This window comes from Stegostoma tigrinum, chromosome 8 (genome assembly GCF_030684315.1).
Source record: "Stegostoma tigrinum isolate sSteTig4 chromosome 8, sSteTig4.hap1, whole genome shotgun sequence".
NCBI lineage: Eukaryota > Metazoa > Chordata > Chondrichthyes > Orectolobiformes > Stegostomatidae > Stegostoma > Stegostoma tigrinum.
The window spans coordinates 30,780,679-30,924,857 of NC_081361.1; the positions used below are offsets into that span (position 1 = coordinate 30,780,679).

At 43.3% G+C, this 144,179-nt stretch overlaps 2 protein-coding genes and 1 long non-coding RNA gene across 5 annotated transcripts; 1 reads left to right on the forward strand and 2 right to left on the reverse strand.

Annotated features, from left to right (window-relative positions):
- Positions 1 to 7,811: 7,811 nt before the first annotated feature.
- prdx6 (peroxiredoxin 6) lies at positions 7,812 to 18,690 on the reverse strand. Its single transcript, XM_048539462.2, has 5 exons — positions 18,536 to 18,690; positions 15,487 to 15,643; positions 9,751 to 9,897; positions 8,895 to 9,041; positions 7,812 to 8,105 (listed from the first exon to the last, which is right to left on the reverse strand). The coding sequence occupies exons 1-5, from the start codon at positions 18,622 to 18,624 to the stop codon at positions 7,977 to 7,979; spliced, it is 669 nt and encodes a 222-aa protein (XP_048395419.1). The 5' UTR covers positions 18,625 to 18,690; the 3' UTR covers positions 7,812 to 7,976.
- A 1,961-nt stretch (positions 18,691 to 20,651) lies between these two features.
- LOC125456402 (uncharacterized) lies at positions 20,652 to 25,158 on the reverse strand. The gene is made up of 3 exons (XR_007248442.2): positions 25,135 to 25,158; positions 21,208 to 21,284; positions 20,652 to 20,761 (listed from the first exon to the last, which is right to left on the reverse strand). It is a non-coding gene; the product is annotated as an uncharacterized LOC125456402 (long non-coding RNA).
- Positions 25,159 to 26,226: 1,068 nt separating this feature from the next.
- tada1 (transcriptional adaptor 1) lies at positions 26,227 to 80,292 on the forward strand. 3 transcript variants are annotated; one of them, XM_059647768.1, is made up of 9 exons: positions 26,227 to 26,496; positions 31,127 to 31,218; positions 38,815 to 38,880; positions 46,729 to 46,826; positions 47,688 to 47,897; positions 51,003 to 51,154; positions 54,206 to 54,368; positions 55,316 to 55,352; positions 79,254 to 79,352. In XM_059647768.1, exons 1-8 carry the CDS (start codon positions 26,312 to 26,314, stop codon positions 55,349 to 55,351), a joined length of 1,002 nt encoding a protein of 333 aa, XP_059503751.1. In that variant the 5' UTR covers positions 26,227 to 26,311; the 3' UTR covers position 55,352; positions 79,254 to 79,352. The 3 variants fall into 3 exon arrangements, with proteins under 3 accessions (XP_059503751.1, XP_048395095.2, XP_048395096.1); XM_048539138.2 differs by lacking the exon at positions 55,316 to 55,352 and having other exon boundaries at positions 79,254 to 80,292; XM_048539139.2 differs by lacking the exons at positions 55,316 to 55,352; positions 79,254 to 79,352 and adding an exon at positions 54,846 to 54,923.
- Positions 80,293 to 144,179: the final 63,887 nt, after the last annotated feature.

A 144,179-nucleotide genomic window follows, 5' to 3' on the forward strand; every position in this document is an offset into this window, starting at 1 on the left:
AAAACGTTCAACCAGGTAGCCTCAACCAGGCATGCAATTCCACAGATAAAGATATTGATTGGACAAATGGGGGGAAAAAAAAATTCTACGCGCACAATGATCGGCATGCTTAAGAATAACTCTTGTCTTTGACACTAGCACAGTAAATAGTTTGAAAAGGTTGCGGATTCCTGTTGTGGGGTTGGGTGGGCAGTGATGATGCAGTAGAGATATAGGTGGCCATGGTCACCTCGGAACAAGAATCTGTAAGTTGCTGTCTCGGTTACTTTATTCCTCGGCTCCTGTGCTTTAACTGTGCGCTTCCAAATGACTTGGCACCTAGGTATACAATTTGCAGTGCTATTTCACTCAATACCCACTAAACACATCAGCACAAGTAAAACGTGTCTATTCACTTGCGAAGCAACATTCAATGGTGTGACAAGTTTTAATTACTACCAAACAAGGTTCCTGATGGTGAAAGTTAACTTCTTTTAATTGTGGAGTCTCCTTCATTTGGCTTTCATGATTATTGGAGATTTTTAGTCTTTTTTAATGCTAATTTTATTGTTTAACCTCTTTTTAATCAAATTTTTTTCCTCTCTTCATTCCATCCTTCTTTCACTCTCTTTATTTTGCTTTCTGTGTATGTTTTGATCAATTAATGGTTGTCATCTGCACTGAGATAGAGTGGAAAGTGTTGCTTTGCATGCTTTAAAGGCCAATTGTACCATACAAAGTAAATCAGGGTGTTGGAACAGGGTACAGAATACTGTGTTACAGCTGCAGAGAAGGTGCAGAGAGAGATCAGATCGGAATAGAATATTCCAACTGAGCCTCAGTCTCTACCAGCCCTATGACAACAGGCTGGAAGGTGGGAAGTCTGGCAAAATGGTGTGCAGAGATATCAGATGGTGTGGTTTTCCTGTATTACACCAGTCTGCTAGGTGGGAAGAGGTAGTAGATCAGCCAGCGCTGCCTCTGGAACTTAAGCTGAACCACTTAAGTCATCAATTCATGAGCACTCCTGCGATCAGGAGTGATAGAGGAAGGAGGTATCGTTCTTGACCAAGCAGTGAAATCTTTCACTGACTGATGCCAGAGGTTCCATGACAGTGTTAACGACGAACACGTCATTTCCCATAGCAGGTTTGCAGGACCAAAACAAAATGCTTGATGGCCTCTTCCCTCTGCCAGCATAGTTTATATTTGCAACTGATAATGTTACTGTCTCTTCCAGTTGATCTTGACACCTCTGGAACAAACTGCTCTGCCTCATTTACTCAATAGCACAGCCGCTCAGCTTGGACATGTCCAGGGGCAACTGGTGATGTGATAGCCTAGTGGCATTTTCTCCAGACTACTAAGCCAGAATCTCAACTAATGTACTGGGGATCCTGTTTCAAATCCTGCCATCGCAAATGGTGTAATTTCAATTCAAAGAAACAAAATCCAGACTTAAGAATCTACTGATGGCCATTAAACCATTGCTGATTGCTGGAGAAAAATAAACACATCTGGCTCACTTATCTTCTTCAGGGAAGGAAATCTGTCATCCTTACCTCGTCTGGCCCACATGCAACTCCAAACCCACAGCAAAGTGGTTGACTCTCAATTAACCTCTGAAATGGCCTAGCAAGCCATTTAGTTCAAGCATATCTAGGGATGGGCGAAATCCCCCTCTGAATGTGCAGCGCTCCACTCTCTCTGCACTAATCCCCATTTCACTATCAAACCCTCCGACAAAGGTGGGGCAGTGGTAGTCTGGAGGGCAGACATCTACATTGCAAAGGCTGAACTCCAAACCTCTGACACCACTCCTACCTCCCCCTTGACCATGACCCCCACCATGGCCTATCATGCCACCGTCTCCTGCACTATCCATGACATCATCACTTCTGGTGACCTCCCCTCCAGCCTTACAGTTCCCCCACCCACCCCACAGCACCTCACTGCCCAGTTCTACCTACTCCTTAAGATCCACAAACCCAACTACACGGGCTGACTCAATGTCTCTGCATGCTCCTGCCCCACTGAACTTGTCTCCCTACCTCGACTCCATTCTCTTCCCCCTTGGTCTAGGCACTCCACACCTCCATCCAGGACATAAACGACACCCTCCACCTCTTTGGTGACTTCCAGTTCGCTGGACCCCAGCACTTTATCTTTACTATGGACGTCAATCCCTATACATGCCCATATCCCACGGGATGACCTATAGGACCTTAGTATTTTCCTCTCCAGCAGACCCAGCCAGTAGCCCACTCCCCCAACCAATACCCTCCTCCGCCTCACTGAATTAGCCCTCACCATCAATAATTTTTCCTTTGATTCTTCCCACTTTCTCCAAATCCAGGGCTTTGCCAAGGGCACTCTCATGGGGCCCAGCTACACTTGCCTGCTTGTCGGTTATGTCAAACAGTCGCTTTGCAGTACGCATGCTGGTACAGTTCCCCAGCTCTTCCGCTGTTACACTGATGACTGCATCCTGCACCCAGGCTGAACTGGAGCAGTTCATCGACTTCGCTAACAACTTCCACCCCACCCTCAAATTCACACAGTACATCTCAGACTCCTCCCTCCCCTTTCTTAACCTCCCCATTTCCATTTCTGGTGACAGTTTGTGGACTTACATTTACCATAGACACATCGACTCCCATAGCTACCTAGACTACACCTCCTCCCGCCCTATATCCTGCAGAAACTCCTTCCTGTTTTCCCAATTCCTCCGTCTCTGTTGCATCTGCCCTGACGAGGAGATGTTCCTCTCCCATGCATCCCAATGTCCACCTTTTTCAAACAACACTCTCTTCCCCCCACCTGTCATCCAGGCAGCCCTCCACGGTGCCTCCTCCATTCCACACTGTACAGCTCTTAACCACACTCCCCCTAAACACAATAAAGAAAGGGTCCCCCTTGTCCTTACTTTTCACCCCTCCAGCCCTGCATCCAAGGTATCACCCACAAACACTTCCGCCAACTCCAATTAGACCTCACCACCCGGAACATCTTCCACTCCCCACCCCTCTCTGCCTTCCGCAAGGACCATTCCCTTTACCACTCCTTAGTTCATGCTGCTCTCCCCACCAACCCGGTACCTTCCCCTGTAACCGTAAAAGATGCAAAACCCACCCACACACCACCTCCCTCGCCTCCATTCAGGGCCATAAACAGTCCTTCCAGATGAGATAGAACTCCACCTGCATCTCCTCCAACCTAGTCTATCGCATCTGGTGCTCCCAATGTGGCCTTCTCTATATCGGTGAGACCAAATATAGACTAGGTGAGCATTTCTCCAAGCCTCTCCTCCTGGCCCATTACAGCTGACCTAACCATCCAGTCACCATGCATTTCGACTCCCCACTCTACTTCCCCTCCGATACATCCATTGTCTGTCTCCTTTAGGGTTGCAGCAACTCTGAACGCAAATTTGAAGAACAACACCTTATCTTCCACCTGACAGCCTAGAGGACTCAACATTGAGTTCTCCAGTTTCAATTAACCTTCCTTCACATCTATCCCCGGCTTCTTTTCCAGCCCCACCTCCTCCCTTCTACAGCACCTTCCGACTCTCCCTTTCAGCCGCCAAATGGGTTCATCCCTCCCATCGAACAACCAGGTCGTACCATCTATCACCACCATTCCACCTCCACACCCCTTCCCCCCAACTTCATCTGCAGCCCCACATTCAGTCCTGGAGAAGGATAATACCCAAAACGTTGACCGCTCCTTTCCTCCAGATGCTGCCTGACTTGCTTCCAGCCTCCTGTTTGTCTACCTTGGATTCCAGCAGCTGTAGTTGTGAAGTCTCTAACATGGGTAATAAGTACTGGCCAGCCAGTCCCCACATGGCATGAGTGAATTTTAAAAAAAGTGCATGTTGTTCTAACGAGGGGAGAATGAGGGAACTGGTTGTCCTTCTTTTTAACCTCACAACAGAAGTTTGAAGTTCATTTTTAGCATGAGGCCATTCCTCTCCAATTTAAATACTGTTAACTTTTTAGTATTTCTTCCAGGAGCAACTGGCTACATCTTTTAACAAAGTTCTGGGCATTGAGAAAAATACAAAGGAAGATAAAAGAATAAAACAGCTTGATATGTAAGATTTAAACTTGAAGCTGAGGTCATTTAGCCAGGCAGCAACAAATGTTACAGTTGTCTTAAAGTTCTCAGTTTCCCTCATGCTTCATTGCTACAGCTGTTCCAGTGGGAACTGAGCCCATTTCTTTGTTAGACAGAGAGATAAGTGGTGAGAGCAGCTTTTGTTTCAATAATCTGCAAAAACTCGGAAATTCCCTTGAACTACTGGTTCCAGTGTGTATTTCCAAGAGAATCTGCCTGTGACAACTTATGGGGTCAATATCCTGCATTTACTATTTCTCAATGTCTTCCTGAGACTCTCCTTGGTTTCAATGGATCTTGAAAAGCTCCGAAAGCGAAACGTAAACATTCCAAAGCTCTTCCTGAAGACATTGACATTTGTATAAGGGTTAGGGAAGACTGAATCGTGTTGCACAACATCACACAGTAGAAGACTTTTGGTATTACGACAAATAAAATCTAAATATCATCTATTCATGTATTTAGATATATTTCCCAACGGGATTATGGAAATAAACACAGAAAAGATCTTGGTGTGAGCTGTCAGAGATCATGAGATATAGACATTTGAAATAAACTTATGTACAAACTCGAACAGTGTTAAATTTACTGTTGCTCAGATGAAGTCACCTTTTTTTCCCCCAAATATGCTGTCTGCCAAATATTTTGATACTTTCTTTTGAAAAAAAATGAACAATCCCTCACGCTCACTTGAAAGTACTTTCTCTTCCAAGGGCTATTTGGCTCGGTTTCTGAATGTCCCAGTGAATGTGTCATATACTCACCAGTTCAGAGTGTCACAGCTCTGATCATGTTGCTTTACGATCCTACTTTCGGTGCCTGAACAATGGCGAGAAACGTGGCAGAGTTGTGCGTTAAGTCCAGCCAGGCCTATCCCGACATCCGGAGCAACTCGCTTCACCTTTTCCCTAAGTTCTAGGCATTGAGGCGGGATTCCCACCAGGCAGCATTAGGATGAAGCTTCTCGTCCTACCACCCACTTCAAGCAAACAAGACGCCAAGAATTCTTGGAACTCAGAGTCTGGTGAGGTCAGCTCATTGCTGGCTGCGAACATGGCCTCTCCGTTGGTCACCAGGTGACAGTATTTCAGAACAACGAATGCTGAAAGTCTCCTGTCAGGACACTGTCGGCATGGACTAGCTGGAGCGAAGGGTCTGTTTTCATGCTGTGTGACACTCTATGACTGTCCGGTTAGCTCGCTCAGTAGATTGGGCCATGGTAAGGCTCTCCAGTGAAACAAGCGGAGAGGAGATTGGTGAAGGCAAGAGACATGGTTAGGAAGAAGGGGGAGGTACTGATGGAAACAATGGGGGGGGGGGAGGTGTGTTGCTGCTGGTGTAGAAGGTGGGAAGGACACTCAGGAACCTATTTGTGGGGGTTTAACGTCAACATGCTGGGCAGAACTGGGGATAACAATTGTGAAGGGTATTTGCAAGGGTGGGAATGGGGTGATGAGGATTCATCCACAATCAGTAGCATCTTGTCTTCACAGGGGTGAGAGCGTATGACTACACTTGGCTCAGTCACCTCACGTGCCAGGGGCTGGGAAGATGGCCAGGTTCGGGTTAATATAGACAGGTTGGCTGGGGACCTGAGGAGGTGTGAACGACAGGGTGATCAGGAAGAGACTCTGGACGTTCAGAGCCTCATCAACATGTAGAGAAGGAGGCTGGAAACCACTTAACCTAAAAATCACTCACTGCCACCTTCCACCATGCTGCAAACTGAAACCACACACTGGGAAATAAAACATCGGCAGCCCACAGTCAGAGTGGGGTAAATGTCTCGGCCTGTGAGGGAGGGGGCTGGAGGGCCTATAAGCATTCAACCTTGAGGAGGGTAGCAACATTACACACAGACCCCTGATCTGCACAGGACACAGAGCTACAGGTTCCCAAGTCCCTGGCCACGAGTGCATTGGCTCCCTGTGTGTTGCACCTCTTCTTGTCCCAGCACGTCAACAGCCACTTCATCCAGCAGCAACACCTGTAGGCAGAGGCTAGACAAGGAATAAGGATTTTTGCCCCATGCGGGAGTTGGGGCCAGCAGGAATATTGTTCTCTGTATGTCTCATTCCTTTTCTTTCCAGACGCTGCCATAGTCTCTCAACACAGATGTCAATCTCTGCTACATCCTGTACGCACACGGAGTTAGGAATCATGCTGACACACAATTACTTTCAGGGCTACAGAGATTCAAAACAGGAGCAGTGCAAAACCAATACCATTGATGCAAAGGTGAGCCCTAAAGACAGGGTCACACAACATGGAAACAAACCCTTTGGTCTAACTCAGCTGCACCGACCAGGCATCCCAATCTGACCTAGTCCTATTTACTGGCATACAGTGTCACGTCAGCCTGGCTAGTAAATTGTCTTAAAAAACACAATCACTTTTCTTTCCCTCCCACTACATTTCAGTATTGTCACAGATTCCTCAGCCAAGGTGGAGGAAATCTGCAGTGTTGGCCTTGGAGCCAGGTATTCCACTGAGAGCACCCATCCACCCCACGAAACTCAAGGAAATCTACGCAGACATGAGGAGGACACGCAACTCCACCACACAGGCAGCCGCCCGAAGGTGGAATCGAACCCAGGTCCCTGGATCTGTGAGGGAGCAGGACTAACCACAGCGAACCACACTGCGTGTGCCGAGAGGGTGCTGTCCAGCTGCCTACAAGATCACTCAGGTTATAACATCCCAGCTCCTCCTCTCCGCCCCCCCCCCCCCCACCCCCCCAAAACCCCAATCCAGGCATCTGTTCTTGGTCTCTGGTTTCTGGACGGTAACCAATCTCCCTGACCAGCCTCTCAATTTGGGGTTTGAGGGCCCTGTGGCTCATCCTGGCTCATTACCCTGCCAAAGGCCACTTCTCTTTTAAAAGTACCCACAAGTATTATCACGCCCAACCGAACGGCAATCTCTTCCCACCAACACATCACACAAGGCATTTTTCATCTAGCAATCACTGCCGCTAAAACTACCAGTGTTCCAAGGGATTAATCTACATGCAATGTCTGTTAGGCACAATGCAATAACACCAAAAGATGAGATAAAGGTAGGAAGAGAAGGAGATTAAAGCAAAACATAGTTGAAGAGGGAGATGAAGCACTCTCTAACAACACAAAGTATCACTGCGTGCTCCCTGTCCAGTTACAAGCAGGCTTGACCACAAAAGAGGGAACCATTATCCTTGCTGTCAGGTCAACTCCAGAGCTGAACAAGAACAATACAGTTTAGGTGCGGCGCCACTACTTAGCCTGAGCACAGGGAGGACTGAGGAAATTTGAGTAATTATGCTCAACGAGGATTTAGGGCTGCTGATTTAACTCAAACGGTTCGCCAGCACAACAATTTCAGCCCCTGCTTTTATTCAAGCACAGCATACATCATAAACTCTGTTCTGAAGATGGGTCACCGGATCTGACACATTAACTCTGCTTTCTCTCCACACAGATGCTAATAGAGCTGCTGAGCTTTTCCGCCAACCTGAGTGTAAGTTCTGAGTTGCTGAGGGTTTCCAGCATTTTCAAAACACCTGAGTTATGTTTATGTTTTGGAGCAGGTGAACAGATTGTTATAAACCACAATGTTCAGGTTTCATAACAATCTAACCAGTGTTTCCTTCCAGCTGTTTTCCAACGCATTCATGTTCACTACAGCTTTTGCCTAACCAGACCAGATTTACAAAGTGCTTTCGGGAATGTGGCTTTTATGAAGACTATTTTATTCTCCAAAAGGTTACAGCAAGAAATCTCATTGCAAAAAAACAGTAATCTGATTTCAAATTGATTTCCATTTGTTCATATTTGCAGTAAGGACAGGCACAGAGTCAGAGTCAGAGCAGAAAGTTTAATTCTGAAGTCTCTGCTGTTTCAGGGCTGAGGTGTGAAGCGCAGGTAGCTTTTGGAAGACGGGAGATTCTCAGTGCGAATTCCTTTCGGGAACAGCTTGCTTGCTTCCTCGTCTGAAATGTTGGGAAGGACCATGCATTCCCCACCAGCCTGTGGAGAAAAGGGCTCTTTTTAGAGAAAGTAAAACTTGCTATTAGTGCAGAAATTTTTTAAAAAAAAACACTACAATTACATCTCCTAGGATTAGACCAAGACCCACCTGTTTCAATGAATGGTTTGACTGGATACTCTCAATTTTATTGTTTTCCACCTAATTTTGGGAGGAACCTAACTCCAACTGCAAGTTTTATCACTGGTCAATAAACAAATGCGGAATGGACCTGGATGCCAGCTTCATGCCTCATCCCATTTCCTCTTTCGTTTAAAAATCAGTGAAATTGCAGCAAAGGTATGATTTACCATTGCTTGTTTTTCCTGTCTCATAATAAAAGTTTAAACTCCTGTCCCAACTCTTCACAAGTCTCTAGGTCACCTTCTCTCTGAATTAGTGTTCTTTCATAACTAGCAGGACAGAATTACAGAATCCTTACAATGTGGAAGCAGGCCATTCGGCCCATCCAGTCCACATCGACCCTCCGAAGAGCATCCCACCCATGCCCATCATCCTCCCCCAAGCACCGTAACCCTGCATTTCCCGTGACTAACTCACGTAGCCTGGACACTATGGGCAATTTAGTATGGCCAATTTACCCAACTTGCATGGCTTTGGACTGGGGGAGGAAACTGGAGCACCCGAAGGGAACCCACACAGACATGGGGAGAATGTGCAAACTCCACACGGACAGTTGCCCGAGGGTGGAATGGCACCTGGGTCCCTGAGCCACCATGCTGCCCTATAATCCAGTCTGTTGTTTTGTCCTTGAGAGTGTGAGGACTTACTTTCCAGTTCACTGGCGTCGCCACTTTCTTGCAAGCTGTTAACTGCAAGGAATCAATAACTCTTAGGATCTCATCAAAGTTCCTCCCGGTGGTAGCTGGGTACAGGATGGACAGTTTCAGTGTCTTGTCAGGCCCAATAACAAACACCTGATAACAAAAAGGACAGAAAAAGATTCAAAAAAAAGGTGGAGCTTGGAGATCGGTCATTCCTTCCTTGAAAAATGTGAATTTGGGTTTAATCCACGATCTCACCCCAGCGGTTCATATTCCCTGTAAAAGCATTGTGACCGACTATGGTTCACCAAGGACAGCTGAAGTATATGCAAGCAGTCAGATATGTGCTCAACGCAGTAACTTTAAAAGGGGACCAGCTGTTGCCTCAAGCTCATTGGTTATCACTGAAACAGGATTAGGGGACAATTCACATTGAAGGCGGCAAGAGCCAACTCCGAGTACCTGGTGGACAACCAACACGGTGACATAACAGCATTGTACACCCGTTACCAATTTGGAAAACAGAGGAGATGATTTCTCAAATGTAATTTCTTCCAAGTCACAATAGCAGAAGGCAAGACAAACCTCTCAACTTCCTGACACACAGCTCTCAATCACTCGAGCGTGTCTACTTTCAAAGTGCCCTCCCACTGTTGGACAGAATCTGAAGCAGGGTCACCGGACCCAAAACGTTAACTCTGACGTTTTCTCTTCACAGATGCTGCCAAACTTTACCAGCAACTTCTGTTTTTGTCACAGCACAACTAAGTTGATTAACAGGTACTGAAGCTCTTAAAGAGCAGTCCCAGTTCAGCAGGTAAGCTCCATAACATCACATTATCCTGCACAAAGGAGAACTTACAGCACGAGCAGTTAGTGGTAGACCTTGCTTGTTCTTCTCTGCAGGATCAAGCATTCCCAGTTGCACAGCCAGCTCTCTTTTTTCATCAGCAATGATGGGGAATGGCAGGTTTTGAACCTGTGGATCTCCTACGTAGTGATTGATATCCTACACATGGCAAACAGAAGTCTGCATTAGTACTAACAAATACTGCAGTGTGACAACTGTAACTGCTTCAATTCCGAGGAATTCTGCTGCTAGTCTTTACGCTGCACTCAACAAAATGACAAAGAATTGGGTGAGCAATTCATTCCTAGTTTACATCATACAGTCATAGAGATGTACAGCATGGAAAGAGGCTCTTTAGCCCAACTCATCCATGCCGACCAGAAATCCTAATTTAATCTAGTCCCATTTGCCAGCACTTGGCCCATATCCCTCTAAATCCTTCCTATTTATATACCCATCCAGATGTCTTTTAAATGCTGTAATTATACAACACTTCCTGTGGCAGCTCATTCCACACATACACCACTCTCTGTAAAAGAGAGGTTGTGGCGGGGGCGGGGTGTGAGGGGTGTGTTGCAGGAAATGCGGGAGACGCAGTCAAGGGTGTTCTCGACCACTGTGAGGCATTACACTCCCGCACATCCCAGATGTCCAAGTTCTTCAAGGACTGCAACTCCCCCCCACAGTGGTCGAGAACACCCTTGACCACGTCTCCCGCAACACATCCGTCTCACCCCGCCCCTGCCACAACCACCCAAAGAGGATCCCCCTCGTTCTCACACACCACCCCACCAACCTCCGGATACATCCCATCATCCTCCGACACTTCCGCCATCTACAATCCGACCCCACCACCCAAGACATTTTTCCATCCCCACCCTTGTCTGCTTTCCGGAGAGACCACTCTCTCCGTGACTCCCTTGTTCGCTCCACACTGCCCTCCAACCCCACCACACCCGGCACCTTCCCCTGCAACCGCAGGAAACGCTACACTTGCCCCCACACCACCTCCCTCACCCCTATCCCAGGCCCCAAGATGACTTTCCATATTAAGCAGAGGTTCACCTGCACATCTGCCAATGTGGTATACTGTATCCATTGTACCCGGTGTGGCTACCTCTACATTGGGGAAACCAAGCGGAGGCTTGGGGACTGCTTTGCAGAACACCTCTGCTCGGTTCGCAATAAACAACTGCACCTCCCAGTTGCAAACCATTTCCACTCCCCCTCCCATTCTTTAGATGACATGTCCATCATGGGCCTCCTGCAGTGCCACAATGATGCCACCCGAAGGTTGCAGGAACAGCAACTCATATTCCGCTTGGGACCCCTGCAGCCCTATGGTATCAATGTGGACTTCACCAGTTTCAAAATTCCCCTTCCCCCACCGCATCCCAAAACCAGTCCAGTTCGTCCACTCCCCCCACTGCACCACACAACCAGCCCAGCTCTTCCCCTCCACCCACTGCATCCCAAAACCAGTCCAACCTGTCTCTGCCTCCCTAACCTGCTCTTCCTCTCACCCATCCCTTCCTCCCACCCCTACGTACTAACCTCATCCCGCCTCCTTGACCTGTCCATCTTCCCTGGACTGACCCATCCCCTCCCTACCTCCCCACTTATACTCTCCCCTCCACCTTCAGTCCGCCTCCCCCTCTCTCCCTATTTATTCCTGAACCCTCACCCCATCCCCCTCTCTGATGAAGGGTCTAGGCCCGAAACGTCAGCTTTTGTGCTCCTGAGATGCTGCTGGGCCTGCTGTGTTCATCCAGCTTCACATTTTATTATCTCAGAGCACACTTACTGTTTGGTTTGGGTTTTCAGAGAACAAAGCATTACAATTCCATTCTTTGTTTAGTGTTCACAATGCTGAAAATAGCACCTGGAATGGAATGACACATACATTTTGCGGTGCAAAGTTTGAAGTGATGCATTCTGAAATGCAGAAATTAGGGCAAACAATGCAAGTCAAATGATGCAATTGTAAAAGGGGCCCAGGGACAGAGAAACCCAAGATCTACATTTACAAATCTAGTTAATGAGGCTGTTCAAAAAGTATGTAGGATCCTTGGCTTCAACACTGGAGGCAGAGTGTGGTGAGTTATGTTAAATCTTTGTACATCAGGGGTTAGGCCTTAATTCTGGGCATTGTGCTTTAGGAAGGAAGTCTTGGCTTTGGGATGTTGCAGAGTAATTTAACTAGAACAATACCAGGAAGAGGGAACTCAGTTGTGTGGAAAGGCTGGAGAAGCTGGGCTGGCTCTCCGTAAGAAGAAAGTATATGGAAGGAGGTCAACAGAGGGGCTTTAAAAAAAAAGGAATAATACACAAATTGCCACTGAGAAGAGCTTTTAAAAAGTTATTTTCATTTGAAGGGTGTGGGTGTTGATGGCTGGCCAGCATTTATTGCCCATCCCCAGGTACCTTTGAGAAGATGGTGGTGAGCTGGTGAGTCCACGTGCTGTGGCATGTCCCACAATGCTATAGCTGATGACTTACAATAGTTGTCAAAACAATCTAGGGAGGAAATAAGGTGTTTATTCTTTAGAAAAAAGGATCATTATGATCTAACATGCAACTACCTGGGAGTGGTGGAAGCAGATTCAATTATAACTTTCAAAAAAGAATTGGAGCAATGCTTGGAAATGGGGAATGTGCAGGTTAAAGTCCTCAAAGTGGGACCAACTGGGCAGCTTGTTCAGAAAGCCAGGATGATGATTATAAAGTGAATAGCCTCCTTCTAAAGGCTTAATAATAGAAGCTGGAGTAGACCATTTGACACATCCAGTCTGACTTCACCTTTTAATTCCAAAGTGAACAAGTATCCAAAATGCTGCTGCTGTTTCCCAATGAATTTGAAAGATTTAGTGAGAATGCCTGACCTAGTTACATCAATTAGATTCTGGTATTCTTAATTAACAAGGGCAGTCAAAGTTTTTTTTTAAAAATAGAATTTTTTTAAATAGAATCCCTACAGTGTGGAAACAGGCCCGTCAGCCCAACAAGTCCATACCAACACTCAGAGCATCCCACCCAGACTCATTCCCCTATAACCCACCTAACGTGCATAACCCTATGAGTAATTTAGCATGGCCAATCCACCTACCCTGCACATCTTTGGACTGGGAGGAAACCGGAGCACCCGGAGGAAACTCATGCTTATACGGGGAGAATGTGCAAACTCCACAGTTTAGCTCATTAACTCCCCGTATTCAGTCACGTTAGGGATGAGCACAACGCGTCCACTCTAGGCCATGACATATGAATTTAACATGTTACATTTAGCATTGTAGGACCTACAACATTACAGATGAGCGAAATGGAAAGTTCTGCTGGCCCAACCAAGGTTGTAAGTGCGATTGCTAATATAATCCAAAATTATTTGACACGAGAGTTCAGTCAGAAAAATCTAGGCACTGATACCTTCTTGACATAAATAAGGTGGTGGACCACAGATGCATCCCTGATAAAATGGGTAAAGGGTTTACATTGGGCTCTTGACAAATTTTCTTCAGCCATCAATCTCACTGTTCTTACATCCCACAGGCCAAAGATGTGCAGGTTAGTTGGACTGGCCACAGGAATTGCAGAGTTATAGGGACAGGGTAAGGGGTGGGTCTGGGTGGGCTACTCTTTGGAGGGGCGGTGTGGACCTGATGGGCTGAATGGCCTGCTTCCACACTGTAGGGATTCAATGATTCATCAGAAATTATACGATGGTTTCTCAAAAGGTTCACATGACTTCTTCCAAGAACAAAGACAATAGAGGAGACAGAAATACTGAACGGAATAATGTATTAAAAGATCCAAGACCATATTCAAAACAGTGATTTTAATGAACTTGGGGTATATGAATGTGATTTTTAAGAAATGGTATCATTCTAATGATATGAAATGCTTTACTGGAAAAAAATAAGTTCAGACATTGAAACCTCAACAAGTTTTAAGGTGAGAGGGGAAAGATTTAAAAGGGGCCTAAGGGGCAACTATTTCACGCAGAAGGTGGTGCATTATTGGAATGAGTTGCCAGACAAAGTGGTGGAGGGTATACAATTACAACATTTAAAAGGCATCTGGATGGGTGTATGAGTAGTAAGGGTTTAAGAGGGATATAGACCAAGTGCTGTCAAGTGGGACTAGATTAATTTAGGATATCTGGTCAGCATGGATAAGTTGGACCGAAGGGTCTGTTTCTGTGCGGTACATCTCTATGACTCTATAACAGCAATATATTGACAGATATGCTAAAGATCAAGGAAGGAATAAAGCTCCTGTCTACCAGCAGGCACTCATTTTATAGCAATGTTTTACCCAAGTGTCAATTGCAACACAGATTATCGCTTAAAAGTATTCGGATAAATAAAAATTTGAAAGATATCGTAGGATGATGACACTGAAGTAGGTTTGGACAACAGCATAGGGACAAAAGTCACAAACTTTTTTCTGGTGTTACAAATGTGCTATTGTTTCACGGACAGTTGCAACAAAGTAAGATACTGTGACTTTGAATAAACAACTGGCAGGCAAGTGTGCCTTGTCACCAAGTACAAAATTCCTAATTTCAGGCCAGAGGATGTTGCCCGAATGCCAGCACTTTGCAGAGTACAGACACACAAAGAAACTATTTACTGTGTGAGAATGTTTACCAAATTACAAAATGTCAACTCCTGCCAATCCAATGGTGTGCAGCTTTTTGTGGATTTTACCGATTGCTTTATTCAGTCCAGGTTACAGGCATGTGGCCAAAGGGATTTTCTTAAAGATAGAGAAGCAGACAAAAGCACTGACTGTGCTGGCTGTTATACAGAATGCCCCATTGTAAAGTGCCCTAATAATAGGGTATAATGGCTCATTATAAAGTCAACAAAGAAATGAGAAGATTTAAATTACTGAGTCCCTGAAAGCACTTTACAATCATTTTGTGGATATATTTCTTTAGCAGATTGTACCCATGCTGGATATTTTAGACTGTAAACAGTAGGGCAGGAATTACACTGAACCCAACAGGTATATGTACAAGAGATAATGGGAACTGCAGATGCTGGAGATTCCAAGATAATAAAATGTGAGGCTGGATGAACACAGCAGGCCAAGCAGCATCTCAGGAGCACAACGAAGGGTCTGATGAAGGGTCTAGGCCCGAAACGTCAGCTTTTGTGCTCCTGAGATGCTGCTTGGCCTGCTGTGTTCATCCAGCCTCACATTTTATTATCTAGGTATATGTACAATCTTATTATAACTCAGTAGTAATTATATAGCTGCCACTGAGTGTGGAAATTTGCTGCTGTTTATGATTGTTTTCCTGCTCATCCCAATGTTGTCAAAACTCCAAATCTGTTTTTTCCCCAAATACCAGTAAGAAGTAAAACAGAACCAAGTTAATTTAATGTAGTCATTTAGAAGTGTAACACTTGAGTATTGCTGGAAAAGAACATAACTTTCACATTGTTTGCACTCATCAGGGAAATGTGTAACCGACAAGGTGCTAAAAACAATATTCCAGAATACCCCATAAAATTGAACAAGCACAACATTGATGCTGTTTCTTTAATACTGCAAATTATACCTCAAACAATTCACTTACAAGCCTCTCACTGTTTCAAGGTCAGTGAGAATCTTTCAGCACACTCACACCACTCCATTTTGCTTTGATTTTTAAAAGGTGAAATCAGGATTATTCCAATTGTATTAGTATTCATTTCAAAGCATTAAGTGCCTAGCTGTGATATTGCATGTAATAAATCATACCTTGGTCCACCCATGGTGATCTTTAACGCTGTCAACAGAAAGCGCTATCATTTTCACATTGCGCTTTTGAAATTCTGATGCCATCTTAGCCATACGACCCAACTCTGTGGTGCAAACAGGGGTGTAGTCTGCAGGGTGGGAGCACAAGAGGCCCCATCTGTACAACAAACAATAACCATCAGTATACCATCACATTTCTACTAAGTATGAAACCTTCCAAAATAAGTGGGTGTAGAGACAAACTTCTGTCCAGATATTCCACCAAGAGAAAGATAAAACCTGATCTCATTTCTAACTAGATTTAATGCATAACAAGACCACCAATAGTACCTGCTGAAAGACTCCGACTGTTAAACATTCTCTAGGCTATTGTTTTTCTAAAACTGAACAAAAACTGGCAAACTACCTTTATCAGCATTTGTGCAGTATTTAGTTATGATAACTCCACACAGTGGTCCCTGTTCAACCTCATGTGTCCTTTTAGGTCTTGTACAGAATTTTACAAGTTGGAAACAGGACATTGCACCTTTTGTTTCCTTCTTGAAGGCAATTACGCCTTCCTGGGTCTGGATCCAAAGGCAGCATTTCGTATCTCACTTGACTGGTCAAATAGAGACAAAGTTTGACAGTGATTGTGATTATCAGGGTCTTCAACAATACACACCAAAGCCCCATCTGACATTACAATTACCATCTACATACATGCACTTCCAGCATAAACTGGCTTGAGAGGGAACAGAACAGTGAACAGAAAAAATTTTTTTTAAAAATCAGTAAAAGGAACTTCACCACCTTTCAAATTCAAATTTCCCTGAATACTTTTAAACACTGTTTTACTCCTTTTTCTCTTCTGTATTTGTGCATCTAAAATTCTGTCATATAATTATACTGAAAACTCTAGTTTCTGGTAGTGTGTAATATAGTGATAATGGAGTTAATGGCTTATCATTATTTCTGACGAATGGTCCAGACCTGAAACCTCAGCTTTCCTGCTCGTCTGATGCTGCTTGGCCTGCTGGGTTCATCCAGCTCCAAACCTTGTCATGTCAGTACTTGCCAGTTGTTCTACAACAGACCTGGGCCTGAGTTGAGAAAAGCCACTAGAGAATAAAATAAAATTACCCTTATTAACCAGAGGTCCAAATTCACTTGTCCCTCTTGTATCACCTACTTTCCTCCCCCTCGATATATCTTGAATTTGTCATACACAACACAACAAAACCACTTGTCCATGAAAGACACAAATCAAATACACATTAATGAATCGGTACTAATTGCTTCCAACGTCTCCCCAGAGAGCCTGTTCTATCAAGCTAATCACTGTGATATTATTTCTGCTGATTAGAATTGTACAATTCCTCCCCCCCCCCCCCAACCCACCCCAAAATCAAAACAAGATCCAGAGTGTGGCTTCCAGACAAGGTGAAACAGCTTGTCAAGATGTACACATTTTGCAACCAAGTACTCATGACAGACAATTAAAAAAGACACTAAAAACTGTGATACCTGCATAGATCTCAAGGCCCACAAAATAATATCTGCAAACCAAATATCATAATCAGAATGACAAAACACTTCCTGATCATAGTAGAGAGAGGAAGGTGCATTATTTGAGTTACTTAAACTGCTTTTATGCTTTCACCTTGTTTTAAACTTAGACTTGAGATTGTAAACCAATTCTCCCCATATACACTGTTCAGTACAGCTTTTATAACAGCTGACTGAAGCCCAGGTATTCAGCGACTTAACCTGTTCCCCAGACAGAAGAGTTAGGAGTAATATTTCTCTGACATGAGGCCAGTGTGTTAGCCTGTCACATCACGGATTTTCAGATTGGAGGACTTATGCTTTCACAAGGTTATCAGGGAAAAGCAGAGACAACTTGGTTTTCAAAGGGTTGCTGAATTATTTCCAAAAACTGTATGAAGTTATGAACAACCTAAGCCTGGTAAGTAATCTCCTTTTTCAAAAATAAAATCAGTACACAAATTTTCCCAGGGTGTAGGGAAATAAGGACAATCGTCAGAGAACAAAATACTGCAGATGCCAGAAACCGGAAATAAAAACAGTAAATGCTGAAAATACTCAGCATGTCTGGCCACGTACGTAGAGAGAAAGAGCGAGAGAGAGAAAACACGCTTCAGGTAGATGGCCTGCCATTGGAGACAATCAACAACTAGACGTTTGTTCTCTCAGGGCGTGGAATGAATACCCTGAATACTATCAGAATTTGAAACAATGTCACAAGATCTCTGGTGATAGATTGCACAACAACTGTCCAGAGGAGGATCCACGAGTTACGAGTTTGGAAACAGGTTGCCCATCTGGAATAATAAAATGTGAGGCTGGATGAACACAGCAGGCCAAGCAGCATCTCAGGAGCACAAAAGCTGACGTTTCGGGCCTAGACCCTTCATCATCTCTGATGAAGGGTCTAGGCCCGAAACGTCAGCTTTTGTGCTCCTGAGATGCTGCTTGGCCTGCTGTGTTCATCCAGCCTCACATTTTATTATCTTGGAATCTCCAGCATCTGCAGTTCCCATTATCTCTGCCCATCTGGAATCCTGCCTTTTCTGTTTCTAACCCACAAATCTCCAGAACTGCACACTGCCAGGACTTATGCCAATGGGTTACTCGCCAATTTTCTAATCCGCCGTCCTTGCATAGGTACAGCTTCTGTTCCAGCGATATGACTTAGCATTTTTAACATGACACTTTTATTCAACTCAACCACGGTATCAGACAGACACACGCAAACTGACACGCACTAGCTTGCAGGGTCTGGTTACTTTTTTTGCGCGTGTACGTGTGTTCCCTTATCACATTTGGTAAGCAAAGTGTATAAGCTTCTTAAAGGAAACAGACGCGCGAAAGAAATATTCAATTTAAAATGAAGGACGGGTTTTATTTTCTTATTAACTAGTATTTAGATACTGGTGAATAAACGCTTTGCAACAGCGGCTTGTGCGCAGGCGCCGCGTGTCGCAACGTTCTACATGCCTAACATTTGCAATTTGCTGCAAATACTGTAATCGTTGTATTAACTTACGAGTCTCCCAGCCACTCGTGGAATTTTATCTTTCCCACGGTTGTGTCAGCTTCGAAATTTGGGAACACGTCACCTAGATTGATTCCCATTGCTGCACAGCTTCTTTCCACACTACTCCCACTAAACTGTGCGCTGGAAATTGGGGAGGGGAAATGAGGAAGCGTGTGCCAATAGGCTAAGCGAGAGCATGCGAGTTTTACCTAATCGCGTTGTGGCATTCTTCCATTCGTCGCCTTTCCGGCGTTCCTAGATTGATTTCACCCCCTTCCCTCGCGCTAAAAAAAATCACCACGCAACATCACAACTTTTTCGCCTCTTCAGTTTTATTCCTGAGACATACAACATTTTCTGTGTCATAGTACAATGTAAAGTACAAACAAATTTTATTTTTCAATTTCCTTTATGCCATTGGACTCTATTTGGATTCAGAATTGTTGCCTTCGAAGTGACATATTGTATACGATTCCATTATACCCTTCTCAGAGTTCACTTACTTTTACGCTATAACCTTATCCGTTCCCTATTATTTGAAACCCTCAGCCACTCACGTTCACTCTAGACTGCCCTGTTCTAGTCTTCTCCTGGCTAACCTCCAAACTTCGACAGTCCATAAGCTTCATCTGACAAACGGACAGGACTCCGAAAACTGCTGGACTATAACCTGGGAGCTTCTGACCACAAAGTTGAACTCACCCAAAGTTTTGGTGCTGATTTTCTAACCAGCGCGTTACCTTGTTCGCCAATCAACCTGGGTTTTGACTGACCGGCTCCAGTGGTGCCTTGATTTTTAAATACTTGTATTTAAATTCCTCCTTTTGCTCGTCCCCTCCTAATCTGAGTAATTTCCTCTGCTACCTTCCAAAAATTCTGTATTCTTCCAATTCTACCTTCTTGCACATTTTTGACTTTCTTCATCCTGTGATTGCAATCTATGCTTTCTAACTCTGCAATTTCCTTCCTTCACTTCTGTGTATCTTCACACCCCACTCTTTTCAGATGCTCTAAATTCCACCTCAGTCACTTGCTTTCTTTAGTATTGGTTTCTAATCTGATTACATGCCTGCAAATTACCTTAAAATTGTTTCAATGATTTTGGAAATACTGTTCAAATACAAGGTGTTGTTGAGATTGTACAATGTTTACTCTTGAAACATAGCATCATACCTTTAAAATCGAAGTACAGATACAAAAATCTGACTTGTAATTTTTATATATTTACTTGTATGTGCTAGCATTTTGCTAATTTGTTTATCTGATGGTGTGTTAGCTTAGAAAAGTAGTGGCATGCTTACCTCTGAGTCAGAAAATTGTATGCTTGGAACACTTTTCTTTCCTCCTTGGAGACTGTAAGAACTGCCGATGCTGGATTTAAGAGATAACATGGTGTGGAGCTGGAGGAACACAGCAGGTCAGGCAACATCAGAGGTTGATGTTTCGGGTTGGGACCCTTTGTCAGCTTTCCTGCTCCTCTGATGCTGCCGGGCCTGCTGTATTCCTCAGCTCCACACTGTGTTATCTCTTTCTTCCTTATTCTTTTATGGGATGTGGACAGCATGAACAAGTCTGTTGCCGAATTGCTTCCAAACTGGGTGACTTGCTAGTGTGGTTTCAGAAGGTGTTTAAGACCTCTTTTCTGTGGATCTGGAATCACATATAGGCCAGGCCAAGCAAGGATGGCAGATTTCCTTCCTTCAGGGTTATTAATAAACTGAGTATGTTCTTAGAACAAACGATGACAGTTTCAAGCTCACCATTACTAAGACTTGCTTTATATCCCAGATTTTTTGGTCAATGTTAAATTCTACCAGCTACTATGGTAGGATTTGAACCTATGCATCTGTGTGAAAGGTAATGGTTCTGAAAGGGTTAATGCTGGCAACTACATTAATTTCCACCCAGTCTGACGGTGTCATATGGACTCAGGCAGGGAATGGAAGAACATTGTCGGATCTTGAAGGAGACAGTCCTGTTGTCTCAGGTCTCCCAATAAGCCTTTTTAACAAATGTCAATTTTACTAAGGTAACTTGTATTTGATTGTTAGTGTGCAATAAACTACATCTTGCTTAAAAACTTTTTCTTGTTGGACTACCTGGTGGTTTTCCTTTGCTGTTTTAGCCCAGGTTGACTCTGAAGACCTGATTTCCACCGCATGCTCATGTGAGTCTCCACAGCTAGTCTGGTCACGTTACCACTGTGCCACCATCTCCCTCAATCATAATCTAGGCCTGTGCAGCAAAGAAAGGAATACTGCTTCATTTCATTGAATGAAATGTTGAATTGGAAATCCCCTTTCCCTGTTCTGCTAGATAAAAAAGAAACTTGCTATCTCATTCAAAGAAGAACAAGGAGTTCTCTTGGTGCTCAAACTTAGAAGTGTTGGGCAAGCTTGGGAAGAAGGAGGGGTACCCTGATATTAAACAATGCGAGGATGGGAACAGCATGATGAGATCTTAGCTCTCTTTGCATAGAGATAAGAAACAATAACTTACAGAAAGTACTAATGAGAGTTCGCTTGGGCCTCCCAACAGCATTACATTGTTCTTAACATTACAACTAATAGGTTGGATCAGAGAAACCAGTGTTTGGCCTTGGAGAGTACATTGTTCTTATTACGATGATACACTACATTGGAGTGCATCTGGAGGACTGTGTGCAATTTTGTTGTACTTACCAAAGAGAGGAGATATTTCCCTTGGATGGGGTGCGTCAAAGGTCCCCTCTGTTGATTTCTGGAATGAACAGATTGTCCTGTAAACATAGAAAATAGGTGCAGGAGTGGGCCATTCAGCCTTTCAAACCTGCAGCACCATTCCATACAATCATGGCTGATCATGTAACCTCAGTATCCCATTCCTGCCCTTGCCCTGTACCCTTTGATCCCTGTAGCTGCGAGGGCCACGTCCACCTCCCTCTTGAATATACCTAATGAACCGGCCCCCACAGCTTCCTATGGGAGACAATTCCGATAGACTCACAACTCTGTTGAGTAAAGAAATTCTTCCTCATCTCAGAATGGCTTACCCCTTTATTCTTAGACTGTGACCCCAGTTCTAGATTTCCCCAACATTTGGACCATTCTTCCCGCATCCAGCCTGTCCAGTCTCATCAGGATTTTATATGTTTCTATGAGATTCCCCTCATTCTTCTAAATTCCAGCAAATACAAGCCCAGCTGATGCAATCTTTCCCAAAACGCCAATCCTGCCATCCCAGGAATTAGTCTGGTGAGCCTTCACTGGCCTCGCTCCATAGCAAGAGTGTCCTTCCTCAGACTGGGAGTCCAAAACTGCACTATGATGAGTTTGAGTAATGAGGCCTATTTTCATGTGGTTTAGAAGAATGAAAGATGATCTCGTTTCAAACATGTGAAATTCCTAAAGGGCTTGAAGCGTTGGTTGCAGGGAGTGCATTTCCCCTTCTGGGAATTCTACAATTCACATTCTTAGAATAAGAAGTTGACTACTAAGGATTGAGATGAGTTCAAAGTTCTTTACTTAAAGGTTCATGAATCTTTGGAATTCACCTGCCCACGAAGTGTAGATGCCTAGCCATTAGTATATTGAAACCAATTATCAGTGGCAAAACTTGCATTGATGTAGTGCCTTCAACTTGATATAATCTTCCAAAGTGCTAGCTGGTGAAGAAGCAAGCAGCGATGCCAATAAAAGCCAACTGGAGCTATCGTGCTGTTATGTGAACGAGTCAGAACATTGAAACACTACGGGTGTTTTTGCCCCTAATTCCAAAATTTTCAAAGAACACTGATAGAGTGACAAGTTAACTGCCGGTGTAAAACTTTCTGCATGGGACCAATGGGATGTTAGCATCCAGAAGTGCCAAAGAAACTACAAACAGGCAGGACTGTGATCTCTTGTGACTACAAAGATAACGAAGAGCTGACGACTCACTGCAGAACAACAAAACAGGCCTTGTGGATTCTGAGCAAAATGGCAGGCTTATTTTGTGTTTTTCCTTGGAAGAATAGACAAGAACTAGGATTAGAAAGCTCAGTTTCAACTCTCTTCGAGTGGGCTAATGGAACAGAAATTTTCAGTGTGTACCAGCTTGTGTTCAATCATTAGAGATAATGCAAATGCTGGAGAATCTGAGATAATGAAGTGTGGAGCTGGATGAACACAGCAGGCCAAGCAGCATCAGAGGAGCACAAAAGCTGACGTTTTGGGCCGAGAGCCTTCATCAGACAAAGCTTTTTCTGATGAAGGGTCGAGGCCCGAAACGTCAGCTTTTGTGCTCCGAATATGCTGCTTGGTCTGCTGTGTTCATCCAGCTCCACATTTTGTTATGTCTGTGTTCAAGCATTAGCCTGCTGTGAAGGGCACTGTTGAAGAACTAGCTCGAGTCACCACTGAGTTGCATGTAAAGACCCTTTTACACTCCACGTGCTGCAACAGTTAAAACAGGAACTGGGACAAAATTTTGCAATCAGCATCAGAAGCCAAGAATTTCAAAAATAAACTGTTTGACTAACATCATCGATGCTACCGGTCATCTCCACTGCACAGCTGTAATGCCTAAGTATCTGCTATTTGTGATTAATGCAGATGTTGATGATGATATCTGTTTCTAATTTGTATTTGGACTCATCTCTTACTTTAAAAATATGTATCTGTATTGGCTTACTAATTTTTCTCATTTTTAGTAACTCTTTTTATTATTTTTCGCAAATATTATTAAATTGGTTCTTTTGTTTGGATTGTTGAAAAGCCCATATTTCTGTTTTGCCATAGAACACCTTAAATGCAGAGAGAGGCCATTTGGCCCATTGAGCCTGCACTGACCCTCCAAACAGCATCCCACCCAATCCTGGCCCCCTACCCAATCCCCACATCCCATGGCCAATTCACCTAACCTGCATATCTTTGTACTGTGGGAGGAAACCGGAGCACCATGGGGAGAACATGCAAACTCCACACAGTCACCCAAAGCTGGAATCAAAGCCAGGTCCCTGGCGCTGTAAAGTAGCAGTGCTAACCACGGAGCCAGTGTGCCACAGCTATATCACAGTAATTTATATCTATTTATGTTTGGGAGAAAGCTATGGCAGGAGGGAAGGATTCCATTCTAAATTAACTCTGTTTCAACCAACTGAGTGAGTGCGTGAATTAAAAAAGGGGAGTCAGCATATCCCTCCTCATGTAGGAGCTGAAAAGTTTGGGGTAGCCCATCAGAAACAGTGATGAACTGGAGAATGAATTGGGGACGCTCGTCCCGATTTGAATCCACAGATGAAACAAAAGAGTTAGAGTGGGTACATTGTCAACTTGAAACAAATTTTAAAGAGAGAGAAAAACTGCAACAGGCTTCCCCGAGTTTCCATTGCTCAGGGATAGAAATATTTGCATTCAATCAAGTACATTCCTGGCAGAATTAGAAGTTACCTTTGAGGGTTTCAATGTTTTGTTCTTCAAATAATTAAAAGATTTAGCAAGGCACTGCGACAGTCATAGAGCATGGAAAGACTTTTGGTCCAACTCGACCACGCCAACCAGACATCCCAATCTAACCTAGTTCCACTTTGTAAGCACTTAGCACGTATCCCTCTAAAACCCTCCTATTCATGTACCTATCCAGATCCTGTTTAAATGTTGTATCAGATATAATTGGAACTGCAGATGTTGGAGAATCCGAGATAACAAAGTGCTGGATGAACACAGTAGGCCAAGCAGCATCTGAGGAGCACAAAAGCTGATGTTTCCGGCCTAAACCCTTCATCAGAAAGGGGGAGGGGACAGGGTTCTGAAATAAATAGGGACAGATGGGGAGGCATTGTAATTTTACCTGCATCCACTGCTCCCTCATTCTGTGTACACACCATCCTTTGAGTGGAAAGGTTACGCCTCAGGTCCTTTTTACCTCTTTCCCCTTTCACCTTGATTGGCTTCAGAGGTGCTTGAAGGACTAGATGTTTTTCTGTTTACTGTGTGGGACTTCAACTAATGAGTCCACTGGGTATATATCTGATGTAATCTAAGAAAAGAAACCCGCGGAAGTGAATATCTAATTGAGACATTGGATCAGGGAGAAAGTAGATGCATGATCAGAGCTGACACCTATCCAATAGCCAGGCTGTCAGATTGCATAAATACGAAATCTAAATCAGCCTATATTACCGAGATACATTTACTCGGGTTCTTTTGTGCTCCTGAGATGCTGCTTGGCCTGCTGTGTTCATCCAGCTTCACACTTGGTTATGTGTGATAATGGGAACTGCAGATGCTGGAGAATCCAAGATAATAAAATGTGAGGCTGGATGAACACAGCAGGCCAAGCAGCATCTCAGGAGCACAAAAGCTGACGTTTCTCTGACGAAGGGTCTAGGCCCGAAATGTCAGCTTTTGTGCTCCCGAGATGCTGCTGGGCCTGCTGTGTTCATCCAGCTTCACACTTTATTATCACACTTGGTTATCTTGGCTTCTCCAGCATCTGCAGTTCCCAATATCACTGACAGGTTCTGTTGAGTCCATTTGCGAAGGAAATCATCACCTTTGTATCTCTGGACGGTCAAACCCTTCCATTCGGACTCCGAAGTGCACCAGCCAACTTTCAAAGGCTGATGAACCAAATAGTGGCGGCCTTACCTTGAGTAGTGTTCCTAGTCAACCTCCTGGCTCACAGCGACATCTGGCGAACAGATTTAAAATCTCTTCGGGAAATTACACCACTTGAGAGAGACATCGATCTTCCACAGACTGAGCCATGAAGGCCCAAGTGACCGAGTTAGACCACACATCACACATTTAGGACGCGTACTGCGTGGGGCTGCAAATTTAGGAACAGCAGCACAGGTCCCCCGTTCCTACATCACAACAGGAATGTGTGGGTTCTACTGGGAGTTCATTCAAAACTTCAGCTGCTGACAGATTTTTCCCTCTAGCTGTCTTTCATCCTTCCCTTAAATCTTGGCCCATCGTCCCCTTCTTGCCTCCCACAGTGGAATATTACAAGCCCTTCACATAACCCTCCTGCCTGCACTGAAGTGGCACTCAGTCTGCCACCATCATCCTGGGAAACCATCAGGTGCATCGGGCAAATCTGGGAGAAACTTCCAGCACGCACACCAAACGAGTGGAAGATCAGACATGATTTTATTGAATGGCAAGGCAGACTTGAGCAGGTCACATGTCTCCCAATGCAGGAAATCAATAAAGATCCTATCTGGTCATTCTAATGAACTTTTAACTGAGGATTCCCCACTAATATCTGAGGAAGTATTGCAAGCTCTCCCCAGTGTCTTGGCCAACATTTGTCCTGCAACTAACAGTCTGATCAACTATCTCATTGCATTCATGTGTCTCATTGCTGTGTGATGGGTTTGCCCTGCTCCTTGGCAATGACCAGGAGGGATCAAAGATAATACTGTTTGTAAGTTGTTTCTTATGAGAGCAGCGAGTGCACTTCGACAAGGACTTTTAGGGAAGGATTTTCAGGTCTTAATGACAGGAGAAGCATGACATAACTGGACATATTTTCTATGTAAGTGCACACAAAGGGCTGGACACTTTCATAATGCTCAAGAATATCCTCTAGATCCTCCTCTGTCCTTGTGCTCCAGTTGGTATCGTCTTTTCAGGTCCTTGAATCTTTCTATCTTCCGCGCGGCGGGGCTGGAAACTGGTCCTCCAGGCCGGCAGGGGGCGGGGCTGGAAACTGGTCCTCCCGGCCAGCAGGGGGCGAGGCGGGGCTGGAAGACGGGTCCTCCAGGCTTCGCGGCCGTGGCGGTCGGACTGGGCTGAACGTGGGAGTACCCCGCACTGGATGGGCCGAGTGGTAGTGAGCTGGGAAGTGACGCTGGTGCGCTTGGCGTGGTGGGCTGTTGTGCGAACCCGGTTGCCGAGGCTGAAGAGAGCTCAGGGCCTCTTTCCGGACATGGCGACTCACGTCAGCGAACTGGAGGCGGCGAAGAAGACGTTGACGGAGGCGTTAGGCGAGAATGTGAAACAGTGAGTGAGGGGCCTGGGCCTGCAAACCCCAGCTCGGACAGTGAGCTCTCTGACCGGGAAAACCTCCGCGAAACAGCTGGCTTAAAGGTCGCTGTCCGCATTTACACAGAGGCATCCATTCTGTGTTCGTTTATCTCTTCGGTCGGGTCGGGCAAGTTGGCTGAAAGAGACGGGGGCTTTGTTGTAGATTTCGCGAGTGTGCACGAATAAAAAAGTCAGTTTTTTGTTCCGTACTTTGTGCAGCTGTCAGCGTTGCTGTTTGTTTGTCCCTGTGCTTCGTTCTAAGGTAATGAAGAGGCACATTTTATTAAGCAAGGCTTCATTGCATTTCGTGAATGTCAGTTTCCAAGGTCTTCATTTGCAAAACCGACTAAAACTCAAGATAAGGAGGAAGTTTTGTTTCGCAATCAAACTAAGTGATTTTACTGGCACCTTTTCCCCCACCCCCTCGCTTCGTCTGTTATTTAAGTATGAATTTGTTGATATTGAGGCGCAATGCTTTGAAGTGATATTAATAACATGTAACTTTTATCCTGGGAAAGAGTTATCACTGCATTTTTAAGCCAAATGCCTTGATGTGCGGCTATCTTTAAACATGGTTGACCTTGCTTCTAATAGCCTAAAAGAATTGCCTTATGATAGATAAGACCTTCCCTGTGTAGATATTTTCTAATCAGCCTGTTAAGGGATGTCATTACATACCTCGAGAGAAGCTGGGACTTGAACCTAGGCCTCCTAAATTAGAGGAATGGACATTACCAATGCACCGCAAGAGCTCTCCTGAACTAAGAATAAGAAATTGCTGGAGAAACTCAGGAAGTCTGGCAGTATCTGTATATGGAAAGCAGACTCAATGTTTCAGGACCAGGGCCTGTTCATCAGCTGGCTCTGAGTTTCTCCAGCAATATCTGCTTTTGTTCCTGATTTTCAGTTCTTAGTTTTATTTGAGAGCCCTCCTGAAGGTGGGATTTGAACCCAGACCTTCTGACCCACAGGTAGGGACACTACCACAGTACCACAAGACCCTTTCATATGTATAGACTACAGTATTGTCCATCTAAATGCATGTGAAAGCTCAACCCACTTCTGATCTCTCCACAACCATTGTATGTTTGTCAGTATTTTGTCCCTGTACCTACCAAGCCTGAAGAGCTGGAATGTTGAAATTGCAAACTGTCTGGTCACAGTTGTGCTTCTGATACCGACTCCAGTGCAACAAACTACCAACCTCCATCCCTGCCTGAACCTAGCTGCTGCCCAGACTCTGAATTGTGCCTTAGTCACATCTATATTCCACTGGTCCATCCAATACTCTCCATAAACATGAGCTTCTCCAAATTTGGCTGATTACTTTCTGTCCTACACACAGCTTCACTCATCTCTACCCCTACTCTTGCCAATCTTCATCACATCTGCTCTGTCAGATGTAAAATTCCCATTTCTAAGGTCTCACTATCCCCAGTCACTCCTAGCTCCAATCACTTTTCTGTTTCTTTGGCCACCTTTGCATTCCCACCTCCTTTACAGTTGTTTTAAGCTGCTCAGACTTCACCTCTTTCTGCCTTTTTTTGTTCTTTAGGTCCTTCAAGACCCTTCTCAGGGTCTGGATCTCTTCCATAAGATGGAATTCATTGCCGCAGAAGGCTGTGGAGGCCAAGATGTTTGTGCAATTAAGACAGAGATTGTTATTTGATTGTCAGTGGGATCAAGGGTTAGGGGGAGAAAGCAGGAGAATGGGGTTGAGAAATTTGTCAATCATGATTGAATGGCTGGGCAGACTCGATGGGCCATTTCTGCTCCTATGTCATAAGGTCTTATAAAACATTTAGTAAGCCTTCTTTGTATGATCTTCTTTGATTTGGCAATCATTTTATTTGGATGATGTTTTTAAGAAACATCTTGTGATATCTTTGTGGACACCACTCACCCTTCAAGTCTGCCCTTGTCTTTTGGCAGGAGTAAATTAGCTCATTCTACTCCCTGGTCTTTTCTCTGTAGCCCTCTTTTGTTTTTTGCCCCTCCAGGTATTGAATTCCTTTTTGAAAGCAGCAAATAAATCTTCCTCATCACACTGTTGATCAGTGTGTTTCAGATTGTAACTGCCCCTGGGTTAATAAATTGTTTTCCACCCTGCTTCTTTCTGTCCTTCATAATGCATCCAGCCCCGGTAACTTGTATGTTTTGGCCTTTCTAATATTTCAACTTTGTCAGGATTTTGCTGTCAGTGTCTTGACTATATCCTGTTGTGCTAAGGCTTTGACAACATTGATTTCCTTCATAAAGACAGATGCTATTTACTTGCTTAGAACCTCTGCTTCCATGTTACAGGTCTTCTTGGTCTCTAACTACTCTGCTCTTTAACTACCATTTTACTATTTGTGTCTAGTGTAGCCTTTTGGATCGTCTATAAAAGGAGATTGAAGTAAATCAGTTGTTCTATTATGGCTTTACTGGCCAACCTTCCATTATAATTTATCTAATATGGGTCCATTCTCAAATAACTGAAGTTGACCCTTCTTCTAATTAACTATTATTCCTCTAGGTTGTTTCTTATTCTTTCCATAGCAATTCGAAAACTAATGACACAATCATCGCTGTTCCTGAAGTGATACCCTTGTGACGTGATTTACTTTACTATCCCAATTGTACACTGCCAAGTTCAGCTACAGTATCTTCCTCATTTAGCAGGAAGTGGATTGATGCAGAAAATTTTCATGAGTACGTTTCAAACACTCCTTATTGGTGCTCTTTGTACTGTTACAGAGAGAGGGGGGGAGAAGGAAGTAGATTGAATTATTTTAATTTCTCTCCTTTAATGTCCATAAGTAGAGATTCTTGTTAATCTTGTTTATTTCCCCTTTTTTAAATCAGCCATGATATATTAGCCTCAAACTCTGTTTGCGGAGTCTATTTTGTAATGACCCCAAAAAACACTATTTAGGAACACAAACAGAAGTGACTGGAAAAGCTCAGCAGGTCTGGTAGCATCTGTGAAGAAAAAAAATCAGTGTTAACGTTTTGAGTCCGGTGACCCTTCCTCCGAACTGATTTATAGCATTCACAGTTCTTTCGGATTTTAAACTCTCTTAAGGGTTTAGTTGTGCGCTTAAATACAGGAATGATTGTTGGAACACATACGCACAGAAACACACGAGGAAGAGAGATTGAAGAAGAGAAGAGGGCGAAAAGAAAGGGATCACAATTAATTAAGAATAATGTAATATTGACGTTAATTAATGTGATTTTTGTATGAGCACAGAAAGTCAGTGCCTGGTCGAGTTTCTTTACCTGAAGAATATGGATGTGGGGAGTGTAATTTACTGAAGGCAGGATTTTGTGGCAGAATTTCTTTTCATCATAGTGGTTGAAGGTGCAGCAAACGAGGCTTGTCCATCCTTCTGATGAATGTCCAATTTCTTCCTGAAACTAAGTCGTGAAGCTGTTGAGATTTGAAACCGGCTTAGCTGAGCCTGGAGTCTAACTGTAAGGTTAGCAGGGCTCAGATTCTAAGCTGACTGATTTTATTAGCAATATAGACAACAAGTGCTGGAAAATCTCGGCAAATCTGGCAGCATCTGTGGAGAGAGATATCAAATTAACCTCTTGAGTCCTATTAGTTTTCTTTGGGACCTGTTTCTCTCAACAGATGCTACCAGATGACCTGGGTTTTTCTAGCACTTGCAGCACTTTATTCTAGATTTACAGCATCTGCACTATTTTGTTTTTATATGTATGCTAATAGCAAACTGTATCTTCCAGACTTAAGCGAAAGAGGACCAAATTCAGAAAACATACAGTTAAATTTGTTTCGTTGTACCGGGAGGTTTGGATATATAGTAGCATTCCTGAATAAATCACTTTAAATTTAAGCTAGTAGATTCATTAGTTTTGAGCAGTGGCAATATTTCTTATTTGAGATAATTGATCTGTTCACACCATTCCAGGGGTAAAAATTGATACCTTTCCCTTTTTTTCCCCTCATCGTTGGAGAGATATCTCATCTCTTGGTCCTTTAAATTTGAGAACTGGAAGGAGTGAGATTCCTGGGGTACAGAAGGCTTAGCTTTTGTCCTTTATAATCACTGCTTAAACTTTGTAGTCAACTTAAAATAATGTGATTGGTGGTGGAGTGCTATAGCTCAACAAAGTTCATTTTAAATCTTAAACAAGGAAGTATAGCTTTTGAAACAAATTATGAGCTCTTTCAGGTGTTGGTGAACCTGCCAGTGCTGTTACTAGTCCACTGTGTAGTGTAATAATTAAAGTTGCGCATTGTCATGATTGCATCGTTCTTAGAACTCTCTATAATATACCTGCAAATTTGTTCCTTTAGATCTTTCCCACAGTAGATTGTCCTATATTATACATCCAGTAGTATAATTTCATCTCAATTGTTTCTTAATTTTAACCAAATAGGATATTGTCTCTCTTTGGTAATATTCTCCTTAATATTGCTCTCTGAATGAAGTTAATGCTTTGGTTGTGTGCTCGGTGTCTCCAGTTTTCTCTCTCCAAATGTTTACGCAATACTTGTTTACAAGTCACATTGAATTATGCTTTCAAGTAGATTTCAGATCATAATCGCTGGGTGCAAAAATAAGTTTCACTTCATCACCCGTTTCTTTCTCAGATATTGGGCAAACCTGAAACTTTGGTTCAAGCAAAAAATAAGCAAAGAGGAATTTGATGTGGAAGCAAGGAGACTCCTTACTCAGGACAATGGTAAGACTAATGACCTTATTTGTCTTGCTGTAAAAGATATACAGATTTTGTGATTGAGGCATATGCAAAGGTGGTTCTGCAGTCAGCTTACTCAATTCCAAGTGCAAGTTTCCTTCCACTTAACTTGCACTTCAAGGTGCAGTTACCTTTGTGGGATGGTCTTAAACTCCCCAACTGTGGAAAATGTGTAGATCGAGTGGGGAGGTACAGTGAACCAATTTAGAACTTGCTTCTAACTAATTGTTTTTCTTCATTGTCAGAGCTTGCAGGTTACTGGAAGGGCGATGTTAGGCACTCTTGGTAGATCAGCATTTACCTCACAAATACAGGGAGTGTCTTCAAATCATTCCCATAAAGGAGAGCAGATGAATTGGCAAGTACAAAACCTGAGACAACAAGTTGCATTTTATTTCATCAAAGATTTATGTGTTTAAAAATCAACTTCCGTGGCCAAGAGCTAAATTGCAATCAGTTAAAAACACTGACTAAAATAATATGTTGATAATTAGGGTTCTGAACCTTATTTCAAGGTTCTAGTCTTAAGAATCATTAGAGTTTGTTCTTTGTGAGTTTGAGAAATGACGTTGGGCTATTCTTTTTGTTGTCTTCCAACTTAATTCTGTCATTTTAACTTCCATAACTGGTAGCTGCTAAGAGATTGATTTGGGGTGTGGCAGTGATCTCCGGAAAGAGGAGCATCTGTTCCTGAGTAACCCCTGATGACAATCTTGTAAGACCTCCGAGTCATTATGATATCTAAGGTTCTTGAGTAGATTTGTTGCTCGAGTTGTGGATGCTGAGGTGGTTTCGTTCGCCGAGCTGGTCTGTTAGTTTGCAGATGTTTCATTATCCAGACACAGATCAGCTCGGCGAACGAACCAACCACAATCATTATGGTAATCAGAGTAAACAATTGACTCCACAAGGTTATGATTAAACATTTTCAATGGCTCTATATTACTGTTTATGACTCCACTCAACCATATAGGTTTCCAAGTATTCCAATATGGTCCCAACAAAAGATGTGAAAATGTTTACATAAAAGTCCCTTGAGAGGGAATAGCATTTCAGTTTCCAATCCTTGTACGGATCTGCCTGGATAATATGCCGTTGGATACTGTGATGAAATTGGATTGTGATGTTATTCCATATCAGATTGGGAACAGCCAGTTGTTTAGGGGGAAATAGATGTCAAAAATCTCACTTTTTTTTGGGAGTTAAGGCATATTCTGTTCAATGCAGACCAACTGTGAGCTTGCTCAAAAAGAGTTCATGTTACTCCTGTGCTCTTCAAAAACTATCACTTCGGTGATATAGTCAAAGGTTTGAATCCTGCTCTCAGTGCCTCTGCAGCCAGCATCGTTGCTCATCATCAGGGTCACAGTGGAGCACATCTTAGCTCTGTGGAGATTTCTAGCGCACACACATGTCCACTTCAGTACTTTAACGGTAAACATAAAACTATCGCATTTCCCAGAAATGAGATGAATTGACTCATACTTGTGGGAGTTTTGAGATGGCAATCCAATCATTACTGTGAATGAAAGCTCTGAAGAAGTCCACAGACGCCATTGAGGAATTGGATCCGCTGTTTGAGTATGCTCAGAGTGGGGACAGAATCTCAACTGGGCCTTGTGACATTGACACACTTTTGATTTTTGGGTTGTTTGGGGTTAGGACTATGTTGATAATCTCTATCGTTCAGCATGCTGTTAAGTTATACAGTTGTACAGCATGGAAACCAACCCTTCAGTCCAACTCATCTATGCTGAGCAAGTTTCCCAAACGAAACTAGTCCCACTTGCCTGCATTTGTCTCATAACCCTCTAAACCTTTCCTGGTCTTATATTTATCTAACTGTCTTTCAAATGCTGTAATGACTTGCATCTACTGCTTCCTTCAACATATGAACCACGCTGTATGTGGAAAAAATTTCCCCTCAGGTCCTTTTTAAATCTTTCTCCTCTTGCCTTAAAAATTTATTCCCTAGTTTTGAACTCCCCTACCTGAGGGAAAAGACCTTTGCTGTTCGCCATATCCACGCCCTTCATGATTTTATAAACTTCTATGAGGACACCCCTGAGCTTCCTGCGCTCCAGTGAAAAAAAGTCCCAACCTATCCTTTATAACTGGAACCCTCCAGTTTCAGCAACATCCTGGTAAAACTTTTTGGAACCTTCTCCGATTTAATAATAATCTTCCTATAACAAGGTGACCAGAACTGTACCCAGTACACCAAAAGTGGTCTTGCCAATGTGCTATACAACCTCAACCTGATGTCCCAGCTACTACACTCAAAGATCTAAGCAATGAAAGCAAGCGTGCCACATGCTGCCTTAACCCCCATGTCTGTAATGCAACTTTCAAAGAACAATGTACTTAAACCCCTCAGTCTGTCTTTTTGACTGTGTACGCCATGCCATCTCTTGAGAAATGAATCAGTTCCTGCTGTGTTGGAATCTGCTATTGTTGCCATGAATCATATCTAGGACTGAACCTTTACACTACTCTTGTTCTGTGATTTTGGAGAAACAGTAGCTTAGAAGGACTAAGGCCAAATTGTCATGACAGTTGTTGTGAAATAAGAATAGCATAAAAGCCTTTTTCCAGTGTGATTGGACTGTTAGTTGTGCGTCCTAAGCATTTATGCTTTAAAAGGTTCACTAAGTTTGTTAAAAAGCTGATGAGAAATGAACTGGACAACTAGTCTCTAACCAGAACGTTTAGAGAGTTTAGATTTTTCTGGCTTGAGTGATTTATAGAATCAACGAAGGTAATCAAAGTGAAGTTGGTAAATTCCTCCCAACCGAATGTCATCATTGTGTACAAAAGACTGATTGGATATTGTTTAGGAGATAGTGGTGATTGGGAGACAAGTCTCCTGGTAACTGTTGTCCTGTCATTTGTGAAGATTTGGACCTCAAGTTGTATGTCCTGGTTCCCTGAACTTGCTGATTTTCACATTTATAACAATGTGAATCGTTGATGTGCTGTTATTTTTCCAGTAAGATATGGTGCGTAATCTCGGTTTCTCCGGCATTCTCCAGTAAAAGTAAACTTCTGGACAATGATTATATATTTAACTGAGGAACATTTGGCACATGATAAGGCATGGAATAAGTGATTGAGGTATTTTGAGCCTGAATGTGGCTCGAGTCAGTGATCAATTGAGCCAGGACCAGATGCCCATTATTAGAAACTGAGGAGTGCATAGTGACCCCACAGGGCAGCTTTAGGAATATCCAAAGTGGGAAGTTAGTGGGAGGGAATTTTTTAAAATTTGCTAGTGGGATGTAGTTGTCTCCGGCTGGGCTAGCTTTTATTGCCTGTCTCTCGTTGCCCTTGAGAAGGTGGTGGTGAGCTGCCTTGAACTGCTGCAGTTCACCTGCTATGGGTTGACCCACAATGCCATTGGGGAAGGAATTCCAAGATTTTGATCCAGTCACCGTGAATGAATAGTGATATATTTCCAAGTCAGGATGGTGAGTAACTTGGAAGAGAACTTGAAGATTTTTTTTTTCTCATGTATCCACTGCCCTTGTCCTTCTAAATGGAAGTGATTGTTGGTTGGGAAGGTGATGTCTAAGGATCTTTGGTAAATTTCTGCAGTGCATCTTGAATATAGTACACACTGCTGCTACTGAGTATTGGTGGTGGAGGGTGTGGATGCTTGTGGATGTGGTGCCTATCAAGCTACTGCTTTGTCTTGGATGTCAAGCTTCTTGAGTGTTGTTGGTGCAGGACCCATCCAGGCAAGTGGGGACTATTCCATCACGCTCCTGACTTGTGCATTGTGGATGGGTGGAAAGGCTTTGGGGAATCAGGAGGTAAGTTACATGCTACAGTATTCCTAGCCTCTGACCTGCTCTAATAGAGTCATACAGCATGGAAGCAGACCCTTCAGTCTAACTAATGCATGTCGACCATAATCCTAAACTAAGCTAGTCCCACCCGTCTGCTCCTGGCCGATTTCCCTCCAAACCTTCGGATTCATGTACTTATCCAAATGTATTTTAAACATTGTAATTGTACCCGCATCCACCACTTCCCCAGGAAGTTCATTCCACACGTGAACCACCCTCTGTAAAAAAAACAAAAATTTGCCTCTCATGTCATTTTTAAATCTCTCTTCTCTCACCTTAAAAATGTGGCCCCCTTGTCTTGAAATCACCCATCTTAGGGAAAGACAGCTACCATTAAATCTATCTATGCCAGTCAGTATTTTGTCAACTTCTGTTTGGTCACCTCTCAATCTCCTATGTCCCAGTGAAAAAAGTGCTAGCCGATCCAACATTTCTTTATAACTCATAACTTCCATACCCACCAACTACTTGGTAAATCTCTTCTGAAACCTCTCCAGCTTGATAATATTCTTCCTGTAACTGGGCAACCAGAACTGGACACTGTATTCCAGAAGAGGCCTCACCAATGTCCTGTACAACTTCAGTATAATGTTTCAACTCCTATACTCAAAGGACTTGAGCAGTGAAGGCAAGCGTACCAAACGTATTTTTATTTAAAAAACCCTGTCTATATGTGATGCAAATTACAAAGAATTATGAACCTACAACCCCAGGTTCCTATGTTGTACAACAGCACTGAAGGCCCTTGAATTATTTTTGTAGCCGCAGTGTTTATAAGGCAAGCCCAGTTGAGTTCTGGTCAATGGTAACCCCCAGGATGTTGATAGTGGTGGATTCAATCACCATAACACCATTTAACGTCAAGGGCCATTGGTTAGATTGTCTTTGTCTGGCATTTATATGGCATGAATATTATTTGCCACTTGTCAGCCTGAACGTAGATGTTGTCCAGATCTTGTTGCACTTTGAACATGGGCTGCTTCAGTATCTGAGGAGTTGTAATCATGCTGAACATTGTACAATCATTGGTGAACATCCCCACTTCTAACCTTATGGTGGAGGGAAGATCATTGATGAAGCAGCTGAAGACAGTTGGACTTGGGTCACCAGCTTGAGGAACACATTGCAGAGGTGTCCTAGACCTGAGATGACTGACCTCCAATAGCCATGACCACCTTCCAATCTGCCAGGTATGACGCCAACCACTGGAGAGTTTGTTTCCTGATATACATTGATTCCAGTTTTGCTGGGGCTCCTTGACGCCACACTCGATCAAATGTAGTCTTGATGTTAGGGCTATGACTCTCCATTTTGTCTATGTTTGAACCAAGGCTGTAATGAGGTTAGTAGCTGAGTGACCCTGGTGGAACCCGAACTGACCATCACTGAGCAGGTTATTGCTGAGCAGCTGCTGCTTGATAGCACCGTTGATGGCACCTTCCATCACTTTACTGATGATAGAGAGTAGACTCATGGGATGGCAATTGACCCAGTTGGATTTGTCCTGCTTTTGATGTGGACGACATATTTGCACAATTTTCCACCTCATTGGGTAGATGCCAGTCTTCTAACTGTACTGGAAGAACTTAGCAAGGGGAGAGGCAAATTCTCGAGCACAGGTCTTCAGTAATATTGCTAGAATGCTGTCAGGTCCCATGGCCTTCGCAGTATCCAGTGTTTCCAACCGTTACTTGAGATTGCATGGAGTGAATCGAATTGGCTGAAGACTGGTATCTGTAATGCTAGGGATCACTGGAGGAGGCAGTTCTGGCTGAAGGTTGCAGTGAAAGCTTCAGCCTTACCTTTTGCACCAATATGCTGGGCACTTCCATCATTGACAACGGGGATATTTGTGGAGCCTCCTCCAACAGTGAGTTGTTTAACTGTCAACCACCCTTCGTGACTGAGTATGGCAGGACCGCAGAGCTTAGATTTGATCCGTTGGTTGAGGGATCACATGGCTGTGTCTGCCACTTGCTGCTTATGCTATTTGGCGTGTAAGTAGTCCAGTTTAGTGGCCTCACCAGGTTGACAGCGCATTTTCAAGTAAGCCTGGTACTACACCTGGCATGCTCACTCACACTACCCAAATGAAGCAAGTTTGTTCGCCTGACTTGATGGTGATGGTAATGGTAGATTGGGGCGCATGTCGGGCCATGAGGTTGCAGCTTGTGCTGGAGTACAGTTCAGTTGCTGTTGATGGCCCAGTCCTGAGTTGCTAGATCTGTTCAAAGCTTGTCCATTTAGCATGGTCATAGTGTTAAACGACATGAGGAAGAGTGTTCTCAGTGTGAGGACCTTTTCTCCACAAGGACTGTGTGGTGGTCGCTGTTACCGATACTGTCATGGACAGATGCATCTACAGTTGGCAGGTTGGTAAGGATGGGATCAAGAATGTTTTTCCCCCTTTGTTGGTCTGACCAACTCAATCAGTAGTACCGCTGCTGAGCTACAATTGGTGATGAACTTTGAAATCTCCCACCCAGAGTACATTTTGTGCCATTGCCATCGCCACCCTCAGTGCCTCCTCCAAGTTGTTGCTCAAAGTAGAGTACCGATTCATCAGCAAAGGGAGTTCATTATGTGGTAATCACCAGGGGGTTTCCTTGCCCATGTTTAACCTGAAACCATGAGACTTCGTGAGGTCCGGAGTAAATGTTGAGGATTCCCAGGGCAACTCCCTCCTGACTGTATACTGCTGAGTCTGTCCTGCCAGTGAGACAGGACCTATCCAGTGATGGTGATGGTGGTGTCTGGGGCATTGTCTGTAAGGTATGATTCTTTAAGTATACTCTTGTCAGTTTGTTGCTTGACTGGTCTGTGAGACAGCTCTCCTAATTTTGGCACTAGCCTTCAGATGTTAGTAAGGAGGACTTTGCAGTGTCCACAAGGCTGTTTCTGCCATTTGTTTTTTCTGTCCAGTTTCATTTCTTTGAGACTTTGTAGCGATTGGTACAACTGAATGGCTTACTAGACCATTTCAGAGGGGATTCGAGAGTCTGGTGTCATGGGTAGGCTAGACCCAGGTGAGAATGGCAGATGCCCTTCCCTGAAGCGCATGAGTTTTTCCATGTTTTCCCGTAATAACCCAATTTTCGACATTTGTCAATGGTTTACTGGTCATTAGTGGATTCTTAAATCCGCATTTATTTTTTATTGAATTCAAATTCCACCATCAGCCATGGTGGGATTCAGACCCCGGTGCCCAGAACATTAGCTGAGTTTCTGAATTAATAGTCAAGTGAAAATACCACAGGGCATCTCCTCACTGTAGATTGATCTCAATCATAGGAATAACTGAAAGACAGTGGAGAACTTTCGGGAGCAGCTGGGTTAAACAAGTAAAGTTTCAGAGAAATGCAGTAAAAGTACATTTATGATAACGGGTTTTGAGAGTGAAAGACAGAAGGTAGTTAAAGAATAAGCAAATGGAATTACAGATGTTCAATCTGGGATGTGCATGAGTAATTCTTCAAGGCAGTCATTTGATACACTGCTTCTATAAATTGGTTGCACATTTGATGGAAAAACCACTATTACTTTTAAGATATATGGTCAAGCCACATTGGAAGTCAGAAGTTGCCTCCAAGTTCTTTGATTACTCCATGCTCGGCATGCAATTTAAGTACCAATGAATCTTCTGTAACCACTTGATATTTGCTTTGACATTTGCATTTATCCTCGACAGTGTTGTTAAGATCATGCTAAAAGAAACAATCACTTTCCTTTCCAGTGCATTCCCACAATGACTTCTTGCTTGCCATCCTCACTAGATGTCAGATCATGGTTTCTGCTCCAGGTACGTAGTAATGCAAAGGTTTGAACTGTTTAAGAACTTCAGAGACTTAATGTGGTTTGTTTTATTTGTACATTGTTAGTGTTGGGACTTTCTACTCTTTCATCCACAGCCAAATCATGTTTCTTCCAGAGATAGTAGGAACTGCAGATGCTGGAGAATCTGAGATAACAAGGGGTAGAGCTGGATAAACACAGCAGGCCAAACAGCATCAGAGGAACAGGAAGGTTGACGTTTCGGGTCTAGACCCTTCTTCAGAAATTCAGCCAGCCAGCCAGCAACACCCACAACACGGAAATGTATAAAAAAGTTTGAATTGCAATTGAAAAATCTGACTATAAATTTCTTAAGAATACAGAAGTGTCCATAACATGCCACAGGAAGTCTCTTTGCTATTTGTTTTCTCCATGACTAAATGTTTTTCAGCAAAATTTCTTGGCTCGATGTGTTCTGGAAATTCTGAGCAGATCAAGTTGTATTTGGGGAGAGAGAAAAGGAGAAACAGTCAATAGTTCCAGTAAATGACCTGCTTTTAATTCTGAATCTAGGATATTTCACTTTATTTTCCATGAATCAATTTATCTGTTTGGAGTTTATAGTTGTGTAGTTTCAAAATTAAAGTCCAGAAAAATTGAACTTTTCAAGAGCACTCAATGAAATTACAGAATGAAATGGAAAACCAGAATTCAGCAACACATGAAACACACCAGAAGAAACTTGAGATAACAAGGTATAGAGCTGGATGAACACAGCAGGCCAAGCAGTGTCAGAGGAGCAGGAAAGGTTGACATTTCGGGCTGAGACCTGTTTGCAGCCCAAAATGTCAACCTTTCCTGCTCCTCTGACACCTCTTTTCTTAGTTTGTGCCCTTTCGTTTTCAATTCATCTATCAACTGAAATAGTTTTTCCTTCTACACCCTAATCGTTTTGCATGCCTCTCTGGAATATTCCCTCTGTCACTTCTTTCCAAAGAAAGCCCTCCCAACTTTCCTAATCTTTCTGCATAAGAATTTATATATACCATCTTCATATTCTATTTGTTCTAGCACTTGTGTAAACCCAAAAGTGTAAGTAATGGAGAAATAAGATTGGAGTAAACCATTTGACACCTTGAACTTGCTCTGCCATATGAGAAGATCATGGATGATTTGATTATGGCCTCAGCCCAATTTTCTGGCTACTCAGTATCCTTAGGTTCCCTTGTTGGTCGAGAATCTATCTATTTCAGCATCAAAAGTATTCAATGATACACCTTCATTGTTGTCTGGGGAAGAAGAATTCCACAAATGCCCAACCATCTGAGAGAAAAACCTATTTTCCTAATTTCTGTATTAAATGGGATGCTGTTTATTTTTCAACTGAACCCCTAGTTGTAGTCTATTCTGCAAGGGGAAATTTCCTTTCAGCATCCACCATACCAAGTTCCGTCAATATGTTGTACATTCCAAAAGATCAAATCTGATCCTTCTAAACTTCATTGAATACAGACCTGTCAAGCAGCATCTTAGGAGCACAAAAGTTGACGCTTCGGGCCTAGACCCTTCATCAGAAGTCATCAAAAAAATTCATCAGTTTTTTCTGATGAAGGGTCTAGGCCCAAAACGTCAGCTTTTGTGCTCCTAAGATGCTGCTTGGCCTGCTCTGTTCATCCAGCTCCACACTTTATCTCGGATTCTCTAGCATCTGCAGCTCCCATTATCTGTGAATATAGGCCTGTCTGACATTTTCTTAGAAAGATGATCCCTTTGCGCCGAATCAGTCTGGATCCAAAACCGCATGCATTTTTTTCCTTTATTCATTATTCATTAATGGGATGAGAACATTGCTGGCGAGGCAACATTTATTGCCCATCCCTAATTGCCCAGAGGGCAGTTAAGCGTCAACCACATTGCTGTGGATCTGGAGTCATATGTAAGTCAGACCAGGTAAGCTTGGCAGTTTCCTTCCCTCAAGGACATGAGTGAACAAGATGGGTTTTTCTGACAATTTATAATGGATTCACAGTCATCATTGGATTCTTAGTTACAGATATTTTTTATTCAATTCAAATTCCACCATCTACCATGACAGAATTCACATCTGGATCCAAGAATGTTATCTGGGTCTCTGGATTAACAGTCCAGCGCTGATACCACTCAGCCACCACCTCACCAACACTAGATGTGGTCCCACAAATGCCCAGGGCATCTGTCGCAAAACGGTAATAGATTAGAGCCATAGAGGTATACCACACAGAAATAGACCTTTCAGTCCAACTCATTCATGCCAACCAGATAGCCTAGTCCCATTTGTCGGTATTGCCCCATATTCCTCCAACCCTTTCTTATTCAAGTTGGTGAGACATTGTTTCCCATGCACAAAGCCATGTCGACTATCCCTAATTAGTCCTTTCCTTTTTAAATGCATGTAAATCCTGTCCCTCAAAATCACTGCGAACAACTTACTCACCACTGATTATCAGGCTCACCGATCTGTAGTTCCTTGGCTTTTCTTAACATCATCCTTAAATAATGGCACCACATTAGCCAACCTCCAATCTTCCAGCATTTGATCCACGGCTAGCAATGATACACATATGTCAGCAAGGGCCCCAGCAATCTCTTCCCTAGCTTCCCACAGAATTATGGGATATGCCTGATCTGGTCTTGGGGACCTACCCACCTTTATGCGTTTTAAGACATCCTGAATCACCTCTTATGTAATATGGACACTTCTCAAGATTTCAGTGTTTATTTCCTGAGTTCTCTAGCTTCCATGTCCTCCACAGAAAGTATTTCGCCCATCTCCTGTGGTTCCACATATAAACAGCTTTGTTGTTCTTTAAGGGGTCCTAGTCTCTCCCTAGTTATTCTTTTGCCATTCATGTATTTGTTGAATCTCTTTGCATTCTCCTTAACCCTCTTTGCCAAAGCTATCTCAAGTCCCCATTTCGTCATGCTGATTTTCCTCTTAAGTATACTCGTACCGCCTTTGATAATAAAATGTCAGGCTGGATGAACACAGCAGGCCAAGCAGCATCTCAGGAGCACAAAAGCTGACGTTTCGGGCCTAGACCCTTCATCAGAGAGGGGGATGGGGTGAGGATTCTGGAATAAATAGGGAGAGACGGGGAGGCGGACCGAAGATGGAGAGAAAAGAAGATAGGTGGAGACAGTATAGGTGGGGAGGTAGGGAGGGGATAGGTCAGTCCAGGGAAGACGGACAGGTCAAGGAGGTGGGATGAGGTTAGTAGGTAGATGGGGGTGCGGCTTGGGGTGGGAGGAAGGGATGGGTGAGAGGAAGAACAGGTTAGGGAGGCAGAGACAAGTTGGACTGGTTTTGGGATGCAGTGGGTTGGGGGGAAGAGCTGGGCTAGTTGTGTGGTGCAGTGGGGGGAGGGGAAGAACTGGGCTGGTTTAGGGATGCAGTTGGGGAAGGGGAGATTTTGAAACTGGTGAAGTCCACATTGATACCATTAGGCTGCAGGGTTCCCAGGCGGAATATGAGTTGCTGTTCCTGCAACCTTCGGGTGGCATCATTGTGGCAGTGCAGGAGGCCCATGATGGACATGTCATTTAAAGAATGGGAGGGGGAGTGGAAATGGTTTGCGACTGGGAGGTGCAGTTGTTTGTTGCGAACTGAGCGGAGGTGTTCTGCAAAGCGGTCTCCAAGCCTCCGCTTGGTTTCCCCAATGTAGAGGTAGCCACACCGGGTACAGTGGATGCAGTATACCACATTGGCAGATGTGCAGGTGAACCTCTGCTTAATGTGGAATGTCATCTTGGGACCTGGGATAGGGGTGAGGGAGGAGGTGTGGGGGCAAGTGTAGCATTTCCTGCGGTTGCAGGGGAAGGTGCCGGGTGTGGTGGAGTTGGAGGGCAGTGTGGAGCGAACAAGGGAGTCACGGAGAGAGTGGTCTCTCCGGAAAGCAGACAGGGGTGGGGATGGAAAAATGTCTTGGGTGGTGGGGTCGGATTGTAAATGGCGGAAGTGTCAGAGGATGATGCGTTGTATCTGGAGGTTGGTAGGGTGGTGTGTGAGAACGAGGGGGATCCTCTTTGGGCGGTTGTGGCGGGGGTGGGGTGTGAGGGATGTGTTGCGGGAAATACGGGAGACGCGGTCAAGGGCGTTCTCGATCACTGTGGGGGGGAAAGTTGAGGTCCTTGAAGAACTTGGACATCTGGGATGTGCGGGAGTGGAATGTCTTATCGTGGGAGCAGATGTGGCGGAGGCGGAGGAATTGGGAATAGGGGATGGAATTTTTGCAGGAGGGTGGGTGGGAGGAGGTGTATTCTAGGTAGCTGTGGGAGTCGGTGGGCTTGAAATGGACATCAGTTACAAGCTGGTTGCCTGAGATGGAGACTGAGAGGTCCAGGAAGGTGAAGGGATGTGCTGGAGATGGCCCAGGTGAACTGAAGGTTGGGGTGGAAGGTGTTGGTGAAGTGGATGAACTGTTCGAGCTCCTCTGGGGAGCAAGAAGTGGCGACGATACAGTCATCAATGTACCGGAGGAAGAGGTGGGGTTTGGGGCCTGTGTAGGTGCGGAAGAGGGACTGTTCCACGTAACCTACAAAGAGGCAGGCATAGCTGGGGCCCATGCGGGTGCCCATGGCCACCCCCTTAGTCTGTAGGAAGTGGGAGGAGTCAAAAGAGAAGTTGTTGAGGGTGAGGACGAGTTCAGCTAGGCGGATGAGGGTGTCGGTGGAGGGGGACTGGTCGGGCCTGCGGGACAGGAAGAAGCGGAGGGCCTTGAGGCCATCTGCGTGCGGAATGCAGGTGTATAGGAACTGGACGTCCATGGTGAAGATGAGGTGTTGGGGGCCAGGGAATTGGAAGTCCTGGAGGAGGTGGAGGGCGTGGGTGCTGTCTCGTACCGCCCTTGTTCTCCAGTAGGAATTTATTCAGCCCCAGCTGTCTATTACCTGACATATGCCTCTTTTTGTTTCTTGACCAGAGCCTCAATTTCTCTAGTCTTCCAGCATTCCCTACACCCATCAGCCTTACCCTTTGCACTAACAGGAATAAACTGTCTCTGAACTCTCGTTAATGATGGATCTCACTTTCCAACGGTCCCTTTATTTGTAAATAGCCTCTACCAATCAACGTTTGAAAATTCCTGCGTGAATTGGCCTTACTCCCATTTAGAGCTTTAACTTTTAGATCAGGTCTATCCTTTTCTGTAACTATTTTAAAACTAAGAGAATAATGATCACTGGCCCCAAAATGCTCCTCCACTGACACCTTGGTCACATGTCCGACCTTAGTTCCCAAGATAAGGTCAAGTTTTGCTCTTACTCTGGTCAATTCATCTATGTATTGAATAAATTTCTTGTACACACTTAATGAATTCTTCTCCATCCAAGCTCTTCACACAATGGTAGTCCGAGTCTATATTTGTGAAGTTATGATCCCCTACCATTACAACCCTACTGTTTTTACAGATATCTGAGGTATCCTTTACATATTTGCTTTTCAATTTTTCACTGACTACTGGGGGATCTGTAGTACAGTTCCAGTAAGGTGATCACAGGTCTTTAGTTCCCTGGTTTCTCCTTACAATCTTTCTTAAAAAAAGGAACAACATTAGCCACCTTCTAGTCATCAGGCATCTTGCCTATAGTTATAGATGATGCACATATTTCTGCAAGGGGTCTCTTAATCTTCTTTCTTACTTCCTACAATGTTCTGGGATACATTAGATCAGACCCTGGACATGTCGCCACCTTTATATTCTCTAAGACCTCCCAAATGTCCTCTTTGGTAACATGAATGGTTTTTAAAATATGGAAGTTTATTTCTCCATGTTCTCTAGATTTTATTTCTTTCTCCTTCCAGCTCAGGTGCAACCCACCCTTATACTGATCACTTCTACCCCCCAGAGAGGCCCCAGAGATCCAAAAATGTAAATCTCTGCCTCCTGCATCAGCTGCTCAGCCACGCATTCGTCTGCCCTATTCTCCTATTCCCACTCTACTAACACATGACACTGAGAATTATCCAGACAGTACTACCCTTGAAGACCTACTTTTAACCTCCTGCCTAATTTTCTATGTTCTGTCTGCAGAACGTCATCCCTTTTCATGTGTCATTGATACCAACATGTACAATGACCTTCTGCTGGTCACTCTCCCCTTAAGAATGTTCTGTGCCCTCTCGTGATATCCTTGACCCTGGCACCAGGGAGGCAACGCACCATTCTGTTGCCTCGCTGTTGGTCATAGAAATGCCTGAGTGTGCTCCTGACTAAGGAGTCCCCTATCACAATTAATTGCTTGGAAGCCGACACAGCCGCCATTACAGTAGACCCAGTCTTGGTACCAGAAACGTGGCTGTCAGTGCTGTATCCCCCTGGGAAGCCATCTCCCCTGCAGTTCCAAAACAACATGCTTGTTTGAGATGGGGTAGCCACAGGAAACTCCTGCCTACCTCTCCTATCTTTTGGTAACTCAGTAACCTCACTGTATCTGAGGTTTCCTTTTACCTTCCTGAAACTGCCATCCATCACACCCCCAGACTTCTGTAAATTCCTCATTGCTTCTAATTGCTGCTCCCCACATCCAACAGGAAGAGCACACCAATATAAGCCATCTTTGCACCTTATCCACAGACCTGAAACAACCAAAAAAGAAATACAGTGCTTTCTCAAAAAATTAACAGTTTCACTGCTCAAAAGACATTGCTCTCGGATAAATTAACAACTTTTACATTAAAAATTTAATCAAGAGACGGACCTCAGTTAAAAACATAAAATCAACCCTCCTCCTTCTGTATTAGACTTATTTAAAATTAATTAAGATTTATAAGTTTTATAAGTATTAAAATCAAACATATGCTGATCAGCTCTGAAATTGCCATTGTTCACTCCCAGCTGTGCAGTGCATAATTTCAAAAGTAGGTCGCCCCAAGTCAGTTGTAGAAATGCATTGTTTTCTTTTCAGATTGACGACATAAAAATCTCATTTTGATTTCATGAAGGGTGGAATTTACTCTCAATGTCTTAGCTTGTCTGTTTAGCTTTTAATCAGAAAAATAAAATTGATACTCAGTTGTCACTATATCAGAAATATCATAATTATCCAAGATGACCTTTCTGTTATCCAGGCAAAACTGAATGCTTAGTTTACCAATTTAAAAGATTCTCCTGTAGTTAACAGCAATTTTAATTCCAGTTTGCTCGTCCTGAACAGGGGTCTTTGTATCAGTGTATGTCCTCCATGTTTAAGAGCAAGGGAATTGAGCAGACAACAGTGAAATTGGAAATAAATCTGGTAAACAAAGCTATCTCAACTAAACTTTATTGAAGATTGAATTTAAATAAAACTATTTCTGCTTGTCTACCCTTTCCCTTTCTAAATAGAATTCCTGGTTGGCTAGTGTGGTGAATTACTACTGTGCTTGAAAATAAGACATTTGAGCCATCGAAATGGAGAAGTGAAGAACTTTGCAAGGAAACTGAAATTCTTCAAGATTTTCCTCCTCCAGGATCTTTGATAGTAGAGAGAAATGATTAAGACTGAACTTGTTCCCAATCATTTGGCTTATGACTCAACCTGAGTCCTTGTCCTCATGGGTGGAGTACTTGATAGGAAGAAACATGCTGAGCAACACAACAAGCTCTAAGCCTGAAACAGCTGTATCTCCCTTCCCCAAGATGTTTTTGCAAAGCAAGTGCGGCAGAAGTTTCCTAACAATTGATAAAATCATGTGGTGAAAGTACATGTTTTATACATTCTTCCCCTTTTAGATTGTTTTGAAGTGATTGCTCATAACTTGTAAAGTGACCTGCAAGACAAGTTGAGTCATTACATGCAATATTGCCACCTATCTTCCTTGACAAGTGAATTTGTTTCTTTTCTATTTTTCTTGTTATAGAAAGTGGCACTTCTCTACTGTGGACTAGTCCATCTACTGCCAAATCAAGTAAACCTAAAAATAAGAAAAAGTTTCCTTCTCTACGTGCAAAATTTGAAGTGAGTTATTTTCAACCTTAGTAACTTGCTGTCCCCGGTTTGGTCTGCTGTGTATTTAATGAAAATCCTAAGGGTTATTCCTTGTGGTAAACATTTATTTTGTATTGTTCTTTTTTTTTGCCTTTTGTTTTATCTTTGGAAGAAGCTCTAAAGCAATGCAATTCAGTGGCTTAGTCAGGGCAGCAAAATACAATAGTTAGGCATAACAAGAAACAGCAATGAGCAGAGGGTTTATCTGTTGAGTACCAAGGTGAACTCCTGGATGTAGTGTTTTGTTGTGCTGTGTTTATTTCTATCAATCATAATTTATCATTTGCACATGCATTTTCACCTTTTTTTTGGGAAAATCTTTATAATGTGACATTTTCCAATACTTGTTATTTTAAGTGACCATATTTAAAAACTAAAATTGTTCCCTGACCTAATTATTATTGCCATAAACTTTTTTTCTTTCACTTCTCCGGTTGAGTTAACTTTATAATGTAGTTTGTAGGTTTAAAAACAAACCTGACTTACTTTCTTAAAGTTATAATGACGTTGACTGTGTACAGTTTGAAGAGAGATTCTTCTAATAGCCTCCATTATTAATGTAATAGATGGTCCAAGCTCTATTTCTTGTTATTGTATCTGTCTGAGTAACAAAATAAACAGCTTTAAGACGATATGAAAATCTCTTAAAAGTGAAACCAAAAATAAAATGATCGTAGAATGATCTCTGCTACTGTTTGCTCAAAAGAACCAATCTTTCAACTTTTGTATGTGTAAAAATTCTTTTTGATTGAGGGTTTTTATGCTTTATAAATACTATTAAGTGGCAATGCGTAATTTAACTTCGTGTGTCGTGTATGTGTTTTCCTCCAGCATCGTTTTCAAGCACAAAATCCTTTATCAGGAGCACAGCACTTTGTCGCAAAGGATCCGCAAGAAGATGATGATGTAAAATTTTGCACTCACACAATGGTGCTTCCCACAAGAGGCCAGCTTGAAGGTCGGATGATAGTAACAGCTTATGAATGTGGACTGGACAATGTATCTGAAGATGCAGTGACAGCAGTGGTGCATGCTGTGGAGGTACTGCTATGAAATTGGCCTGTGTTTTGTTTTCTTTTTCTGCTGTAATAGTCCTCTGGTGTGTAGCTCCTTGATCAGAGTAGATATTTAATTTCAAGATAAATTTTCAATTACTTCTGCGCAATCACTAAAACGGCTTACATCCACCCGGTAATGATGCCAATTGTTCCTGTTTCAGTTTCATCTGCTGTTGAAACCCTCATTCTGTGTTGCCGTCAGAATAGACTGTTCCAACATATCCCTGGCCTTCCTTTGTTTTGCCTTCTGTAAATTTAATCCCTGCTGCCCATGCATCAAATCCCTTCATCCAAATGTTGAAATAATGCAATTTATACATCCATTTGTTGCATTGATTGGCCATTAACGTGCATTTCACCACACTTTTTAAATTTAGTGTTGAATTTAAGTCAGAGATAATGGGAACTGCAGATGCTGGAGAATCCAAGATAACAAAGTGTGGAGCTGGATGATGTGTTTGCTGAAGGGTCCAGGCCCAAAACATCGGCTTTTGTGCTCCTGAGATGCTGCTTGGCCTGCTGTGTTCATCCAGCTCCACACTTTGTTGAATTTAAATGTTACCTTTCATGACCTCAGTACAGCCACTAACAATTTGCCATCAATGAACTGATTTTTGAGTTGGAGTCCCTGTTGGAACACAGGAAATCTAGCCACTAATTTGTGCCCTGGAATTTGTAAAGAATGGTAAAATGATCGTGACCTTTTTTTTATGTAATGTTACTTGAGGAATAAACATCTACCAGCTTGTTGGGGAAAACCACCCTGTTCTTCACTGAAATCGTAGATTGGGATAATTTATAACTATTTGAGTGAGTGGATAAGCTCTAAATTTAATGTCTCAGTCAAACCATAATGCCTCTGACAGTGCACCTCTCTCTCAGTACTGCATTCACTGCTGGTCTGAATTTTAAACTTCAACTCAGAAGTTTGAACTCATGACCTTTGTGACTCAAGCAAATACATTAACCATTGACTCACATGCACTACACTTCTATTTGCCACCAGTTTAGGGTTCAATGAGATGTACTGCAATTAATCACACAATTAATAATTTGATGTAGGAGGAGGTCATTTAGACCATCATGTTTGCTCCAGCTGTATTATCGAGTGCCAATCTCCTGTCTTTCCCCATACCCCTGGCCATCATACTGTCCAAAAAAATCCAAAACCCTCTTGAATGCCTCAACTGAACCTACCTCCACCACATTTCTGTGCCGTACGTTCCATACCCTAACAACTTGCGGTGTGAAAAGGTTTTGTTTTCACATCACCCTTGATGCGAAATGCATTCATTTGTACATCACATTAATCTGTGCCCTCAAATTCTTGTTTCTTTTTACATATGGAAACAACTTCTATCTGTTCAGTCTGCTCAAAATTTTGAAAAACTCAATCCGATCTCCTCCCAGCCATCTGTTCAGAGAGAGCAGCCCCAGTTTCTTCAATATATCCACATAGCTGAATTTTCTTGTACTTGGAACCATTCCAGTAAATCGCATCTGGTGTCTCTAAAATTATTCTGCATCCCTCTTATAATGTGGCACCCACAGCTTTACCCAATACTCCAGCTGAGGTCTAACAAGCATCTTGTGGAAATTCAGCATCATCTCCTTGTTCCTGTACTCTCTGCCCCTAGTAATAACGCCAAGAACGCTACTGGTATTTACTACTCTCTCTACCTGTTCTGCCAACTTCACCCTACACCCCTTTAGAATTGTATTCTCCATTTGGTATTGTCTTTTAGTGTTCTTCCAACTAAAGTTTATCACCTCATACTTCTCTGCATTGAACGTCATCAGCTGCCTACTCCTCCAACTTGTCAATGTCCTTTGGGAATTCCACATTACAGTTTATAATTCTCCTGAGTTTAATGTTATTTGCAAACTTGGAAATTGCCCTCTGCCCACCAAGAACCAGATCGTAAATATATATGAGGAAAAGCAAAGTTCCCAATTTCAACCCCTCAGAATTCCACAACAAACCTTCCTTCAGTCTGAAAAATATTCATTGGACATTACTGTTTCTGTAACTCAACCAATTCTGAATTCATATCGCGAGTGTCCTTTTTATACCTTAATCTACAACTTTCCTCAACGGTGTGTTGTGAGGCCCTTTATCAAATGCCTGTAATTCCGTGTATGCCACGTCAAAAGCATTAGCCTCATTGCTGCTTTGCTAGAGCAATTCGACAGTTTTTTTTCCTTTAGAAACCCACATTGACTTTTGTGAATTGATTATGTGATTAAGCTGTAAATGTTAACAAGTAGCTGATGCTGCATTATTGCTGCACTCTCCACTCAGTCAAAAGGGCTTAGGTTCTACTCAAACAATCCAGTTTAATTGTTAGATAAATTCCTTGGCTGCTTTTGCTTAGTTTCTTGGTACAGCAAGGTAAGACATGCCCAACACTTGGAACGATGATCAAACACACATTTTGTATGAATTGTTCAGATATACATTTAATTGGCAATTGCTTTTAAGTACAACAGTTACTTCAATTCACTACTTTGTAGGTGTATTTCTTACTGTGATTCTCTCAGGTCAATAAGTCTGTGGAACTGTTGAAGTGTTGGGCTAGAAAGCTTCCACGTGCTGAGAAGGGAATAGTGTTGTTAGGAATTTTTTGGTGTCAGAGCGTTGCACAGCAGATGTGAACTGTTTATTACTTTACACTGTACAAGGAACTAGTTAGTTAACTAATGTAAAAATCTGTCATTTGTTTTAAAAGAATTCTACCTAATTCATTTCTTTAGCAGTTTAAATCTAATGCAAAACCTTTCCAAACACAATCATCCAGATTAGATGCAGAGTAGTCCGTAGCTGAATCTCTAAATGATTCTGTTATCTAAATATACAATATTGTTTCTGACTTACTGCCATACAATATTGTTTCTGACTTACTGCCATAAAATCTGTCACTGACTTTGTACAAATTCCCATGGGAATACACGTCACATAAAAGCAGGAATAATTCTGAAGGAGAAATGGAAAACCAAAACTACGTGTTGCTTACAAAGGATGTAGGTGGTTTATATATCTCTATCTTCAACTAATGCATTTACCACGACTTTGTGCTTCTTGCATTAGAATCATCTGAAGGATATTCTGACGGCTGTGATATCCAGGAGGAGGTCATACCGTTTACGTGATGGCCATTTTAAATATGCTTTTGGAAGTAGTGTTAATCCCCAGCCATATTTAAAGAACAGCATCATTGCCTACAATAACATTATTGATTGGTAAGTGCAGTGTCAGATATGTATGTACATTTTCATTCTTCTCAGAACATCTATGAAGTAGTGCACAGAAACGGGGTTTGATCCTAAAGTTAAAAGCAAAATACAGAAAACCTGAAAGTAACGTAGCAACAGGAAGATTTTGATATGACTATTAATCCTGAAATTATTTCTCACTTCTCTTTAATGAAAATAAACACTTAATTCATTCCTCAGTTTAGCAGAATAATATAGTTGAAATAATCTATTACTGATGCTCAAGAACCAATGTTCCATTGTGGAAGATTATGCAAGAAGACTTGCATTATTATAGTTTCTTTCATAACCTTTGGGTGATCTAAAGAGCTTTATACCCAATTCACCAAAGATCCTTAGACAGCACCTTCCAAACCCATGACTACTTCCATCTAGAAGGACAAGGGTAGCACATGCAAACACCAACACCTGAAAGTTTCCCTCCAAGCCACTCACCATCCTGACTTAGAAATATATTGCCATTTCTTTGCTATCACTGGGTTGAAATCAGTGGGATTTCCCCCCCAATGGCATTGTGTGTCACCATACAGCATGTAGATTACAGTTGTTCAAGAAGACGGTTCACTACCACTTTCTCAAAGCCATTAAAAAGAATTTTTAAAAAACAGTCCTTCGAAATGTACTCATTGATGTGGTGTAGGAAATTCCACAGCCAACTTTTGTACGGCAAACTTTCACAAGTACACTGAGATCAAAGACTAACTTACCTGTTTAGTGACATTAAGGCATAATTATTGACCAGAATAATGGGAAATATTCCCCTCCATTCTTTTGAAATGTGTCATAGGATCTTTTATGCCAATGCCTTGCTTACCTTCTCATCCAAAAAAAATAAAATTATTAAAATAGGCTGAGTTATGTATTTCATTTTAAAGTCACTAAGAGGGAAAGGTTTGCTTGAAACAAATGATAAAACTTGGGCAGGAACAGTAAGTATCTGTTTTAAGTTGTGATAATGGGAACTGCAGATGCTGGAGAATCCAAGATAACAAAGTGTGAAGCTGGATGAACACAGCAGGCCAAGCAGCATCTCAGGAGCACCTGGTTTGAGTTGCTGCCTTCTGAATCAATCAATTTACTGTTGTAAATATAAGAAGCACTTTGTGTTTGGACTTCTGCTTTGTCATTGTTTCAGATGGGATCTACGTATTGTCTTACATGACCTGATTGGTGCCATTTTATAGTGAGTGCAAAGAACTTGAAGCAATAATAATTTTTTTTTTTACAAACTCTACATTGTAGTTTGCTGTGGAGCATGTCTGTCTCTACCAGTGGCACTTAGTACACAACCTTTACCTTACCTTTCCTATGGTCAGCTTGTCCCAAACCTCCCTAACCTTCTGATCACCTCTTCCCTTCCATCTCTCTCACTTGCTGCTCTGTCATTTGAAGGGGCAGTGATGCACACTTAGGTTCTGCAGTGATTATGTATTCCACTGTATCTGACACACTTTAGTTGCAAAGGCAGTCTGGCCTTAGAGCCAAAGTAGGTCAATAATGGGAAATGGGCTAGGTCAGCTCTTCCAGAAGAGCTTGGGCTTAGTACTTTTCTGCAAAGCTACCCACTGTCAGTTTTCCACTTTGAAAGCCAGATTTACCCCTTGTTTGTTGACTCATTTAGCTGCTTGAGAGTTGGGGAAGTACAATAATAATCGTTGTTCTCAATTTGCAGTTCATTTAATTGTTTAGCATTTTATTTTTGACTGATTTGCTTACACACTACTTTCCTGGCAAGCCTGCTGGATCCCGTTTTTCATAAAATTCAGCTCATCCTTAAACCTGCTATTCCCATTTTGCCCCTCATTAAATTCTGCTCATCTGTCAAATTGTTAAGCTGCATTAGTGCCCAGTCTTCCAAAGTCTCACATTTATAACTTCCCTCTGTTCAGATTCCTCCATAGTTTATCTAACCTCTTACAGCACCACAATACCCAAATGCCCAAAGGGCCATAGAAAAACAGAGCCATCGAATCCCGACAGCATGGAAGCAGGCCATTCAGCCCATTTGAATCCTACACCCACCCTCTGAAGCACATCCCACCCAGACCCAGCCACTCCTGTGACCCTACATGTCTCGTGGCTCAGTCCATCTAACCTGCATATCTTTGGACTGGGAGAGGAAACTGGAGCACCCAGAGGCAACCCATGCAATCATGGGGAGAACACTCAAACTCCACACAGACAGTTGTCTAAGGGTGAAATCAAACCCAGGTCCATGGCACTGAGACAGCAGCAGTAATCACTTAGCCACCGTGCTGCTTTGTCCGTTCGCCTTTCAGAAATCTCATTGCTCCCCCACTTAGCTATGCTGGTCACATTTTCAGTCCCTGAGGCTCTCAGTTTCCTCACTATTTTGTTTTACAAATGATCAACAGCGTATGTGCCTGCAAGACCAAGTAAATGCAACATGCAGTGAGGGAACCTCAAGTGGTTCATGGAACAAATATTTTGCTGAAATCTAGGAAATACAGATTATGGGCAAAACCTTTCAGAAATGGTAATGCCTTTGAACTGTGGCTGTATGTCTAAGTGTTGGAAATTGATTTTGTAAATCCATCATTTTAACAAACCTGTTGGTGACTCTTGTATGGATCGGCACCCCTTATTTTCTTTACAACTTACATGTCGTGAAATATGTTTCTACATATATATTTTGTGGCTGTGATTGCTGGCTACCACAACTGACCTGGAGCATTACTGAGCTTAACCATGTGGGGGTACTGATGGGCTAACTCCCCCGCTGCTCGAAGTTGTGTTTCGTCCCTACACTTTATCAATTGTGACAGTGTCAGAGATACTGACCAACTTCGATGTTTCAGCCTTACACAATGTAAGCAGATTTGGGTAGTTCTTTCTTTAAATATTTACTTGAATTTCTGCTTTTCAAAAAAACATTGTTTTATGTTCCAAGTCAAGTAACATCATAATTTTTCAATCCAAAATTGTATCCTGTGTATTTATGAAAACATTTTAAACCAATAAATATGATTTTAATTTATATTTATTCCTCTGACATAGTCCTCCTATTGGAATGCCCACAACGGCTGGACCAAATCCAGGATCCCACATATCATCAGATGATGTAGAGCAGCAGGCAGCTCTTCTCCTAGCCTGTTCTGGTGAAGATATGCTGGCTTCCTTGCCACCTGTCAACATGTATGATCTTTTTGGAGCTCTCCAGGTAAATTATATTTAGACTACATTTGTATCTAAACTGAAATCTTAGACTTTCACTGTTTAACCGGAGCCCATTCAATTTCCAACACTTAGACATACAGCCACAGTTCAAAGGCAATACCATTTCTGAAAGGTTTTGCCCATAATCTGTATTTCCTAGATTTCAGCAAAATATTTGTTCCATGAACCACTTGAGGTTCCCTCACTGCATGTTGCATTTACTTGGTATTACAGGCACATACGCTGTTGATCATTTGTAAAATTGCCATAAACGATTGGAGCATAGCCAGTGTTAGTGTTTTAAGTGTATGGAAATGTTCTGTGCCAAGAAAGGATCACCTCTCCAGTCTAGATTCAAAACAGGCAATATGGCAGCTAACTACCCATCTCCCTGTTCTGGAGAAGTCATGCTTGATTCAAAACATTGACTCTTACCATTGGTGCCGTTAGATTATTTCTAGCACTTTTTTTTTCATTTCAGATTTCCAATCGGAATATGTTGCTTTTAGTTCAGTAGGTGTACAACTAAAAGTTGAGAGCTAGAGCATTTAAAACAAAGGTTTGTTATCTGTATTTCAATTAAAAAATCTCTCTTCAGTCTTGAGATATGTTCAGTAAATACCAAACAGTTAAGTGGGAAGCACGTTTCATTTTAAACTTTAATGGTGAACCTACCCTTTTGAGCGAATTCATTGTACTGCCTTTAGTACTGCTTCTATTTCTAAGTGTTACTGCGATAGAGGTTTTCAGTGTCTGGATGTACCATCGTAAATGCAACCATTTTGGCATCCCAAAAAAAGCATGAATGATATGGATGAATGATCTCTCATGTAGCTCTTTTTGCTATGTAACGTTAAAAAGAAGCAAAATAATGGCTTTTAATTTTGCATCTATAAGCACAGACCACGGAAGCATTCTCCCATGTGTAAAACTGTGATCTTCAATTTTTAGCAATTGAAGTGCCATTGGTGGTATTTTGCACACTGAAGTGAGTACAAGACCCTCTCTCGCAGCTTATTTCCTCCGTGTGCTATTCCATCCTTTTGTGTCTGCATTGGATAACTGTTTGCTTTAGTCGTCGCCCAACTCATTTAACTATATATCAGGTTCATGTTACGGTGAATGTCTCTGTTATGATTTTGTTGCTGGGGAGGCTGTCAATGGAATCCTTCTACTCATTTTCCCATGTCTAGTGATTTGTTCGTAATTTGTAGTTTAATCCTTGATTTCTCTTAATTTTTTTTAATCAAGCTGTACCACTGCTAATCATTTATTGTGTAAACTCATTCTTGTTGATTGTCTCTTGAATTCCCATGAGGGATGTCCTGATCGTGACTCTGTTGCAATGCAGAAAAATAGCTGAACCAAATCAGCTTTTCTACCTCTATATTCACAAAACTGTAAAATTAAACTATTGAAGACCCCCAAATAGTCACTCAGAGTTCCTACCCAGATATTTGAATAACCAATCCCAGTCTTTGCAAATAATTAATTGCCAGGCACCACTTCTATACTTTAAACAAAAGACTTAACTATTTATAAGATACGTAATAACTTCAGCAGAGTGAAAAGTACATAACACAGTAAACTGATCAATGCCTGCACTTTAAACCCAAACCACATTTTTTCTTAGCTCCCATTCGCACAAAAGACAGCGGGAAAAACAAACACGGTTAAGGGATAAATAAGTAGAATAGAAATTTAATGTCACATGAAATTTTCCATGAAAAAGAACACTGAAACGTTTTATAAGTCACTCCACCACAGCGCCTCCATCAATGACAGAAGTCATTCATAATAAAAAGAGCTAAATGAAGGCTTTCCTGCTCCTCTGATGCTGCTTGGCCTGCTGTGTTCACCCAGCTCTACACCCTGTTAGCTCAGATTCTCCAGCATCGGCAGTTCCTGCTAGCTCTGTAAATGAAGACCAAATTCATCACAACCCACTTAACAGTTCCTGGCCTTGGGGAAAAAAGCTGATTAAGGAATGATGGAATACCCTGAAGATTCACCTGGGACAAGACCGCCATTGTGAGATGAGAGCCATTCCATGACCAGATTACCGCGTCAAGCTGCTGGATTCTAGGCTGGGAGTGTCTACCAAAGAAGACTGCTGCAATGGGCTGAGACTGCAATTCCTGGACAAGGCCATCTGCCAGGCCACTGGAACACCTGGGTGTCGAAGATGAAGAGGACTTCCACATGGGGAAGAGACCTCCACCACACCAGGACAAGACCTCTGTACTGGGAAACCACTATCTCTCCTCCTTCTGGCACCTGGGCCCAACTGCGGACTGATTCTTTAGCCTAGTCTATGAGTTTGTGTTGGGACTGTCAGCCTCGGACCTGCTACTTGGTGGGAGACCCCAGGCTGGGCTGGAGCTGTGTTCGGCTTATCCTGATGTTACTGCCGCCCTTGCCTGCCACTGTCCAGACCCAAAGGAAATAAAGATAAAAGAGAAGAAAAAATAGCCAACAGGAGCAGATGGCCTATCTTTGGGCTTTAGTCTACCTACTGTGCCAACAAAACTGGCTGGATTACTTACGTGGCTTTCATGAAGCATTGTTTCACAGTCATAACATTGGAGTCCTTGGACGCTTTTCTTAAAGTTTGATCAATTTCACCTTTTCAGCTTACCCCAGCAAAAGCAGCAATACGTCTAACTCAGAGGCAGCAAGAGCTGCAGGTGCTGGAGTCAGGCACAACGCAGCAGGCTAGACAGCATCTGAGGAGCAGGAAAGTTGACATTTTGGGTAGGGACACTTGCTGCTCCTCTGATGCTGTGTTACCCCAGCTCAATACTTCTGACTCAGCTTTCCACATTTTGGGCTTCTGGAAGCTGGCGTAGCAGATCAGGCAGGGATCTGAGCAACAACCAAGAACTATCTCAGTGTAGTTCGAATAAAACCCTTAATTCCAGTTCCACCCCAAATAGACTGACTGATGGTTCCCTAGACCTCAATTACCATTCAACACCTGCCATTTGCTTGAACAAAGGGCCTCTCCCAGAATTGCCAGAAGCAATTCCCAGGTACTGACCTTGTTACAGACAACATTTGCTATCTGTTTAAATGCAGTGTTCTTCCTGGGGCCACTTTGTCTGTCAGAATCCTTTTAATCAGGAATCAGCCTGCAATTAACCTCCAGGTCTGGCCTCTTAAGCAATCAAGGAAGTTTGGTCAGAGATAATGGGAACTGCAGATGCTGGAACTCCAAGATAACAAAGTGTGGAGCTGGATGAACACAGCAGGCCAAGTAGCATCTTAGGAGCACAAAAGCTAACATTTCGGGCCTAGAGTTTGACTGGTCAGTTCCTTTCACTGCCAGCTACCCAAAGCCCACAAGTCATTGCCATCTCATAATTCAGAATTGATTTTTTAAAAAATTGAAAATCAGCAAGAGTTCTAGCACTGAGACACACTCAATGTCTGTGCTGATCCCAAGGTGAATCAGAAAACTGCCTTCACCAGACCTTTTCTGAAAATTAGAGAAGGCATACTGCTCCGGATACAGTCATGCACTGCTTTCTGCTGTGCAATGTTAACATTTGGTTCAGTCACGCAGTCCAGATTCCCTCCTTCCCCTGATCGTGGATACTTACTGCCAGTGTACCAGTTCTCTCTTTATTTTTCCCTCCATCCTATCATAAGGTGTGCATAAACTCTGCTTTAGTCTCCTCGAGACTCTGGAGAAGCAGATGAGAGGTTACCTTTCAGAAAGTTGCCTCGTCCGATTATCTGGGATTTGTTTTTCTGTCTTGAATTCTACCTCCTGCCTCTATTTGTGCTCTTCATCCTGTTCTTCTTGATCATTTTCCCCTCTCCCATTCCCTACTCATCGTGCTAGAGATTGCAATATTGTTGAAGGACAGCAAACGGATTTAATTAGTTGTTACACTATTCACTGCATTCAGTTTCCACATCTTTTCGTTTTTGAGTTATTATGTGAACAAGTTAGTGTTGAATTAATTCCTGCAACTGCAGAAGGTGTGTTTAATTCCTTACCAGCTATCTTAACTTCCTTTAGCTGAGATGTGTGTCGAGATGTTGCAGTTATTTCTCATGACCCTGAGCTTGACTTTTTCCTGTTTCTGATCAGAATTGTGTTCCAACTGGAAAGCACAGGTCACGGACAGCTAAGATGCTCTGTTATCAAGGCAGCTTGCTGACACCTAACTTGTTAGGTTCACAGGTGGAGAATTGGTCTTGAAGGGCAGCACCATATTTGTGGAAATACCTTCATGTGCATGGAGACCTATTTGGTTACTATTGTGCTCTACCAAGAAGGGCAAAGCATGTACCTTTGCAGAAATTGAAGTTACAATGAAGATTTGTAATTGGGTATTACAATATTATAATGCCCAATTGAAAAGATTGCATCATAACCATAAAGAAAGAAAGACCTGTTGCATTTAATTTTACAATGCACAAACAGGTTATTGGACCCAACAGGATGATTTTAGCACTTATTCTCCACAGGGGCTTCCCCCAGTCGCCGTACTTCATCTTGTCTTATCAATGTTAATAGATAACATGACAACAACAAGGATATTGTGATCAAATGAGACTTAATAGATTTAAGAGGAATGAAAGATGGAAATATTGAGTTATGAAATGAGAGATGGAAACTTGTGAGTTTGACATGACAGCCATGTGAACAGTGTGCCATCGTAGTTGCACCCTTGTTTGCACTCATATTAAAGGCATGGAACAAATTTAGAACAAAAAAAAGCTGAATGAATTATCATTATCAAAATGGGTGGATGTAAATGTAATAGATAATTGACTAGCTTAAGGTTTAAGCAAATCTTTGCACTCCTTGTGTTTCCACCCATTCAGGATGTCCCACATGCTAAATTCATTTGGTTAACATTTAATACATTTTTAAATATTAAAAAAAAGTCCAACCCTTGATTTCCAGTATTTAACTCTCTTATAATTGCAGCTGCAAATTTTGGCCCAAATGTTAAACATATGTGCAGAGAAATTCAGAAATTGAAATCCATAATGAGCCACATTTATGAGCTTGACTGAATACGTAAATTGCGTGTTAGTGTTAAATTTTGTTTTGCATGATGGAGTTTCATAAGTAATCTCAGTGTAAAACTGGCCGTAATATTTTACATTGCATTTAAGAGTGAAACAAAAGACTGAAACTAGAATACTATTAACTAAAGGCAGTTCCATAGACAAAGGTATGAAGGATGAATTGGATGAGGTAGATTGGTAAATTTGATTGAAAGGTATAATGGTGGGCATTTATTTTTAATTCTCAATGTATTCATACTGTTTGGAAAAACAGAAGCTGAACATGAAAAGGGAATCATAATGCGGCTAACTAAAGAGTTTAATGATAATATTCGGTTAGAAGAAGAGCCTTAAAATGAAAACATTTGGTTAGGATTGAAACATTTTTAGGTATTACCAAAGGATGACCAATACATAGTCTACACTTATCTATTTTCTAACTAACTGCAGTATATAAATATATTGTAAAAGATGACGTGTTTAAAAAAAAGGAAGCCTGGCAAAAGTGAACATTTAATCCCTGGGCAGGAAACTGGAAAAAATAGATTGACAGAATGACTGTCATTGTAATAGAAACAGTTGCGATAGGGTTAGGGTTAGGGTGAGAAGCATACTGGAAGTAGTGGGGAATGGACAAATTAATTTCAGCCAGGAACTTAAGCAATGTTAGTTTATTTTCAGAAAATTTATTAAGAAATGGCCGAAAGCTGAAAAGATCCATACGACCTGAAGGCTCATACTTGTGGTTCTAGAAGTGGTCTGTGGAATGGTTGATCTCCCAAAGTTGCATAGATTTCAGTGGTCCCAGTGGATAGGAAGAAACACGTTATTATTCAAGAAAAGTGAGAGAGAAAAAGGAGGGAAGTACATACCAATTGGCCTGACATTGATTACCAAGAAAATGCTGGAATTAATCGTTAAGCAAGTTGTAACAGTACACTTAGATCCTGACATTAGGCAGAGTGGCGAATTGGTTGCCGTATGAGAACAGAGATTGAGAGCAAACAAAGGAAAATGACATTGTCCCAAATGAAGGAAATTAAGAATAGTGTTCAAGTAAAAGAAAATATGATTTGGCAAAGATGACTGTCGTGTTAGAAGATTGGAAGAATATAAAGAACACTGAAAAAAGACTGAAAGAATAAGGTGTACAAAAGAAAGCTAGGTAGAAATATGAGTACGAGTTTCTGCAGCTACTTGATAAGGAAAGCTGTCATTAAAGTGAAAGTTGATGCTCTAGTGAAAGTGTCTGGAGAATATGGGAAAGTAAGGAAATGCTAACGAGTTAGAAATTTTGCAGCAATCTTCACTATACAGTATAACTAACCCAGAAATAATTATGAATTGGACTGAAAGGAAGAGAGGAATTTAGAACGATTACAGTTGTCATGGAATTAGAACTAAAAGGTTTCTAAGGTTCCAGGCCCTGGTGGACTTCACACCAGGACTTGAAATAAAATAAAATTGCTGCTGAAATAGTAAATGTATTGGCCTGAACTTTCCAAAGTTTCCTAGATTCTGGAAAGATTCCATCAGATTGAAAAATAGCAAGTGTGGCTGTTCAAGAATAAAGGAAACAGATGCCCACTATGGGCTAGTTACCGTTAGTTAACTGTAACACTATATTTTGCATTTTGTTGTATTACCCTGATGACAATAATCAAATCAAATCAAATCAGAGTTATCTTAATGTCTGCCGCAATGAAAATGCTGGAATCAGTTAGTGAGGAATTTATAACAGTACACTTAGAAAAATCACTATTTACTCAGATAGGGTCAACATTGATTTTCTGAAAGGGAAAATATGTTTGACTAACTTGATAGGGTTCTTTGAGGAAATAACAGACAAAGTACCAAACAAATAAAAAAGCAATATCAGACAAACAAATGCAGTTAAAGGCACATAATACCCCTCGCCCTGATGGCTTGCATTCTAGGATCTTAAAAGAGATAGGTACAGTGATGGTGGATTTTTTGGTTGTAATTTTTCAAAAGTTGTTTGATTCTGGAGAAGTACTAGTGGATTGGAAAATTGCCACCATGACATCCTCATTCAAAATGTTTGGCAGGGTGGGAGATGCAGCTCGACAAGGTGTGCAGAAGGTAAAAAGCAGGCCGATTAGCCTAACATATATTATTGGAAAAATATTGGAATCCATTACAAAGAAACTAAAAAGTAGAACATTTGGAATATCATTACTTATTCAAACAGAGTCAGCATGCCTTCATGAAAGAGGTGCCGTGCCTGACTAATTTATTAGAGTGTTTTTTGAGGAAGTTGCAACCAGAGTGGATGGAGGGGAACCAGTGGAAGTGTTGTATTCCAGAAGGCATTCCACAAGTACTTCACAAAAGGTAGTACATTGGCATGGATAGAGAATTGTGTTGGAGGAAGCATTGATTGGGAATAAAGAGTTCTTTTTGAAGTTTGCGATCTGTGACCAGTAGGGTTCCCACAGGGATAAGTGCTGGGACCACAACTGTTACAGTACTTTGTTAATGACTTGGAGGCGGGAAGTGAATGTACTGCAACCATATTTGCAGGAGGCACAAAAAATAAGTGGAAAGGCAGGTTGCAGGAAGAATGAAAATAGTTGTGATATTTATAGGTTAAGCGAGTGGACATATAGTTGGTAAATGGAGAACTCATATGACTCATCCAGCCTCACGTTTTATTATCTTGGATTCTCCAGCATCTGCAGTTCCCATTATCTCTGACTCATAAGCCTACTGTTTACGAAGTGGCAAAAATAATTATTAATTACCAATATGCAAACTTAACTTATATGCCCCTTAAATCCCAACAAATGAATTCATAAATAGGACAGATAACACAGATAGTTTTCAGTCATAGAGACATAGAAGTCCACAGCATAGAAAGAAGGCCCTTCAGACCATCAAATATGTGTCAGTCAATAAAACAACCACCCTATCTGTTCTAACATCATTCCCTGCGCCTTGCTCATAACCTTTTATGTCTAGGCATTGTAAGTGTACATCTAAATACTTCTTCAGTGCTATGAGGCCATAAGTTCCAGATTCCCACGCTTTGCAGGTGAAAAAGGTTTTCTTCACATCCCTTCTAAACCTCTGTACCCAGGTCATTGATCACTCCATCAAGGAGAAAGGTTTCTTCCTGTCTATCCCCCTGATAATTTTATATACATCAATCACATCCCACTCAGTCTCCTCTCCTCCAAAGAAACTAACCCCAGTCTGAGGGTGGTGTGGTTCCCTGCTGATGGCGATATACCAGGTCCTACCCTGTCAGACATTCTGGGAAGGATGATTACCAAATATTAAACTACCCTATGTGTGCCCATTATGGCGCCACGATTGACTACAACACTGTATCTGCTGGAGACCACTGAGCCTGCAGCCTGTAAGTGGGATAGAGACAAAGGAATCAATAACATCTAGCACCTACAGTGACTTGCAGTCCACCTACATTATTGTAATAGAGGGAGAGTTTAGAAATATTCTGGATAGAAAAAAGACGGAAAGGAACAAATTCTTTGGATTAAAGGATAGGAAGTGGTGCCTTTATCATAGTTTTGCATTCTGGCAATGATATCATGTTGATCGAGGCACTCCTGAATTCAAGAGCTGGTTAGTAGACAAAGGTTTTGGTTTGAGAAAGGACTTCTTTTCAGGTTCTTAAGTGTTGCCTCTTTTCCACTCTGAGAAAGACGGATTTCTGTCTTGGTTTGCAGATTTTTTTTTGGAGTTCTGAATGTGGCTGCTCCTCCTCTTAGGATAAAACCACAGAATTACACTAGCTGGAAATCTGAAACAAAAGCAGTAGGTCTGGGAGTACCTCGATAGAAAAACAGAGTTAACCTTTCAAGTCGAGTGACCCTTTGTCAGAACTGAAAATAACTGGGAAAGAGCGGCATTGGTGAGGCTGGCAGAGAATTGAATAAAGTACGTGGTGCCCAGAGGCAGCAAGAGAGAAAAAAGGGATAGGCAAAAAAAAGACAAATGCTAGTTAGGGTGCCACCAAGAAGTGTAAATGGGTTGGCTGTGCTGAGAGCAACCCATACAAAAAAGGACAATTGCTTCACCTGGAAGCTGTGCCTGGGACCTTGCACAGTGAGGACAGAGGAGTTAAACAACAAAGCGATTGCATGGGAAAGTGTGCCTTCAGAGCGCACTGAGGAGTTGAGAGTGGAGCAGTGGACCAGGGTGTCCCAGAGGCAGTGGTCACTGTGGAATGCTGACATGGGGAGTGGAGTGGAATATGTGTCTAATAGTGACATCCTGCTGGACGTGGCAGAAATGGTTTTTTATAATCCTTTGGATATGGAGGCTGGTGAGGTGAAAAATGAGGACCAGGGATCGTGCTTGTGCTGTCACCACTTCCCTCCCCTCTCACAGCAAATGCAGGAAATAGGTCAAACATGGCACAGGACTCTGTCAGCCAAGGTGGTAAGGAATCTTTGGTTACGGATAAAGATGGAAGTTTCTGAAGTACCCCTGTGGAATGTGGCATTATTAGTAGATTCGATGGAGAAATTGAGGGCATGGAATGGAATCTTTACAAGAAGCAGGATGTGAGGATCCATAGTAAAGGTAACTGTGGGAGTGGGTGGATTTATAATGGATGTTGCTGGCTTGCTTATCCCCAGACATGGAAATGTCAAGAAAGGGATGAGGCAGAGATAGACAGATGAAGGTGAGAGCAGAGTGGAAATTGGAACCAGAATCTCTCTTCTAGAGTTGAAAAAGTTAATCAGTTTTGCTTCCAATTTCCACCTTGCTCTCAACTTCACCTGCTTGAACTCTAAATAACTTAAGGACTTTGGAAATTACCCTCTGCTTTCTTAGTTACTGTTTAAGGCCAATCATTACCTTATTGGTGGCTTGCCCCTATTTGTCCTTTGAAAAGATTTGAAAGGCCAGATGTGAACTGTTCTCATTTGAAGCCCTGCATCCAATTGTTAGTGAGAGTTTCTGAATAATCAGAAATTTTGGCAAAACAACTTGGAGATGAATGAGATAACACGAAGTGAAGCTGGATGAACAAGCAGGCCAAGCAGCATCAGAGGAGCAGGAAAGCTTGACGTTTCGGGTTGGGACCCTTCTTTCCTGCTCCCCTGATGCTTGGCTTGCTGTGTTCATCCGGCTTCACACCGTATTATCTCAGATTCTCCAGCATCAGCAGTTCCTACTATCTCTTGGAGATGAATGAAGTTAATTTCAATTTGAGTTTCCTTCAGTCAGTGGGAAATGCTGATGAAGTGTCTGACTTCCGTCTGTTCATCTGATATTTGAATTATTGTGGATGTCTTTGGTGACCACCAATCAGACACTGTTTATTTTTCACTTCCTTTGCACATAGTCAGAGGGAAAAACCTGAGTTTCTTCCATATCCTCAACATGAAACTTTGTATTCCAATGGAAATGTTTACTGATAGCCTAACGTATTTCTTCTTTTTCAGTTGATTGGACAGAGAACCTCTGTTTAACATCTCAACAGATAATGTCGATCTTGTATTGCTACAATATAGAAAATTGCACCATTTCCTCTTGTCCACAAAACCAAGACAAATCCAATCCATTATAGTCTCAATCATCAACAGAGTGAAATAAGGTGCCAGTGACAATGCTATTAAGTAGCAATAAGCTGCTTACTAATACTCAGTTTGATTTCTGCCATGATCATTCATTCTGCTCCTAAACTTGTTACAGAGAAAGTGTCAGGGCAGTATTTGACCTAGTATAGCATCAAGGATCCTTAGCAATACTGATGTCAGCAGCAATTGAGCAAACATCAGAAGTAGCAACAATATCCTCCATAGCCATCTGAACTAGAGACAAGGGGAAAAACTCCACTGCTTGGAATTAAACCTAACACAAAGGAGTTTTTTTTTTAATTCATTGACCGGATGAGGGTGTCGCTGGCGAGGCAGCATTTATTGTCCATCCCTAATTGCCCAGAGAGTAGTTATGAGTCAACCACATTTGCTGTGGAACTGGAGTCACATGTAGGCCAGACCAGGTAAGGATGGCAGTTGTCCTTCCGTAAAGGACATCAGTGAACCAGATTCCAACAATTGACAATGGATTCATGGTCATCATTAGATTCTTAATTTCAGATATTTTATTGAATTCAAAATCCTCCATCTGCTGTGCCGGGATTTGAACCCTGGTCCCCAGAATGTTACCTAGGTCTCTGGCTTAACAGCCCATCGATAATACTGCTAGGCCTTCGCTTCCCCCTTAGATGTTTCATTAGAGATCTTCCCTGTATCATAAAATGATAAATTTCTTGACCCAAAGAATGGTGAGCCTGTAGAACTCATGACCGCAGAAAGTGGTTGAGGCCAAAACATTGTGTTTTCCAGAAGAAGGAAGATGTCTATCTTTTGGCTAAAGGGGCCAAAGGATACGGGAGGGCAGGATTAGGGTATTGAGCTCAATGATCATCCATGATCGTATTAAATGGTGGAGCAGTTTGAGGGGTCAAATGGCCTGCTCCTTTCTTCTGTGTTTCTACATTGCTTGAAATAGGCAACGTGAAGAGCTGTGATCCAGTATTATAGTGGCCAAAAATATTCAACTTGAACAAAGACTTAATGTTCAAATAGAACTCTTTGCAATCACGTTGTTTGACAGCCTGATATACTTTGCAATTGAATAATTTTCGAAATACAGGTTTGAGGTCATAATATTTGATTAAAACTAGGGATGTGTGTTTGTATTTGCTCCAGATATTTCAGCTTTAAAACCTTCTAAATTTGATACCAGCTCTACAAGCTTTTTTGTTGAATAAACAAGACCAAAAAGGAGGATGGTGACATAATTAGAGAAAAGAGGATAAAGTACTGTCCCACCCCAAAGGCTGTCAAGTCTGTGTTGTAGAAGAAGCATGGCCATGGATACAGTGGGTTTATACTTATACCGCAGCTCTCCATTGATTCAGGTCCCCCTGCAGGTACTCAGCTGAATAACAGCTTCTCTTCAGTCACCTGCCACACAACAAGGCTACTGGCAATAAACCAGGAAAAACTCATGATGCTTTATGTCAACATTTATTGCCAACATCTCTTTTGTGGAGTTTCAGATAGCAGCCACACTGCTGGAGACAAAAGACAGGTCAGAAACCTTGAATGTTCAGTTGGGAAGAAACATTAGTTAATATGCACTCCACAGACTCTAGCCTTCTGCAGGATGTACAAGACTGGCAAAGTATTGCATTTTGTTGGTTGTAAAGTGGTTTAGGATATAGTAACATTCTGTGCTAATCTTTGTGCCTTTCAGTGGTAACCCCTACAACACCCATGCTGAGGGCTGTTATGGTAGTATCCCTACACCTGGACACAGAGGCCCGGGTTCACGTCCCACCTGCTCCAGAAGTATGTTATAACGTCTGAACAGTTTGGTTGGAAAATGTTTTTAAAGAAGACTACAGGTCTATAGATCTGACTGTCCCAGGCAAGAAAGCCATAGAACTGGCCTTTCCCTGTGAAAACAAAAAATGGCTCAGGAGCTTCAGGGATACGTACGTGGTACCGTCCACAGCTTTGTGTGTTCTAGGCAAATGAGGTAATGGGCCTTGGGTAGAGGTTGACAAGGCTAAACTATGCCCTATTCAAGAGAATGTGAAGTACGTAAAAAGAACTCCGACTCGAGGAACGCAACAGATTCAAAATCTTTTTCGGACCTCATAAATTACAGTGGGAAGTGTAAACAACTCGAAGAGTCTACTGGCACCCCTCCATATTCTGCTAAAATAAATTAGAAATTGTCATCACAAAAGAAAGCCTTTGCAAATGTCAAGCAGCAGCTACTGTCTGCAAATAAATTAGCTCATTATGACCTCCTGCGAACATTCATTGTACTTACATTATCTCCCGCTGTGCAGTAGGGGCGGTATTATCACACTTTTAGGACAGTGGCACAGAATGTCCAGTTGTGTACACATCTCGAACCCTGGCAAAGGCAGAAAGGGAGTATACCTAGATTGAGAAAGGTAGTTTGCCCATGGTATTCACAGTGAAAACATTCCACCAGTATGTCTATAGTCAGCATTACACCAGAATAACAGATATCAAATCTTCAAGGGAAAAAAGGGCAGTTCTTCACATTGCATCAGCCTGGATCCAAAACTGGGCTCAACAATTCTGTGCTTATGTATATACCTTGGAATGCCGTCCAGGGAAACATAAAGCAGGTGCAGATCCCTTGAGCTGCCTCCTGTTACCCAGCAGCAGCTATCACCTCCAAAGATGAAACAATACTTTGGCAAAATGTCCATCCTAAATTCAATACCTGCCAATACCAGGCTTGGATTCAAAAGTTGATGAAGCTATGTCATGTCATCCTACAAAGGTGTGTTTGGTCAAGTTGAAACATATATCTTAAAAATTGAGCATAGAAGTTGGCATTATCTTGTGGGGAACCCAAATAGCAGTCCTGCTTGCAGGCCAGTGGCCAATACTTTAGCACTTGCGCGATGGCCATCCAGGAAGATCTAAAATGAAAATGCTTGCAGGAGGCTATGTTTGGTGGCTTTGCATAGACACTGACATCAAAAACCTGATGGAGCAATGCGGTAAAACCAGAAAACTCCATCAGCAGCCTCATGGTGCCCTTTGGACTCGCTGTGGAGAACCTGGGGGAAAGTACATGTAGATTTCCCAGGCCCATTTATGGGCTCTGCGTTCATGATTATCACCAGTGTCCATTCAAACTAGACTAATGTGTACCAAATGGCCTCTACTATCTCTCAGAAAACTGCAGAGAAATTCCATCAATCTTTTAGTATGCATGATATACCTGAGCTCCTTGTAACAGACAACAGAATTCCATTTAAATTATGTCTAAGTTAAATATTGAGACCTCAAGCCTGTACAGTGCCCAAGTGGAAAATGAGGTGTGAGAGCTGGAGGCTGTGCTTTGTTCGAACATTGCAAGAGTGTCACAACAGAAATGTTAGCTTGAGACCAAAGTGGTTTATTGAAGCAGCAAGCAACTGGGAGGTCGGGGTGAGCTCCATGGACAAAGTTTGAGTGTTATGAAAACAACTTGGGTAAGGCACATTCAGATGAAGTCCTATCACCAGTCCTCAAATGGCCTGGCAAAGTTGGCAATCCAGGTATTCAAAAATACCATGACATAGTAAACTACAGTGTCATAGGAAACAAAGTGTACACATTTCCGCTTCAACTGCTGAAACTATTAATAGGCCAACTGCTTTGGAATAGGCTTTCCTGACTTTCCCTAACTTGGGCAACAAGGTTGAATTAAAACCAGAAGCTCAAAAATAGGGGCCATGATGGACTCAGACCAATCAGAGCTTTTAAACCATTAGATATGTTCTGTATGACTCTGACTGTGTATAGTCCACAAAAGGAACTTCATTGATGGCTTGTCATGGATTCTGAGTGTTATCCTTTATAAAAAAAAGGGCCAATTTCGTACACAGTTAAAACTAGGGAGTTAACTACAAAAAGCACATCAACCACCTCCCAGAAGTGACTGTTTCAACAGACACGCTATACTGTAGCTCTGCCACTAAAAACTTGACAGCCACTCCTGAGTACTGTGAGGAGTTGGGAGTCAGTCAGAGGTTGCCACCAGGGGTGATCCCTCTGCAGTGCCTCGTCGGTCTTCACAAAAGAGACTTACGCCTACTGATGCAAACCCCTACCCCACCAACCAGCCCCAGAAAACGCCAGGAATGGGGTTGTGGGCAGAACAATGCAAGAAATCGAAGGGAACCTCTTGGATTTTGAAGTGGGGGTGGTGTGGATGTGTAAACACTACAAGGTCCATAGGGAATCACTAATTAATCCCCTGGTTGACCCTGTTGAGAATGCATTCCCTCATTGATTGGCAATGGCCTGCCTAGCTGGAACTCATCACCTGAGACTTTTATGTAGCAGTCCCAAGAGGCCTTTGTCGCACAGTGGTAGCACCCTATCTCTCAGCTGGGAGACTTCAAGTTCAAGTCCCACCACCTTCAGGTATGGCTGACATCCCTGAGCAGGCTGATTCTCTTTTTTTTTAAGAAAAAACAAGAAAGCAGACCCAGGGATGTACCTTCAGAACTGTCTGTCCTGGCCTTGGACTAGACTGTGTACATAGTGGCTCTGTTTTGGTATTCAAGAAATAACAATGTTCCTTTCCAGTCAGGCATCCTAAGTTGTTACACTCGTCCACTGTATTCGCTGCTCATTCTGCGGTCTCCTTTACTTTAGCAAGATGAAACAGAGATTGGGTGATTGCTTTGTGGAATACATCTATTCTATCTATGGAACTGACCCTGACCTCCCAGTTGCTTGCCGTTTCAATGAACCACTTTGGTCTCATGCTAACATTTCTGTCGTGACACTCTTGCAATGTTCCAACAAAGGACAGCCTCCAGCTTGCACACCTGGTTTTCCACTTCGGCACTTTACAGCCTTGAGGTTTCAATATTGAACTTAGACATAATGCAATCAGTTTCTGAAGTTACTATTTTCCATTTTTATACATTGTCTCCTCTCTCGCACAACCTTGTTTTGTTTATGTAATTGGTTCCATAGAGAGGGCCTATTCCTCCCTTTCACACCTTAATTTACAGTAAAACTGCGTCTGTTTTTCTCATTCATTAATAATCAAATTACTTTTTGCACTAGATCTCTGCCTCTGTCAAAAGTATAATAAGGCCCAGAGTTTAACACTGTTCAGCTCTGGGGAAAAAAAGCCACATTGGTTAAGAAATGGAACTCTGTCTCTGTCTACACAGATCTTGCAACAACTTTTTGGCATTGTTGCTGAGTGGGTAGTCCTGTAAATGTTCACTGTAATTTACTCACATTTCCCAATAGTTATAGCTTCTGGATGAGAGACTCTTGGCAATAGTGATCTACTATTTAGAAGAATAAAGACATTTTCTTGCTGACAAATTTCCTGTATGAAGAAATGCAGCAACTCTTCAATTATCTTGCGGTCTTCCAAAGCATTCACATAACAGACAGGCTTCAAAGAGAAAGGAAACATTTTCATGCGCATATTTTTTTCACAAACACAAGTTTATTATCCCCATTGTGTTTTTGCACCATCTCAGATCTTTGCAAGACTTGGTGAAAATAATAGGTTTTGGAACAGCACTGGTTCAGATTCTCTAACAAATTTTGGCCTCTTGTCAATAGCTACCACAGTATCTTTAGTTCTTAGATTCAATTTACAGGATACCAAACTAAGAATGATGTTTGTGCATTGGAGAGGAACTGGAGCTTTTGAGCTGTGTATACATGAGGCAAACACTGTGTTAAGAATTTCAACAACTTGCATTTGTAGCACACCATCAATGCAAATAATCACCTCAAAGTTCAATCATACGTTCACCAGAATGAATGAGAAACTTGAACCAGCGACTAAAAAACTTGTTAGAAGAAGTGAGCTGAAAGGAAAGACTTGAGAAACAGTGGTGAAGAGGTTTCTCATAAATTTCCAAAACTCGGAGACTAAAGAACAGACTCCGGTTTCGTGTGTTGGGGTGGATAAAAATCAGAAGCATCCAGAGTTGTCTAGTTGATGTATGACTGGTTTAACAAAACAATAAAGTTGTTTTAGATTTATAAAACAGCATTTAGTCTGTAGTCCTATCTGCATAGGAACTGAGGATGGTTAATAACTAGGACCATGTTACAATAGACAGGATAGGCTGCAGGCAGAGATTTGTATAAGCTGAAGTTTAGGGGGAATTGTAGGCTAACCAGGAGACCAGCTGACCCTGAAGCAAGCAAAGACGTGAGGAAAGCTTTGAGCAGATGAATGGAGGTGGACACAATGTTAGAATGAAGTAAATGGTGTGCAGAAATGTTACCGTAGTAAAAGAGGCCATTGGCCCATTGCATCCACACCAGTTCTCTAAATGAGCATTAGGACTTAATGCCAACCTTTTTCATTTTCCCTGTACCCCTGCATATTGTTTCTTTTCAAATAATCACTTAATGCCCTTTTGAATGTCTTGATGAACTTGCTTTTATCACTTATCCAGGAAATGCATTCCAGGCTCATGCCACTGGCATGGTGAAAAGGTTTCCTTGTCTACTATATCCAAAGCTTTCATGATTTTGAAATCTTCAGTCTGTAATGTTACTGTTTGTTCAGTCATCAGTATGCCTCTCTGCAGTAGTCCATTCTGTTCTGTATGACAGCCCATGAAGACAACCTCAACCGTGATCTTGGGTTCATGTCGCACTACATGTGACTCCACCGCACTGTTCCGAATCTGTAAAATCTTCCTTACTGTCCTGTTTTGACATTGTCACCTTGATAAATTGCTGTGATCTCTCTACCTTAATTAGTTTGTGCAGTTTTGGATTACTCATTACTTTGGTTAGACCCTTAGCATGTGACTCTTATGGATGTGAGTTTGCTCGCTGAGCTGGAAGGTTAGTTTTCAGACATTTCGTCACCATTCTAGGTAACGTCATCAGTGAGCCTCCGGTGAAGCGCTGGTGTTATGTCCTGCTTTCTATTTATCTGGTTAGGTTTCCTTGGGTTGGTGATGTCATTTCCTGTTCTTTTTCTCAGGGGATGGTAGATTGGCTCCTAATCAATGTGTTTGTTGATGGAGTTCCGGTTGGAATGCCATGCTTCTAGGAATTCTCGTGCGTGTCTCTGTTTGGCTTGTCCTAGGATGGATGTGTTGTCCCAATCAAAGTGGTGTCCTTCCTCATCTGTATGTAAGGATGCCAGTGAAAGTGGGTCATGTCGTTTTGTGGCTAGTTGATGTTTATGTATCCTGGTGGCTAGCTTTCTGCCTGTTTGTCCAATGTAGTGTTTGTCACAGTTCTTGCAAGGTGATTTTGTAAATGACGTTCGGAAATGACATCACCAACCCAAGGAAACCTAAACAGATAAATAGAAAGTGGGACATTACACCAGTGCTTCACCGGAGGTCCACCGATGATGTTACCTAGAATGGTGACGAAACATCTGAAAACGAACCTTCCAGCTCAGCGAGCAAACTCACATCCAGAACCTCAACGTGAGCTACAAATCTTCTCAAAATTCGCTATGTGTCTCTTATATCTGTCATGTTACTCCACTCATTTGGTTTGTCTCCAGCACCACCTTATTTTTAATTGTTTGTAATTATCTCTCTGCCGCATTTAATTGGATTATAGGTCATTCATTCCCTTGTTATTGAGCTATTGACATTTTACTCACGCTGTCTGACACGCTTGATCAGGTGAAGAGAGTTATTATTCAGCCTGTTGACACTCCACTGATACCATTTGTGTGATCTTTTGATCTTCCTGCCCATAAATTCTGTGTCTGTGTGCTTCTCTGTCACTTCTTCTGATGAAGGAGCAATGCATCAAATGCTTGCAATGTCAAATAAACCTGTTGGTGTCATCTGACTTCTGACCTTGTCCACCCCGGCCCAACACCGGCCCCTCCACATCTTGATTTACCATGAATTTCTTTGGGACATCTGACAAGATATCCTCCTTTCCAACTGTAAATGGTGAGGCAAAGTAATTATTCAGCATGTCTGCCATTTCCCCATAATCAGTGATGATGCCACTTTACTGGGTCAACATTGCTCCTGACCACCCACTTTCCCTTTATTTAACCATTTTTAAAAATTGAATTTGATGTCCCTGCCACGTTTTTTTCATAAACCCATTTACTAGCCTTTCGTTGGCCTTTGTATCTTTCCCATACAGCAGGATATGTGCTGCTCTTGCATTTTTTGTAAGCCCTTCCTTTTAATTTTATGCTGTCCCTGATCCATTCAGTAGTTAATAGCTTTTTTTTTGTCTATGAAGTGGAGCTTTTCCCTCTCGTGGTATACACCATTTGGATAGTACAAAAACAAAGTTGCTGGAAAATCTCAGCAGGTCTGGCAGCATCTGTGAAGGAAAAAAAATCAGGGTTAACGTTTCAGGACCCTTCTCCAGAAGTTTTGATGCCTGGTCCTGCATCTCTAAATTATTTTAATTTGTATTTTTTCAATTTCCACAGGATTTTAGTTTTTAATCTAAGACATTTCTCCAATTCACCTTCAATCTCAAAGCATTCTGAAAAGCTGTTCAAATTAATAATTACTTACCAACCTATTAACTTACAGCTTCTCTTGTGATGTCACGTTTTCACTGTTTCTGATCCCAGAGTCTCCTGTCCTATTGGCTTCTCTTTCCCCTAATGCCCCAAATTCCCTAAGACCTTTGGTGAGTATTTTGGCTCTTTCATGTCAATGAAAGAAAATGAGGGACTGATCATCTCCTCCCTCTTTCATCTAACTTCCTGTTTCACTAAATCCCAATTACACTCTAATGCAACAAAGCAAGCAATCCAGTCCACATAAGGTATCCTGTACTCATTATAATAATAGCGTATGCATTTTTTTAAACCTGACATCTTTAATTATTAATGCACATATGCATCCAGATATCTTTGCTCCTGCACCACTTTAGAACGCAACCCTTAGTTTATATTGCCTGTTCATGTTCTTCCCACCAAAATGAATCTGTTTAGAATTCTATAATATTATGGAATGGATGACTGTTCAGAAGCTCCATTCTAGGTTGAATAGAATGTTGAAGTTGTGAATAGAGTCAAATGGGGTTTGTGGCAGGGATCAAAGATAAATTTGCTGTTCCTAGTGTTTCGGTGGAGGTGATCATGTGTCATCTCAAACTCGATTTAGATTTTCAGATTAACAGGACAGAGGGAATCTCAAAATGGTTTTGTGTCCATGCTCATTACTGCTTTACAACAGTGACTGCATTTCAACAACACTTCATTGGCTGTAAAGAGCTGTGGAATAGTAGCTGAAGAGATTGTTGGTTCAAATATAAATCTCTAAGACAAGAAGACAGCTCACGGCCATAACAATTAAATGTTGGAACATGCTAAATAAACCCGAATGAACTTTTCAAATCAAAGGTTACACGGACATATTAATTATATAAGTGTACAGTTGATGCAGAGGCTTAGATTTAATGATCTTTCCTAAATTCAGGGGAAAGCTGGAAATTTAAATGCTGCTTGTATTCCTGATTTATTTAATTAACTAGAATCAGCTGGTGACTATGAAGCGAATGGATTGTTAAAAATTCCCATCTGGTTTACTAATGTCCTTTCTGGAAAGACTTCATCTGTCCTAGCTATTATGCAACTGCAGATCCACAGCAAACTGCTTAATTTGTTTCTGCCATCTGAAGTAGCCTGGTAAGATTCACAGTGGTATTGACCTGCTCTGAAACTAAATGGATAAAATCTTAAGATAGGCTGTCATTGATCTAGGTACTGGGCACAGCAAATATATGTAACCTGGTCCTCCTCTCACAGGTCCCAGATGTTAGCAAGAAGTGTCACACAAACGACTTGAGCACAATCTGATATAATCATGCTCTCTGAGTCGTACCTTTTTAGCCATCATTGGAGACATCTCCATCCTTGACTAGGTTCTACCCCCACCAGTATGGCTGCTTTTTCTGGTGAAAGGCCTACCATTGTCTTTGAAGCTTTCAGCATAGGCTGTGGACCCCATGAAGTTTCTTGAGAACAGGTTATATGTGGGAAACAAAGCCTTTTGCTGCTTAGTACCACAGCCTCTCTCAGTTGATGGATACATAATTGTTCATGTTGAACACCAGCTGGAAGTACTGCGGAAGCACTGAAGTTAACATGGGCACAGCATATATTCTAGTAAGTGACTTTTTGTTCATTTTGAAGCATGGCTCAGTATCAACACTATTTACTCCTAACGCACAATGTTGCCAGAGTTGGCTTGTAGAAGTTGGCAAGACATCTGTTACATCCGTCAATCTGTCACAGTTCATCACACAAAATATACCTTGTATTGTGTTGTGTTCCACTACTGCCTAATTTCTTAGACCCGTTTCACTTTATCGCCAAGGTTAAAGTCGTGAGCGTGTTGGAGCACTTGACACTGTCCAGAATAAAGGAGCCAGTTTTGACATCCAAGTACTCTTTTAAATATTCACATTTTCATCATTGGTGCATTGTGGCAGCAATGTACAAACTTCAAGAAGCTCTGCGTAAACTCTCAAAGCCCCTGCCAGCAGCACCTTTCAGTCCTGTGAGCTACTACCTAGAAGGACAAGGGAATGCCACCTCCAAGTCAGCATCCTAGCTTGAAGCCCTAATTATGTTGCTTCAACATTGCTGGGTCAGAATGCTGGAACTTGCTATCTAACTCCATTGTGTGTGTAGCTACATCACACATGCCGTGGTTCATCATCACCTTTCCTAGGACAGATGGGACAATGGTAGCACCTCTGTCTAGCCCTAACAATTGGTTAATCTAAATGAGAAAAAAAATCAATTATTGGCCTGACTCTGAGAATGATATGCATTGTTTGATACTGCGCTGTACAAAATGCTGCCTCTAGTGCAAGTTGCTGGATACCCTGAGATATTGCAAACTCATTTGAGGATTATATAAATGTTAGTTCAATTAAAAATGTTTTATGGGTTAAGGGAGAGAACTGAAATAATTAAGGTCGCACTAATTTATGTCTGTGTACTTACAAACACAGTTGATAATTTGATGTTAATGAAAAAATCTATCTTTGGGTGGGCAAGTTTCAAACAATTTATATCATTTACAGGAATAATTGGGATGACTAATAGGCAATTAGATTTTGTGTATAAAAAATGGTTCCATAAGACTTGTTACATCAGTAACCCCAATGTTACTCCTACCACCCACTAACACTTTCGATAAGAATTTTACCGCTTTGAGGGAAGCTGGTCTGTTGACCATTCGATTGGTGTCTCTCAATTAAATATGCACTCAAATCTCTTTTGGATCCAAATTCATTATTTGTTCTGTAGGAGTCGTTAGTGTTTCAGAATGCCTAGTAGCTTTGCAACAGACATCTTATATACTATAAGCTGAATTCAGAAATCTGACACATCAGTTATATCTTCAAAACATATTAGGAAGCAAGTTGGCATCATTTCAGAGAATGTCAGCTCTCTTATCACTGATGATTTTTTGACAAGTCTTCAATTTTTAGAACAAAAATGAGTAATTTGATTTATAAAGAACAATACTGCACAGGAGCATGCCTTTCAGACCATCAAGCCTGCACCAATTCTAATCCTTACTTAGACCCAGTACTTATTGCCCATATACTGTTTCTATCCCTCTGTTCTCCTCCCGGTCATGTGTCTGTCAAGATACACCTGAAATGCCACCAATGTGCCTGTTTCTACGACTTCCACTGGCAGTGTGTTCCAGGCAACCACCACTCTGTGTAAAATTTTCCCTGTACTACTTCGCTAAATTTTCCCTCCCTAACCATGAGCCTGTGCTCTCTTGGAGTTGACTTTTCCCCTCTGTGAAGAAACCTCTGACCATCCATCGTATCTATGCTTCTCATAATTTTGCAGACTTCTATCAGGCCACCCCTCACCCTTCATCTTTCCAGTGAAAACAATCCAAGTTTATTCAACCTCTCCTGCCTAAACCCCTCCAGACCAAGCAATTTCCTGTTAAACTTCCTCTGCATCTTCCCCAAAGCTTCCACGTCCTTCTGGTAGTGTGATGACAGAACTGCATGTGATATTCCAAATGTGGCCGAAGTTTTATATAGCAGTAACGTAACTTGCACACTTTTTTTTTATATTCAGTGGCTTGGCTGATGAAGGCAAGGGCACTGTATGCCTTCTTGACTACCTTATCCATCTGTCTTGCCACTTTCAGGGATCTGTGAACCTGTGCGCCCAGATCCCTCTGTATGTCAATGCAGTTGTGTAGCAATTTTGGAAACGGATTACCATGTTCAAGTTTGAGCACTCCACCTGAGAAAATGATATATTGGTTTTGAAAGAAGTGCAGCAAATATTTACCAAAATGTTTCTGGATCTTAGAGGATTCCGTTACAAAGAGATGTTGTTGTAGGCCTAGCTTGTGTTCTGTTGAGTATAGAAATATTGAGGAGAGAGTTGATCAAAGTCAGTAAGATGTTAAACACACTTGATAAGGCCAGTATGGAAAAACAGTGAGGAATTAAGAGCCAGAGGAAATGATCTTAAATTTATAGCTACGTCATTCAGGAGCATTGTTGTAGAATCCCTGTAGAAAGAGGCCATTCAGCTCATCAAGTCTGCACTGACCTGCTGAAAAGCATCCCACCCAAACCCATCCCATCTCTGTCGTCCTGCATTTCCCATGGTCAACCTACCCTGTGTATCCCTGGACACTGGGCAATTTAGCATGGTCAATCAATCTAACTCGCACATCTTTGGACTGTGGGAGGAAACCAGAGCACCCAGCAGAATCACATGTGCAAACTCCACACAGACACTCACCTTCTGGTGGAATCAAACCTGGGTCCCTGGCACTGTGAGGCAGCCATGCTAACCGCTGAGCCTCCATGCTGTGCTTATTCAGGAGCACTTTGTCATGAAAAAGATGATGGAACAATCGGAGCATTTGGGTGTGGCTAGAAACTGACACCCTTTGAGAGTAGTAATTTTTCCTCATCTGTGTATTAAATCTGCTACCCCTGTCACAATTCTATAAACCCATCAGCAACTTGTTGCCAGCCAAATCTCACTTTGTGTACACACCCCAGCCTCCTCTTGCACCTTCCCTGACAGCTTGCAAAGGAACAGTGTAAATACAACCCAAAATTAGTTGTCACTTGCTTTTTAAAAGTATAACAGTTCTTTCTTCAGCCCTTTGTTGTAAAACTGTTCTTTTCTCAATTCATAACCAAAAAAAATTAGAAAGATATTAAGCTATCAAAACTGAGATTTGATGTATTTTTGCTGGGCATTGAGGGATCTGGACCAAAGACAACTAAATGAGGTTGAGATGCAACAGATCAGCCATGGTCAAATGATGAAGCAGATCCAAGGACGAAATGGCATAACCCTGTTTCCATTTTTCTATAACAAGGTGTAAAGCTGGATGAGCACAGCAGGCCAAGCAGCATCATCGGAGCAGGAAAACTGATGTTTCGGGCCTAGGCCCAAAATGTCGGCTTTCCTGCTCCTCTGATGCTGCGTGACTTGCTGTGTTCGTCCAGCCCGAGACCTTGTGATCTCAGATTCTCCAGCATCTGCAGTTCCAACTGTCTCCATTTTCCTATAATGCTTTTCCTACTTTTGTTATCATAAATGCTTAATGTGGTCATCTTATGGCACAATGGAGTGTCCCAACCTCTGTACTAGAATGTTTAGTTTCAAATTCCTGTCCTGCATGTGTATCATTGCATGTCCAAACAGATGAATTTTAAAATGCCTTAAAAGGTTTATATTAATAATCTTAAACATATAATTAAATTTACCTGATGGAGTTGGTAATACAGGTAATTCAGTTATTATGCATGTTTCATCAACACAAATTGGCTATGACGCGATTGACAAATTAGTGATCGTTGTTTGGATAACATAAGCTTGCTGTTGTATGGGTATTGCAATTTTCCATGGTGATCTTTTACAGAGTAATTTTTCTGTAGTGATTTTCTCTAGCGTGATTCTGTACAGCATGAGATCGCACAGGAACGCAACTATTCAGTAATACCCGAGCAACCGTTAAATGGTGGGAAACTAACTGGGTGGATAGATATTACTTTCTTTGATTCTCTTAAGAGACAAGCATGAAAGTTTAAAAGTATAAAAAAGTTTAACTAATCTCGAGATAACATCAAAAGGAGGCCCAGAAAATTACTGCCTGTTCTCTAATACTCAACTATATTTGGCACCTTGCTTGTTCACCTTTTTAAAGTTTTTGAGGACAGTTCTTAGACCCAACTTGGAAATGTAAGGAGTTACTATATGATACCATAAAATCTGTTCAAAATTTGAAATATTCTAATTTATTATCTGTCATTAATTTCCTTTCTGTTTACTGTATGTTTTTTCTTTGCAGGTGCACAGGGAAGTGATTCCAGTCCACACAGTCTATGCCTTGAATATTGAAAGAGTACTAGCAAGACTCTGGCATCCTAGTCATGAAGAATTGGAGCAGGATAAGATCCACCGTCAGAGGCTAGCAGTCAAGGAGGGACTTGTTTGTTGACTGGTTTGGGCCAAATGCTGGTGATCAGAACATGTATTGCTCCCACTGTGAATGAATGCAGTAATCATTGCATCAAATCTGATTTCTCCTCAAACTATTGTCCGTGCCTGTCATCGCCAATCAGAGTCTGCAGTGTTGAGAAGTTTGAGACAAACACAGATCTGGCAGCATCTCTGAGAGAGACATAGTTAATGTTTTGAGTCCAATATGACTCTTTCTCCCTGCTGAGTTTCTCCAGCATTTTCTGTGCTTGCTTCCGATTTCCAGCATACCCAGCATTTTGTTTTCATTATGGTGAGAAGCCTCATTGGCAATATGTTGTGAAGTATGTAAATTGCGACAATTTTTTCAAAGTCTTCATAATTCTCATAGAAGTTGGTTTATCCGTCAATTAAGATATGTACATTGCTAAGGTTTACCTGCAAACATCAGAGGCCAGTTTAAATATCTTTCTGTCTGCTTTTAAAGTGTACTGCCTTGAAGTTAGTGAGCATGATATTCATGTACAGATTTTCTGAGATTCTTGCTGTTACATCAGAGGTGTGGATGTATCTAAAATAAACTGGTTAACATTTGCTCCTCTTGTAAAGTATGGGATGGAATTTCAAACAGACTGCTTTGAGCAAGGGTTTGTACTGAATATTCCACACCATAATTTGAAGGCTTGCATGGTTTCTCACTTTTGTCTAATACCTGTCTACAGATGAAACCTTGGTACTAAGTTTCAGATTCGTCTTTATTCATTGGTAGTTTTTCATAAACACTTCAACTGAGTATAGATATCTCATTCAATAGGCAGAATGGCTTGAGGTTCAAGATTGCCAACACAGTATAATAACACTGCGAAAATTTTATTTTTATACAATAAATTGATTACAGTTGATCAGTATTAATACTAATGTCTTTTCTTGGATAGACTAGTATGTATTTTTTTTAAATATTTTTGGCATCTGTGCAAAACCACAAGTGTTCATTCAGTGAAATTTAAATATACCAAAATCAAAAATCCTTAAGTGATGTTGTAAAACTTCCCAACTTTCTTCTCTGAATTTGAACCGCATAACCACAAAACAGACTTTTTCAAAAATGATCCAGTCTAAAAAGCTTATCCATGATGCATACAGTTTAGAAAACATGTATCTTTGCAATCTTTTTTGTTTTGAATGCATGTTCTGATGATTTGATATGCTGAATTATAAAGAGGTTGATCTCTAGATTAGTTCATGTCTTAAAAGTTCTTCCGCACATTTCTTAAAATATAGTTATTTCCAACCTGTTAATTCACTTCCTGATATAATAATTTCACCTACTCAAATTGCTCTGAGTTGTGGGTGAACAGATTATGCTACCTTAGTCAAATGTATGCTTGCCCTTTCTTAAACCTTCTATAGAACTGTATTGCTTCACAAATGTTGGGAACGTTGTCGATAATTCAGGAAATACTTTAGTATTCAGTATTAACCTTTGGGCTAACAGGTAATAGTTATTATAATACAACTTGTCAAGTTATGGCACTGAGAAGAACAGTTTTGATTTTTGCAATGTTCATTGAGACCATTCTTCGTTTTTCCTCTGATTGAAAATCCAAAAATGGCACAATCTTGTGTCAACTTATTGGATGCTTGACACCCCTTTGGATACTTTGCCACTCCTGATTCCTAACCTAATGTGAGAGTACCCTTCAGCTTTCCTAGATGCATGAATATTTCTTATCTTAAATCTTCGCTAGGTAACTCCATATTTACCATCTTTGCCTTCTCCAAAGGACCTATCAAAGCACAAATCCCTCTATATTTCCCTTTGGAATGCTTTTTCAGTCACAAGGCATGTACTCCCCTTGACCCCACTTCTGCCTCTGTTCCAGAAAATATGGAGCATTGAGTGATCGTGAAAACGTGCTTCATTAACAAGATGGTAAAATTGGACATTTGTTGCAATTGGCAATTTAGTGCAGAGAAGGAAATTTTTAAAAAGTCTTCCGTAGGATTTGGGCATTTGTCACTCATCTCTCATTTCCCTTCAACTATTAGGCACATTAGTTGGCAGTTAAAAGACAACCACATTGCTAAAGGTCTGGAGTCGTGTGTAGGCCAGACCAGCTAGGGACAGTAGTGAACGTGATGGGTTTTTAAGGCAATTGATGACAGTTGTCATTCGTCACCATTAGTGAGACTACTTTTATTTTCAAGAGTTACTAATTAATTGCATTTAAATTTTATCTGCTCAGGATGAGCATTGGTTTGGGGTTCTGGACTACTTTTCCAGTGACGTCATTGTGGTTCACTATCTAATTAATAGGTGCTGCTTTTTATTAGCTTATTTTTATGTCATGATTATTCTTTGTGTCTAAGCTAGGCATGTCTGTAACCTAGGGGACAGGCTGCTTTAGATCTGGCATTGTGCAGTAACTCAAAGGGCTGTGAATCTGGAATTCTCCATCTAGGAAAGCTTTGAATTCTTATTTGGTGAGTAACTTCAAATTAGAGTTTTTGATTTTTGGGTATGCGAATATTAAGGGATACAGGGCAAATGCAGGAAGATGGAGTTGAGGTAAAAGATGGCAAATAATTGTGTTGCCATGAAACAGTCTCAAAAGACAAAATGGTCTACTCAGCTTCTTTGTATGAGAAAAATTCTTCCCTCCAATCACTTGCAAATGCATTTTCTAAATTATGTTAGAAGGATAATTTATGACCAACACTTTGTCCACACTGCATAAAAAACTGAGAATATCAGGTTTTTTGAAAAAAACCTCGAATGATGATTCCCATTTTGTTTACAGACTGCTTTTTTGCTCACCTTTCATTCTCCATCTACAATCTTTGAATTCATTATATTCAGTTTTATGCCACATATAGCAATTTGTCTTGTGTGAGGTTGTCTTGGTTGCCAGTTTTTCCAACGTGTGTCCGTGCGATAGGATTTTTTTTAGATGATTCCCTACAGTGTGGAAACAGGCCCTTCAGCCCAACAAGTCCACACCGTCCCTTGAAGCATCCCACCCAGACCCATCCCACTATAACCCACACACCCCTGAATACTACGGGCAATTTAGTATGGTCAATCTACCTAACCTGCACATCTTTGGACTGTGGGAGGAAACCGGAGCGCAGGAGGAAACCCATGCAGACACTGGGAGAACGTGCAAACTCCACACAGAAAGTCACCCGAAGCTGGAATCGAACCTGGGTCCCTGACGCTGTGAGGCTGCAGCGCTAACCACTGAGCCACCATGCCGCCCTGAATGTGTGGCAGATGTTCATGAGAAGATGATTCTTGCATTCCAGATCTTTCAGCTGTACTGTCTGAAGAGACAGTGGCAGCAAATTCAAAAATATGAAGTTGGTCTTGTACTGAACTGAAATGTTTATTGTGTTTTGGCCCAGGAGTAAGGGATTGGTTTTATCATAGCTTCACAGATGCTGCTGGACCTGCTGAGCATTTCCAGCAACTTCTGTTTTTGTTCCTGATTTACAGCATCTTCAGTTCTTTCGGGTTTTATTTAGCTTTCTCATAGCCTTCATTTGGGTTCTAATTCAATGACTATCCATCATATTTTGTAACGTTTTCCTTTTATATTGCCTGTTGTGTTCCCACTATCTCTATTTCTGCAACCTGCAACCAGCCATAAATAATTTGACCACAACTTCAGGATGAGATTAGTGACAGATTAATCTTTTGGAATTGCACTGAAGAATAGAATTTGTGAAAATCCATTTTTCCATCAGCGCTTTTGTTTTAATTCATTCGTTCATGGGATGAGGGTATTGTTGGCTAGGACAGCATTTTTAGCCCACCCCTAATTGCCCAGAGGGCAGTTAAGAGTCAACTACGGCTGCGGGTCTGGAGTCACACACAGGCCAGAACAGGTAAGGATGGCAATTTTGTTCCCATAAAGGGCATCAGTGAACCAGATGGATTTTTTTCCACATCAGTCAATTCAAGGTCATCGTTTCTACTCTTAATTCCAGATATTTATTGAATTCAAGTTTCCCCCATCTGCTGTGGTGGGATTTGAATCTGGGCCCCCTGAGTTTTACCTGAGGTCTCCGGATTAACCGTCCAATGATAATACCACTAGACCATTTCCTGGGATTATTGCAGCAAAGGATTCCCTGTATACCCTTTTTACAATGTTCATATTGCATTGAGTATCTCCGTCAGATTTAGAAGTTTGACATTTGATTGAAATGAAAGATGTCAACAGGAATCTGAACTGCAACTTGTCTAAGGCTGAATGAATGGGCGAAGAGTTTAGAGTTACTACTTTGCTAGAATTAATTTCTCTTTAACTTGGCTTATTTTAACTTGCATCACACCACAGTTGTGTGGGTAATCTGACCACAGATTTAAAAGTTAGCCTAACAGCGAAGACAAAAAAAAACTACTTCATCAATGCCCTTTAATGAGTAAAATTGGCCAAACATACATGGACTGGCCTGTGTGTCTCTCGAGAACCCTTCAGCAATGTGTTTGACTGTTGGCTGTCCTCTGGGCAAAGAGATTTGACTAGCAAGCAAAGCCATCATTGCATGAGCATATTAAAAGGAAAATCATCTGTATGGCAAGAGGCAGAGCTGTTGTTTGCTTGGGGTGGGCCCTTAAAAGGGAAGCGAGTGGGCCATTTAGCCCATCAAATCTGTTCTACCATTCATCATGATCATGGCTGATCCTCTACCTCAATACCTGTTTCTGTTTTATCCCCTGTATCTTTGATCCCTTTAGGTCCAAATGCTGTGTCCAACTTGAAATCATGTAGTATTTTGGCCTTGACAGTTTTCTGTGGTAGCAGATTCCTCATGTTCACCACTCTGAGTGAAGAAATTTCTGCTCATTTCAGTCCAAATGATTTACATTCTCCTTAGGCTGTGATCCCAGGTTCTGGACTTCATTTTGATTGGGAGCATACATCCTATACCTGTCTAGTCCTTTTATAAGTTTCTATGAGATCCCTTCATCCTCTCTTCCCGCCCCCCCCCCATACCCCCTTTCTCCTGCACGCTAATGCATAAAACCGTAACCAATTCAACCTCTTCTCAATATAAATACCTGTCATTTCCAGGAACCAGTCTGCTAATTGCTCACTGCACACTCTGTATAGCAAGAACGTCCTTCCTCACATAAGGGACCAAAACTGCATAAAATATTCAGGTGTTGTCTCACCAAGACCCTGTATAACTACAGCGAGACTTCTCTGCTCCTGTATTTGAATCTTTTTTTCTATGAAGCCAATCATACCATTTGCTTTCTTTACTGCCTGCTACACGCGCATGCTTACCTTTAGTGACTGGTGTACAAGGACATCTAGGCCTTATTGCACATTGCCTTCTGTCAATTTATAGCCCATCAGAAGATAATTGCCTCCCTGTTTTTGTTACCAATATTTACCCTTTTGTAGTTCATAATGACTACATCTGTGGTATGTGTTAGTTGCTTGAGGAAGTCTGGCTCTGAGATGATGAGCTGGAGTCTGAGCTTTGAACACTCAACACATGAGGGAGGGGAAGAGTTGCCTGGACATTGTGTTTCAAGATGTAGTCACACCCTTTAGATTAACTGCCTCAAATCCATTGGAGTGGTCAGGGACAGGAGGGTGTGTATGTGAGCGAGGCAGGTAGAGGGATCCAAGATGTAGTGCTGAAGGAGCCTCAGCCTTTGAGCTTGCCCAAACAGGTTTGATATTATCGCTCCCTGTGTGGATCAGAGTGAGGGCTATACGGAGGATGAGCAAACTGACCATAACGCCACAGTGTAGGGAGCTATTAAAGAGGGGGATGAAAAGTGAAATGTAGTTGTAATCGGGGACAGCACAGTCAGGCGAATAGACACTGTTCTCTGTGGCCAAGATCTAGAGCCCTGCCGCCTGTGTGACCTGCCTGATATCTGGGTTCAACACATCTCATCTGGGCTTTAGAGGAATTTGGAATTGGAGGGGAAAGCCCAGTTGTCATGGTCAACATAGGTATCAGTGATGTAGAGCGAAAGAGGTTCTGCTGAGGGAATATGAGCAACTCGGGGCTAAATTAATAAGCGGAACCAAAAAGGTAATGGTCTTTGGATTGGTACCTGAGCCACGAGCAAATTGGCACAGGGCCAACGATGTAAAAGAGGTAAACACGCGGCTCAAAGATTGGTGCGGGAGAAACTGGATTGAATACATGGGTCATTGGCATCAGTACGCTGTTCCGATGGGACCTGAATCATGCTTGGACCAGAGTCCTGAAGAATTACGTAACTAAGACTGTGGATAGGACTTTAAATAGAAGAAAGGTGTTCAGTTGCATGGAAAATTATGGGAAGAGTTAAAAGGCAGGGAGGGCTCACCAGAGGTTAAAGTCTCCATATTAAGTAATAGGACAGAGAGTATGGAATGGGTCAGGAATTGTAACTTCAGACACAGCAGACAAGGTACAACTATGAGAAGGGGCCAGTCAACGCAGGACTAAGGCTGTTGTACTTAAATGCAGCATATAAAACAAGGCAAATGAGCTTGCAACACATTGAAATTGGCAGGTACAATGTCTTAGGTATCACAGAGATGTGGCTGCAAGGGGATGAGGGCTGGGAACTAAACATCCAAGGAGGCACGTCCTATTGAAAAGACAGACAGATGGGCAAAGGGGGCGGTGTTGCCTTGTTGGTAAGAAATGAAATTAAATTGATAGCAAGAAGTGATATGGAGTCGAAAAACATAGAATCTTTGTGGGTAGAGTTGGGGAACCGCAAAGGATAAAAGACCATGATGGGAGTTGCGTACAGACCTCCTAACAGTCAGGATGTGAAGAAGAAAATAACCCAAGAGATAGAAAAGGTATGTAACAAAGGTACTATTATAATAATCATAGGGGACTTCAATGTGCAGGTGAACTTGAAAAATCAAGTTGGTAGCAGATTTCAAAAAAAGATTAACGGAATGCCGACAAGATGGGTATTTTGGAGCATCTTGTGGTAGAGTCCACAATGGAATAGGCAGTTCTGGATTTGGTGATGAGTAATGTTGCAGATTTGATTAGGGGCTGAATGTGAAGGAACCCTTAGGAGGCAGTGACCTTAATATGATATGGTATGAAGTTTGGGAGGGAGAATATTGATTTAGCTGTAATGGTATTATAATTGAGTAAAGGTTAACTTCAAAGACGTGAGGGAGGAATTGGCCAGAATTGATTGGAAGGGGAGCCTTGCCGGGAAGACAATGGAGCAGCAAAGGCAAATGTTTCTGGAGGTAATTTGGGAGACAAAGCAGAAATTCCTCCAAAGGAAGAAGAAACATTTTAAGGGGAGGACGAAGCAACCATGGGTGACAGGGGAAGTCAGGGGCTGTATAAAAGCAAAAGAAAAAGCATACACAATGTGGTAAAGATGAGTGGGAAGCCTTTCAAAAGTAGCAGAGAATAGCAAAAAAAACTATAAGGGAGGAGATGAAATTTGAGAGTAAGTCAGTTAGTAATATAAAAGAAGATTGCAAGAATTTTTTTTAGATATCTATAAGGTGAGAGACAAGAGTAGACATTGGAATGCTAGAAAATGAGGCGGGAGAACAAGTAACAGAAAATGAAGAAATGGTTGAGGACTTGAATAGGCACTTTCCTTCAGTTTCCTCAGTGGAAGACACCAGCTGAATACCAGATCTCCAAGTGAGCCAGGGGCAGAAGTGAGTGTAGTGGCCATCACTGAGGAGAAGGTGTTGGGGAAGTCAAAAAGTCTGAGGTTGAATGGATCACCTAGACCAGACAGACCTCACACCAAACCTTTGAAGGAGATTGCTCAGGAGAGTGTAGGGGCATTAGTGGTGATCTTTCAAGAATTACTTCAATCGGGGGGGTCTCAGAGGGCTGGAATCGGCTCGTATAACAGCTTTGTTTAAGAAAGGAGGATGGCAGGAAACCAGAAACTATAGGCCAGTTATTGCAGTTGGTTAGATCACTGAACTAGTTCATTGTAAACTCTGGAGTCTGTTGAGCTGGATTACCTCACTTCGGTTTTCATTCGCAGTGTACTGTATGTGGAGTTGAGCTCTATGTGTTTGTTGATGGCTTTCTTCATGGAGTACCAGGCTTCTAACGATTCCCGTGCTTGCCTCTGCTTTGCTTGTCCCAGGATCTTGGTGTTGCCCCAGTTGAATTGGTGGTTCTCCTTATCCATGTGGATAGAGATGAGTGAGTATTAGTCATGTCTTTTTGTAGCCAATTGTTGTTCATATACCCTTGCGATTAATTTCCTTCCTGTTTGTCCAATGTGGTGTTTGTCACAGCCTCTGCAGGGAATCATGTATATGACATTGGTCCTGTCCATAGTGGGGAGTGGGTCTTTGGTTCAGATGAGCAGTTGTCATGGGGTTGACGTGGGTTTGTGTGCTACTCTGATGCCCAGTGGTCATAGGAGTCTTGTGGTCAGTTCTGACGTGTTCCTAACGTAAAGTAGCGTGATGAGCGTGTCGGGGCATATAGTATCTTCCTTAGATAGTAGAAACCGCAGATGCTGGAGAATCTGAGATAACAAGGTGTAGAGCTGGATGAACACAGCAGGCCAAGCAGCATTGGAGGAGCAGGAAAGCTGACATTTCAGGTCTAGCCCCTTCTTGAGAAATGGGGGAGGGGAAGGGGATTCTGAAATAAATAGGGAGAGAGGGAAATGTGGAATGAAGATGGATAAAGAAGAAGATAGGCGGAGAGGAGACAGACAGGTCAAAGAGGTGGGGGTGGAGCCGATAAAGGTGAGTGTACTTGGAGAGTTAGGGAGGAGATAAGTCAGTCCAGGGACAATGGACAGGTCAAGGGGGCAGGATGGGGCTGGTAGGTAGGAGATGAGGTGGGAGGAGGGACTGGGTGGGAGGAAGGACAGGTTAAGGAGACAGGGACAAGTTGGGCTGGTTTTGGGATGCGGTCAGGGAGCGGGAGATTTTGAACCTTGTGAAGTCCACATTGATACTATTGGGCTGCAGGGTTCCCAAGCGACATATGAGGTGCTATTCCTGCAACCTTTGGGAGGCATCGTTGTGGTACTGCAGGAGGTCCAGGATGTGCATGCCGTCTTAGGAGTGGGAGAGGGAGCTGAAATAGTTTGGGTTATTGGGGTGGGGGGGGAAATGGGCTTGGGTGGGAGCTCTGAGGATTGGTGTGGACTTGTTGGGCTGAAGGGCCTGTTTCCACATTGTAGGAACGCTTGAATTCTGCTGCTGTTGATGGCCTACAGTGCCTCATGGATGCCCAGTCTTGAGTTACTCGATCTGTTCAAACTCTGTCCCATTTAGCATGGTGACAGTGCCACACAACATGATGGAAGTTATTCTCAATGTGAAGGTGGGGCTTCGTCTCCACAAAGACTGTGTGGTGGTCATTCTTTCTAATACTGTCATGCACGGATGCAACACTGACAGTTCTCCTTATCCATGTAGTGCAGAATAAATGGAGAATTCCTAATGTTGGTACGCAGGAAAGCCACGCACACTGACCAAGTACTGAATTTCAACAGCAACCACCCTAACACACACAAAAAAAGTTGCATGAGAACATTATTTAAATGAGCAACAGCACAGAGCTATGCCAAGGCAAAGAAGAATACCTCTTCCATGTATTTAAAGACAATGAATACCCAAAACACTGGGTCAGAAGTTGCCTATTACGTGAATTAAACCAGGAAGATACTAAGATAACAAGGTGTAGCGCTGGGTGACCACAGCAGGCCAAGCAGCTTTGGAGGAACAGGAAGACTGCTGTTTCGGGTCTGGACCCTTCTTCAGGAATGGGGGAGGGGAAGGGGTTTCTGAAATAAATAGGGAGAGGTGGATAGAAGACAGACAGGTCAAACAGGCAGGGGTGGAGCTTGTAAAGGTGAGGAGTTAGGTCAGTCCAGGGAGGACAGTGAGAGGAAACCCCCGCAGACACGGGGAGAATGTGCAAATTCCACACGGACAGTTGCCTGAGGGTGGAATTGAACTTAGGTACCTGGTGGTGTGAGGCAGCAGTGCTAACCACTGAGCTACCCTTCCACGCTATAATTGTAATCCAGCCCAAACTGTAACCTCATGGCCTGGAATATCCCCAACTCAATCAACTGCGATCAAGCCAAATGATCAACCTTGCTTCATTTGGGTAGTGTGAGAGAGCGTGCCAGGAGCAGCACCAGGCATACGTAAAGATGAGGTGCCAACCTGGTGAAGCCACTAAACAGGACTACTTGCACGCCAAACAGCAAAAGCAGCAAGTGATAGACAGAGCTAAAATTGCCACAAACGGATCTAAGCTCTGCAGTCCTGCCACATCCAGCCGTGAGTGGTGATGGATAATTAAGCAGTTCACTGGATGAGGCTCCACAAATATCCCCACCATCAATGATAGAAGAGGCCAGCACATCAGTGCAAAAGATAAGGCTGAAGCATTTGCAGCAATCTTCAGCCATAAGTGCTGAGTAGACGATCCGTCTCGGCCTCCTCCAGTGATCCCCAGCAATACAGGTACCAGTCTTCAGCCAATTCGATTCACTCCATGTGATGTCAAGAAATGGTTGGAGACATTGAATACTGCGAAGGCTACGGGGCCTGACAACATCCTGGCAGTAGCACTGAAAACCTGTACTCCAAAACTTGCCTCTCCCCTAGTCAAGCCGTTACAGTAAGGTTTCAACACTGGCATCTACCTGACAATATGGAAAATTGCCCAAGAATGTCCTGTACACAAAAGGCAGGACAAACCCAACCCGTCCAATTACTGCCCCAGTCTCCTCTCAATCATCAGTAAAGTGATGGAAGATGTCATCAACAGTGCTATCAAGCATTCACTCTCTCCACTACCGATGCTCAGTAGCAACAGTGTGTACAATCCACAAAATTCACTGCAGAAATTCGCCAAGCTCCTCCGATAACACCTTCCAATTCCATGACCAATTCAATCTCGAAGGACAAGGGCAACAGATATATGGGAAAACCCACCACCTTCAAGTTCCCCTCAAAGCCACTCACCGTCCTGACTTGGAAATATATTGCCATTCCGTCATGATCACTGGGTTAAGATCCTGGAATTCCCTTGCTAATGGCATTGTGGATCAACCTACAGAAGTTGGCCTGCAGTGCTTCAAGAAGGCAGCTCACCACCACCTTCTCAAGGGCAACTAAGGATGGGCAAGAAATGCTGGCCTGCCAGCAATACCCACATCCCACAAAATGAATTTTAAGAAAGTTTCACTAATTTGTCTTCTGTTGGCTGATAAATTTATTACACTTTTTTTCCTAACTTGGACCACACAAATGTCTGAAGCTTATGTTAATTACTCTTATCTAGACCTGTATCAACAAGTACAGTTGACTAATGCTGGATTCTTTAAAAAGGTCAAGCAACTGAGGTGGGGATAAAGCCAGTAAAGGCGAGTGCAGGTAGGGAGTGGGGATGGGGGTTGATCAGTGAGGAGGGAAGGGCACGTGGGTGGGAGGGAAGACGGACAGATCAACGAGGCGTGGATGAGGTGCATAGGTAGGAAATTGAGTGGGAGTTGGTCAGTGAGATGGGAGGAGTGGATAGGTGGGAGAGAAGATGGATAGGTCAAGGAGGCACGGATGAGATAGGCTGGTCTTGGGATGATGTTGGGGAAGGGGAGATTTTGAAGCTTGTGAAGTCCACATTGAGACCATTGGGCTGCAGTGTTCCTAGGCGGACTATGAGGTGCTGTTCCTCCAGCCTTCGGGCGGTATTGTTGTGGCACTGGAGGAGGCCCAGGATGGACATGTTTTCCAAGGAGTGGGGGGATGTGTTGAAGTGGTTCGCGACTGGGAGGTGTTGTCGTTTGTCACGAACTGAACGTAGGTGTTCCATATAGCAGTCTCTGAGTCTCCACTTGGTCTCCCCGATGTAGAGGAGGCCTCCAATCTCATTGTTCCCAACCTCGCACTGCCCATTTCTATCTCCTTCCCAAAATCCATAAACCCAACTGCCCTGGTTAACCCATTATCTCCACCTGCTCCTGCCCCAGTGAACTTATCTCGACTCCATTTTCTCCCCCTTGGCCCAGGAACTCCCCACCTACGTCTGTGACACCACCCACACCCTCCATCTCCTCCAAAACTTCCAATTCCCTGGTCCCCAACACCTCATCTTCACCATGGACATCCAGTATACTTGCATTCCCCATGCAGATAGCCTAAAAGCCCCCCGCTTCTTCCTGTCCTGCAGGCCTGACCAGTCCCTCTCCACCGACACCCTTATCCGCTTAACCGAACTCATCCTTACACTTAACAACTTCTCCTTCAACTCCTCCCACTTCCTACAGACAAAGAGGGTGGCTATGGGTATCTGCATGGGCTCAGGTTATGCCTTCTCTTTGTAGGATACATGGAACAGTCTCTCTGCCGCAGCTACACTGGCCCTATCCCCCATCTCTTCCTCCTTTATATTGATGACTTATATCAGCGCTGCCTTGTGCTCAAATGAGGAGCTCAAACAGTTCATCCACTTTACTAACACCTTCCACCCCAACCTTAAGCTCACCTGCACCATCTCCGATACCTCTCCCTACTTCCTATTCCTGTCTGTCTCCATCTCTAGTAACCACCTGGAAAGTGATATCCATTTCAAGCCCACTGACTCCCACAGCTGTCTAGAATACACCTCCTCTCACCCACCTTCCTGCAAAAATGCCATCCACTATTCCCAGTTCCTTTGCCTCTGCCGCATCTGTTTCCAAGAAAAGGCTTTCCACTCCTGGACATCCCAAATGTCCTCGTTTTTCAAGGACCGCAATTTCCCCTCCACAGTGATCGAAAGTGCCCTTGACCGCATCTTTCGCGTTTCCCACACCCCAGTGCTCACACCCACTCCCCTCAATAACAACAAAGACAGAATTCCCCTTGTGCTCACGTACCACCCCATCAACCTCTGGATTCAATGCACCATCCTCCGCCACTTCTGCCACCTGCAATCTGACCCCACTACCAAGGATGTATTTCCCTCCCCATCCCTAGCTGCCTTCCAGAGGGACCGCTCTCTCCGTGACTCCCTGGTCCGCTCCACACGCCCCACTAGTCCCACCACACCTGGCACCTTCCTCTGCAACCACAGGAAGTGCTACACCTGCCCCTACACCTCCCCCCATCCCAGGCCCCAAGAAGACCTTCCACATCAAACAGATGTTCACCTACACATCTGCTAATGTGGTATACTAAATCTGCTGTTCCCGATGTGGCCTCCCCTACAGCAGGGAAACCAAGCGGAGGGTTGGAGATGGCTTTGCAGAACACCTATGCCTGGTTACTGTCAAACGACAACACCTTCCAGTTGCGAACCACTTCAACTCCCTCTCCCACGACATCCTGGGCGTCCTCCAGTGCCACAGTCATGCCACCCAAAGGCTGCAGGAACAGCACCTCATATTCCGCTTGGGAACCCCGCAACCCAGTGGTCTCAATGTGGACTTCACAAACTTCAAAATCTCCCCTCCCCCGACCGCATCCCAAGACCAGCCCAGCTTGTCCCCACCTCCTTGACCTGTCAGCCTTTTCTCCCACCTATCCACCCCTCTCCCCTCACTGACCAACCCCCATCCCAACTCCCTACCTACACTCACCAGCACTGGCTTCATCCCTGCCTCTCCTACCTGTCCGTCTTCTCTCCACCTATCTGCTCCACTATCCACCTTCTATCATCGCCTCCCCCTCTCTCGCTATTTATTTCAGAGCCCCCTTCCCCACCGTCATTTCTGAAGAAGGGTCCACACTCGAAACATCAGCTTTCCTGCTCCTCTGATGCTGCCTGGCCTGCTGTGTTCCTCCAGCTCCACACCGTGTTATCTCAGACTCCAGCATCGGCAGTTTCTACTATCTCTGAAGTGTTTATGTCTTCTGTTGTGATTGATTTTGTGCAAGTATAGTGGCTTGTTAATGGAGAACAAAGAGACTGTTGTATTTACACAGGCTCTTTCACAACCTGCCTACATTTTAAGGCGTTTCAGAGCTAATTGAATACTTTCAAAATGTAATCACCACTCTAATGCAAGAACCACAACAACCCACACACATAGCACACTCTCATAACTGGCAATGTAATACTCGGCAGAAAATCTTTTTTGTTAATGTTGATTGACTTGGAATGTATTGGTTCGGATGCAGATGTTAAGCTGCTTCAGAATAGTACCATAGGGCACTGAATGGGTCACAGGTTTAAAACTGATGTGAAAAATGGCACCTCTGTCAGAGCAGCGCTCCCTCTTACTGCACCTGGAACTATAGCCATTGAAATAACTCTACAAAGGCTGCAATCCCATTACCAATCACCCTGTATTTACACACGCATAATACTTGACACTGGTTCAGTTTCCTCAGAGCCAGCTCTCCGGGTGAGTTGACTCTGATATTCCTGTTTATACCTGGTAGCCAGGGCTCCCTGATTGGACCAGATTAACTTCCCCAACCAGGGAACTCATGTTCTGAGTTTCACCAGGCTGATCTCATTCCAATCATATCCCTCCCCATCTAAGTCCGGGGGGTTAGGCCTGTCATTTTTCTGGTCGCCTCTCCGAGGGCAGTTTTGCAACAGGCCCAGTTCCTCTGACTCAGCCAACGTACAGCAGACCATAACCTAACTGTTATACCCGGAGTGTCTCAGAAGAAATTCATCTTCTTCTTCAGGCAATAAAGGTATCGAGGCTGCGATATCCTCAGACTCCGAGGTTTCTTCAGCGCCAGACAAATGGGGAGATGCCATGGGTTTGGATAGCCTTTCTGGCTGTGCTGGGGGACCAGGTATGTTTTGCTTCTGCCCTGTTTGGGACGTTGAAGCTTTCATGTGGTCCATGTGCTTGTTCAGGACCGTCTCACCTCCCTACACTTTATATGTCATGGGACCTGGCTTCATGTCGACCACGCATCTTACCCATTCAGGTCCATTCTTGTGGTCCCAGTGCCAAACTTCATCCCCTGAGTTAAACCCTCTTTCACTTAGAGGAGTCTTGTGCCCACTATTGGCATTCCTGATGTCATTTCACAAATTCTGCACCACCCCCCAACCCCCACCAACCCAGCTCCAGGAAGCTCAGGTGCAAACTCTTCTCCCCATTAAGACCTCTGCTGCTGCTCTCCCTATGTTTGCATGAGGGATGGTCTGTAAATCAAACAGGAACCAGGACAGTTTGGTATCTAGTGAAGTTGTAGGCTGTTTCTTTAACCCTGCCTTCAAAGTTTGGACAGCTCATTCCACAGGACCATTGGGCAATGGATGGTATGGAGCCGTCCTTGTATGCCGAATGCCATTCAACTTTAAGAAATGCTCAAATTCCCTGTTAGTTAATGATGGCCCATTGTCTGTAACCCACAGCCCCTGGGAGGTATTGTAAAAGACACTTATACTTTTTCTATTGTTATCCCTATCTTTGATGAATGAACTCTCTGCGTGTCCAACCACTTTGACTGGGCATTTACAATGAGCTAAGAATGTTGAGCCCCTGAAAGGTCCTGCATAGTCAACATATAATTGAGTCCAGGTTTTATCCAGCCGTTCCCACAAACTTGTTAGTTCGCAGATGTTTTCTTACCGTGCTGGGTAACATCATCAGTGCAGCCTCCGATGAAGCGCCGTTGTGCTTTCCTGACTGTTATCTAAACTCTGGAGCCTGTTGGACTGGATTGCCTCGCTTCCGGTTTTCCTTTGCAGTGGAGTGCTTATGGGGTTGAGCTCTACGTGTTCGTTGATGGCATTTTTGGTGGAGAGCCAGGCGTCTAGGAATTCTTGTGCTTGTCTCTGTTTGGCCTGGCCTAGATCCTATGTGTTGTCCCAATTGAACTGGTGGTTCTCCTTATCCGTGTGAATGAAGATGAGTGAGTATTGGTCACGTCCTTTTGTTGCTTGTTGGTGTTCATGTACTCTTGTGGCCAATTTTCTTCCTGTCTGTCCAAATTAATGTTTTTGCATAGAATTCTGTTTATTGCCTTGGTTATATACATAGTGGGTAAGGTGTCTTCGGTTCAAGTTAGCAGTTGGAGTAGGGTTGACGTGGGTTTGTGTGCTACTTTGATACCCAATGGTCATAGGAGTCTTGTGGTCAGTTCGGATATGTTCTTGATGTATGGTAGCGTGATGAGTGTGCTAGGGCATGCAGTATCTTCCTGTTGTTGTTCGTGTGATAGGGATCGTTGGACCCAGCTGTTTGGGGATCGCTTGTCCTTAAGTACTTGGTGGGGGTGCTCTTCTTCATTTTGTCATAGTTCTGGGTTGCGACAGTGTGTTGTCTCTTGTTTAAATATTGTTTTCACGCATCGCTGTTTATGGGTGTTGGGGTGGTTACTGTTGAAATTCAGTATTTGGTCAGTGTGTGTGTGGCTTTTCTGTGCCCCTTGTCAGGAATTCCCCGTTGGCCTGCCATTTCACAGGAATGGAAGTTGCTTGATCTTTTCCTCTTCCCTGGTGAATTTGATGCTGGTGACAGTGTTGGTTATCAGTTGGTGTGTCTCCTCTAGTTTAGTCCATTTGATGATGATACAAGTGTCGTCCATGAATCGGATTCATAGTTTGGGTTGGATTTGCGGAAGGGCTATGCTTTTGAGTCTCTGCTTCAGCTATTAGTCTGGAAATAGGTGACCCCAAAAGTGTCCTGTTGATCTGTTCATAGATTTGGCCATTAAAGGTAAACTGGGTGGTGATGCATAGGCCCAGTGGTTTCAGCATGTTGTCTGTGGAGGTGGTGTCACTCAGGCCTCATTCTTTTTGTAGTGTTGCTAGTGGTATGTCAATTGATGTGAATAGGGCAGTAACATCAAATGACACCATGGCCTCCTTATCATCTATTCTTACGTCCTTGAGGGAATTGAGGAACTCCTGGGCTGAGTGGATTGAGTGGGGTGACTTGCTGATGAGGTGTTTTAGTCTTCGTTGTAACTCCTTGGCTAACCTGTGTGTTGGTGTATCTGGGAGGGAGATAGTGGGTCTGAGGGGTACCTTTGGGAGGCTGTAGAATCGAGGGGTGTTTGTCACTTCTGGTTTCATTTTTGGGTAGTGGGTTTTGTTGATTTGTCCAGCCTGTTTGAGTCTCTTTAGTGTGTTGATTATTTCATTACACAGTTGCAGTGTCCGGTCTATTTGCACTTGCCAGTATGTATTCGTGTCAGCTAGTGGTGTCCATGCTTTATTGAGGTAGCCCCATTTGTTCAGTATTACTGTCACGTTCCCTTTGTCCACTGCTGGGATTATGATATTTTTGTCTTTTTTCAATCCTCCTAGGACTTTCCCTTCTGTTGTGTTGAGAGTGGTTACTTGTGCTGAGTGTCTGGACAACTGTCTATCTTATGGCTTATTGTGTTTCCACATTTATGCCATTTGTCTCCAGTGTGGCTGGAAATTCTGTTTTGTTGGTGTCTCTGTGGTTGTAGTTGAGTCTGCATATTAGCACAGCTCTTTCTGCGTCTGTTAGTTTCCTGTCTGAAAGGTTTCTCCTCCAAGTGTCTGACCTCGGGTTGTCCTTTTAGTGGGTTGATTTGGCTCGTTTTTCTTGTAGGATCTGCCTTTTCTTGGCTTTTGTTATCTGATATTAACGATTTGTTCTAAGTCTGTTGTCCACTCTCGGTCGGTAGCATCGAGGAATAAGGTTTTTTGTGGCGTAATTTCTCTGTCATCTGTTGAATGGGGGAGGTGCTGGCAGTAAGATTTGTCCCTGTTGGCACTCTGGGCACTGCCCCACCGATGCAGTTGTGTCTGCAGCTATGGACAGCACAGCTCTATGAGTAACCCTAGCAGGGGCTTGTGGTCTATTACTATTATAAATTTGCATCTGTAAAAGTACTGTTGGAACTTTCTCACACCAGATATCACTGCCAAACCTTCCTTCTCTACTTGAGAATATTTGCGCTCTGCATCAGCCGAAGTCTGGGAAGCGCACACCTTTGGGCCCTCTGTGAGCTAATACCACCCCGATTCCATACAGGGAGGCATCAACCTCCATTCAAACTGGGAGACCATTTAACCAGGTGCATATTTTGATTGAGATAACACTGTTTGGAGCTGGAGGAACACAGCAGACCAGGCAGCATCAGAGGAACAGGAAAGGTGACGTTTCGGGTCGGGGTTGTGATTTGAATGCCACTCAGCAATTTAACTTTTCCAAGTCAAATGTAGGTGGTCTTTCCAGGTTGTGCATTTTCCTGGATACCAGCCTTTGAGTTCTCTTACTCAACTCAGGCTTAATGGGGCACTTTTGCTGTCTCAAGTCCATATACTGGCAGCAACTAGAATGGCTTGCTGACCTGGATCTTGAAGACAATGTTAGCCATGCAGCCGAGGCTTGGCTTAGTTTTGGGGTTTTGCTGTTGCCTGACCTGGGGTCCCTCTGTTCAGGATAAGTCCGTGAAACGATGTCACCTATCCCAGCAGCCTTGGATGCACCAAATCCCATGGCCACTGCCTCAGACATTGGATTGGCCTCCTTGAGAGTGAACCGAATAAATTCCCTGGCTGTGCCCTCAGATCCTATGCGGTTTAGCTGGCAGGAGTATTCGCAGACATCTTTAACCTCTCCTTACTATGCTGTAAAGTCTCTACCTGCTTCAAGAAAACCACCATCACTCCAGCACCAAAGAAAAATCATGCACCACGCCTCCATCACTACCGCCCTTTGTCCCTGACCTCCATAATTACGAAGTGCTTCGACAGTTTGGCCGATGCTCACATCAAGTCCTGTCTGCATTGATCCTTTGCAATTCGCCTACCGATGCAACTGTCCGCAGCAGATACCATTTCCCTGGCTCCATACTCATCCCTGGAACGTCTAGATAATAAGGACATCTACATCAAGCTCCTACTCATTGATCACAGCTCCACCTCTAACACCCATAATTCCAAACAAATTCATCTCTAAACTCGAGACCTGGGTCTCAGCTAGCCCTCTGTAACTGGATCCTCGACTTTCTGATCCATTCATCACAATCACTTAGAATAGGTGAAACATCTCCTTCACCATGATCCTCAACACCAGTAGCATGCAACTCAGCCCCTACTATACTTCTTGTACACTCACAACTGTGTGGCCAAATTTGACGACAACTCCATTTGCAAATTTGCGGATGACACTGCCATCTTATATCCAACAATGACAAGACAGAATACAGGAAAGAGAGTGAGTTCTTAGCGAAATGGCATAAAGACATTAATCTCTCCATTGGCATCAGCAAAATAAAGGAGCTGGTCATTGATCTCAGGAAATGGAGTGGAGAACTGTGCCCCTGTTTACATCAGTGGTGCTGAGGCGGAGGTGTACAAGAATGTCCTGTTCCTGGGAGTGACAATCACCAACAATCTGTCCTAGACCACCCACATTGAAACAATGGCCAAAAAAGTACAACAACACTTCTACCTCCTCTGAAGGCTAAGGAAATATGGAATGTCCACAAGGACTCTTACCAGCATTCTATCTGGATGCATCACAGTGTGGTTTAGCAACTGCTCTTCCCAGGAGTGCAAGAAACCACAGAGAATCATAAACACAGCATACTCCATCACATAAATGAGCCTTCCATCCATTGACTCCATCTATACTTCCCACTGCCACAGGAAGCAATCAATATAATCAAAGAACCCTCCCATACCAATTATACTTTTCCACCCTCTTGAGTCAGGCAGAAGATATGACTTGACTACACATATGAGCAGATTCAAGAACACTTTCTTCCCTTCTATTCTCCAACTTTTAAGTAGCTCTCTCAAATGTTAATTCTGATCTCTCTCTCTCTCTGTACCCTCTCTATGGCTGTAGCACTTTATTTTGCACTCTGTTCTGCTACCCAGATGCACTTTTTATGGTGTGATATTCCTGTATAGCATACAAATGTGTGACCACATTAAATCAATCAATCGATCATATAATCAATGTTGTGAGTGTGGCTATGCAATTGCCTTCACTCAAGTGGTGTTCTGCAAGCTCAGGCAGCCTGGCGAGAGTGTCCACTTCCATCAGAATACCTTGTAATTCACATGCTCCACTTGCTGCATTTTTCAATGACCAAGTTAGTTGTACGGCCTGTTTGAAGTCCAGCTGGGCATTTGCTAGTAGGCACTTTTCATGCTTATATCATTAATTTCGCAAGCCAAATGATCTCTCAGCATGTCATTAAAGGTTAAGCCAAAATCACATGTCTCTTCCAGTCTTCTTATCCTCATCAAAAATCCTGACACCAATTCCCCTGGTTCTCCAATTGCCAAGTAAAACCTGCAGCATCTCAGCATTAGAAGCTTGGGGTTATAATATTCCTTGAGCAAATCTGTCAATCCTTGAAAGGTTTTAGTATCTGGTGCCTCAGGGAAAGTTAGGCTCCTAATAACTGAAAAAGACACGGGTCCACAAGCTGTCAGGAGAATTACTTATTACTTTTCATCTGCCTCAATGTCATTTGCTCAGAAAAAAAAACTTTTTTTCCCCCACAGGTAACACAGTGTGGAGCTGAAGGGACACAGCAGGCTAGGCAGCATCAGAGGAGCAGGAAAGTTGACATTTTGGGTTGGAACCCTTCTTCAGAAAGAATCCACATATTAGGCCCAGTCTTTGACATCAGAATTGAACAAGTCAAGCTGCCCAAATAATGGCATGATGTCAGAAATGTTTACCTCTAGAAGCTGGATCCTTGAACTATGGTGACTTTCTTCAACATGATCTGGTGTCTTGGTCTAGGGCAAGGACTTGTCAGTTATCATTGCAATGTTCACAATAGGTGAAGAGTGATCACAAGTCATTTTAAATGAGCTATTGCTTGTTATTTGCTTTTTAACATGGACTCAGCTGGACTAAATCAATCAATAACATGGCCTAAGTTTACAAGAATTTCTGGAAAGCTCCAATCAACATTTGGCAGGACAAAGTTTAGAAATGAATTGTTGGTAGTTTTAAGCCAACTTTTCAACAGATGGAATGTGTCACATTGAACTGGCTTGGACTTCCCAAGTTTCCAGTTGTTTGCTCCCAAGGATGTCTGCTGCTGGATTTTGCTTGGGGAGGTTGCCAAATACGGAAGGCCAAGATGCAAGGCAGATAGTGTATTAACAGGTCATAATACAGTGGGCAATTGAGATGCAACATGGTTGGGAGTAGTCATCTAAGCGTGGATGTGTGGGAGAGTGATGTTTACAAAGACAGGAAGTTAGGATGGGGGTAGTAACCAGAGACTTCCTGTTATGATTCGCATTGTCTGTGTGTCTCTCTTGTTTATGTTTGGTTGGGATCAAGTCATTATCTCTGAGTATCTATCTCAATATGCTGTTCTTTTCTGGCACTGGCATAGTGGAGGTATAGTACGCTGAATATCGTTTTGGAGAGATTCAATTTGATTTATCTGGGAGTGGAGACCATTCATAAAGTTGACCGCCTAGTTTCAGTAGCACACACGATCAAATTCCTACCCTCACCACCTATATTGAAAATGCTTCCCGAAAGAATCTGAAAGCGGGCATAGAGCTACTGGAACTCACAGCTGCCTAGAATACACTGGTACCTTGGTCTTCTAAGGTTGTCCAGAGATCTTCTGACATGGCGAAGAACACCTTTGCAAGAGAAGATTTAGAGTCCACCAAGGACAAGGGAGAAGTAAATGGAGAAGACTGAACATTGGATACCCACAGGACTCAGTGCTCAATCCAATGTGATCAGCATGTGTACCTACCAATTAACAATCACTCTTCGCAAAGTCGTCTTTGTTAATGGCATCTGTCATACCACCCAAGCTCCATATTTCTGTGCTACTGGACCAGGCCCTGAACAAAGCCTATTCTGTATCTAAGGACGGTACCTAGATTAGCTACCTCAGAGTGTGTGTGTGTGTGTGTGTGTGTGTGTGTGTGTGTGTGTGTTGATGGCATTGTTATACTGTATCTAATCTTGTAACTGAAGAAGCTGTACCTAGGTACCTTTGTACCTAAGATGGTGCTGTAAGTGATGACCTATAAACTTGTCACTGTACTCATTTGAGTACGTGACCATAAAACTAGTTTATTTATTCATTCATTCATTCACGTATTCAAAGACGTTGCCAAGTTGATGGTCTACGGCAGAACATGATATCTCACATGTAAATGCAAATGCCTTGAGCTTTATAAGATCAGCCAGTGCAATTAACAAAAGTATGTTTTTCCCTATCTTCATGGATTCTGCCAGACCAGCCTAGTATTTTCAGCATTTTCTGTTTTTATGTTATATTTTCAACAACGGCAATATTGTTGCAGCCATTATTGCCTTTCTTAAATTGTCTGAGCCACGCTTTTGTCCTACTGTTGGCCTGAATCCTCTGAGGGTTGGTGAGGCACCTAATTTCCATTTGCAGTTTTTTCCTGATACGCTAGATAAGTGACAAAGATCTTTGGGAGTGAGTGGGAAACAAATGCATGCTTGAGTTAGAACTTGTAGGTGAATGACATGGCCTCTGAATGTGGAATTACATCACCACTTCATCCTTCTCTGCAATAAATCATTAAGCTTGTAAACAAATGCCTCACAGCTGCTTGTAGCTGATGAAATCTATTGAATGAATCAGAGCCTTCAGCACCACAAACAGAAAATGCATTTCTGTGGGTACCATAAAGGAAATGACTAATTTTTAAAATATAAAACCAAACAATAATGAGACTAACAGGAAAACGACTTACATTTTCACTCATCTTTTACCTTCTTCTTTAGGGATAGAAATAAACACACAGAACAGGTTGTGGTCAACTTCCAATTGCACTGAGGTACAAATGAATGTGAAGAAAAGCATGGAAATGACTTTACTTTGCATGTGATGTCTCAAACTTTTCTCCCTTTATAACGGTTTGCATCTCGCTACAAATCTTCCATCTTCACCAGACAAACAACAGTTGAGGCCGTCTAACTTTGCAAACTGTTTCCTCCTCTCTGCTTCCAAAATCCACTCCTGCCTTTCCTGGAATTCCATGGTTAAACCCCTTCAGTCAGATTTCTGTCCCTGACTCAGTCCTGAAACTGGTCCCTTTGAGTCAGATACAGGATATACTGGAAATTTGAATCTAAAAACAGAAAATGCTGGAGAAACCCAGTGTGTCTGGTCCGATCTGTGAAGAGAGCAACAGAGTTAATATTTTGATTCCAATATTCTCAGGAAGAGAAACCAGAGGTATTCTGCAAATTGGTCACTCAGCCTGTGTTTGGTCTCCCCAGTGTAAAGCAAAGCACATTGTGGGCAGTGAATGTAGTAGGCTTAGATTGGAAGAAAGAAAAGTGAAATGCTTCACCAGGAAAGTGTGTTTATGGCCTTAGAAAGTAAGGATTGAAGAGGTGAATGGGCACAATGTTGCGGCTGTACCGGACACTGATCGGGCCACTTTTGGAATACTGGACTCCCTACTATAGGAAAGAGGACATGGAACTTGAAAAGCTTCTGAAAAGATTTACCAGGATGCTGCCAGGGTTGGACGGTTTGAGCTATAGGGAGAGGCTGAATAGGTTGGGGCTATTTTCCCTGCAACTTCAGAGGCTAAGGGTTGACCTTACAGAGGTTTATAAAATCATGAGGGCCATGGATAAGATGAACAGCCAAAGATTTTTTTCCCAGGGTAGGGGAGTCCAAAACTAAAGGGCAAGGGTTTAAGGTGAGAGGGAAAAATATAAAAGGAACCTTAGAGGTAACATATTCATGCAGAAGGTGGTGTGTGCATGGAATGAACTGCCAGAGGAAGTGCTCAAGGCTGGTACAATTATAACATTTAAAAGGCATCTAGATACATATATGAACCGGAAGGGTTTAGAGGGGTATAAGCCAAATGCTACCAAATGAGATTAGATTGATTTAGGATATCTGGTAGGCATGGACAGGTTCGACAGAAGGATCCATGCTGTACAACTCTATGACTCTTAAGTGTTACATCTTCTACAATTGAATTGGAAAGTGTCATGAAGTGGTGGGGGTGGAGCGAGGAATTGTTAGAAGTGATGGAGGAATTCACCAGAGTCTCACAGAGGGTATGACACCCATGGAGGGGAGAGGAAGATGCATTTGGTGGTGGCATCCTGCTGGAATTAGCAGAAAGGGCAGAGAATGATCCTTTGAATGTGGAGACTGGTGGGTGGAAAGTAAGGAGAACCACGTTGTTATTCTGAGAAGGAGGGGAAGTGTAGAGGGCAGATATACGGAAGCTGGGTTGGACATGCCTGAGGGCCCTGTCAGCCAGGGTTGGAGGTGTGGGAAGGTGGGGGTGGAGTCCTAAGCTGAGGAAAGAAGAGGCACTCCAATGGAGTTTGGCATTATTGGAAAAGATATGATGAAGGCTGACACATTGGGAGAATGAAATTGATTCCTGTAGAAAGCAGAGTGTGAGGAGGTATAGTCAAGGAAACCACGTGAGCTGGAGGTCATATTGTGGGTATTGGTGGACCAGTGTCTCCTTAGGATTGGAAGCAGTGAAGTCAAGGAAGGGAAGGACCAAAGATGGATTCAGTGAACTTAAGGAAGGGGTGGAAATTGGAAGTAAAACTGATAAATTCTCCTTTCTGTCAATGACATTATTATCAGAGAAAGTGTTGTGGGTGGATCGCTCCTTTCATTGTCCTCCCTGACCTAGATGCAATCTGTTGTCTACACCATCCCCCTCCAACACCTCTCCACTTTCTCACTGTCACTGATCCTGTGAAGATTTGGACAGAACTAGTACTAAAACGAAAGACTCAAACTAGGGAACTAGTGGGCAAAGGATTTGAATCACTCAAGAGATTTCATCAGCCACAAACAGCTGTGGTGTATTTCTTTACATATCAGCCAATTTAGTTCAGACAATGGTTACACACAAATGTCTCTTCCATAAGAGTGAGAGTCGTCATTTTTAGCCTTTTGCCCATAAGTATGAACAATAAGTGTATTCCCGTTTTAGGGCAGGGCAGATGTAGATAATTTCTTTTCTTTGCAAGGGTCATTACTTTATGGAATTTTCTTCCCTGAAAAGCTGTGGAGGCAGGGTCGTTGTATAGTTTTGTGACCGATTATTTAGATTCTTCATTGACAAAGGTGTTAAGCGTTAACAGAGCATCTGAGGTAACAATAAGACAATTTCATTATAACTGCGCAGAGTTATAAGCAAATATTCTTTCAGTGTTGGTATTGAACAGGAGGATTATGAAATTGTTTCTTTTTTTGTGGTCCTCTCTTCTTGCCTAGATTAACTATTGGCTCTCTTCCAATTTACAAATGTCTCACCTCCGGTGAGGCATAGATACCAGCTGTGGTGTTCTGCCATTCTTCATGGATGAGCCTTTCCTGGTGATTCCTAGTTCATGAACTGCAGACTGAAACTGGATCACTTCCCAACTTTTTCTGGCCTGTGGAAACCCAATTTAGCTACCTCTGCACTACTGATAAATAAGCCCTTTCATCACTTACAGAGCAAAGAAAGAACACAAAATGTAATGGGATGCACTCTACTTGCCTTCTCCGTCAAAAATGAGCTCGGGAAGTTCAACACCATTTGGAACAAAGCAACCTGCAATGATGGAGACTCCACTTAACACTTTAAACATTCGCTCCCTTGGTACTCTATGTATCTTATGCCAGGAGGTGGCAGATATAAAACAGCACTGAGGAGGAATTACTTCTCTCAAAGTATTGCGAATCCATGGAATTCATGACCTCAGAGTGCAATGAACATCTGGACACTGAAAAAAAAGATAGACTTTAGATGGATTTTAATTTGTAACGGGCTAAAGGGTTATGGGGAGCAGGCACAAAAGTGGAGCTGAGGAAGAGATGAGATCAATTACAATCAAATTAATTGATGGAGCAGGCTTGAGGGGCTGAATTTCCTATTCCTTCTCCTAGTTCTTATGTTTTTTTAAAATGCACAACAGCAACTCAAAGAGTGCCAAACCTACAACTGCTACCCTCCAGGAGGACAAGAGCAGTAGATATAAGGGAATACCACTATCTGCAAGATCCCGTCCAAGCCACGCACCATTCTGACTTGTAAATAAATCACCATTTCTTCAGTGTCAACAGGGCCAAAATCCTGAGATGCAGTCCCTGACATCATTCTAGGTGTAAGTACCCCACATGGATGGCAACAGTTGAAACAGTTCAAAAAGGCAGCCCACTGACACTTTCAGAAAGATAATTAGGGTTGGGCACACAATTGCCTGTCTAGCCATAATGTCCACATACCACAAATTAATCAAAAACGGAGGAGGCATTGTTGGCTCATCAGGAGGAGAGATGGTGGTCTTGTGTCATTGACTATTCCCTCAGCCGTAAGCCCAGGCTAATATTATGCAGGCACGAGTTCAAATCCCAATATCAGCAGCTGGTGGACTTTAAATTCAATTCATAAATCTGAAATGCAATATTCATCCCAGGATGGTAGACTGTAAGAATATTGTCAATTGTCATAAAGAAAATCCAACAGGTTCACCAATGTCCTTTATGGGAAAGCAATCTGCCATTCTTACCTGGTCTGGCCCTTCATGCAACTTGAGTCCCAAATCCTGCCTCAGGAATCCATTGTGGCTCAAGAGCTGATTAGAGGCAATAATCACCTGGGGCTCTTCCCTAAGCCTTGATGCTGAAGCGACTGTGTCTCCCTGATTGCAGGGTGAGAGAGATAGAAATGATGGATGGATAGAAGTAGGAAAGAACATAGAGATGTGTGTATGTATGAGAGAGAGTGAGAGAGATAGAAAGGAAGGTGAGAGAAACAGGCTGATAGACAATCACATGACCCAAGATTGCAAGGTATTAAAAATAAAGCACATTTTCTCATTCTCTTTAGATCCACTAGATGTCTCCATGGCCTTGTCTGGAGTATTTATGGCTTGACTTTAGGGTGAATCCAAATGACAATTTGTAACGTCAAGATGACATAGTGTGGTGGTCAGTTGGCTGGATGGGTTGGTTTGTGATGCACAGTGAAGCCAACAGCAGGGGCTCAATTCTTGCACGCGATGAGGTTACCACAGAGCTTCTCCTTCTCAACCTCTCCCTGCACCTGAAGTGTGGTGATCCTCAGGTTAAATTCACCGGTAGCTGTCTTGCTTTAACGATAATGCAGCCCTAAGGTTTGCTAGGATGGTGGTGATTTTGCCTGTCCACCCTGCAAACAGTGTCAAAGTTCAACACTGACAGACACACCAAACTGGCGTTTTGGCTTCCTTGGTAAATGGAACTTCTCAATCTGCTTCATATTGGAGCTGTTAGCCTTCATTTTGGGCTGCAGGTGGATGGTAGCGTAGTGCTTGAGTAACATTCCAGGCTGGAACAAATGAACAAGGAATGTGTCTTCAAATCCCACCATGACAATTTCACAATTTAAAATCAATAATTTATGGAAATCTGGAATACAAAGCCAGTATTGCTGACCATGAAACTACTGTATATACACTTTTTAAATTCATTTGTGGGATGTCGTTGTCACTGACTGACCTGCATTTATTGCCCATCCCTAGTTGCCCTTGAGAAGATGGAGATGAGCTGCCTGCATGAACTAAAGACCAAAAAAACTGCAGATGCTTTGAATCAGGAACTAAAACAAAGTTGCTGGAAAAGCTCAGCAGGTCTGGCAGCATCTGTGAAAGAGAAAATAGAGTTAATGTTTTGGGTCCCGTGTCCCTTCCTCAGAACTTCCCCAGTTGCTTAATCCTTCAGGCATTCCTGCTGAAAGGATGACTCAGAATTGTCACAGACAATCTTTGAGCTCGTGATTAACAGTGGTGCAGGAGTATGGATAAAATGTGGAAAAGTGGGGCCATTGTGTTGAAGATCTGCCATAATCAAATCGAATGGTGGGGCAGGTTCGAATGATCAAGTGGCCTACTGTGGTACCTATGTTCCAATGACAAAACATGTTTAAAGAGCTGATGGATAACTATTTTGTACTTTATCAGATTAAGGCAATGTGAATACTCACAGAAACAATTGCTGGGAGATATCTAACATACATACAGTTCTGATGGTTGTAGTCATGGGAGGGATTCCTCAAACATTAAGAGTAGAGATATGAGAATGATTAATTAATTAAATACAATGGACATGGGCGGTGGGGCGATCTGTTGCTGCTGCAGCCAATGGGAACAGCTGGGCACCAAGGTGATCCAGAGGGAATCCATCTGTCACAAGTATTTGCAGCTCAAGCAACCTTAGATTTGAGTTGAGGAGCTGCAGTCAGAGCTGCAAGCACTGTGCCACTTCAGGGAGCGAAATAGTTAACTGAACACTTCTATTGCTAGGGTCAAAGTAGCTAAAAGGTTCTTTAAGGTCTGATCAAAATGACTACTAGAAGATGTGCCCTTTAATCCATTTGCTTAATCTACTTAATATATATTCAAGACATATGCAAACTCATGAGTGAATCTATTAGCTTAAACTACACAATAGACACACAAGTTAGTCTCACACTGCCTTCTATCCACTGGGGATGTGGGTGACAGTGGCACTCAGAGCTCTGTCACAGATTCCATGACACTAGTCTCGTGAACCCCAGGCCTGTGGTGAAAACTCCCTGCTGTCAATACTATTCTGAATATAAGATGATGTGCTAACTCTCCACTTCATAACGACTGCAGCATTTTGAAAACATTCAAGCGGGTTGAGAACCAAATCCAGGTGGCTCCATGTGACTACACAACAGGGCAGTTCTCACGAACAGTTTAGTGTCATGTAGTTATCTCCTGATTGCCATGACTCTTGACGATTAATGTTCTGGTTTGAAGATATAATTTTTGTGTCCAATGCCACATCACTTTGCTCCAAGAGGTGGTTACACCCCTCACATTAGATCATTTAAATTTGGTCTGTGATCAGGCAGGGAAGGTTCTGACTGCAGGTGACATGGTAGAATTTAGCATTCTAATTGAAATTGAGAAACTGGGTTGGAAACAATAAGTAAATGAGGGCAGAGCAGGCTGGACTGAACCGGGAGAGGAGTTTAGTGGCAAAAGCAGTTGAGGAACAATAGCAGACATTTAGGAAAATAGTTGGTGGCTCACAGCACAAATGAATAAAACAAACACAAAGAGATATGACACTGAGGAATGGAAATTTAGGGAAAGGGATAAATTGATTGTGGTTAACCAAGGAAATTAAGGACAGTATCAAGTAGAAATTAAGAATAAACATTGTGGCAAAGGTTAGTGGTAAATCAAGAGACTGGTCACATTTTATAAGGGAATAAAACACTATTGAAGAGGGAGAAAGTAAAGAATGATGGTAAACTAGCAAGTAATATAAAAACAGATAAGCTGGGTCTATATTAATATACAAACAGGAAGAGAGAAATTCAAGTGAACATAAGCTTCTTAGACAATGAGGCTGGGGAAATAATTGGAAAGCCAGGTGTAGTGATTGTAACGAGGTCAACCAGGTGGACCTCAGAGAATATGAGTTCCCTGGTTGGGGTTGGTAACCTGGTCCCATTAGGCAGCCTTGGCTGACAGATATAAACAGGAGTGTCAGGGGTTCTGCTCAGTCTGACAGCTGGCTCTTGAGGAAGTTGGACATTGTCAAGGACATTCCATGTGTAAATAAAGGGTGACTTGGTGATGATATATCGGCCTTCATGGATTAATTCAGTGACAATGAAAGAGAAACATGCCCCTGAAGTCACCACTGTCATCTTTTAGTTGGGATAAGCTTTTCTGGCACCATGCTGCTATTTACAGAGCTTGGCTCATTCAATCCTGCTCCTGTAGACTGGACCCAGTGTGTAGAAAGAATGCTTTTTCATTCCCAGCAAATCACATTGGGGCAGATGAATAGCAACGAGTATTATGCCTGATAGTTTGCAGACCCACAGCTTTCTTGGTTATTAGAAGCCTAAGCCTAACTTTCCTTGAAACATCGATACTAAAACCTTTCAAGAGTTGGGTTTAATTAAGGAATATTACAGTCCCAAACTTCCTCTAATTTTGAGATGCTATCAGTTTTACTTAACAGCTTGAATACCAGGAAAATCTGTATCAGGAGTTTTGACGAGGTTAAGACAAAAGGGTCCTGACCCGAAATGTCAGCTTTCCTGCTCCTCTGATGCTGCCTGGCCTGCTGTGTTCCTCCAGCTTCACACTGTGTTATCTCTGGCACAGGCATGTGATTTTGATTAACCCTAAATGAGATGTTGAGAGGCCATTTGGTATGTAGAGTGAATGGTGTGACCATGCAAAAGCTACTGAACTTCGAACAGGCATTACACTCTGGCTTTGTCATTAGAAAATGTGGTGAGTGGAGCATATGAGTTACAGTGTATCCCGATGGAAGTTGACACCCTCTCCAGGCCGACTGAACTTGGGGGACACCACCTGAGTGAAAACAATTACATAGCCTCACTCAGGCCATATCCTGAATGGAGGGACTCTGCATCAGTCCACAGCAAAGCTCCAAAACAAAGCCAAAAGTTGGCTAAATGGTTAAAATTTCCCTGAGGATCTGGGGCTGCAGGCCATTATAGTTGCTGCCAGTATATGGGCTCAAGATAGCAGAAGAGTCCCACTAGGCCTGAATTGCATAAGAGAACTCACAGGCAGGTATCCAAGAGAGTGCATATCCTGGAAAACATGCCCACCACTGGTTTCAAACAATTAAATTGCTTAGCTGCATCCAAATCAGAACCAATCAAGGTATACACCTAGTTAAATAGTTACCCAGTTCTAAGGGAGGTTGATACCAGCATAGCTGTATCAGTGATTACAGAATAAGTCTTTAACAAAACTCACTCTGGATTCCAACCCTTAAGACCTCAGCCAGGCTGAGAACCTGTAGCGGGGAACCTTGACAGACTAAGGCTACAACTTCGGTTTCAGTCACTTATGAGAAGCAACTGGTTCTGTTATCACTAATTGTAGTAAAAGGCTCAGGCCCAAGCCTGACAGGGTGAAATTGATCGGGAATCAATCAACTGATAAGAAAACATCAGCCCGAATGAAGTCCTAATCAACTATCCAGAGCTTTCTCGGGAAGGCCTAGGAGCTCGGGAAGGCAGCACAGTGACTCAGTGGCTAGTACTGCAGCCTCACAGCACGAGGGACGTGGGTTCGATTCCACCCTTGGGTTACTGCCTGTGTGGAGTTTGCACATTCTCCCTGTGTCTGCATGGGTTTCCTTCGGGTGCTCCGGTTTCCTCCCACAGTCCAAAGATGTGCAGGATAGGTGGATTGGCCATGATAAATTGCCCATAGTGTTCAGGGGTGTGTGGGTTATCAGGGGATGGGTCTGGGTGGGATGCTCCAAGGATCGGTGTGGACTTGTTGGGCCGAAGGGCCTGTTTCCACACTGCAGGGATTCTCTGACTATCAAATGATCTAAGGCGATCTTACATGTTGAACAGGAAGCAACTCCAGAGTTCTGCAAGGCCCACCCATTGACCTCACAGACAGAAGTCAGGAGAATGAAGAAACCAGAACAGGTTGCAAATTGGGCAGCAATGATTGTGAAGCCCGATGGGCCGGTTTACCTTTGTGAGGATTTCTAACAGACGGTAGATTGCTTTCTGCAGCCGGATAAATACCCAATCCCTCGCATCTAAGATTTGAACATAAAACCGGCAGGGGTGTGGGGTGTGCTTTCCTTCGCAAAGCTGGACATTAGCCATGCGTATCTGCAATTGTGATTAGATGAGGATTCTCAGAATAATGCTAGAATTAATACCCGTAAGCCTTTGTCCCAATATATGAGGCTGCCTTTTGGCCTGTCATCAGCCTGTGCAATTTTTCAGCCAATGGTGGAGAACATTTTACAAGGTTTACCCAGATTGCATTTATCTGGATGATGTGCTGATAATTGGGATGCCCAAAGCAGAGCATTTAGAGAACTTAGACAAAGCACTCAAACCTTTCTCCAAGATGGGTTTATGCCTTAAGTGGGAGCAATGGGTGTCCCAGGTGCCCCAAATGACCTGCTTTGGCTACAGAGTTGACAAGTCTGGGTTATACCCGTTGGAACATAAACCGAGGGCAATCAAATGCGTGCCAGAGCTTAGATCGTTGTTTGGGCTGGTAAGTTATTACAGAAGGTTTACACGTAACCTGGCCTCCTATTTGGCAGCCTTACACCTGGTATTGAAAATGGGTCAGCCTAGTAAATGCCCCACAGCCAAGATGTAGCCTTTAGGAATGTGAAGAAGCAGCTGTTGCTGTCTAAGGTGTTGGCACACTGTGATCCCATGTGCAATGCAGCACTGGCATGCAATGGCCTCACTGTATGGTTTTGGGGTAGTGTTGATGCACTGGTGGCCCAGTGGAGAGGAAAGCCTGATATTATACACTTTCCAGACTTCGGCTGGGGCGAACAAAGATACGTCCAGATAGAGAAGGAAGGTTTGGCGATCATCTTTGGTGTGAGACTTCCACCAATACCGTTATGGGCGTGAATCTGTAATAGTAAGAGACCACAAACCCCTGCTAGGGCTATTTAAAGAGGACGGCGCCATGCTATCCTTGACTTCATGTCAAATTCAGCGGTGGGCCCCTAATCAGAGTGCATACAATTATAAGCTGTCCGGGAGTCCAAGTGGTAAATGGGGATGCTTTGAGCTGCCTCCTTTTGGTAAATACAGCACCCAGTGGTGATGCTGCTGGAAGAGTCCATTCTAGTTTTAAACTTTCTGGGCACCGCTGACAATATCAGGCCGTGGGCACAGAAAGATCCGTTCCTGGCAAAACTGAAATAGCGAGTGGCGATGCGTTTAAAAAAAAGGCGTTACCACAAACAGAATTGAAACCTTTCTGGACCCAGCAATACCACATCACTACAGAGGACAGCATTTTGTTGTGGGGAGCAAAGGTGATGGCCCTGAGTAAAGATCGCCACCAGGTTCTGTCTGAACTCTACCAGGGTCATCCAGGGGTTTCCAAAATGAGGATGTTGGCAAGACCTTATGTGTGGCGGCCAGGTTTGAATGCATCTTGGTGGCAATGCCCAGGATGCCAACAAGGACAAAAATTACTGTCAACGGTTCCCCCACATTCATGGGAATGGCCTGGACTCAGTTACACATTGACTTTGCCAGCCCTTTCATGGGCTTAACATTCTTAGTCATTGTGGACACCCTTTCAAAGTGGTTGGACTTGCATAGAGTTCATTCATCAAACATGGGGATGATTGAAAAGTTGTGAGCATCTGTTACCATATATGGACACTCAGAGGTGTTGGCTACTGACAACCAGCCATCATTTACCAGCAGGGAATTTGAGCATTTCCTGAATCGAGTGGCATTTGGCATGCAAGGAAAGCTCCATACCATCCATCGTCCAGTGGTCTGGCAGAAAGAGTGGTCCTAACTTTGAAGGCAGACTTGAAGAAACAACCTATAGCTTCACTTGATACCAGACTGTCCCAGCTCCTGCTTGATGACAGGAACATGCAACACGCAACTACAGGGATGGCTCCAGCAGAGTTGCTAATGGGGAGAAGACTCCACACCAGGTTAAGTCTGATCTTCCCAATCCTGGGCAAGGTGAGGGTGAAATGGTATCTGGAACGCCAATGCTAGACACAATTCCTCTAATGGGAGACAGCAGTTTATTTCGGGGAGGAAGCTTGGTGTCAGAATCGTAGAAGAGAACCTGCATGGGTAAGAGACATGGCCAACAAGCTGTCAGGTCCCGTGAGGGACCAAGTCCAGGTAGGGAGAGGCAGTCCTGAACAAACACATAAAGCCTGCAACCTCACAAACCGGACATCCAGATAGGCTGACGGAACCCATGGGTTCTCCCCCTCCATTGAGCATCAAAGACATTGCCCCATCTGAGATAGGACAAGGCAGATGTTGCAGCCTTGACGCTATTAGCCTGTGGAGAAGGTGAGCTTCTTCTGAGATGCTGCAGGTGGGCTGCCAGCTGGTGCATGCCACCAATAGTTGAGGCAGAGTTGGAGGAACTGGACTTGGTGTGCAGGAGAAGCTACAGGAAAAGGAACGAGCCTATGTCCCAGATCTTAGAAGGAGCGGTGATTTAGTGATTGGAATGAGGTCAGCCAGCTGGACCTCTTAGAATATGCGTTCCCTGATTGGGGCTGTTAACCTGGCCCAATCAGGGAGCCCTGGCTGACAGATATAAACAAGAGTGTCAGGTTATCTGTTCGCTTTAGGAGCCAGCTCTGACTTAACTGTGTCAGCATCATATACTATGCACCTGGGGACAATGTACGGACCTTCGTGGGGTTATTTCACCATGGAATGACAGGAGAGTTGAATAAATATTTTGTCAGTTTTCAAAGCAGATAATGTTAATAGTTTTCTGAAATAATAAATCAGGGGCAAAATCTGGGAGGACATAATAACACCAACAATCACTGGAGGAAAAGTACTGACAAAATTAATGAGGCCAATAATTCCCCTGGATTTGCTGGTTTGCATCCTGATACACGAAAGGAAGTAGAAAGATCCTGGATACACTGGTAGTAATTTTCTAAGAACTCTTTGATTCCAGAAAAGTCCCACAGTGTTGTAAAACTGCCAATGCAATATATTCATTCTAGAAAGGGAAGGTGATGAAAAAGCAGGAAACTGCAGAGGCGAGTTAGCTTAGCATTAGTCATTAGGAAACTGTTAGGGTTCATTGCGAAAGTTGTACAAACATAGCTTTTAGAAATTCAAGATTAATCGAGCAGAGTCAGCATGGTTTCATGACTCAGAAGTATTAAGAGGTGGAACGAGATCATTCTGCATTCTGTGCAATTGACGTAATGTCAGTATCCTATCAATCCCTTGTAACCCTGGACATTATTTAAATTGACACAATCAGCTAATGTCCTATGATCATAGAATGCCAAAGTGCAGATAGAAGCCATTCAACCCAAGAAGTCTGTTCCAATCCTCAGAATAGCATCCCACCCTATTCTTGTAACCCAGCATTCCCTGTGGCTAATCCACCTAGCTTGCACATCCCTGGGCGCTGTGGGCACTTCAGCATGGTCAATCCAACTAACCTGCAAATCTTTGGACTGTGGACGGAAACTGGAGTACCTGGAAGAAACCCACACAGACACTGGGAGAACATGCAAACTCCACACAGACAGTCAGCTTTTCAGAGTGGAGACAGGTCCTTCAGCCGAACTCGTCCATGCGGCCCAGTTTTCACAACTAAACCAGTTCCATTTTCTTGTGTTTGGTCCATATCCACCATACTTACCCCATCCATGTACCTGTCAAAATGTTTCTTCAATGATGAAATTCTACTTGCTTCCACCACTACCTCTGGTGGCCTTTTCCAGACACTCACCAGCATCTGTGTGAAAGAAAATTGCCCCTCTGACTTGTTTTGTATCACCCCCCCTCTGATCTTAAACATATGCCCTCTAGTTTTACACTCCCCTACCCTGGGGGAAAGCAGTTGGCTATCTAGTTCATCTCTGCCTTTCATGATTTTATAGACCTCTGTAAGGTCATACATCAGTCTCCTTGGAATCAAACCCAGATCCCTGTTCCTATGAGGCAGCAGTGCTAACCACTGAGCCACGGTAACACTCATTCTTCAATGCCAGGAGATGTAACTGCCAGAGGGAGCTCATCAGGATGAACCTTAAGTTGAACAAGAAAAGGATGCAACTGAAGATGGCTGAGGTCCAAGCATATGGATCATATACTGGTAGCAAAAGAACCTCAACTAGATCCTGAAAGTATAAGAGCTGTAACAGATGTTAAAGTTTTCAATGATTTATTGAATGTGCAAATTATTGAGCAAAATTCACGTCTGATTTGTCATCTGATCATGAATCTGCTCAAACCTTCACTGTCCAGGATATGCAGTGCTACTTCAACATAGAACACACAGCAGCTTTACTCAGAATCAGACAATTAGTTTTGATATTGGCACCAACGATGACCCTCAATTCATGAGAGAAAAATTCACTTGCTTCATAAAGCAGGGGGAAGTCTGCACACAATGCAAGTAAAAATTCATAGGTTGTGATGGGGTGGGGGGTCTCTCAATCCCCACTGATATCTGCAGGATTTGGGGGCTGCACAGAGGACCTATGGGTAACTGCTGAGAACCAACACTGCCTACTCTCTTGGCTTCTAACTCTCCTGACCTCTCTCAAGTTCCTGACTGCAAAGAAACCCCACAAAATGCAGTTAGTTAATACCATGATCCTTAGAATGTTGGGTGCCTGCTCTTCACAATGGCATTTTCAAGGGTGAGAACTACCAACCTCTGAATTGCTGGTGATTTTTGACAGGCCCCCCCTGCATGTCATGCCTCACTGTTACCAGCTCTCCCTTACCTGCTGGCTATCCCTGCTGCCACCTACTCTGAATGCTCACTCACTTACCTGGCACCCAACACAGCTCACCCACCTGCAGGCATACCCCTGGATGGTGTGAATTCCTCTCTAGTTATCACGTTTGGAACTGGCCAGACTTGATCGTGGCCTAATAAAAACTGCAGACTGGTAAGTGAGTGAGTAACATTAAGAGGGATTACACTCAGTTGAAATTGTTCCAGTTGCGATTAGGATATCTGATCCCGTGTATGGGTTCACAGTTTTGAAGCAAAGCCTACAGTTCTCCCATATTGTTCTCCAAAACACCAAGACAGAATGTTCACTTTGATACTTGTTGGAGCTTGCTGAGTACAAACTGACTGACTGCTGCATCTCCTGTGTTACAGCACAGCAAAAGTCCTTGGTTCCAATGCAATTTTGAATGTTGCACCATCTTTAAAACGACCATGTAAATGCACACCATATATGGCCGTGATTCTTGTTCTGATGATGCCTGCTATGAAATTGCAGAATCTGACCCTGCAACAACAAAGAAATGATATTTTCAAGATAATGGTAAAAGCTCTCACACACGCTCCCTTATTGAAGTCCTGTATCCATGACAGTTCAGATTTTACTTAAAAAAAATCTTATTTTGTGTTATATCAGGAGCTCCAGTAGTCCTGCAGTGGTGAGAGGATGTGGTTTGTGCAAGGGCTGGTTTATGGAATGGGCATTGGTGAGCTATCAGTGATGGAACGAAAGAACAAAGGTTATAAGTTACAGAGGATGAAGTGAAGAGTAAGACAAGTGGATCAGTGAAGGTGAGGAATAAGATTAAAGTAAATTTCTCTGCTTTTCTGTTTCACTCCATTTCCACATTACAAGTGTATATCACAAACTTGTGTACGACACAAATTCTGACATTGGAATCCTATTGGCAACCTATAAAGGTATCATTGTACTAGGAAGTAGAAAGGAGCATTCGCCTCAGTACTGTCACATTATTTAAGACCCAAAGCAATTCTTTTGAAGTGTCTATCTTTGCTGAAAATGGAAATCACCCTCAAATACAAATAAAAATCACCTACAATCTGATTTCAAAACCTTTATGCAAATCAAACGAGGTAATGGGGACATGATCAAAGAGTTGCATACAGCTGAGGTTTAGCTGGGTGACTAAGAGAAAAACAATTTGAACAATTTAACTCTGAGCTTTGAAGGTGACAGCTTTTTAGTGAGGTATTTTCCCAGTTCTGACCTACATTTGTGTTTGTGCTATTCTGTGCCTCACTAAGACAACAACTCATTACCAAACAAAATGTGACTTTGCTGAGTAAGGTTTGCAACGATGAGAACGAGTATTCATATCAGTCATATTGTTGAGCACTGCTCTCCTTAACAACAAAATACTCTGAGCTATCATAGATTCTATTTGCACATTCATCAAAACTGGCTATTAATGTCTTTTTTTGAAAGTCCTCTATCAATTGGACATTATTGTGTGTGATAATATTTTCTAACTTCCTAATACATTGACTCTGCTATTTTACAGTGGTCTTTCTTTTTATCTGTACCTTGCCTTTAGAGAGCTCACTTTTAAAAAGACCAAGCACGATGTGTTTACAATTTTGTGACTCTGTCTAGGAGTTGGTTTGCTCTGGGTCTGTAAGCTGCTCACATAGGAATCAGTTAGTTGGCTGTAATATCTGTTTTATAACTCACAATGAGTTATACTGCTTTAAATAAACTAACCCAGAAGTTTGTCAATCTCTGTCAAGTGACTGATCATTAGACTGTTAACAGTAACGTGATGGTCTTCTGCATTCACACAGTCAAAATATATTGCACGTTTAATGTAATAAATCATCTCAAGTGTTTCGCAAATGAAATGGATAGGAAATTAAAAATTGAGCAAAGGAGAAGGAGTTTGCAGGTGGCAATGTGGAAAAAAGAAGTGGAGTCTGTGAATATTTATAAACGAGGAATTAAATATTTAAGTGATAGGAGGAGGTAGAAAGATATAGATTTAGAAGAATTTTTTTCAGTTCATTTGTGGGAATGGGAATCGCTGGCTGACCACCATTTATTGCCACTCTTCACTTGTCCTTGGGAAGGTGGTGGTGAGCTGCCTTCTAGAACTACTGCAGTCCACGTGCTGTAGGCAGACCCAACATGCCCTTGGGGAAGGAATTCCAGGACTTCAACCCGGCGACAGTGAAAGCACGGTGATATATTTCCAAGTCAGGATGGTGAGTGGCTTGGGGGCTGGTGGGGGTGGGGGGGGGGGGGGGGTGGGGCTTGGGGGGTGCGGTTGGCGGTGGGGGGAGGGTGGGACCTTGCAGGCAGTGGTGTTCCCATGTATATGCTGCCCTCGTCCTTCTAGATGGAAGCAGTTGTGCTTTTGGAAGGTGATATCTGAGGATCTTTGGTGAATTTCTGCAGTGCATCTTGAAGATACATTACTGTTACACATTGCAGAGTTACAGGATGGTGAGGTCACAGAGGGGTTTGAAAAGCAGGATAAGGAGTATGTTGATGATTAGGTGGTGAAGAACCTTGTGTAGATCAACAGGTCTGAGATAAGGGATGAGTTGGATTAAAAATGAAAAGCAAGAACACACATTTACGTAATGCCTTTCTTGATCTCAGGTTATCCCACTGCATTCTGCAACCAAGTAAGTTTGTTGAAGTGCAGTCACTTACTTTTAGGGAATGGATTAATGAAAAGGGACCACTTACCAGCCAACCATCAAGCAGTTTGGTATTATCTTCACTGATGATGTAGAGAGACCCAAACACAATGTTCTTCACTCTCCTCAGAATAAAATACTTCCAACTTGTGTCTGCTGAAGAGTGGAGCTGGATGAGCACAGCAGGCCGAGCAGCATCTCCTGCTGTGTTCATCCAGCTCCACGCTTTGTTATCTTGGACTCTCCAGCATCTGCAGTTCCCATTATCTCTGCTGAAGAGTGCTTGTTTCTACATTCTGCAATGCTTGTTTAATCTGGTCAATAAACCAACTAAATGATGTTAAGTAGTAATGTACTGTGAATATTGCACTGCCACAATACCCAAGTATTCGGATCAATAAACTTTTGAAAGTCTGCACACCAGCTAAGTTTAAGTTGGTCGTTTCACTGTAGGTTGGCAGTTGGAAGAAATTTTGACCCAGATAAACAGACTTTATAGAGCATGAGTGGTAACATTTGTCTTGACGGATGAGTCAAGATTATATCCCTTTCTCAGGCGTTATCTTGTTGTTCTGAGAAAATTCACAGCAGAGCTTTCAAGACCACATGTTTTCTGACCCAACACAATTTGCCTACTCTGTGTTTATGTTTCTTCGTTATTGGTTTAGTCTGCTTGGGCGTTGTTATTGTGGGTGTTTGCAACATGCTTTCAGTTATCATTAGGAAATGCTTAAATCAGATGATTTAAATCTGCTACATATCTATAGCTTGAAGCATATATCATTTAATGGGAGCATCGATTTATTAATCGTGTTTCGTTCATAAGGCACTTTGTCAGAAGAATGAAAGCTGTGACTCATTTGGTTTAAAGGAACAATTTCTACTTCAGAATATTATGTTGAAATGTTTTATAAATGCTCCAGAAAAGAATGAAATTGTTGTTGGGGTCAAAATCCTTTAACTGAATTCCCTTGCATTTGGATTGCTTCTTGTGATGGTTTTACAAGAAAGAAATAATATTTCCAGAGATTCCTTCTTCCTTAATATTCCCAGAGGCCTATTGATACCTATTAATGACTATATTTGGTGATGGGGAGGCAGTGGCCTGGTAGTATTATTGCTACATTATCAAACCAGAGACCCAGGTAATGTTCAGGGGATCATCATGTGAGTCCCACCACGGCAGATGGTGGAATTTGAATTCAATAAAGAAGAAATTTGGAATTGAGGCTCATCATAACCATGAAACTGTTGTTTGTTTTGGAAAAATCAGGCTGGTTCACTAATGTTCCTTAGGGAAGGAAAGCTGCCATTCTTACCTGGCCTGGCCTGCATATGGCTCCAGACAATAGCAATGCGGCACGATGGCACAGTGGTTAGCATTGCTGCCTCAGTGCCAGAATCATGAGTTCAATTCTGCCCTTGGGGAACTCTCTGAAGTTAGTACATTCTCCCTGTGTCTGCGTGGGTTTCCTCTGAGTTCTCCGGTTTCCTCCCACAGTCCAAAGATCTGCAGGATATGTGGATTTGTCATGCTAAATTTCCCTGTAGTCACCAGGACTGTGCAGGCTGGGTGGATTAGTCATAGTTAAATGTGGCTTATTGGGTAGTCTAGATGGGATGCTCTTCAATGGGTCAGTGCAGACTTGATGGGCTGGATGGCTTCTATCTGCAGGGATTTTATGAGAGTGACTCTTTACTGCCCTCTGGGTATTTAGGGATATACGACAAAAGCTGGACTAGCCAGCAATGCCCACATCCGGTGAACTAATTCAAGAATGTGAGAACATTGTGTTTGGTTCAACCATGTGCAATCTTTGTGGCCAGTTTTACTGTTGTGTACATAATCCTACCGCAATATGATACGTGGTGAACCACTAATTGAACAAACTAGATCCATGGTGAAGCAAGGGCTTTGCATGTCGTAAGCCATGCTTTGTGTCATAAAATGAAGTTGTGTTCAGTGATCGACTGAACCGGGAATGTAAAACACAATTTATAAAATGATGAATCATTTATATTCTTTACAGATTCCAAGGCCGTTAAAATAGATCCAAACTGCCTGTGGGGAAACCGTCAAAGATAATAACCTGAGAGCTATATCTCCTGACATAAAAGATCGAGACGACACCTCGGTGAGGAACAAGCCATTCGACATAATGACTTTAAATGGTGCATCCTAGCTGAGAACCCTCCTCAACATTATCTCAAATTTAAAGACACAAATCTGGAATCCATTAATCAGGGATTTTAAAAAAAAATCACTGGCCACTGGAGATCGAGAATCATGAGACAAGCCTGTTAAACCGCTCTTGTGTTTGAGAAACAGCTTTTCTCAGGCCTACAAAAGACAGAAGCATTATGGACACCACACATGCAGGACCTGAAGTGAGAGACCATCGCTGCCTCTCTTCACCCAAGCTGCAAGGTACAGTCCTGCCTGTTGATCAATCATTCAGCTGCTACAGGCAGTGTCTGCAAGAACCAACGCTGTAGTCTAAGAACAGCCACCAATCATTTGTTGCTGTATTATCTTGGCTCCAAATCCAGAAGGGCTTACAAACATTTATAGAAGCAGAGTGGGAGTAAGTCATTCATCCACAAAAGACAGCAAGAACCGCAGGCGCTGGAATCAGAGGTAACACAGTGTGGAGCTGGGTGAACACAGCAGGCCAGGCAGCATCAGAGGAGCAGGAAAAGTTGGTGTTTCAGGTCTGGACCCTTCTTCAGAAAGGGGGGAAGGGGAAGGGAGGTATGAAAGAAATAGAGAGAGGAGGGGTGGGCTGGGGGTAGGTAGGTAGGACGATGGTAGGTGAATGCAGATAGGGAGAGGTGGGGATTGGTCAGTGAAGTGGGAGGGATGAGTAAGTGGGAGAGACGATGGACAGATTACATCAGGTCAAGGAGGCGAGGATGAGAGGGAGGGTTGGATGTAGGATGAGGCCAGGAGGTGGGGAGATTTTGAAACTGGCAAAATCCACATTTAGGCCATTGGGCTGTCCGCTCCCAAGATGGAATCTGAGATACTGCTCCTCCGAGTGGCGTTGTTGTGACCCTGGAGGAGGCCCAGGATGGAGATGTCACCCAGAGAGTGGGAGGCGGAGTTGAAATGGTTCACGACTGGAAGGTGTTGTCGTTTGTCGTGAACGGAGCCCAAGTGCTCTACAAAGTGTTTCCAAGCCTTCGCTTGGTCACACCGATGTAGAGGAGGCCACATCGGGACCAGCAGATGCAATATACCACATTGACAAATGTACAGGCGAACCTCTGTCTGATGTGGAGGATTTGTTTCGTGCCTTGGATGGGGGTGAGTGGGAGAGGTGTAGGTGCAGATGTAGCACCTCCTGGGGTTGCAGGGAAAGGTACCGGGTGTGGTGGGGTTGGTGGGGAGTGTGGAGCGAACAAGTAAGTATGGAGTGAGCTGTCCCTCCAGAAGGCAGGTAGAGGTGGAGAGGGAGATATCTCTTTGATGCTGGGGTTGGATTGTAGGTGGCGGAAGTGGCGGAGAATGATATGCTGGATGCGGAGTTTGGTGGATTAGTATGTGGAGACTGGGGGATTCTGTCTTTATTTTTAATGGAGGGAGAGGATGTGAGGGCAGAAGCATGGGAAATGCAAGACGTGTGTTTGAGGGTGTTTTTTGATCACCAGAGAAGGGAAGTTGTGGTCCTTGAAATTAGAGGGCATCTGGGATGTCCGGGAGTGGAAAGCCCCATCTTGGGAGCAGATGTAGCGGAGGCGGAGGAATTGGGAGTAGGGGAGCACATTTTTGCAGGAAGGTGGGTGAGAGGAGGTGTAGTCAAGGTAGCTGTGGGAGTCAGTGGGCTTGAAATAGATGCCAGTTTGAGGTGGTCGCCAGAGAATGGAGACAGAGAGGCCCAGGAGGGAGCTGGAGATTTCAGAGATGGTCCATGTGAATTTGAGGTTGGGGTGAAAGGTATTAGTGAAGTTGATGAACTGTTCAAGCTCCTCGTGGGAGCACGAGGCAGCGCCGATACAGTCTTTGATATAACGGAGGAAGAGGTGAGGTATAGGGACAGTGTAGCTGCGAAAGAGGGATTGTTCCACATATCCTACAGTGAGGTAGGCATAGCTTGGGCTGATGCGGGTACACATGGCCACCCCCTTAGTTTGTAAGGAGTGGATGCGAGGAATTTCAGATCAGCCACAATCAAGGCAGAGCAGGCTCGAGGGTCCGAACAGCCTAGACTTGTTCCTATTTCTTATTATCTTATAGGAAACAGGATGGAGAAGTTGTTAAGGGTAAGGATGAGTTCAGTTAAGAGGATGAGGGTGTTGGTGGAGGTGTCTGGTCAGGCCTGCAGGAAGAGGAAGAAGCGGAGGGCCTTTAGGAATACACTTGTATCCCCCTTATGGATGGCCTAAAAGCCCTCCGCTTCTTCCTCTCCCACAGGCCCAATCTGCTCCACCTCCACCAACACCCTTATCCTCTTAACTGAACACGTCCCCACCCTCAACAACTTCTCCATCCTGTTTCCTATAAGACCAAGGTGTAGGCTGTTCGGTCCCTCGAGCCTGCTCTGCCGTTTCACAAGATCGTGGCTGATCTGAAATTCCTTGCATCCACTCTCCTGCCTTTTCTCCATAGACCTTGATTCGCCTACTGATCAAGAATCTGTCTTAGCCTCAAATATACACAAGGACGCTACCTCCACAGTTCTCTGTGACAAGGAGTTCCAAAGACCTCTGAGAAAGGAAAATACCTCCTCACCTCAGTCTTAAATGGGTGCCTGTTTATTCTGAGACTGTGCCCTCTAGTCCTAGACTCTCCCATGAGGGGAAAAAGCCTCTCAGTATTTGCCCTGCTGATCCCATTAAGAATCCAATACGTTTCAATGAGATCACTTCTCATTCTTCTAAACTCCAGTGAGTAGAGTCCCAACCGAAATAATCTTTGCTCATTAGATGATCCCTCTGCACCAAGGATTATCCTAGTGAGCCTTCTCTGATCTGTCTCCAATAAAGTGATGTCTTTCCTTAAATAATGGGACCACAACTGCTCAATTACTCCAGATATGGTCTCACCAGCTCCTTGTACAGGTGCAATAAGGCTACTTAGCTCTTATGCTCCAAACCTCCTGAAATAATGCCCAACATTCCACTGGCCTTCCTAAATACCTGATGTCCCAGTGCACTAGCTTTCTGTTTTTTTTATGCATAGATATTGCCAAGTCCCTCTTGTGTTGCAGCTTTCCACACTTTTTCTCCATTTAAATAATATTCTGTACTTTGGTTCTCCCTTCTAAAATGAACAGCTTTGCAGCTTCCCGCATTCTACTCCATTTGCCAACTTACCTAACCTATCAAAATCTCTGTGATTTATCTGGAGTACTCTGGAATATCACTTGTATCCTCTAAAGAGAAGACTGGTACGAAACACATCTGTCATTTCCTTGTTTTTCATTGTTAATTCTCCAGCCTCAGGACCAAAGTTCACATTAACTCTTTTTTTATAATGCCTTCCCAATTGTCATGATATAAATCTTTAAAAAATCATTTAAAAAATGCCTCCCTATTTCAAGCTGAATATAAAATTTGATGATATTATGTTTGTTGCTACCTCGAAGTGTTTTTAGTATGATTGTGTGTATGCATAAAAGCCCAACTATTTATCAATCATTTTTATTAGACTGTGTTAAGTACTTAAGATTTTCTTTTTAATACTTAAAATGAATCCTGTCTTGGTGTGCATTTTTAGTCACCATAGGCAAACAGTTTAATATTTACTGAATTGGCAAACATATCCTTTCTGAAAAAAAACTGTTGCAATCAAACAAGGAGTGGGAAAAGAGAGACTGTGTGTGTGTGTGTGTGTGTGTGTGTGTGTGTGTGTGTGTGTGTATGTGTCTGTGTGTCTGTGTCTGTGTGTCTGTGTGTCTGTGTGTGTGTGTGTGTGTGTGTGCATGTGTGTATGTGTGTGTGTCTGTGTCTGTGTGTATGTGTCTGTGTGTCTGTGTGTGTGTGTCTGTGTGTGTGTGTCTGTGTCTATGTGTGTGTGTGTGTCTGTGTGTGTGTGTCTGTGTGTGTGTGTGTGTGTCTGTGTGCATGTGTGTATGTGTGTGTCCATGTGCCGTGTGTGTGTGTGTATGTGTCTGTGTGCCTGTGTATCTGTGTGTGTGTGTATCTGTGTGTGTGTCTGTGTGTGTGTGTGTGTGTGTGTGTGTGTGTGTGTGTCTGTGCCTGTGTCTATGTGTGTATGTGTCTGTCTGTGTGTGTGTGTGTATGTGTGTGTGTGTGTGTGTGTGTGTGTCTGTGGCTGTGTGTCTCTGTGTGTATATGTGTGTGTGTGTGTCTGTGCCTCTGCGTGTGTGTGTGTGTGTGTCTTTGTGTGCGTGCCTGTGTGTGTGTGTGTGTGTGTGTATGTGTGTATGTGTGGTTGTCTGTGTGTGTGTGTGTGTGTGTGTGTGTGTGTGTGTTTGTGTGTGTGTGTGTGTGTGTCTGTCTGTCTGTCTATCTCCACCCAAGTATAACAAAAAGAATGATCTACAATTTTAAATAGTAGAGAGCTGTATTTAATATTAGTCTATGAATATCTAACACACATAACGTGCATCTGTCTGGAAGAATGTGACTTGAATGACACAAAATAGATGTGACTGTGATTTATTAAACTTCTTGTTTGTTTTTAAAGGTCTGATCTGTCCACAGCAATCTTACATTTAAATGTCAGCATTTTCATATAGTGGTATATTTATTTCAATAAGATGGGAGATGCACAAACATCATTGCAAACAGACAGCTCTGAATGTAGAAGACTTGGCTCAATTACAAGAATTCTGTTGAATGAATGGGAAAGGAAATGTCTTTATAAACCTCAGCCTGGAAGAGTCAATGGACTGTATCTTACTAGGGTCTGAGTAATATGTGACAGAATCTAGAGAATTCTGAGAATTCTAGTGAGGCTCGTCTCGCCATTGGGAGCATCCACTTCCACCTTCTGTACATTTGCTGAGCATCAGGTCAAGTCTTGTTTCGTGAGGCAATAGAAAGTTGTCATTTAAGGAGGGTTTTAGTTTGTTAACTGCCTTATTAACACCGCAACTCACCTCATTAATATTCAGCCTCTTATCTTAACAAACAAGCCGAGCCAGCCTAGGTGTCAAGGTATCGGCTCTGATTTCCATGTCGAGAATTGGCTTTGCACATTTAGGAAGATGCAAATCAAAAGTTTCAGACACACAGCCACATGGGAAACTCTTGGCAAGGCTGGTGGGTGGACGGGCAGGTGGGTGGGCAGGTGAGTGGGTGGTTGGGTGGGCAGGTGGGCTGGTGAGTGGGCGGGTGAGTGGCTGGATGGGTGGGCTGTTGGATGGGCAGATGGGTGGATGAGTGGCCTGGTGGGTGGGCAGGTGGGTGGATGGCTGGGCTGGTGGGTGGGCAGGGGTTTTGTTGGGTGGGCTGGTGGGTGGGATGGTGAGTGGGGGTGTGGGTGGGCGGCTGAGTGGCCGGGTGGGTGGATGGGTCTGCTGGTGGGTGGGCAGGTGGGTGGTTGGGCAGGCTGAGACACTTCCACAAGTTACTGTCAGCCACAGGCTCCAGCGTTCTACACAGCAGCAGAAGATTTAACAGAGAACGTTTGTTGGACCAGGCCGTATTTCTGCGGTCTTCCCTTTCTATCACTTACACTGAGCCCAACAGGACAGTCAGAGAATCTCCGCCCTTCATTGCCTGGCCTTGTCTTTCCCAATTCACACCCTCGGTCAGAGATACTAGACACATGTTGGCATCTTTTTGACCTTGCTATTTAGTGCAGGGAGCTTGTCACGGGTGTCAACGTTCTCAGCCAAATCAAGGGAGGCAGCTTTCACTCAGTGGTGAGACACTTTCCAATGCCAGCCCTGGGGCCCGAACACAGTCAGTCAGCAGTTCGGGCTGTCAGTGTCTCCATGTAAGAGGTGAGGGGACAAATGTCAGTCAGCCAACCACTCATGTTGACTCTTTCTGCCCTGTCATAGTCTCTTTTTCTCCGGGAATGAGAGAGAAATGGGTATTAAGGGGCACCAGAGACACAGCTGTTACCTTCCGTGCAGGTGGCGGAGGGAGTGTACTGAATGAGTGGGCGGGCATCTCAGAGGGCACACAGGGTTTTAACGTTGTTGGGGGTTTGGACGGGTGGGGCTGAGTGGTGAAGGCCGTGTGGGCAATAACGAGAACGATGGAGCATCATGGTGGAAGGTGAGGCGCAGCAGCAGGGAAAGCATGAGTTGGCAGGGTGGGGGGGGGGGGCAGCATTTACACTGGGGAATGTTGTTGAACTTCATGCCAATCTCCTGGACATGTGCCCAGATGGCTGAGGCTGTGCCACCCCAGGTGGTACCCTCAGGCCAGACTGGAGTGCTCTGGCGTCATAGCCCCCATTGCAGGCTCTGAAGGAAGAGGAATCCCTGTGCCAGCAACAACTACAAGACCCCGCTTGCCAAGTTCCCTCTGTCCGCAATGTCCGAGTCAAATATCAGCAACTGTGCAAAGCTGCTGCAAGCTGACTGCTTTGAAAGATGGCTCAGTACAGGTGGCCCTACCCTTAGAGTGAATAACTGTTTGAGTGTTGCATTGTTGCAGAAAAGGCAGATGGTAAGTTGGAGATAGAACTGCCTGACGAAATTGGCTTACAATGTTGGTGACAAAGGGTGATGGAGAAGGTTACTTTTGTGACTGAAAGCCAATGACCAGCAGTGTCCCAGAAGGACCGGCCCTGGAGTCCATGATGTTTGTTATTTACATTAATGTTAATATCAAGGGCTGTTTCCAGCCTCCCTCCCTGCCTGTGCTGGCTGACAGTCCTTCCCTCTGTCCAGCTGAGCTGGGGGCAATGCCATAGAACAGCAAGGGAGGAATATGCAATCCTCTCTTGGCACCCCCTCGCCCCCACGCATGCTCGCAGCCTCTCGAGCAGCTCCCTCGAGTCATGGGGTTTGTGCGTGTGCTTTGTACGGCGAATCATTCTGCCCCCACGCTCTTTCCTGGATTGATGGGAATCCCCGTAGCCCATTTGTTGACTGCTGTCGGACCTCTGTCTCCGAAATGCTCCCTAAATGACGCTTGACTGACTTGGCTCATGGGAGACTGACTTGGGAGATGGAGAGTGAATGTGGGGGTGGGCAAGGGAGTTAGAGTGAGTGTGTATGGGGGGAAGAGAGAATGAGTATGAGTGAGACAGACACACTGTCTGAGGGAGAGAGTGTGTGTGTGTATGTGTGAGGGGGAGAGAGAGAATATATGAGCATGTGCATGTGAGTGACAGAGTGAGTGCAGGTGTGTGTTTGTGTGTGTGAGTGAGGGAGAGAGAGAGGGAGAGAGTGAGTGTGTATGTGTAAGAGTGAGTGTGTGTGTGTGTGTGTTTGGGGGGGGTATGTGTCTGTTTGGGGGGGTAGGCGGGGGGCGGTACAGAGAGAGAGTGTGTGTGTGTGTGTCTGTGCCTATGTGTTTGGGGGTGCAGGTGGGGGCTGGCGCAGAGAGAGACTGAGTGTGTGTGTGTTTGGGGGGGGGCATGTGTGTGTTGGGGGCAGGTGGGGCGTGGTACAGAGAGAGAGTGTGTGTGTTTGGTGGCGTATGTGTGTGTTTGAGGTGAGCTGTTGGGAGGACAGCGCAGAGAGATAGTGAATGTGTGCGTGTGTTGGGGGGTGTAGAGAGGATTGGTGGCTGTTTGAAGGTGAGAACTGGAGGTGTGGGGAAGGTCTTGGCGAATGGCTCATTGTCACCCATAATGTACTCCCAGCACCTCCACATCACTGAAATGGGGTTTTACTTACCATTCCACATGTTAAAATAGAGTTTAAGGACCATCAGGATGTGGAGTAACACGAACTAAGTTACAACAAATTTAAGAACAGCTCATTTCCTGCTGCTGTCAGACTTAGGAATGGGCCTCTCATATATTAGAACAAATTTTTCTCTGCAGCTATAACACTATATTTTGCATCCTGTTCTATTCCCCCAATGTAGTTACATAAGATATGATTTGTCTGGCCAGCACGCAATACAATACTTTTCACTCTATCTTGGTGCATGTGACAATAAAAAAATCAAATCAAGTCTGCCAAGAGGAAGAATGAGATTTGAAAGAATGTGGGCATGTGTGAGTACTGATATCCCTGTAACTTGGCCCAAATTTGATGTTTGTGTACAACAAATCTTGGTGAAACGTGGACCAAAACAACTTCTGGAGTTCCCACAGGATTGTAACCGCAACAAAGATAACAAAGTATGAAGCTGGATGAACACAGCAGGCCAAGCAGCATGGTCCTAAGATGCTGCTTGGCCTGCTGTGTTCATCCAGCTTCACACTTTGTTATCTCGGATTCTCTAGCATCTGCAGTTCACATTATCTCTAGTACGTAAAGATACATGTCACCGGAGAAGAAAAGTCTCCTCAATGGTTGCAGTTTTGCATTGGAAGGGCTCTGCTGAAAACTGTGTTGCTTTCCTGGCCAAGATTCTAAAGATTGGAAAATGGCGCCTATCAAATTTCAGCAACTCGCCAGGGAAACAGTGAGCAGTTGAAGAGTTTTCAAAATCAGAAAGGATTTGAACTGTAACCATTGCAGACGAAAATTTGTATATTAAACAAAGCATTATGTATTAGCAGCAAGTCTTGGCACAACTGATTGTTTGGATGAGAGATTTCAGTAAACAAGCCCTTGGCTTTCGGGAAAAACCAAAAAACCATTAACTTTTGGCAAAGGGATACTTCTGACATTCGTAAGATTACAGAGCCATAGAGTCATACAGCATGGACACAGACCCTTCGGCCTAACCAGTCTATGACGAACATAATCCCAAACTAAACTAGTCCCACCTGCCTGCACTTTTAGTCCATATCTCTCCAAACCTTTCCGATTCATGTACTCATCAGATGTCTTTTAAATGTTGTCATTGTACCCACATCCATCACTACTTCAGGAAGCTCATTCCACACATGAACCACTTTCTGTGTAAAAAAAAAAATTGCCTCTTATGCCTTTTTTGAATTTACCTCCTCTCACACAAAAAATGTGCCCCCTTGTCTTGAAATGCTCCATTTTAGGGAAAAGACAATTACCCTTAACTCTATCTATCCCTCCCATTATGTTATAAATTTCTGTCAGGTCACCTCGCAATCTCCCACGTTCCAGTGAAAACTGTCCCAGCCTGTCCAGCCTTCCTAGCTCAAACCTTCCATATCCGGCAACATCCTGGTAAGTCTCTTCTGAACCCTGTCCAGCTTGGTAATGGCATTCCTATAACTGGGTGACCAGAACTGGACACAGTACTCCAGAACAGGCCTCACCAATATCCTGTACAATATCAACATGATGTCCCAACTTCTAGACTCAAAGGATTGAGCAATGAAGGCAAGTGTGCCAAATGCCTTTTTAAGCACCCTGCTTATATGTGATGCAAACTTTAAAGAATTAAGTACCTACACCCCTGGGTTCCTGTCTTCCAAAACACTACTCAAGGCCGTACCATTAATTGTATAAACCCTACCCTTGTTTTTTTCTACCAAAACACAATACTTCACATTTATCCAGGCTGAACTCCATCTGTCATTGTTCAGTTCATTGATCCATTTGATCAAGATCCCTTTGTGATTTTTGAAAACCTTCTTCATTGTATACTATACCACCAATTATGGTGTGATCTGCAAACTTACTAACTATGCCTCTATATTCTCATCCAAATCATTTATATAAAGGACAAACAAAAGAGGACCCAGAACCAATCCCTGTGGAACACTGCTGGTCACTGGCCTCTGGTCTGAAGAGCAACCCCTCACATTTACTCGCTGTCTCCTGTCATTAAACCAATTTCATATCGAATTGGCAAGCTGACCCTGAATCCGTCTGACCTAACTTTACAAACTAGTCTACCATGCGGAATCTTGTCAAAGGCTTTACAAACGTCCAGATAAACTGGTCTGCCATCATCAATCTTTTTAGTAACTTATTTAAAAACTCAACCAAGTTTGTGTGACACGATTTTCCTCACACAAATCCATGCTGACTATCCCGAATCAATTTTTGCTTTTCTAAATGTCCATAAATCAAACCTTTTGTTATCACCTCCAACAATTTACCCACAGCTGAAGTCAGGCTCACAGGTCTGGATGAACACAGCAGGCCAAGCAGCATCTTAGGAGCAGGAAAGCTGACGTTTCAGGCCTAGGGTCTAAGCCCGAAACATCGGCTTTCTGCTCCTCTGTTTCTGCTTGGCCTGCTGTGCTCATCCAGTTCTACACCTTGTTATCTCGGATTCTCCAGCATCTGTAGCTCCCATTATCTCAGAGTCACAGGTCTGTAGTTCCCCAGTTTCTTCATACAACCTTTCTTAAACTAAGGTACAACATTAGCCACCCCCTAGTCATCAGGCACCAGCCCTTCAGCCACTGATATATCTCCTTTAATCTTTTGTTCCTTCCCTCATTTGAGTTTGGCATTGTGATTAAACCAGAAATTGCTACTTTTAAGGTTCTATTTTTCAACCTTCTACCTAACCAGCTTTGTTTGACCCAGTTATGGATGAATATTTTTGTAAGATAAATCATAAAGATTGATTGATTTGATTTATTGTCACATGTACCAAAGTACAGTGGAAAACTTTGTTTGTGAGCAGTACAGGCAGACCATAGTAAGCATGAACATTAAACTTGGACAGAGTGAGGCATACAGGTTACACCGCATAGGATGAATGCTAAGCAAGAACAACATTAATAAGATAAACATTATTTGAAGTTGGACAGCCCATTAATTAGTCTAATTACTGTGGGGAAGAAACTGTTCTTGAAGCTGCTGGGCCGTGTGTTCCAGCTTCTGTATCTTCTGCCTGACAGAAGAGATTGTAAGAGAGCATTACCAGGGTGCAATGGGTCTTTGATAATATTGGCAGCATTTCCACGGCAGTGAGCCATGTAGATGGAGTCCATAGATTTTCAGTCCATTGGCTTCTGTGATAGTCTGGGCTGTGCACACCACCTTCTGCAGTTTCTTGCCATCCTGGGCAGCAGTTGCCATGCCAGCCATTATACACCTGGACAGTATGGTTTCAAAGGTGAGGGACCTTATGGACATGCCATATTTCCTGAGCAGCCTGAGGAACAAGAGGCGTTGTCGCACCTTCTTGACCTTGCATCCAGTACAGGTCATTGGTTATTGTCATCCCAAGGAACCCTGTCAACCTCTGCTCTGTTGATCTAGATGGGGACGTGTCCTCCTCCACCTTTCTTTCTGAAGCCAATGATCAGTTCTTTACTTCTGCCAACATTGAGCGAGGTTGTTCTCACTGTACCACGTCACCAAGCCCTCTATCTCCTTTCTGTATTCTGACTCATCGTTGTTAGATATCTGTCCAATCATGGTGGAGTCACCAGCAAACTCGTAGGTGGCGTTCATTCACAATTTGGCAACACAGTTGGAGGTGTACAGGGAGTACAGTAGGAGGCTGACCGTGCATTGTTGGAGGGCTTCAGTGTTGAGTGTTATTGAGGAGGTGTTGTTTCCTATCCTCACTGATTGCAGTCTGTGGGTCAGAAAGCTGAGGATCCAGTCACAGAGGGTGGAGCTGAGGCCAAGGTCATGTAGTTTTGAGATCAGTTTGGAGGGGATAATGGTGTTGAAGACGGAGCTGTAGATGATGAGCAGGAGTCTGATGTAGGTGTCCTTAATGCCCAGATGTTCCAGGAATGAGTGTTCCAGGGTTAGGGATGTGGCATCGTTGTGGACCTGTTCCATTGGTGGGTAAATTGCAGGGGATTGAGGCGAGCTGGGAGGCTAGAGACGACTTGGGCCTTGACGAGCCTCCCAAAGCGCTTCATGTATATGGACGACAGAGCCACTGAGGCATGTGTATACTACCATGGGAAAGAGATGCTGAATGAACTAACTCAGCTCTTCTAGAACACCATCAGAGACAAAACATTGTACTATCTGCTCATGCTACTGCGCACACTTATTTGACTTCTTAACTTTATTTATTTACTTTTCTATTCTTACGAAGAAAACTGTAGTGCTGAACTTTTTAACTTACTTCATTATATTTCAGATGCCTCTGTGCCTCAGAGTTTCGCGATTTCTGTCAATTTAAGCAACATGCTGTTTTTCTGCCCTTCCTGCCAAAATGGACAAGTTCAAACTTTCCCTCATTATAATTCACTTGCCAATTGCTTGCCTGACTGTCTGACTTGTTTAAATCCCCTTAGAAACTCCATCTGTCTTTCTCCCCGTTTACCTTCCTACCTACCGTAAAACCATCACCGCATTGAGAAGGGATCTGGATGTAAGTTTGCTCGCTGAGCTGGAAGGTTCGTTTTCAGATGTTTCATCACCATTCTAGGCAACATCATCAGTGAGCATCCGATGAAGCACTGGTATTATGTCCCGCTTTCTATTTATCTGTTTAGCGCCAGCGCTTCGTCGGAGGCTCACTGATGATGTTACCTAGAATGGTGACAAAACGTCTGAAAACTAACCTTCCAGCTCAGTGAGCAAACTTACATCCAGAACCTCAACCTGAGCTACAAATCTTCTCAAAACTTGATTGAGAAGGGATAATGGAACTGCAGATGCTGGAGAATCCAAGATAATAAAGTGTGAAGCTGGATGAACACAGCAGGCCAAGCAGTATCTCAGGAGCACAAAAGCTGACGTTTCGGGCCTAGACCCTTCATCAGAAGAGTCTAGGCCCGAAACGTCAGCTTTTGTGCTCCTGAGATGCTGCTTGGCCTGCTGTGTTCATCCAGCTTCACACTTTATTATCACTGCATTGAGAAGCCATGCATTTGGTTTCTTCCTCCAAGTCATTTATATAAATGGTAAACAGTTGAGGTCCCAACACAGATCACTGTAGTATTTGTTACATCCTGCTGCCCTTAAAATGGTCCATTTATGCTCACAACCTTCCTTTCTATCATTGACCTAATCTTTTGTCCATACCGATTCCATCTATATGATAGCCGTTAACCTACATCAGGAAGAAAAGATGTTATTTGCTTTTGAAAATGTACTTTTCAAGGCTATTCTAGTGGAAGGAATATGAGGGAAAACAAAGTGAATCGCAGTGAAGAATTCTGAAAGTTAATCCCCAAGCGACATTTGTGCTTTGTATTGCCAATTCTGGTGTTTGTTGTTAACAGTGCGGACAAGTATTAGCTGGACGCAATGGCTTCTTTTCTGACCTAGTTTGCTGTGTTAATGCGTGCTTCTCAGCTTCAACAGATCATTGGGAAATCGTAATGCATTATGTGTGCAATTTCAAAGTGAAATCATTGAGTGAAGCAAATTGGGAAAACATGTCTTAAAACCTCTTCACTGTCAGGTAACACGATCTGACATTATTTCATAACCCGTTCTAAAAACCATTTCGACTTGCCATTTGTGGGGTTTTTATGGTGTGTTATGATTTTTTTCTTTAAGATCAATATCTCTAGCAAACTTCAGGGGAAGATATTTGTCACGCAATGGTGCCATGAAACAGTGAGAAACTAAAACCTTTTGCAGACAGAGTGACAATAGGTTTGGGAAAATATTTTTGAATGCTTATGAATTTGCTGAGTATTTGGAGAGTCCAGCACCATTTGACCTGGATCCAGTCCATATTAGAAGAAAAGAGGAAACTGTTCACTCATGAGGCAGATGATACACCTGTTAAAGCCACCAAGGAACGATTCAGTAAAAAAGACTCTTGTTTGGCAGCAATATAATTGGCCCAAGAAAATTCACACAGAGATTAACTTGGTGTTTGGCTTCCTCTGTGAAATCAAAAGCAGAATTGCACATCCTAACAAATGAGGGACCATTGTTCAAATCCAAAGCAAGGTCCAGAATATGGCTGCTCTGAAGGTGTGTCAGTTTTTTTTTCTGTGAACTGCAAACTATTGCAGAAAGAATCTCAAAGTTTGTATCACCACAGATATATTGGAATTTGTATGCAAAGACAAGCCGAAAGATCATGTGCCTAATATTTATTTATTGGTGTCCACATCCTCTCGGCCCTCCCTGTTTCTGTAGCCAGTGCTGAATGAAACCATTGTAAGCTAACCTTGATCAAAACATACTTTCATCTCTAAAGCATTCAAAAAAGACAGGCTGGACATTCCACCTTACCAATGGAACATGAAATTGCAGAGGGAAATAGCCTGAAGGGACATGTCTCTAATGTAGCTAAGCTGAAAATATGGATTGTTGAATTTCGAATCGATAACGTGCAGGGAAACACAGCCGATAGCACAGTGACATGTTATGAGAGGCAGCCATATTGTCTTTTTTTTGATAATCAGCCTGTTCAGATCTATGGTCGCACATCACTTTGGCAAGTGAGATTTGAGCCCAAACATTTTGGTCAACCACTGTAGGGCAGGACCTCTTAAGTCACCCAACATAGATTATAATGTAAATGTTTATGCATAGCGGTAAAATGAGATGGAATAGAGCAATTAACATGATTGTGCAAAAACCAGTTTCAGCAATATATCGCTTTCTCTTTTTAAATAAAGCTCAATTGTTCCTAAACTTAGGGTGTAAACATTTATTCTTCTTGAACTCGTCTTTAACACACGCAGATTGAAATAATTAATACTGTTGATTTCAATAAAACAAAGAACTGTGGATGCTGGAAATCTGGAACAAAAACCGAAATCATTGGAGAAACACAGCAGGCCTTGAGGTTGTTGTGACTGAAGTCTGTGCTCAAAGAAACAAACTGAAAATGCAACAGGAAAGCAATTGAGCATCAACCATTCATAGCATCCCTACAGCATGGAAGCAGTCCTTTCAGCCCATTGAGTCCTCAGTAACCCTTGGAAAATCCATAGAAATCCATACAGTGTGGAAATAGGCCCTTCGGCCCGACAAGTCCACACTGACCCTCAGATCATTCCACACAGACCCATTCACCAAACCCACCTAATCTACACATCCCTGGACACTAGGCCAATTTAGCATGGCCAATCCGCCTAAGCTAGATATCTTTTGAATGTGGGAGGAAACTGGAGCATCCAGAGGGAACACACGCTGACACCGGGAGAGAAAGTACAGACTCCACACAGATAGTTGCCTGAGTGGCAATTGAACCCAGGCTCCTGGCACTGTGAGGCAGCAGTGCCAACCACCATGTCCACCATAAAAGCTTCCTACCCGTATCTACCCCCCCGACCCTATCCCTGCATTTCCTATGGCTAACCCACTGCCCCTGGATATTAAGGGCAATTTAGCATGCCAGTCCACCTAACCTGCATATCTTTGGACTGTGGGAGGTAACCATACAGATGCAGGGGAGAACATACAAACTCTACATAGGTAGTGGTCTGAGGGTGAAATTGAACCCAGTTCCCTAGTGCTGTGAGACAGCAGCACTAACCACTGAGCCACTGTGCCACCCCATTAGCCATTTGGCAAACATTAAGATTGATAAGTTCCCAGGGCCAGACCAGATTTATCCTAGGTTGCTCCGGGAAGCGAGAAAGGAAGTTGCTAAGCCGCTGGCGAAGATCTTTGCTTCCTCACTCTCCATGGGACTCGTACCGGAAGATTGGAGGGAGGCAAATGTTGATCCTCTTTTCAAGAAAGGGAATAGGGAAATCCCTGGAAATTACAGAGCAGTCAGTCTTACGTCTGTGGTCAGCAAGGTTTTGGAAAGAATTCTGAGGGATAGGATTTATGACTATTTGGAAAAGCATAGCGTGTTTAAAGGGAGTCAGCATGGCTTTGCGAGGGGCGGGTCATGCCTTACAAATCTTATTGAGTTCTTTGAGGAAGTCACAAGACAGGTTGACAAGGGGCGAGCAGTGGATGTGGTGTACATGGACTTCAGCAAGGCATTTTTTTTAGAGTAGATTAGATTCCCAACAGTGTGGAAACAGGCCCTTCGGCCCAACAAGTCCACACCACCCCTTGAAGCAACCCACCCAGACCCATCCCCCTATATCACACCCCCTTAACATTATGGGCAATTTAGCATGGCCAATCCACCCAGCCTGCACATCTTTGGACTGTGGGAGGAAACTGGAGCACCCAGAGGAAACCCACGCAGACACAGGGAGAATGAGCAAACTCCACACAGACAGTCGCCCGAGGCTGGAATCGAACCTGGGTCCCTGGTGCTGTGAGGCTGCAGTGCTAACCACTAAGCCACCGTGCCACCCCTCTATCCATGCCTCTCATTACCTTGTACACCTCGATCAGGTTACCTCTCTTCCTCCTTCCCTCCAGAGAGAAAAGTCTGAGCTCAGTTAACCTCTCCTCGTAAGACAAGCCCTCCAGTCCAGGCAGCATCCTGGTAATGTCCATTTGATAAGGTTCCCCATGGCAGGCTCATTCATAAAGTCAGGAGGTATGGGATACGGGGTGATTTGGCTATCTGGATTCAGAATTGGTTGGCTGACAGGAGGCAGAGAGTGGTTGCAGATAAGTATTCTGCCTGGAGGTCAGTGCTGAGTGGTGTCCCGCAGGGCTCTGTTCTTGGGCCTCTGCTCTTTGTAGTTTTTATAAATGACGTGGATGGGGAGGTTGAGGGGTGGGTTAGTATGTTTGCTGATGACACAAAGGTTGGAGGTGCCGTTGATAGTATCGAGGGCTATTGCGGGCTTCAGCAAGACATTGACAGAATGCAGAGCTGGGCTGAGAAATGGCGGATGGAGTTCAACCTGGATAAATGCGAAGTGATGCATTTTGGAAGGTCAAACTTAAATGCTGAATATAGGATTAAAGGCAGGATTCTTGGCAGTGTGGAGGAACAGTGGGATCTTGGTGTTCAAGTGCATAGCTCCCTCAAAGTTGCCACCCAGGTGGATAAGGTTGTTAAGAAAGCATATGGTGTTTTGGCTTTCATTAACAGGGGGATCCAGTTTAAGAGCCGCAAGGTTATGCTGCAGCTCTACAAAACCCTAGTGAGACCACACTTGGAATATTGTGTCCAGTTCTGGTCGCCCTATTATAGGAAAGATGTGGAGGCTTTGGAGAGGGTGCAAAGGAGGTTTACCAGGATGCTGCCTGGACTGGAGGGCTTGTCTTATGAGGAGAGGTTGACTGAGCGCAGACTTTTCTCTCTGGAGGGAAGGAGGAAGGGAGGTGACCTGATCGAGATAATGAGAGGCAATGGAGAGAGTCAATAGCAGAGACTTTTCTCCAGGGCAGGATTGACTGCCATGAGGGGTCATAGTTTTAAGGTGTTAGGAGGAAGGTATAGAGGAGACGTCAGAGGGAGGTTCTTCACCCAGAGAGTTGTGAGCGCGTGGAATAGTTTACCAGTGGTAGTCGTGGAAGCGGAGTCAGTGACATTTAAGCGACTGCTGGACATGCACATGGACAGCAGTGAACTGAGGGAAATGCAGGTTAGGTTATTTTATTTTTGGATTAGGATTATTCCACGGCACAACATCGTGAGCCGAAGGGCCTGTACTGTGCTGTACTCTCCTATGTTCTATGTTCTAAGCCTACTTCAGGGGACGGTCCATAGAGGGCCAAGAAGACAGGACCATGGTCATGCTGTCGTCGGAGGGCACTTCTGTTAGGAGGAAACTGAAGGAGGAAGTGGGTGACCCAGGCACAAAAAGAAAGCAGAGCCAGATGTTGAAAGTGTATTGAAGACATTCTGAAGCAGCTGTCAGCTGGAGGCCTGAAGGGCGGGGAATTAGAGAACAGGTTGCACAGAAAAGTCCTAAAATGAAAACCGAAGAGACAGGGATTGCAACAGGTTGCTCACTGCAACAACCAGAAGACTGGCGTAGTAAATTAGCAACGTGCAAGATGTTGATGGATTAGTGTCTGTTGCATATTTATTTGGCATGTCTTCACATCAGACAGGCAGATTCACAGTCAGTTTCCATTGAGGGACAGCTTGGTGTTTGTAATCCTGGGAGGGTGATGGCAGAAATGGGGAAATCTCTGACCAGTTGAATTTTTTCCTCTGGGCCGAGATTGTCTGACAGGTTGCTCACTGACACCTCTTGCCGATAGTTCCACATGAGCTTTATTTGCTGTTGCTTTTCAGATAAATCTCTAATTCATTGTTTGCTTTGCTTTGTGGCTAGGAGCAAGCTTGATTCATCACTGATTATTCAAACTCCTGGTATTTGCTAATGATTGCTTTTGGCCCAAATTTCTCATCAGCCCTGAGTGAATTTTTTTGATATTCAATGCGACCTCCATTCTTAGATATTGTCTGGTTTCCTTTCTATTTATGTTATTGGCTCTATTCACTGAACATTTTTGTGTGCCTATGCCATAATTCTCCAATGGCCCTTGAGTCGGCTTCAAGATGTATTTTTTTTTAATCAAGTTGAGTAAATTTTCCCAGTGCACTTCCAAAAAAATGAGATGCTGTGGGCGTGAGAGAAAGACAAAGCCTGTCTTTAAACAATGCCTGTGTGATGAAATCCCCTAGCTTTATCTATTTATCTATCTGGGCAAACCAGCATTCTCTGTGCAATGTAAGATTTAGGGTGCACTCAGTTCCAAGGCGGCGACATTCAATTCTGCCTAGCAACAGAGGTAGGCGTATTGCAAGATTTTGAGAAGGGTCATTCAGGATAGCTCAAGGGTCACTGAACAGGAGTTCAAAGGACATAGGCTGGGACAGGCAGTTAATGAATATGGGCATTACCATCTCTGAATCCCCCACTATCATTACCCTGCGGGGTGACCATAGAACAGAAAAGGAATGGGACTTACCAAATAAGTACTGTGCCCGTGAGAGTGGGTTGGAACCTTTCAGTGAGCAACTCACCTCCGCACTCCCCAAAGCCTGTCCACCATCCACAGGGCGCAAGTCAGGAGTGTGATGGAATACTTCCCGCTTACCTGGATGGGTGCAGCCCCAACAACACTCAAGAAGCTCAGTAGCAGCAGTGTGTACCACCTACAAGATGCACTGCAGAAATTCACCTTCTAAACCTATAACCACTTCCACGTAGAAGCACAAGGGCAGAGACATGAACGAAAACCACCACCTGCAAGGACCCCTCCAAATCACTTACTTTGAGGGATATGACTGTGGCCGCTATAGACCAAAGGAGAGCTGGCATCGTAGTCTACAGGGTGGGAGCTGCAGGATCTGGGGAGAGGTTGTAAAGTTTGGGGGAGGGAAGTGGCATCAGGAAGCGGTGAGATGGGCTAAAGCATGATTGGAAGGAGGTCATGTGGGAGTGAATCCATCCACAGTCAGCTGAGCTGTGTCACGACGTTTGTTGGGGGGTGGGCACAGGGGCAGGTGCCATGAATAACCACACTTAGCAGGCCTGGGGTTGGGTGGGACAGGGTAGGGAGGGGCAGACATGTTGGGTGAGGATTTGCGGGGGGGGGGGTGCAAAACATGTGGCGTTTCATGGGATGGGCTACCTGGAGGAGAATGTGGATGTCTGGGAACTCACCGACATGCTCAGGCTGAGACAATGGGGAAGAAAATGATGGGGTGCTTAAATGGGCCTGTGAGGGAGGAGGGTTTGATGGGCACACTTATGTTAGGGCTTTTAAATTAAAAGATCACATCACTCAGAGCCATGTTCAGCACAGGACACAGACCTGCTGCGTCTTTTACCATTGAACATCCTCAGGTATTGCTTTCCTGCCTGCCTGCTGCCTGTTAGGCCTCATAGTACACAAAAGACTAGGAGTGGTGTATGAGGAGGAGCAATGGTGTCGGAATGAACCACTGCCATGTATACACATTGTTCCTCTTAACTCCACATGCCACAGTCAGCTCTCAGCACAGAGCTCCATCATAGAGCCTTTTCTGACACCACAAAGTGATGCTGGATGATCTAGCGATATCTTTTGAGCCTAACACAGAGAAACAAACAAATAAGATAAGACTATAAAACAGAGGAGCAGAAATTAGGTCGCTCAGCCCATTGAGTTTGCTCCGCCATTCAATTGTGGCTGCTAAGTTTCTCAACTCCATTCTCCTGCTTTCTCCACTTAGCCCTCGATCCCCTTGATAATCAAGAGCCTATCTATCTAAGTCTTAAATATACTCAATGACCTGGCCACGACAGCCTTCTGTGGCAATGAATTCTGTAGAATCACCACTCTCTGGCTAAGATGTTTCTCCTTATCTTCATTCTAAAGGATCTTCCCTTTACTCTAAGGCTGTGCCTTCATCCCTCCCACCAATGGAAACATCTTCCAATGTTCACTCTGTCCAGGCCGTTTAGTATTCCATAATTTCAATTAAATCCTCCCTCATGTTTCTAAACCCCATTGAGCATACACCCACAGTCCTCAAACGTTCCTCATATGTTATGCCTTGCATTCGTGGGATCACTCTTGCGAGCCTCCTCTGAATCCACTTCAGAGCCACTATATCCTTCCTGAGGAAGCGGGCCCAAACTTCCTAGCAATACTCTAATTGTGGTCTGACCAGAGCTTTATAACACCTCAGAAGTGCATCCCTGCTTTTGTATTCGAGTCATCTCAAAATGAATGCAAACATTGTATTTGCCGTCCTGACTACTGAATCAACCTGCTAGTTTACCTTAAGAGAACTCTGGGCTAGAACTCCCAAGCCACTTTTCACTTCAGATTTCTGAACTTTCTCCCCATTTTAAACATAGCCTATGCCTCTGTTCTTCCTACCAAAGTGTGTGGCCTCACACTTTCCCATGTTTTCCATCAGCCATTTCTTTGCCCACACTCTTTTACACAGAGAGTGGTAGGCATGTGGAATGCACTGCTGGTAGTGGTAGTGGGGTCAGATACTTTAGAGACTTTTAAGTGACTCTTGGAAAGGCACATGGAGGATAGCAAAATGTATGATATGCTGGGTAGTTTGATTTTAGGAGGATAACAGATCGGCATAACACCATGGGCCAAAGGGCCTGTACTGTGCTGTACAGTTCTAAGTTCTATGCTCGGTGTTCTCCTAACCTGTGTAAATCCTTCTGCATCCTCTCTGCCTCCTCAATACTACCTGTCCCTCAAGTTATCTTTGTATCATCTACAAACCTAGCCAGAATGCCCTCAGTTCCTTCATCTAGATCATTAATGTATAAAGTGAAAAGCTGTGGCCTCAACACTGACCCTTGTGGTGCACCAATAGTCACTGGTGTAAGGTTAAACCACAAAAATGTATGTGGAAGTTCACAATCATTAACAAACCATTGTCAGCCGTGTAACTGAAATGCCCTTGATATGTTTTATTTTCCCTTCCTCTCCCTTGCATGACGCCTCAGTGTCCTCACTGGCTCTGCAGCTGAGACAGACAGAGCCTATGGTGCAGTGGATCCTGCTAGCCCTGAATGTTGCCCTGCTCACTGAAGGACAGAATCAGAACAGAGTGGAGGAGGGAAAACTGGTACACTAATTCCCTGACATGCAGCCAGAGCAAAGACAATGGTACAAATGTGGAGGGCTTCTCTAACTGCAGGACTGGCCAAGGAGGCCACACTGCCAAACTCTGGCAGCCTGGTTTGAGGTCACAGCTCAGGTCAGTGCCCTGTCTAGCTTGTGGAGGTACGGCCGGTAGTACTGAACGAATGATGACCCACTCTTCCGCTCCGCCAAAATACGTGCCACCATCTTCTCTCCACGCTCACTCTATGTCCTCCACCGCACCCACCTCCCACCAAGGCTGTTGCTCTGCCACTCGCAGTATTGTGTGCAGCATCTTGCCTGTTCACCCTTACAACCCAGACTCTTCCACACGGCCACTCCTAGGTGCTGTCGGCTTTTCCCCTTCCCACCCCCTACGCCCCTCGCTGCTTTAGTCAGCTGTGTGAGATTCAATGGCCTGTATTGCCCAGAAGCTGCAGCAGTGCAGAGAGTCATGTGACCGTTTGGTTGCCTCCCTGGATGGATTGACAGCTCCCATGGTGGGCAAGACCATACTCCCCCAGCGTCTTCTGGAGAGGCCTAGATACACCTCCACGTTTTAGGCCCAAGTCCTCAGGACCAAAGGCAAAGCAGAGGAAGGTGGGGTACCTGATGAGCACTCGGGACACACCAGAGACAGCCAGGTCCCAGCACCTCCACCATTAATAGGTGAAAATGGTCCAAGTGTGCTGTAGGCAGCCCATATCATGACAGGGTGTTGGTAAACATATTGAAAGAAGATGTTCGGACCCTATTATTGAACTAAATTGATTTACGGTTTCCATTGACAGCTTTTCTTCCTCCCTGCCTTACTATAGTTTGCACAGCAACTTTCTCTCCCTCTGGGCTCTATCACCATTTACCAGTTACTCCTACCCCTTCCCCAACCTGCTTTCAGCATATATACCAATCTTCTGAGAGCTACTATCAGTTCTGAAGAATAGCTAGCAGGCCACATTATACCTGAGACTTTTGTAGTCTGGAAAATTTCAAAACAGGGGCCAAACACTGACTTAAAATGGCCACAGGGATCACCTGACTCACGCAGGTGGGTCAAGTTTAATGAAACCCAATGATGTTGCAAGAAAGATGTTCTGAGTCAAAAGTAAGATTATCCCCAAAGGCAATGAACTTGGTCAGCGCAAGGAAACACGATAAGGACCTACTCTATATGACTGAAACTATTATGAGAACCTTCCAGTGTTGGAGATGAAGCCTTATCCATTCTCAGCGGATATGTAAGATACGAACAGATTCTATTTTGAGGTGTTCTTTTTTTGGCAGAAGAGAAGAACATGAAATTAAGATTGCAAAACTGAACAGGCCAAGAATGCATCATCTTTGTTATGAAGCAAGGTACCTGGTTTGACAGAACTGCACAGAAAGAGGCATCAGCAAACCAGGAACTTAAATGATACCTGCAACACTTGCTACTTCTGACAGTCCAAGAAATCAACTAACCAACTGTGGTCTTGGGTTAAAACCTCGAGAACAGCCAAATGACTCTAAAATTGTATACTTGTTCATCTTCCTTTATAGCAGTTGCTACCTCCCTTAGCTTTGTCCTGTGTTTGTGTGTGTAGGCCCAAGTGATTTCACAAAGCCTGCATGCTTAATGCTACATTTTTACTAATTTTCTCAGGGTTAATGAAGTTGCTATTTTTTAACTCAACAAAACCTCATGATTTGCTCATTTTTTTAAAAAAAATTAAAATAGAGTCTTACAGCATAGAAACAGAGCCTTCAGTCCAAATAGTCCATGCCGACCACATTCCTAAACTAAATTAGTCCTACATGCCTGCATTTGACCCTTGCCCATTCTTGTTCTTATCCAAATGCCTTTCAAATGTTTTTCAGGTGGATGTACCTGCATCCACCACTTCCTCAGGCATCGTTCTGGATACAAGTTAATCAAACAATTTTTTTTCTTGTACTGCTTCAATCTTGAAAATCAAAAGAATAAAATAAATGCACTACCAGGACATACATGGCAAGTACTTAAATGCAGTGAACATAGATGTCACAGAATACCCCAGATAAGGTGACAATACAATGCAACCTGAAGCTGCTAAAAATGTGATACTTACGAAAAAGATAACTCAGGTGCCATTATGTTTTCTTAATGTAAACTGTCTACATCACCAGATTAGTTCAGTTCTCTTGAATACTTCAGCAGCCGTAGAATGCAGCTCTCCTTTCGCACTGCACATTACAGTTACACATTTCTCTTCAGCTACGCTACAAGAATTCCCAAAGACTCTACTCAACTTAGCATGTAAAACACAGGCCACGATCAAATGACTTCTATAGTTTCCTTCAAGTTGTGTTACTTAAATTGTTTACCTTTCGCATAACACATCTGCCCGAGAAAATTGACATTCCCCAAAAATCGTATCAAAACTTGCACAGTTACTTTATGACTTCACCAGGTGATGGAGACATAGTTTTATGACACATGTCAACTGTGTTCCACATGAAAAATTGGCATTCATGCTGCAGACATGGCTCATTCATATCAATCCATGAGTATCAATACAAACAGTTGTTTGTACAAGGAATTTTCCTAGTACATCGTACTCATTTTGGTTTTCAAACAAAAATATATCTGCAAATACAACTTCCTTTCATGAGTGGATAGTAGACAAGCTGCTAATTT

Coding starts and splice junctions, on each gene's coding strand:
- prdx6 (XM_048539462.2), bottom strand. CDS start 18,624: ATGGGAATCAATCTAGGTGACGTGTTCCCAAATTTCGAAGCTGACACA. Junction 9,042..9,750: donor TACCACTAACTGCTCGTGCT/GTAAGTTCTCCT, acceptor TTTTGTTATCAG/GTGTTTGTTATTGGGCCTGA. Junction 8,106..8,894: donor CGACGCCAGTGAACTGGAAA/GTAAGTCCTCAC, acceptor TTTTCTCCACAG/GCTGGTGGGGAATGCATGGT.
- tada1 (XM_048539138.2), top strand. CDS start 26,312: ATGGGCCGAGTGGTAGTGAGCTGGGAAGTGACGCTGGTGCGCTTGGCG. Junction 31,219..38,814: donor ACTCCTTACTCAGGACAATG/GTAAGACTAATG, acceptor TTTCCTTTCCAG/TGCATTCCCACAATGACTTC. Junction 54,369..79,253: donor ATCTTTTTGGAGCTCTCCAG/GTAAATTATATT, acceptor TTTTCTTTGCAG/GTGCACAGGGAAGTGATTCC.